The sequence below is a fragment of the Megalops cyprinoides genome, chromosome 1, assembly GCF_013368585.1.
Source record: "Megalops cyprinoides isolate fMegCyp1 chromosome 1, fMegCyp1.pri, whole genome shotgun sequence".
NCBI lineage: Eukaryota > Metazoa > Chordata > Actinopteri > Elopiformes > Megalopidae > Megalops > Megalops cyprinoides.
In genome coordinates, this window is record NC_050583.1 from 32,845,991 (window position 1) to 32,986,162 (window position 140,172).

The 140,172-nt window shown below is 37.8% G+C and overlaps 1 protein-coding gene across 1 annotated transcript; it reads left to right on the forward strand.

Annotated features, from left to right (window-relative positions):
* The first annotated feature begins 58,875 nt into the window (after window positions 1-58,875).
* On the forward strand, window positions 58,876-107,832 carry LOC118786546 (heparan sulfate glucosamine 3-O-sulfotransferase 2-like). The gene is made up of 2 exons (XM_036541656.1): window positions 58,876-59,592; window positions 107,214-107,832. Exons 1-2 carry the CDS (start codon window positions 59,036-59,038, stop codon window positions 107,830-107,832), a joined length of 1,176 nt encoding a protein of 391 aa, XP_036397549.1. The 5' UTR covers window positions 58,876-59,035.
* The last annotated feature ends 32,340 nt before the right edge of the window (window positions 107,833-140,172 follow it).

Below are 140,172 nucleotides of genomic sequence, written 5' to 3' on the forward strand. Positions count from 1 at the left end.
ACCCAAACCAGCCCATCAATATATCTCAGGTGGGAAATTATTCTATCCAGGCATTTACGTGGCTGTCACTTCTTGGACAGCAGTGTAATTATCTATCCAACTAGCAGATGTTTGTCATTGCTAATAATATTAATAGTAATAATAATTATACTTTTCACAAGCTAATTAAAGGAGCTAAGTAAAACCCCACAGGTGAGTTATGCACATCTACAGGAGAGAAACTTTCTGCACATGGACAAATGTCAGAATCTGACTTTTTTTAGAAGAAGGTTGAAAATGCAGGTCTTTGAACACCAACAATGTATTTTGGAACATGATTATTTTTAAATCCAAGATTTTATTCAGCCGAGAGAAATCAAAAGCTGGGGCGGGGGGAAAAAAAGCAATGGTGCTCATTAAATTGAGTCTGCTGAAAACAAAAGAGAGCTAAAGCACAAAAATACAATATAAGTAATTTTCATAGCCTCTATAAGTGTCTGCAATGCTAAATGTGAGTTAATGCATTTATACACACATTGTTGGCTGGGTTTACACTGTTACACTGTCTGTGGGGAGGCATTGTGGTATACACATTTTTGTGGTATCAGAAACTTGACAGAGATGATGCTTTTGGTTGCAAATTTTAAAGAGAACACAATAGCAAATATTTGTAGGGTGAGAAAGGAGGGTGTGTGTTTTGTAGCATAGCATAGCATTTTGTGGTAGTTTAACATAATTTGCATATTTGAGGTAAAGTAATGCAAGATGGCATTGTAACAGAGCTGGCCGATGCTCTGCACATAAATTAGCAGAAGGAGTAAAACTTTACAAAAAACACAATTTATTTACAAAAAACACTCACAAACACAGGAGAATCAGTTTAAAACCTCCAGCACAGCAAAATGGCTTGCAGCCATCTCTGAACCTGGCCACACACCTGTATATAACAAGCCTTAATTAGTGCAGGTGTGACCAGTTAACTGGCTCTCAGACAAAGACACAAAACAATGAAACAATCATTAAATCAACATAAAACCTGTCCCAGTTGTAATTGATTGAATGAAGCGCTTATTTTACAAGATGGAAAGTAGACAAATGAGGATCCTCAATTTAACCAATTAAACAATTAACAAACATTTAACCTGTTCGGGGTGAGGTGAAGGGCTACTCCTTCACAGGCATACACTCAGTTCAGAACCAATTTACACCTGCTCACTGAAATATGTTGTGGCTCTAGTAACTTTAGAAAAGGCAGAGAGACTGTTGAGTGCAGAATTATATTCAGCAGGGAAGAAATGTTACACGTTTTACTGAACACAGAATGTGGAATGATATGTAGATACACATGGAATCGGTTGGATTTCACCACAATAAAAATAATTTTAACCTTCTACTTCACACTCCTAAGGTGTTACAACACACAGGGCATTCATATATAAACTTTACACTGTAACACACAGATCATGAATTTTGTATACTAGGACCTCAATGAGAAAGCAAAAGATTGTGCTATTCGGTGTACATGTTCTTGGAGATGGACACTTGCATTCTTGTTGCAAATGCAAGTGTTATATAACATCATTTGGCATGGCAAGAACATGAAAACATGAATTAGGAGATAAAATAAAGTCCAGTGTTGGGTCAATGCTTTAACCAGTATCTTGAAAGAATCTAATCTGGTATGGTCTTCCTACACCTGAATGTGACCAGCAAGAATGAGCAATTACTTATTTCAGGTGCTTTTCCATGAAAATTCTATCCATCAATTCCATGTGATTTTAGCAAAAATACTGCAATGTATTCCTCACATTCTCTTATGAAAATACTTTATGTATTAGAACAGCTAATGCACCTGTAAATAGACTTCATGAGTTATGTCGTTATAGCTTGGACCTGGTTACCTTGTATCGACTGTCTTGGAATGTAAGCTGTAGGTACACCTGTCTGATTTAGACCACCAGTTTTAATTCCAGCAGTTTATTGTGACAAGTTAAATGTTAGGAAACCGTAACATGCATATTACAAGTCCTTCCTATTAAATCCCACTCTGATAGTATTTTTGTTTTCTTTTTCATGTGAGAGCTGTGACTTTTGTCTTCATTTTTGTTGTGGCCATTGAAAGCAATTATTGTGCAAAAGCATGACTGTGTCTGAAACGTTGGATATGCAGTATCCTGGGAGGTGAGAAGCAAAAACATTTTACAGGAAACGGTGCCTCTTCCCTTCTGTTTATCCTGTATTTTTTCATCAGAAATATATAAATACGTTGCATGGATTATGCTGTTGAAAGATGTTATCTAATAAGTTAACAGCTTCACATTTTCTGACAGAGACATTCACTGTTAACAAACACCTATGTGATACAGATTCTTAAATCCAATTTGCACCCACTGAAGCTTGCAGACAAGAGGTAAAGATGTGTGAGATTTTATTGCTGATAATATTGCATTAAGGAATTAGTTGTTCTTTTCAATGGTCTTTTTCCATACTGTATGTTACCATCAGATGTCATTTTCAGAGGCATTGTAGTCCATTAGTGGAGGATGGATGGGTCAGTCATATTTGCCTTGGTATGGAGCTGTTTATTTATTTATATTTGTATTTGGTACCCTGATAGGGTATCTTCATCTCTGCAGTCCAAACAGCTCTGTCTTTGTCATCTGTCAGTGGAGTCTTTACAAAAGTAGTGAACAGTCATTGCAATATGTTAAACTGAAATGTAGTTTGAGGCACAAATTGAAGCTCAGCCAGATTGTCTTTAAGTTTCCCTCCTGAGTTTATTTTCCCATAGTACCTGTATGTAACCATGGAATACATGCTTACTTGCAAAGCACCACCAACTTGTTAGTACTTCAACTACAATAATGAATAGATAAGACACAAAGAAGAAAAAAACAGAACTGATACCCAGTGGAAGATGGAAGTCCTTCAGCACTGAAGAGCAAGGCCTCTAGAAACCTGATTAGAGGAGCTGTAGGTAAGTGGGCACGCACACATTCAAGGTTAGCTGTTCTGAACTTAATGCCGCATTATGTCAAGGCTGGAATGGAGTGTTTGGAATGGCTGTGTTGCCTACAGTGCTGTTATTTTTTGTCCTTAATAATTAATCTCTTAGGTATGCAACCTTGCACTGAATTCCCAGAAGGACACAGAAACAATTTCAATGGAATGGATGTTTCGGATAGAATGCATAAAATATTCAGGGAGCTACAGTAATATTTGTAATGGTTTTGTGTGTTAGACAACCAGTATAGTGCTTTCATGTGACGTACACACAAACAACACAGCATTTATTTGAACTGTTCATTCCACTTGTTAATTTGTGACTTTGTTATTGCGTAACAGGCAGGTGCTGCTACAGGACTGCTATGTTGGCTCACTATATCTGTAGATAATGGTTCATCATCTCTTTGTAACTATTGTCAACAGTCTATGCACTTTGGTGCAATCAGTTTGACAGCACGACAACTAAGTGACATAAACCATTGTTACTTTACCTCCGACTTGTCAATACTGGGTCACTGTGTGTAATGGCAGACAATGGAAGCCTTCCATTATGTCTGTGTTGTTAGTTACGTTATAAGGAAGGACGATTCAAAATTTGTTTGCACCATTTGTCATACTAGCATTTTAACCAGTTCATGACCAAGCCTTTTTTTTCTAAAATTCCCACTCTGTAGCTTGCTCTGCATTTCCTCCATGATGTGGACATTGTTGGCCCTGCTCTTAAGAAGAACAGCATGGGGATGCCTGATTCAAGAGGGTGTCACTTATTAATACATGTTATTTCTGATGACAGTATAGTTTCAACTGTTATGTGCCCACTTCTGTCAGTTTTTGTTATGTCCACAGTGATGACTCCAGTACAGCAACAGACGGTTAAGGTTTTTCATATTTTTCTTTCTCCCTTGTTTTCTTTTTTCCCCACAAGGTGCCTGCTATCTCATTCTGCAGACACTAGCTGACAGTGAGTAATATTTAAATGAGCTTCTAAAATTAGACTGGTATGGAAATGGTCGTCCATGACAAGACAAACTATGTTAAAAACTGTAAACGCTCCGATCATTTTTTGCCAGAATCAAATTGTTGTAATTAAATATTTATGCACCCGACTGACTTGAACCAGCCTACTGATAAAGGCCTTGTTCTGGTTGGGCCTTTTCAGCACCTTATCTCTCCGATTATTATTAACATACATTTCAGGCTGCAGAGGAAATGTTAAATGCATTGTGTAACACATGGGCATCAAAGCCTTGTATTGCCTCTGCTTTATCTGTGGACTGATACTGATGTTGTAAATACTGTCGGACATGAGCAATGCAGCTATTTCTGATGTGTCTGTTCGCGGTCATTTGCTTTTCAGTTGAAACCCCCTTCCAAATCCTACTAAAGGCTATATTGAGACTTGATTGGGGTAGATAAAGGTGCCATGTCTGAATATGGGTGAGTATACATGAGTTCTGAAAATGAAAAAGAGAGCAGAGTTGGATCTTCACATCAGTAATGGATGCCACAGAAACTCAGACAGCTCGAAGTTTTGGCCCAAAGGCATGAATTATGGATGTGGTTTAGTGCTTGGCTGATCCATTTTAGACTTTTGCACTGTGGTGTGTGACATTAAAAAGTTCCCAATTATCAAGACTTTCAAGATTGCTGTTAAAGATTTTTTTTCCCTTTTTACCACAGAGCATTATTCAGTTCAGTTTTCAAGCTTAACTTCAAATAAGAATACTAAAAAAAAAAAAAAAAAAACATCTTTTTGATGATTCACCTGATGATGACTACTGAATTACTACAATAACTTAGCTAATACTACAAATGGAATTCTGTGCATTTGCTTTAGAGGTGTACTTGGTTCATAGACCATAGCATTTGTAGCATTAATGATGGGGTGCGCTATGATTGTTAATCTGGACATCATTCAAGCATCATTTCAGAAATAGAAAATCTGAGCATTGGAACACCACAAGGCTTGGATACCAGGGAGCATATAGACCAGCAGCTCTGTTCAGCTTGAGCCTATATTTATAATGGAATCAAATTTCCCTGTGTCTGGGCATCATGCTAGTACAGTCTGCTCCTAAATAACAGCTGTATTAGCTTACTTACCTATACTTTACACTTCACAGTTATTTTTTCCTTTGATAGTTTGTCAATATTTTCAACAGACAGAAGTGTAAAACAAAAGTGTAGAAATTAACAAATGACATAAACTGTAGTTAATACACAGGAAGCGCTGTTTTCTTGGCTGTGTTCAGTATGAGGCATGTGTAGCACAAGGTCATTATTGCTACATGGAGAGCAGTGTTCTGTTCCTCTCTCATGTTCTCTCCCTCTCTGACTCCAAGCATGTATTTATCACCCTACATGTCAACTGCAATGTTAAGCAATTAATGGGAGCTGTCCCTGTGATCAAATTAATAATAAAATAAGCAGGCGGGATATCAGATGGGCTGCTTTGCAAGGCGGGCCCATCCTCTGCTCTGCAGGAGTGACAAACTGCCAGCGGAAAGGAGCTGTCAGAGCCCCCGCAGGCAGCTCAATCTTCCTCCTGCTGGCACTGTGCAGAGATTGAGTGAGGAAACCGCTCCTTCTCCCCTGTTAATTGGTACCATATATTAATGCAAGTGGCTTAACTGGCCTATATTAAATTTATTGTGTCAAAATGAGCTATTGAATTAAATGTTACAATGCACACATATAAACTAAAACGTACAAATACACTTCAGCTCTAAAATGCATCATAGTTAAATTAGTCAATCAGTGCATACTGCATATTACCTTAAAGCTGGTATGAGTCATCTTATAATCTTTGTAGATATCCAAGATGTTTAATGCTGGCAAATAATTTTTTGTACAAATAGAATGGGTCACATGCTGCTGTTTTTAGGCAGAAAATGCCAGAAAAAAATGTTCATCAGGGTCATACTAGGAATTCTTTGCTAAACTAATGAAATCAAGAGGGAATAATGATAATACATTAGGCATGTGATGATTCACTCAGTTCATGATATGATATGTTTCAAGAAATTTAGGTGATGATATGAAATGTAAGGAAACAACATTCCCTCCAGCAATAATGCTGATAGCAAAAATGATTGAACAAGTTTTTCAACAACAAAACAACTTTTTTCTCCTTTTATTCATAATCAAACCCTTAGCTGTGGCTAATATTCATAATATACCATGGATTTGAGTGCCATATCAGTTTTGTAAAACAGATCTGAACTTAAGGTTTTCTACTTAGCTACATGAAGTAAGAAGAGAGACTAAAATTAACAGTAGCACTTTACAGATCGGTAATAAGTGGGTGATATAATGGTAATGTGTGGGTAGTTTCATGGTAACATAATTTTAAAGTTGTAAGAACCCCCAAATTATAAAGTAATTACCAAGTTGTTTCTAAACAATAGCCATGCAATTGCTATGGTTTAAGTCTATAACAAAATGGTAATATCTTGTAGTTAATATGTAATTATTTAAACATTAAAACTCAGGATTTACTTATTATCAAATAATATTTCTGTAATTGTAGCAGTATTATATTGGCCATAAAAGAGTAACACATTGATAAGACCATGGTTACTTTTAATTGTTACGACATAATACACTGGGGAGTATGTAGTAGTTAGATGGTGAAATTCAGTATTTTTATTATTACTTGCCTGTTTCTACTTACTTTCTCTGTTATGTGAAATATCCTTCTGCATGAAAAAAATGGGATGGATACCATGAACTTCTATAGTATCACAGCTATAAAATGCACGCTCACATTTTCCACCTTAATTCTATATTATAGCAATAAACAGCAGGTGATGACAGCAGTCTTCCGAAACAGTGCAGGTAGTGGTTGCACTGAAAATAGCTATTAATCATGTTCATTACTTTTACACAACAAAAAAAATAGATAAAGAAATAACCTAAAATCAGAGATATAAAGTGCAACACTATGTTGGGTGGTAAAAATCACAGTTACTTCAGTTACTAGGTGGCATTCACTGGTTGAAAGCAACAAAGAATGGAAGAAATACCTGGATTGCACAACAACAACTTTTAAACTTCTTGTCAGCAGCAACTAAGGCATCCCTTTGATCACATTCTTTTTGGTCAGCGATATAGACCAATATTCTTTTTGTTTATTTCACAAGATAATAAAATTACAAATAAATACCAAATAAAAACAAATGCCAACAATAAAAAAAATATTGAAAAATACCAAAGTAAAGAGATATCAGGAGAATTGACAGGAAAACAGCACAAATCAGAAGAACAATTAAGTGATTATTTTGTAAGCCACATGCAACAGATCTCCATTTTCTTTCATTTGTTTAATTTTTTCCTGCAGCTGTGGCTCACTGTCTAAGAATGTTTTACATTCCTTTGCACAGGACATGAGTTTGGAGCCTGTGAATTTGGGGATGTGCTCCCTCTCCTCATTGGCAGCAATGAAGACTTCGGCGATGACCGCTGTCATTGCAATTGTGTTCCTATCCACATCCTGATGGTCACAGCTTCGGTGACCACTCTGGGTGTTTTTGAAAGTCCGCAATACTGCCCGATAGCAGTTTATCACATCTTGTGATGTCTTCGCTGCAAAGAAAAAATGATATTACATTTAAAACGAAAAACTACAGAAACTTGAGTTATGTTAAATTTTGAATTACAAAGCCCAACAACACTCAATAATGAATGCACTTTACATACTTTTTCCAAACTCCACACATTTTTTTGACTTGGTGCTGGTCTTGGGGTGTCTCTTCTTCTTGTTCTTTTTTTCCCCTGTCTCTTTAAGGTATGAGGGCGGGGCCACAGAGGCATCAGAGGAGGAGGTGGAGGTTGGAAATGACTTGCTGCTGTCTGTATCTGATGTATCAGACCGTTTCCTTTCTGGAGCAGATTACATACGAACAGTTATTATCAATTTACATGGCCTACCAAAAATAAATATTGCACAATGCTGTAAACTAATGCTGACAATAACACTATAAAAAAAAACTATTTAGGCAATATACAATAGAATGATAGAGCACAATAACACTACAATACCCAAAAAAGTGGAGAAATTTCCTATGCATCATCCACTTACCAGGGGAAGGACCAGGACCAGCATTTGGACACTGCAGTGCAGCCTTCAACTGTTCCCTGAGAAAATCCCTCTCGTCTTTAAGTGCACAGACCTCTTCCTGGAGTTTTTCCAATTATGCCTGGGCTGTTGGAGCGTCATGATGACATTGGAATGCACCTGTGAAAAAAGACAGAATTTGAGTAATTTTGCACTTAAAAGCTGTAACTGTAAAACTTCTAACGTCACTAGTAGCTACACACCTTCAGAGTTAGGCTACTCCACTTCCAAAATTGCATGCATTTTTCACAGTGAATCTACCTTGTCCACCATTATGGACAACTACCTAACTTGTACTGAAGGATGGCAGAACATGCCCACCATTATAGATTTATCAACAGCTCACAGACCCATTGTGGAAGCCCATTTTTGCTACTGCGTTAGCCTTGAAAGTGGGAAAATTAATGTTGGCTATAAAATTACCAGATGTTAGATCCTAAGCTTCATTGTCAAGGGTTAGTGCTGCTTGGGTTCTTCTTTTAGGAGGCATGGTGGCAGGACACTGCAACAATGAAAAAAACACAAACTGCTGCCAATAAATGTGATGCTCACCAAATCATTGCAGCTAGCTTATTAACTAGCCAGAAAATTTAGCTTTGGTGCAGGCTAGTGCCTTTAGTTCATTCTATTACGTAAACACAGCTTTGAGCTCCCTATCATTTAAACTGGCTGGATCAGCATTTTTTTTGTTTGTTTGTTTGTTTTTTTTTTTTTTACCAAGGAAGCTAGCTAGCTTATTTCATATACTATTTTGATGGTCATGTACTACCCAGCAAGGTAACGTTAGCTAGTTAGCTAGCTATCACTAGCTAGCTAGCTTATTAAAAAGCCTACAATACCTGATTAACAACACGAAACATACAGCTAACGTAGTCAGATGGATAAATCAGAGATAGCAATTGCATGGTTATTGTTTAGAAACAACTTGGTAATTACTTTGTAATTTGTGGGTTCTTACAACTTTAAAATGTCATGATGAAACTACCCACTCATTACCATGATATTACCCAGTTATTACCGATCTGTTAAGTGCTACCAAATTAACAATATGAATTGATCACATGAAACTGCCAATGAAAGTAGTACCTACAGGAGCGTGTTACAACACTGTTGCTATAGTAACAACCCTAACATTATCTAAACAGTGCTGTCAGATTCACTAGCTAACCCTTGAGAAAGATAACAAGCTGGCTTTCATGTCATCTTCACTTCTCTGCTTTGTACAGTAGAGTTCATTTGCTGGCTCACTGTAATAGCTACTTACTTCTTAAAAGTGATGGTAAATGTTTGCATCTTTGGTAACTCAGCTCCTACATTTACATTTTTGAAGACAGAGAGGGACTCAGCAGAATGGATGAGGTGTGGAAGTTCATTCCACCATCGGGGAGCAATGGCGGAGAATAGGTAGTTATTTAATGCCATGATGCAACGGGATTACCAGGCGCCATTCGGTGGCAGAGTGTAGCAGTTGGGAGGGAACATAGGGTTGCAGCAGTGAGTTCAGGTACTTAGGTGCAGTTTTGTTGGTCACCCTGTACATGAGCATCAAGGCCTTGAACATGCGGGCAGCTACAGGGAGCCAGTGGAGTGAAACCAAGAGAGGTGTAACAAGTTTTCTATTTGGGAGGGGCTAAGTGTAGGTTTTTTGAGTAGTGGGGTTACCCTAGCCTGCTTAAACGCAGTGGGGAAGGTGCCAGCTCCTATTGATGTGGAATGGACCAGTTACAATATTAAGCTATGTTTCTCAATGCACAATGGAACTAACCACTTAATAAAGTATCGTTTTTCATAGCAAGGCTGACGAATAATGTACAGAATGAGAAAAGCAAGTAAAAATTCAACTTACATGATATTAAAAAATGCACTGCATATTACATTTTAGCCAGTTTTAATCTAAGTCATATATTTTGCAGTATGTTCTTAGGGCCACAAAACATTTCTTCATTTTCTTATTTCACTATTCAATATTGAAGTCAATATTGGAATATTTCATCATGCCTACCGCACATACACCTGTGTATCTACATGGAAACTACTTCAGTATGAAGAGGTTGTTACTCTAACTGCATTGTCACTAATTTGAATTGAACTTATTGGTTCCCTTAACTACACTAGTGTAACAGTTCAAACATTCTTACACATTACTAATCATTGTGTCAATACATGGATGTAGTTACACTGTGTCAGTTTTTGGCATGTCCTTTTTGTTACATCCATAATTACCAATGCTGTGTAATTATACTTTTGTATTACACCTTATCATTACTGTACTGTAAACAGCAGATCATTAGTAAAACAAGACCAGCATGTAGTGTGGAATTGACCTAAGATACCTGGGGCCAGTCTCTGAAAACAGGATTACTCTGTTATCCAGGTAACTTTAGTGACTAAGTTACCATAGCAATACATTGCTTGGCCAGAACCTACCAATGAGCAAGCTAAGTTAAGCAAAGCCTCAGTTACACTATGACAACAGGCATGTCTGGCCAATCAATTCCCATGACATACCTTCTGGATATGGCATCACCATTTCTTTTTTGTGATCACCTTTTTAATGATCCAATAATACATGTAACAAAGGTGAATTAAGGTGAATGTTGCACTAAATGTTGTTGCACAGTATAATTATATCCATTTAAACAATTATTTTTAACTTGTAACAATGTTGGGAAAGTACCAAGAGCTAACAGAGAATTAACTTAACTAGCAACGTTGGTAAAGTTGAATTCCATATTAGTTACAAATCAGTTAAAAGCAGAGTAAGTAGCACTGATAGTTACCATGTAGTTAAGCAGATGTTTGTGAAACCTATAAAGTGTAAAGAGTTACAGAAATCATTAAAACTGTAGAGACAATAACTTACTCTGTTTTTTTTTTTAAACACTAAAACAGTTTTCACAAGAGGAATATTATGTATCATGATGTAGTTGTATCTCTTAATATATATCAAATCTAATTTACCTTAATATCAAAGAAGCATTTGCCACTGCTGAGTGGCAAGTGATGTGTGTATCACACATACATCATTAAGCAATATGGGACTACTCATAAATTATCCATTACAGCTGTAAAGCATTCAGTCAGTTTTCATCAAAAATTATTTGACACTATTTAATGTTCTGTTGATGGTTTAAAAATATTGCCCACATTGTGTGAAATTACAAACAATCACTACTAAAAAAAGGCTTCACATTGGCACCAGGGAAGACCATCTCATATTTGGCCATCTATGGCATAGCAATTTATAAATTTTGTGTAAACCCCCCAGACCAAGAGGAAAAGAACATTTAATCTTTGTTTAGTTCAGATAATTCATCAAAACTAAAAGAGCATTGATCTGTCCTGTTTCAGATGCACTGCAGCTAAGATTTCTTGCCACAGCTCATATTTTGTCCTGAAGTACTGAACCTGCACTGAAAAATGACTATCAGCAAAAATGTGAGTAGAAGATTACTCATGCTTTAGATGCTGCCACCACTTAAAATACTCCTTCATATTTTATACCAAGCAGAAAACAAATGGCAGAGATATCATAATGTACTTCATGCATGCTGTAATTTCAGTTAACAACATAATTCAAAAGACAGAATACATGCAGAAGAAAATATACCAAACATAGTTAGTGATGCTGGCAGACTCATATGTCACTCAGAAAATCAAACCACAGTGCACGCTGTATACTATGAACATGAGAGACCTTAAACAATTTCCCAAGATACAACAAGGCCAACAGAAACTATTCCTAATAAAAAAAGATTGTATGAAAGTATGTATGTATACTGCTCAAGGTATATCAACATGCAAGGTTGTATACAACAGCTTTGCAACGGGTGCTGTAACTTTTAAAATAAAGCAACCAGTATTATTTTCTTCTCTTAGAGAGCAGAGTGGCACTATGTCAAGTCATAGGGCTTTAAATGAAAGAGCAGTGCAATTCTCCTCTGCCCTGGAAACCACTTCATCAGCAGATGCTTGTTTTGATGAGATATCTGGACCTGAAAAGGATTGGATCAAAACTTTTTCAGTCTCAAAACTAAGTTCCTTATGCCCTTGGCTAACACTGCACTCCAGTAATAACTTAAAATTGCTCTCTAAAAGTAAAAGTAACACGGAGTCCCATGATATTGATTTCACTGTGTACTGATTACTTCAATGAGTTTTATTTTCTTAAAGCAAACAAATAATTAGCCTTACCACGATCTGGCAATAACTTTGGCATTAAAACTTTAGCAAAGTGTGAAAAAATATATAATATAATACAATTTCCAGTACCAATGCATCCCATGTTTCAGAAACTTCTACTTAGGATCAGCATAACTGGCAAAAATAAATTACATTCCCATTCAAAATGGAATTTTAACTGCATGTTTCCCCGGAGTGGCTGTGACAGACAATTTGTATCTACATTGACATAAAATTATTTGTAGTACTGTACCACAGTTTTATCTGGTTTTCCTTTAGGATTAGTACTGTATCTGCTCTTAGCCTAGCCTAACCCAAGACGGTCTGCTAAATTACTACACGCACATATACATTTAAATTGCCTTAAAAATCTGCAAAAAGAAAAAAACTAATCATACCATTTTGGTTTCACAATATTTTTGCTTTGTGTTTCATGTTTGATTTGCAATTATGGATAAAAAGTAGACTAGTAAACAAACAGTTTGAAATGAAAGCACACTGACATCACTGAATTCAAAAGTCTAAGGCTGGGGCCACACCAGTATATATATCCATCACGCAGAAAAAATAGGCGACACGCCGAATCTCTAGATGAGGCGCCACTGCAGCAAGGCTTGAGCAGCGCCCGAGACGCGCGTCTCACGCAGGCTGTGTGGCTGCTCTAACCTGTTAACATGGGCGCCGAAATGATAATCAAGACGTTCCGCAACCATCACGTACATGTGACACAACTGGTGTGGCCCCGCCCTCATACCTTAATGAGACAGAATGCAAGAGCAAGCTGTTCCTCAAAAATGGTTTTGGAGGTCTTGTTGCTTGTTCTTGGCTGGTCACATTCATTGTGGACAGGGTGCTGTGGACCACCAGCTACCCGGCTCATTTTGATTCATTTTGTGTTGTATTTTTGTCCTGTACAGTCATTAAAGAAGTTGCTCTTGTATCTTTTGTGAACTGCCATAGTGTCAAGTATACATAGGAGTAGCTTGGCTAATTATATGAGGAAAGTGACTTGTATTTTCCCCTTTATCCCTGTACAATGCAAAGAGAAAAATCATAAAAATACTCTGCCTTGGTAGTTCTAGTATAATTATTTATTTATTTAGTTATTTATTTATTTATTTATTTATTTATTATTTAATAGTTAAAATTTAATATGTAAATTATTATTAGTAGTAGTAGTAGTGTCAATAATAATAATAATCATAATAATAATAATTCAAGGGCAGGTGGTAGCAAGATATTTTTGTTCACACATATTGGCTCCATATAATAACAATTAGGCTCGTAGGGGCAGAGAGAATAACTACTTGTTTTATGTTACTAATTTGTTTAAACTCATGGTTGCACATGAAATTACAAACGTACTTAGGCAAAGATGACACTAATTCTAATTCAGTGTTCTTGAGTTTATTCTCCATCACCCTCTAGAGAATAATCTGCAAAATACTGTCCTTTGGGGAAGAGAAACAACACTTCTTCTGTTATGTCTTTCTGGATGGGCAACACATTGGAGGAGCCAGGGGGTAGTCTTATTTACTTCTACTGTTAAATTTGCTTTGTTGATCTCTGGGAAGACATAATGAATTACATGCTTACCTTATTGTTTGAATTTGTATGATAACATTAAATTAAGGTGCCCTTTGAATCAGGCAGGGTTTTATGAAGAGCCACAATTTTCAGAATATAACAGTATTTGCTCACAGCACCAGTAAAATAAAGCAATATAAAATATGCACCAGGAGGTCAAATGGTTTGGCTTTATTTGTAACAAAGCAGCAGCCCTGGGAGAAAAGATGCAGTGCCTAATGAATGTAATGAGTTTCTGTTGCTGGGGTCAGATTAATCATGGACTACAACATAAGGGATGTGAAGGTGTCTCCAGCCTGGCTGCTGCAGAACTATGATAGCTTTGTATTCCAGACTGTAAATACAGCATAATTTGATAGCGCTGACTCCTGAGCATGATGGAATCTTCCCAGCAAGCTGTCTGTGACACATCAATAACAATTTCAGCAAGGGTGGATAATGTGAAGCTGGTGATGTATCTCAGCATTCTCAAACGTATTACTGTCTTCAATAAATAATTGACTGTGCCCATGCTGTTTATAAACAGACAGATTTTGGTTTAAAGAATCCTTAGATAATTGCCAGAGCCATCAGGCTTCCTCTCCCCCTCAGACAGTTTGGGCATTTTCTGCTGGAGTTGGTTATGTTATAGCCTTAACCTCATCTGCTGCTATTTGCTGCTGGAAGTTACTGACACTGCACCATGACCACAGCAGAAGCATTCCAACAGGCTTATGATATTGATGAAACTCAAATGGTTGCATCCTTTGGCAATATTATTTTTGATAAATATTTACCATATGACTTAATATCTGCATGATTGAGATTCCTTCTTTAATCACTTATACTGACACTTGAAAGACTGCAAGGAATATTTCGAAATGACATCATATGCTATTGATCTCAATATCGAACTCGATTGGGTGATTTTGTTGTATAAACGTTTGAACCTTTATCTATCATTGCAGCAACAAGAATAACTCAGCTGCCATTTTTGATGATAAAATGAGGAGCAGAAACTTCATTAAACACAGAATTCCTCTGTGAATTAAACTGTTATTGTGCACTGGTATAGGACAATACCTCCTTCTGCTCTGTGCCTTGCAGCATTATTCCACAAGATATAATATAATTAATATAATAATATTTAAGTTGTTCTTAACCATTATTTTAAAAACTGGTGGCTTTCTTAGAAGACATTCTTTCTCCACTGTCGCATACTTCTGTTCCTGTGGTAATAACTTCTGCTAATGAATGATACTGGTGTTCCTCACCTTCATGTTCTTGGGATAGAATAGCCTTCAGCCCTTCCTCAGATGCATCTGTCTGCACAATCAGTGGTTTTGTAAAGGGCAAAAGAACGCCTTAAGTCCCTGGAATGCCTTTTCAGCCTCCTCCAACCACCACACCATGTTAGGTTATTAGTCCTTGGTGAGGCCTGTGGTTTTGGAACCAGAACAATGGGGCTTGACAATTCACTTTTGGACTCCTCAATGATTCCCAGGTGTAGCATCATCGCAGATAGCTTGCCACCAGGCATCAGGAATGTGATAAGGTTTCTGCTTGACTTTCTCACCAGGTTCAGTCAGAATATGATGCTAGATGGTGGTCTGGCCCGTGGTCTGCCCCGGCAGATTAGAGGAGACATCCTGTTCTCTTCCACCAGTTTTCTGATGTCCTGTTGTTGAACCATGATGACCTCACCTGGGGGTTCTTGCTGTAGAGAAGTAGAAGACAAAGCACAACACAACATCTATCAGGCATGCCAATTTTTTCAGCAGATTAATGTGATAAATCTGGGTCTGTTTTGTTGTCCCTGGTTAACTTCACAGCTTACATCCCACACTTTTTCCAGTACTTCATAAGGCTCTTGCCATGTAGCCAAAATTTTCACTGAAGCATGGGGACCATGACCAGTACCTTATCCTGTGGTTGAACTCACGAGGCTGGGTTTCCCAATTATATACCTTCTGCAGTGCTTGCTGGGCTTGTTGCATGTGTGAATGGACTGTGGGCTAGATCAATGGTTCTCAAATGTTTTTGTCACAAGGTTCACCTTTTATGAAAACAAGTATTTCTAAGGCACACCTTTAAATATGATTATAGCTACATATGATGATGTAAATCATCATGAATAAGACTAATTCTAAGGCACACCAGTGTGCGACGGCTCACAGTTTGAGAACCACTGGGCTAGATATCCTCCAGCTGTTTCCCCATCCCTTCCACATGTTCAATATAGGAGTGGTGGGATGAAGGTTGTTTCTCTCAGGTCCAGGCCTGTCAGTTCAAATGGCGTCCCGATGATGGGGAGGGGAATCATCAGGTTCCTACAATGTATTTTGGGGGCCACCTTCTGGCACTCAGGACAAGACCGGTAGTGTTCCTCTACTGCTCTTTTTATTCTGGGTAGAACAGATTCATGATTCTCTCCTGAGTCTTCTATATACCTAGGTGTGCCCCTAGCACATGGGAGTGGGCAAGCTGCAGTACTGTGTTGACATAGGGTCGAGGTACTAGTAATAACTCCTTGACGACAACATAATTTTTCTTGAGACACTGATACAAGAATCCATTCTCTATTGTGAAGTGAGGGTACATTATTTCACTCACCCCTAGCATAGGCTGTCCACCACTTTCACTTGGCTCCTTGCATGTATCTGATTGGGATCCTCCAGCTGACCCATCCCAAGTTGCACTGTTATTTGGGGAGCTGTCTAGATCACATCTCAGTTCCCAGATTCATCTTCTGAGGTTGAGAGTGGGAATGGGAAGACCTTCTCATCTGTTCCCCCTTCAGACAGGGTGCAGTTGAATGATTGCTTGGCATTGAGGGTAAGGTGGCAGGATGTGCTATTTTCTGGGAAGCACAGGTGACAGATAAAGACATTTTTGTTTTCCCATTCGGCCTCTAACCTAGTCCTCTGGGTTTCAGTGGCTGATTGAAGTTCCTGGCACTGGCCCAGAGTCTCCACGGGAGATCTTTAACCAATAACAATGGCACCAGTAATTGGGGTACAATTCCCACCACCATGTCACAGTACCCCCTGGTAGTGGTGATGTGAACTCCAGTGGTGGCACATTTTCTTCTTCACGAGATCATAATCCGCCACCTCCTCTGGGGTTAGGTCCCGGTAGACCTGCTGTGCCATTCCCACAAGGGAAAGAGAGAGAAGACTTGCCCAGGGTATGGCCAATTCTCCCGGGTGTCCAACTGTTCAAACACCTGGAGGTAGGCTACAATATCATCCTGTTCTGTAAGTTTATGTGTGAACTTACTTAGATGAGCTTCTGTAGATACAGACTTAGCTACCAGCTCTGTCTGTTGAGCTTTAGATGTAGAAATGGCAGTCTGCACCAGCTGTGGCAGCAGTCCTTCCATGTCTCATGTGTTGTGGATGTATTTTATTGTACCAGTGTCTTCTGACCCACTAGGGTGTACTATGCCTGCATTCTCCACCAACTGTGATGGGACCAGAGGTGAGGCATTGGGTTTTACAACAAAATGAAGGACCAAATACAATGTGGTACGAAAAGGAGCATAGGACTTACATTGAGATAGATGTGCACTGCCCACAGAAATGGAAAAGTTCCCCAGACCCTTTCTATTACTGGCCAGCTAAGCTTTTTCCCAGTGCAGCAAACAAATCCAAGGCAGCAGGCAAAAGTTGAAACGCAACCTAGGATCAAACACAAATACAGTTTCTCATACAAAATTATTCAGTACACCGATTCAGTTGTCAGCTCAGTCAGAACACTACTCACTCCCTCCATACTTTTCCCTCAATGGTATTTTATCCCCATTGAGAGATTGGGGAACCTTTAATAAGCCAGGGGAGAGTTCATTGACAACAGGTGTGTGGCTGAGTTCATTATGCTCTGTAAAAATTCTGCAGATTCCACTGGTCCACTTCACACATTATCTGATCTTGCCATTGCTGCTGTTAGACTGAAGTAGTAATGTAGTCATATATTTCACCTCATTTGACCTTTTTTCAAACACATGAAAATAAAACCTTCCCTGAGAAAATGTTAGCAGATCCTATATATGAGCTGTTTACTCCCATCCCTTATATGTAATTTGTCATTCTCATTCATGAATTTTATTTGTATTACACAGCAAATGCTGCCCCAATGAGCCCACACTAGCCTGATGTTCTAAAGTAATGTGGACAATTGCAGCGTTTCAGTCAAGCAATACTAAGCACACTGTAGCAATGTGGTACATGTGGAGGGACAGTGGAACCCTGCTTGCTGAAGAATTCAGGAATAGCTTATTTTGCATTTTACAAAAAAAAAATTGAATGTTGCCATCGATTTCACAGGAAACTCATCCCCACTTTGCATATTTCAAGTATGACAGTAAGCAGTGAAACATTTACTGCGGGCAACTATAGTATAACTCTAGTATATACGCTAGACATTTTGAATGTGCTTGTTTTTCAAATTGTATTCAATTTAAATATCAATGTTATAATCTGTAACCTGTAACTAAAGTGACATCATTTTTGGAAGAAGATATTTTCACTGCCGATACTTTCCGTCCATGGCTCCATAAAGGAAGCCCTATCAGATGTCACTAAATGTCATTGATTCTGTCCATTCCTTTTTCACCTAAGGGTACAACGTAGCAAACTGACATGACAATGTACAGAGTGTGTTCATCAATCTCTGTTCATTATCAAGATTTACTTCTCAACGTAACCACTTGTGTAGCCCAAGCATATGGTAGTTTTAATTTAATTTATTTAATTAACTAATTAAAACAGATGCACTTCCTGTTTGTTGCATCTGCTTCCGTTTTTTGAACACTCTAAATATTACCAGAGCAAAAGTACAATTATTGATATGCTTCTTCTTGACACCTCTACAACACTCTTCTATTCTACAGAAACAAAACAGCAATTTCAATTCAGATTTGACATTCATCCTTTCAAAAACATTTGCTTTGACGAGCTTTTCTGTAAACACCAAAGAGATAAAGGGTAGACAAAATAGTGCAGGCATTTATGGCAAATTTATATTGCTTTGTGATTTTTTTTTCTTCTTGACACACTCTACCAGGAATAGGTGCTTTGGTTGTGGCAGACAGAGCTTTGACAAGCATCCTCTCATCTGTGACTGAACTTTGATTCCACAAGCAGCAGATGACAGCTGTACAGAGAAAGATATGTATGTGCATATATAACAAACCCCCAGCTAAACGTGGCATTGCATTTTCTCTCCCCCGGCCTTAAATGGCACTGTTTGTGAAAGTTGGGGGAATCTGTCCTGTGTTGTGTGCTCCCTGTCGGACGGACATGCTTGGCTGATTGCAGCTCCTGCACTTTGTCTGATATAAGACAGTCTGAACACTCAATTCCCCCTTGTCTTCCTAACAGCTTGGAGGAGATTAAACTCTGTCACACTCCTCTGTGGGGCTGACTGAAACCTGGCCTCCGTGTGACACAGCAGCAAGTGCACTGTTTATCCCCCTCGCCCCTGTGCCGGCTGTGCCTCTGTGTGTCTCTTGCGGCTCCTTACACATCAGCTGGGTTTTATTATTTAGATGAATATGTTTCAGATGTTGAATTTTATGCTGTGGATATTGTTATTTTCTCATCCAAAATCTGTTTTCCAGAGCTGGGGAAGTCACACAGACCTGCAGGATGCTCTGATTACATTAAGCATGCCTGAAGATATTTTGAAGAAGAAAATATAGTATAAACAGTTCCTGGCACTTACTCGTAATGCTAGAAAATAAGTCACTCTTTTACTAAAAAATGATTACGGCACAAGATGGTATTTGGCTTGGTTAAAACATTTTTCTCTTATGTGAATACCTGGTCAATCACCAGAATACTTTAGAAAACATACTGGCACAACATAGATCCACAACATAAGCCTATGCCCCCAGAGATCTTAAAAATACAGTGGGCAGCAGAAACCATGGTAAATTCTGGATGCAGCTGAGAGGAGATCAGAAAATCAGTACCTTTGGATGGAACTTCATATCATTTTGTTTTACTTAAAGCTTCCCTTGACCCTCCCCTCATGAATTAAAATAATTTCCTCCCATAACAAAGACTGACAATATATAAGTTATATAATAATTTACAATACAATAACTGTACAATACCTCAGAGATTATTTCAGATGACACGTACCAAGGAAACAACTTCACTGTCCTAAATAAAAAGAATTAAGTACCCTTAATCTCTTAAACTGATAGTACACCAGATGATGGGCACAGACTTTGGCTTAATGATTTTCTTAATATGATTATTATTTCTTATTAAGTGTTGATATATTAAATTGTTTATTTAGGGAATGCAAGTATAATAATAAAAATGGACATCTGGACATTTGTTCTTCTGTGGATCCTACAAACATGGCTTACTCAATATAATGTAATCTGTATACGCTGATCAATTCACCTGAGCAGTACAGTACATTTGACAATATCTGCCTCTGACAAGCCGACTAAATCAATAGCGAATCCTTCTCCTGGTAGTTTCTGCTAATGTGCATACAGTCATTATTTTTAAAGGAAAGTCAGAAAGAAGGCTGCTTCCAAATGTAATAAAAATAAGAGGCGAACCGTGTAGTGAAGGAGTAAGCAATCAATGGTTTGTCTGTGTGTGCGCGTGTGTGTGTGTGTTCGTGCTCAGGCATTAAAGAGAATGATGATGTTGTAATAATATAAAAGGGCTGACTCTTTTCCCATCTGGCATCCATCAAACCGCAATTAAGCTGCTGCAGAGTAAATCTGAAGCATAGACAACAGGGTTTAATTGAAGAGGGAAACAGATTCTATTGTTGTTAGATCTACTGCAGCCCACAGGAGTCAATATTCAATAAATTCATCACCTACTGCCATGCTCGCAGGTGGCAAGGGGCCAACATCTTAAATTGATTAGAGCTTTGCCCAGCTTGCGACAGAAACTCTCTACCAGCAGAAATGAGGGCCAAGTCCCAGTGTGCGGGGTCTGACTCGTGGAAGAAGATTGGCTGCAGACTGCCCTCTGCCTCTCGAGGCCTTAGTCCTTACTCAGGATAGCATGTAGTCACAGCACAGGCACGGCAGCTTCACCTAGAACCACTCTCCTGCTGTTTATATGGATGCATGCGTCTGTACAGTCTCATCCTTAGGGGCTTTTTGCTTTCCTTCATGGCTTGTTGAGCTTCACAAGGTTTCTATGGTAACCAAAGGAGATATAATACAGCCGGAAAGGTAAATCATAGTTCCCCAGCATTGCCACAGACTTTCAATTCTGTTGCCTTTCAAGTGACTTTTTGCTCGTGACCTTAGGGCAAATCCCTATAATGATCATTATTGAGCCTCAGGTAAAACATGTAAGGGACCTGCCAGTCAAGGGTCACCTTTGTTGACATGACTCTGTGACATTGTACCATCTCACTGTTTATTCTCTCTTCAAAAATTATGCTGTACATTTATTAATCTGCTTCCCAATACTGCCTGGTGGCAAGGTTTGAGACATGAATCTATTTATATACATTTAAATGTTATAGATAAGAGATTAGCACATCAAGCTGATTCTCAATCAACAATATTGTCTACTTTGACCTTTCTTTCCTTCTCTTATTCCACCTCTTACATTGCAGTGAAGTATTTTATATTATCAAAGCAAATTTTTCACCTATGAATGGCTTTTTAATATCATCAATTTGCAAAGGTCACTGACAATTCATTTTGGAAAACAGCAACGTAACATAACATTCTGCACTTGACAAGTGTCACACACTCGGTAACAAATAGAAGGAATCCTCTTCAAAAGGTGCCCACCATTCACAAGTAAGAAACATGTTTGATTTCCTCAGGCTCAAGGCCAGGTGCAGCAAGACTGGCTTTGTTTTCTTCCTAGAATGTGACACCAGGGAGAGAATTTTATTCTGTGCTACTGCAGGCATGTCACCTGCTTCCAGAATGCCCAGGTCAATTTCAGAATGTTTCTTAGAAATATAGTTACTTACTATATTTACTTCTCAGAAACTGTAGTTACTAACTGCCACACATTATGGAACAGATGTTTGATTCACTCTTTTGACTTAAATTATTTCACTGAAGCTTGAAATAAAGTCTGCTTTGAATATTATGCTGCTTAGCAATTTAATGTTCAGAGCACCAGGGAAGTGTTTTCATAAATGTATGTATTTAGCCAATTTGAATAGAATATTAAGCAGCATTTAGCATTATTAATTCCATAATTATCACTCTTTCCCTGGGGCTTTGAGAGATTGTCCCATTTTAAAATGGATTGATAAAATACTGATGATGGTCTTAGCACACAGTCAATTTATGTAAAGAATATATATATAAAAAAAAACCAAAGCCAATTATTTATTCTTATTTTTAATTCATTACCTTGAGGGGAAAACAGAGAACAAAAGCTATTCTATTCTAAAGTCTATATTCTAAAATGTTTGTTAAAATCCTGTTTTCCTTTCCTTTTTTAAGCATGTAATGATTTTGCAATGTATTCAACAGACTATTCTAGACTAGGTCTCATTCATTAACAATTGTAAATTGATGTTTTCTATTACCGCAAATGGCTAAACCGCTTTTTGTTCTACTAAAAACATTTATTGTAGGATGATATAATATTGTGGCTTCATATCCTGCCTATGGAAAAGCATTACATGGGCACATGCAAGTCTTCAGTGTCTGGAGTCCTTGACAAGGAGTGTCAGTCAGAATTAACAAGGGGGAAGAGACCTGAGTTGTAAGGCTCGTTACTCTGCTCATAAATTTTTTTGGACACAGATATTGCAATACAAAGGGGATTGAATAGAGCAAAGATACTTAAAAGGGTTGTACAAGCAAATCAAATGACCATCCTTTTCTATAGCTTCTAGAGCTACAGACTTTTGTAATCTCTGCCTAAGGGCATCTGCTAAATAACTAAATGTAATGGAAAGCGTCTTTACTGTTTTTAAGTCTTATTCTCTTTCTTCTAAACATCCACAAGGATGTGGAATCATATGAATAAAATGATTGTGAGGGGTATTGCCAAAGTCAAAGATGTTCTTGTTAAAAAAAGTCAGATGTAAAAACATCTTGAAACAAAGGCACTTGACCTCAGTGGATACACTGAAATGGATCTCTAGGGCACATACACATATTGATGTAACTCCCTCATCTGAAATTCTGATCTACACAATTACGGATTTGAACAAAGTGACTCCACCCCAAAGGCAATTTCAGTGATATAGGAAAGAAAGGTGCATTGCACCATTTCACTACCGCACACTGTACCCTGAGGTTCATCCCCACCCTGTCACTCAATGCATGGTGGCAACGTCTTCCCCAATGACATGGATGTAGCTCACAGCAAATCACCTGTTATCATTGCAATCAATGGGCTGTGTCAACCAATTTCACAGACAAGTGCTTTCCTCTGTCTAGGGTCAGTGACACAGATAACTCTGATTTACATGACCAATAAAAGAGATCTGTGAAATCACTAAGGACCGCAAACCTAATATAAGAGATTAAATCTCCCAATGCAGGGTCATTTAAAGGCGTTGGACAGATAACAGAAGCAACTGGACTATGGAAATGTCATTTTGGCCAGGGTCACTGCCCTTTATAAAAGTGATATACCGACTAGCTAGTAGCTAATTTACTTAGGACATCCCCCTCCAATGACACAGTTATTTATAATAAGATTTTGTTATCATCCTGTAGCAGGATGGTCACAAAGTGCAATGAAATAAAAACAATAGCACAAGCAGTCTGACCCAATAATGTAATAGGCCATTAGACAATACGGGTCTCCAAAGTTCACTTTGATGCCAGCTCTCCTCATGCTGCCAGCTGTATTAAATGTAAACATCATTCAAATCATAGCCTTGCTGCAGATAGTTAACATTAGAGGTGATTTCTGCATGGACATCCTTTCAGCCAGACAACATGCTGAGTTTGTATTGATTTTCAGATTTGCTTATGAATCTCTTCAAAGTAAATGAATAAATATTGGTAAGCTGTTATTGTTGTTTTCACTCTTATGAAATTACCCATTTTTATTGGCTCAGTTTGTGAAGTTCACTGGGTCAAACCAGAATCCAGGATGATACCCTGGGTGGGTTCCCTAAAAACATCAGGCTAAAAACAAGAGTTTTCAATTCTTTATAAGTAATGCAGGCTACATCACAGATGTTGTACCACAAAAAAAGTGCATTCAAAAGAATTGCTGTGCTGTTGATCTCTATATCTGAGGTCCAGTCAATTTATTTTAAGGGTTATTTTGTGGTTTTATATATATTTCCTTATTACTGAGTCACTTAATTGAGCAGTCAGTAAAAAGTAAGCTTCATTTTGTTTTTATATCACATTGGTCCAGAACTGAGTGCAATGTAGCAAACTGCAAATATCATATGTAAATATGTAAATCTGAGCTAATCAGAACTGCTTTCAGCAATTTCTACATAACATAAAATGCTCTGTTTCCTACCTATGTTCTTTTTCTAAACACGTTGCACATACTCATCTTCCTCTGCATATGCAGTAGCCCCTTCTGTCTCGTCAGTGTTCCACTGTGCCAGAATATGATCATTACATTCCTAGCATATTTTTAATGTATTTATTGACTGATTTACAACAACATAAACAGGTGCATAGAGTGAAATGTGGCTGAAATGTCACATAAAATGCTCACCAAGAGGTTCCTCATACAGTTACAAATAAGGTCAAGATAAATTCAAGCAAATTTGCTTGGTATATCTTAATAGGTTTCTGTATAAATAATATTGGTGTATTTTAAATAAAGAGATTGTTAAAGCTTAAATAAAAATGTTAATAAAATGCATATATCTGGAAAACTAAACATTTAATTTGGGGCTTTTTAGAGAATAAACAGAGTAAAACATGGGCAATATTCCCTGTACCACAATTAGTAAAAACAAGTGAATTCATTGCACAGGAATCTGCTGAATGCTTTGTAAAATAATTTCTAGTGTTAAAGAGAAATCTGAGGGATCCTGGTTTGCTCGTTCACATATTGAGGTGTTTGCCTGGTATATGGTGCAGCCTTCCTTTCATTTCTACTGTGTAGTATTGTGAGATCACAAGAGGCATAAACCTACTAGGACTTCTATAATGACAGCATGGGGAAATTAAACACTTAACAGTTGTGGCCATAACAAGTGAGCCCAATATAAATCATTGTATTTCACAAACACAGTCCTCTCTGCCTCTATGGCTCCCATGCAGGGCTATATCATCTTCAGGCCTTAGTGATTCACAACTGGAAGTTTCCAGCTTGGATGTAATATCCTCTGATCTGGGAGTGTGAAATATTCACATGAAAGGAAAACAAACTATGGCCATTCAATAAAGAAAGATGCTTACATGGGAATGTAATAATAATAATAATAATAATAATAATAATAATAATAATAATTCTAACTTTTTGGTTTGGGAGTTCCAGCTGATAAAGGAAACATTTTCAGAATACCTTAGAGTTAAATCAAATCCATGTCATTTCAGTATACTCAGTATCCTCCAGATATCATCTGCTGTCAGACTAAAATTGGACAAATATTTGGAAGAAAAGTGGCATTTCTTATTGAGAAGAGAATGGGAAGACTGCTTCAATGAGTTATAAATAGAAATGCCAGCAATCTGTAACAGTCTATCTTAAAAATAAAATAGTCCTCTTAGTGATACAAATATCACCAAGGGTCTCTGCCCATTTTCTCTATTTAAATCAGAATGTAAGTGTATGTTTATGAGAGATATATCCTGCAAGACTGTAGATAGCAATCAGTACTCAAAAAATTATGGACACCCCATTTGAATAAAATTTAAACCTTCAACTGTTTTTTTTTTTATCTCTCAGATGATGAGATTTAAATCATATGTTCACATGGGTTTGTTTTATAGAGAATATGTGTACAAAATGCTGTCACATTTCTTGCTCATTATATGTGTAAATATATATAATTATACACATCAGAGCTGGAAAGTCTGCACATGCTTTCAAAATTTGTTTCGGGTGTCTTAAAGGCTCAAATTGCGACAAGTGATGTCAGAATCTTTTTTAGCTTTATTTACACATTGTAACCAACAATATCTGAGTGAAAATCAGATGTCTCAGTTTTTCAAAAATAAGCCTGCACACACTTAAATTAATACTTGGTGGAAGCATGTTTTGCTACCTGCAGTGAGTTTGGATACCAACTTCCCACATCTAGATTTTACAGTTTCCTCCCATTCTTCTTTGCAGTAGAGTTTGAGCTGACTTAAATTGCAAGGAGACCACTTATGAACAACTCTCGTCAGATCAGACCAGAGATTTTCAATGGGGTTGAGGTCAGGGCTCTGACTGGGTCATTGTGCTTTGGGTGATTGTCATGCTAAAAAGTGAAATTCTCCCTCATCTTCATATTTTTTGCAGAGGATAGCAGGTTCTCTCTGAAATCTCACACTCTTCACTTTCCCTTCTATCCTCACCAGAGCTCCTGTCCTTACTGAATAGAAACAGCCCCACAAAGCATGATGCTGTCACCACCATGCTGTGGACAGTAGGGACTGTGTTCTTAGACTGATGGTCTTTGTCAGCATTATGCTAATCATACCATTTGAAATTAAGGCCAAAAAGTTCCACCTTAGTCTCGTCAGACCAACAGACCTTTTCCCCATGGCAACAGGAGATCCAGTGTGTCTTTTTGCATAATTCAACAGAGACTTGGTGTTCTTCTTTGTGAGAAGTGGCTTCTGTTTTGCCATCCTACCCCACAGCTCAGAATTGTGGAGAACACATGAAATTGCTGCTATGTGCATCTGATGGCCAGTCCTTGCCATGAAACTGCTTTAATGTTGCTGTTGGCCTCTTGGTGCCTCCCTGATGAGTGTCCTCCTTGCACAGTCATCCATCTTGGAGGGACAGCCTGATCTAGGCAAGGTCCTGGTGGTGCCATATTTAATCCATTTCTTGATTATGGTTTTCAGTGTTCCATGATAGATTGAAGGAATTTCATATATTTTTATAACCCTCTCCTGATCTGTACCTTTCAACATTTTGATCCTGGAGATGTTCTGGTAGCTTAATGTTGCCTATAGTTGTTTCCTTACACTGGCATGCACTAAGAAACAAGGAAACCTGCCGGGAAACTCTGCAGGAGCAGCTGATTTTATCCTGAATGGATCAGAATCATTTCAGCTGGTCACAGGTGAAGTCAGTTAACATTGGTTAGTGAATGTTGGTGAATGGTTAAACCTGAGCCCATTATAAAAGGTGAGTAAGTTTATATTTTTTTTGTCTATTTTAAATTAATATTCAGAAATGTATTGTCTTTTCCTTTTTACTTTGATGTTGTGGAAAGTGGAATGAAAGTGGAAAACAAATCTATTATATCTGACTTAATGTCATTTCAGGCCTTAAGGCAATAAAAACAAGGAATTTTGAAAGGTTATATTATATAATTATAACTCCTGAATATATAAATGTAACTCTGAATATATAAATATAACTCCTGAATATATAAAGGTAACTCTGAATACATAAAAGTTAGTTTATACTCAGGCATTTCACAAGACAGTCGCTATCTTTTTTTTCTTCATAGGCCATTGAGTGAACACAACAAGTTTAACATTAGCATCAATAAAATTTTACAATACAATCAAACAAAAATGTTAAATAATTTAAATTTGAATGAGGCAATAATTTGGACTTCATTAAGGGGTCCTTATTTTCTTGATATTAGGACCATTCAAGTAGGGGAGCCAAATTTCACAGGGGCTATTTATCAATACCAAGAACACTAAGAAGGTACTTATGTTCTTGAGAAGAACATTCTTGCCAAGTGTCCTTGATCAAGATCGCGCGGACGTAGAACGCACCTATCAGAGATTGAGATGCTGCTGATATGTATTCTTGCATACTTGCTATTGCGCAATACCCTGGGCGCAGCTCATTTAAGCAGTGACATGACAACACTGGCGTTATTAGCGCAACATTTGATAAACCTTTGTTTTATTGTGTTTGTGTATTACATTTGTGTTTTGCCATACTATAGGCTGCTACTTTGTTCATATAATAAAGTAAAATAGAAACTCAAAACTCATGTATGTCATTTCACTCATATGGTAGGATGAGTACTAAAATGTTTTTTAACATTTTTTAAGTGTTATGATGCCCCTGCCCTAAGCCAAACAGTCATGTGAATGGCCTTTAAAATGAACAAAGTATCTTGCTAGCTAAGTGGTTGATTGACCAGGGGGTGGGGTTGGCTGTATAAGGATAGAAAGTAACTTAATGTAAATTGTCTTAAGTATTATTTTGAGGTACTTGTCCTTGGCATGAGTATTTCCAATTCAGGGGACTTTGTACTTTTATTCTACATTTCAAAGCAAATATTCTACTTTTTATTCCACTACATTAATCTATAACAGCTGCAAATACTAGTTACTTTTAGTTAGGGGTTTTACACACAAAACATGAGGCCAGTTCATACAAATGATGTACTTTTTAACTCAGAGTCAACTCAGTTTAGATTCTTTAGTTAAGTCAGAATCTAAAGAGGAAGCCATTACAGCAACTATAACCAGCCCACAAATCCTTTTAGCTCCACTTAGAGGTTAATGCATCAAAAATGGAATATCTATTTGTACTGAATTATAAGAGGACATGATTTTAATTTTTTACTTTTCTTATTTCAAGCAAACAGTACCTGTACATCAGCCTCTGAAAAAAAATTCTCCTCAGCAGACCCTGAGTAAAATATTTATGTGAAGATGACTGGTAGAAGGCTGCATGGAGCCTAAGGCCTTATTCATATTAATATGATCGATATGACATGAAAAGTGCAATCAACTACAAAGCTAAAAAGCTGTCCCTCAAGTTACATTTTCTGTAGACCATGCTAACTTAACTAACATTAACTACCGTCTCCACTGAACTGAATAACGCTAGCTAACCGAAGCCTACTCCCCATGAAAGTCAGAGCAAACTTACCAATTAGCCGTTTCTTATATAAAATAAGCAAATATTTAGCATTTATACTGTCCATTTCCCGTCACATTTTTTTTCAGAGGCTGATTTACAGCTGTTGATTGATGTTTGGTAATTAGCATACTTGTGTGTGCGTGCATGTGATTTGTCTGAGCCAGCCATTGGATAACAAGCCTAACCTGTCTAATCAAAGGCTTGCTAAATACAGGTGTGTGTAGCTGGAGAGCAGGACAGATTTTTGTGTAAGCAGAGCAATTGATTTGCTTTGGTTGTGCTTATGGCTGGTTTTTGTCTTGTGGTAGTGTTATGTTTAGTAATACATTTTTTGCTTATTTTTGTAAACTTTACTCCTTCTGTTCTATTATGTAGTAAAAATTGCCCAGCTCCCTCACAAGACACTGTTACAAAATGTACAGCCCTCTCTTTTATCTCTCTTTTATCTCACAAAATGGTGATAAATACATTAATATATTTGATTATTTGTATATACCCCTGTTCCTTAGCACAACAGCACACTGCTGCCTGTCTGCATATCTGCCTATCACTGGTGAAAATCCACTATGTAGTTTCTTATGCTGAAAGAGGCAAAGTATATTGGTAGCTAGTGAGCTGGCCAGCTGTTGGTAGGTTTAAGGATACATGAATTCAAGAACCCATTCCAGTATTCATGCATCGGTCCACTGAATTAAATGCAGACATAATCCACCTGAAAACATACCATTGTCACAGTGAGTAGGCTAACAAGTGTATTATGAATTTGAAGGAAGCAGGCATAGTATTCCAAACTGTTCACATGAAACCTGACAGAGCAACTTAACAACTTTACAGTAATAGTATATTTGGTATATTTGAAGAAGCTCCAAATATCACTCATGCGAGTAAAACATTTGCTGTTAATGTAAAAGATGTATGGCATCAGCTAACGTAAAATGCATAAGGTTTTCATTTATGCAGATCTTTAAATTAATTTGGTAATACCAGGCTGGGCAGACTGACCGTAAGAAAAAGCACATTTTTGTTTCTTCCATGTGCAGTGTTTAGTGATGTACATCCCAAAGGAACCAATCACTTTTGTACATCAGGTGTTGTGTTGATATTTATGAGAAACAGTTCTATATTGTAAAATTCATCTTCCATTCGTCAGAAAGTTTACTGCATGTATTTCTGAGCTTTTACCACTTGCAATGCATACACAATCCTTTAGTAAATCTAGCCCTGAATGACTAATGAACTTGCAAATGACATCAAGAACAATGGAAGGTTTCTGAAAACAGGAGGTCAATTTATGGAACTGGAAATGAGATTGTGCTGGATCAAATTGGCCAGCATCTCATTGTAATTAAAATGCATTGCTGCCACATTAATTATCTAAAATAAAAGAATAAGAATTAGCATTTATCCCATAGATTTGTTTATGTCTGTCTGAATTCATAAAAAAGTAATACAATTTCCTCAGGCAAGTCAGCTCACCTTCCAAACATTAATGATTGACAACTCTACACAACCCTTGAGCTATGCCTCAGGTATTTATGGAACTAGACTTATTGGTTATTATCTTATAAATATATTGCAAATACAAATATATTTTTCATTCGTATTTGAGATTGTAATATGATTAATGCATTGAGATAACCCTCATAGTCTAAAATTAAATGTGTGAACTTCAAAGCACTTATATTCAGAGAATTAAAGCATAATTAATGCATGCATTAATTTGGATCATATAGACATGAGAATGCAGAATGACCTCATGAAGACATCAGCTGTATAATTAACATAGAAATATAAAATCTACCCTTGTACACTTATGTTAAAACTGGAAATCTAAACATGTATTGTAAACTACTTTAAAATCTATAAATATAAATATGCTGGACACAAAATATTGCAAGATTCATATTGTGAGATCTAATTAATTGCCTTTTCATGGAGCATGAAGAGAAAAAAATGTTTGCTGCTCCTCTGCTTAGTTAAAAATACAGCTGTATTTGAGAAGCTAAAATTTGCTCAACAGAATTAGCAGGATTTGTAGGGATTTTGCAGGCCGCAGGCCTATGAGCACTGCAGTAGTACATCAATAAGAGGCTGTAGTTATTGATTATGGAGAGTACTTTACCTTGGCTGACATTTCACGTGGAGGTTAGGACCCCTCTTATCTATAATGGTGTTCTACAAGCTAAAGACCCATGTGACTGCTTCTGTAGAAACTGAATCAGCACAAGCCAAATTCAAGAACCTACAATCTAACATACAATCTGATGCTGATTGGCGTGGTGTGGTTGGTGCTGTTTTCACTTGCCTTTTAGCTTCTTATTGTTTTGTATGTGCAATGTGCATCATTAATGCAGTTTTGTATGACTGTGACATCCATAAATCTGTCAGTATTGATTTCTACTTTCATCTCATATCCCTTTGCAGTGAACTGTCATTTATTTTTCTGTTTTTTTATGATCTAAATCATTGAACTGTGCTCTTGATCATGTAAGATTGAAGAGGCAGGAACTGCATGTAGTCACCGAGTTGTTTTAGTCCAACGAGGTCATCCACAATCCTCCTGTTGACACAATGGCATTGATTTGTCAATTACAAATGACCCCAAGCCTATAGATTAATCTTCCTTCCAAAATTGTTGAGCTGGTGCATTGAGTAGGTTTGTTACATGTCAAGAGATCTAAAGCATTCATTGGGCGCACTTGGGGTTAATATTTTTCTCCATAATCAGGTGTCCATCAGGAGTTCAGGGGTATTGATATATGGAGTGCAAATGGTGGATTGATGGGCTGTGACCCTGCTTCCAGAAGCCTCCTAGTCACACAAGATGGATAATTGCAAGGTCCAACATGTAATTTGGTCATCTCCAGGCCCACATCTGATTTGTTTTATCACTGTAGCATAAAAGATTTGCTCTTTTAGGAGAATGAAATCCACTCCATCAAACAGAAGAATAATAAAATATTTCCTTGCAAATCCTGAGCCAATGATGATTTTGCAATCTGAAGTCAATTTGCTGTGAAATCCCACAAATTCAATCTTTGCTTTGACTGGAGCATTCAAGCCATTTCTCTCCCACCTTCCTCCCCATGTGCCTTAATGTGTGTGCCACATCACTCCCTGCAAGATTAAATATTTCAAGTTTATATTAAGAAATATGGGTCTACATTACTTTACAGATGGTGTGTGATTCCACAAACAGTGAGCTGTGTGAGCCTTCTTGAGATTATAGGATCAGTTCTTTCTGTGCAACAGGGTGGAGACAAATGCCTAGTATCTCATGAAAGAGCCATGCTTTTCATTGTTTTTTCTATATTAGAAGGTGCCTTTCTTTTACGCAAAGAATGAAGTCATTAATTCACCTTTGGTAGCCCCATTGAGATTACAAACTGCTGTCTTTAGACATAATTGGCTCTTTTACAGGAAAGTTAGAACATTTACAATATTCCATAATTCATAATTCCAATCATGTTATTGTATGCAAGAGTACAAGTGATAAAGTAAAGAATGTGGCAAAATGGTACATGGGAATTTTTAAAAAATATAACACCATTTAGTTACATTTGTTTTGAAGCAAACTCCATTGCCATGACAAAATCATTTAAAATTGCCCAAGACCTAATCTCTGTGAATGCTGTGAAATGTTAGAGGAAGCATTCCTCTAAGGGTAGCATACAAAGTCAGGAACATCCAGAGGTGTTAGAGAAGCTCTAAAATTGCTCTGTTAATACAAAAAAAAGTTCAGAAAAATACATCTACCCACTTTCAGACTTGAATTATTAATAATGTATATGGCATTGCATTTTAGGGCATTCCCAACTTCAGTGTCTAAGTAGAGCTTAATTAATTTTAATATGCAGAATGTTTAGATTGTTTTCCATCCAGCTGATTTCTTGTTACAATGTAAATGTTCACTGTCACACAAAGAGCCATGGCAGGAAATAATTTGATAATTTGATAAATTGATAAGTCTTACAATACATGGTCTCTGTATGCCATTCTAACCCCCAAGTTGAGTAAGCATAATAAAATTTCAGTTATTTTCTTTCCCTCAAAGTAAAGATGGCTTACACAGAAAGCAATTTTACTCAGCCAGACAACTGTAGACTCTTGCAATAAACATATAATTCTTATCAATACAAAACTGCAATCAAACCATATTTATTACATATATAAAAGCTTATGGATTATCCACATTGCTAGGCTTTCCCAATCTCCATAGAGTAGACAGATAGGTCATGTGATCTTTGTGCAATTGTGCAGGGGGCGCTGCCTGGTGCCCCTTGACGTGATGAATGGTCCTGATTCAATTTTCTTTATTGCTCTGTCCGCACTGCATCTGGCAGTGGGGTCAGGAGGTAGAGGGCTTGGAAGCAAAGATTAAAATCTATAAAGTCTCTATCAGCCCAGGATAGCACCAGGGCTCAGTGCTGCAACAGCAGGAAGAAAGGTTAACCAAACACTGAACCTGAAATACAATGGAAGATCAGATCACATTTTGATTTATTTCATTCATCATTGTTTTTAAGATTTTGTCCTTTTGTTTTTGCATCATTCAGTTGTGTGAGACAAATCTTAAAGTATATTCTTCTTTTTACATTTTTTTTCTTTAGTTTTAACTTAAGATTCTTAGTGTTGATTCTAAGTGATTCATGGAATCATCCATGGAATAGAAACTGGTCACAAATGGTATATAAAAATACAAGCAATGCAAATTTATTGAAATTTAAGCTTTCACAAATGCATTCTATATTCATCAACGTCTGATCATGAAGGCTGATTCACAATTTCAACAACTGGCATTTACTGGGGAGAAATGTAATCTGAAAAAAAGGGAATTCAGATTAAGTACTATTAAATACTGCCCATAGAACTGTATCTTAAAATATTAGGTGAAAGAAACAGACTGTTGGAGTTTTGGCTTGATTCCATGGCTTGCTCATCATTAAATGTATCAACTTAGTCTTTAGTGGCCCCATCATCCACGCCCTGGTACTCAGCTATTTATCTAGGAAAAGTTATTTTCCGGCTGTGTCTCATGTCGTGTGTCTGATTTTGCGCAGGTTACTCCATTACGCTCCCAAGGCAATGGTAAGTGCACTCTGGGGAATGGTACGGGTCCTGCTGGCCTACAGAGCGCTGGCTGGACAGGGGTAGATAATCAATACTTTTCTCTTTAAGCCACTCGTGGCTGATTTCAGCTCCATGTGGAGGATATCATCTTTTAAAAAAAGTCCAGGGTGTCACCCCTGCAGAGCCCTATTTTCTGCCAGTGACAGAGGTCCACGTTTGATGCCCTTTGAGAAGCAACACTGTACCTTGTTACACTCTTTGCTTCGACAATCCAGCCCTCCTTCTCAACAAACAACAGCCTAATTAGTAGGGCCAAAAAGCACAGCAACAGGTTAGAGGATGCAGATCTCAGGTAAATCACAGATAGTAACAGGGTTTACAAGCCAGTCTTTGAACCCTGCTATACCCTTGAACTGGTCTTAAAGGGGTTTTGAATTATCCACTTCAAGTAATAAAAACATGAGATTTGTATTTAGCAATAACCAGCGCTACATTCCTAACAAAATATCAGGAATCGGAGGGTTTTCATGGAATCAACAGACATGATGATGGCTGTAGTCTAAAAGAGAGCCACACAAAGGAAGTGGAAAAAATACTAAACATTGCCACCTCACTGCGTATACATTTCTTCCTTATACAATTTGTTTTATTTTCATGGGAGTTATTTTCTATGCAAGGATATAGTTTAGTATTTTACATGTTTTTCCCCACTAAAATTTTGTGAAGACTATAATTAAAAGGATAAATTACTTCAAGTAGATAGGCAGCATCATTTTAATATTGACAGCAAATGTTCTTGCTGATTGATCTCATTCCTTCAGTCTCATCAAAAGAAAAGACAAAGACAATCATATGGCTTTTAAAAGTTAGCAAGGCTGTAATGGACTCACAATTTATCTCCTCTTGAAAAATAAACACTTCTGTGTAATACATTTATATAGGGTCCTTGAGGCAATTGAGGCAAAGGTTACAGTTTGAGAACATTTAATGGTCAAATGATCTGAGGGGAGTCCTTAGGCAACTAATCATGTTCCAGGAATCAACCAATGAGAGGCAACACACTTTATTTTATGTAGCTGTGGGCAGATTTAACAAGTACCATTATCAAAATCATTTACTACCCAACTGCCTGAAGAAATGCAGTGATGGATGACCTCAATGAAGGGGAGTTTTCATTGCTGAATAATTTTGTTTGAATTCAATTACAGGTATGAGGTTGCCCATCACTGCCCATCTTTCAAGACACAAGAGCAATCAAGCTTTAAATAAAGGTTAGATTTAAGGTTTATTTATCTGTGTTTTAACTGAGGATAGAGAATTAATAATCCATGTTAGCTTGTTCCTTTTCCCATGCATTTTCTTTTAGAATCACAATAAAGCAGATACAAAACATGGTAAAGGCAGAATCTAAATTGGGGAGATATATGTTTTAATGTGTAGAAAGTCCTTATTCAACTCATCATTCCTTCCTCTCGAGCTGCGTATCATGTAGAATTTTTGCAATTAAGAATGATTTTTCCATTGTATTCACCATTCTATAGAGTATTAAAATGGTATATTTCTATGTTGTGGTTTCCTAACAGAGGTCGATTGTCACACATAATTAGTCTTACTGAAAACTTTTGCTTTCTTGACACCCCCTCAGTACAGATGGAACTAAGGTTATTTGTTAAAGAAATCATTTTTCACCTGAAAATTGGCAATCACATTGGCAATTTTACATTGGGCACCTGTGCCTTCTGGTTATATTGTTAGAATGCATGAGTTCAAAAGCTGGCAGGACCTGGCTTATGTAGATTTATATATGGATAGGGTTAATTTATAAATGAGGAGAAACTACTGCAGTTATGTAAGTTATGCACTTGTACTAGTGTAGTACAAGTGCATTACAGTTCAGTTCAGAAGGTTTGGACTATTTCTTAGGCCAAACCAAAGCTGGACGAGTCTGAGGAAAACCTAATAACCGCAATACACAAGAAATGTGCATTTCTGTCCTGTACTCAGCCATTCAAAATTACTTTTCAGATGTTCCATTTCCAATTTCTCTGCTAAGACTCCATGAGGAATACACTCCTGGAGCGACCAACTATTGTTGACCACTCTAAAATGGCCAAGTGGACACATTAAATCCGCAGCTCATGGGTCCATTTGTTGCTCAGAGTAGCAGTGCCTCCTGGTACATTTAAAAAACGTCTTTAATGAAAATTCACCTACAATGATTCAACTTCAATGCTGAGCCACTGCTTTATGAGTGCCCTCAGTGCACCAGGTAGCAGCAGAGGTAACAGAGTGTGAAAGTGCTGGCTGCTGTACCACACGAAAAGCAAACAGAAGGAGTAATACTACAAAAAAATCAAATAATTCATTTTTTAAAAATCAAAACAAAGAAATCCAGACTGAAGCATACAGCAAGTTGCTCTTGTAAAAATTGACTTATAGCTCTCAAGCCACAATTGTATGTAATGCCTGCTGATTTGACCAGATGTGGTTTGATAACCAACTGTTGGTTCACATATACAATTACACACACAATGACAATTAGAGAATTACAAGCTGTTGGCAGTGGATTGAATTCAGATCGGCTATTTATATTATTTGAACTGGTGATTAAAGACACAGGGGGTCTCCTTTAAACAACCATTGAAAAATTCACACACAAATACTGATGACATTATCATTCCTTTGCATTTACTTCTGCGTCTCCCAACGTGACAAACAATGAGATTTATAGCTCCTTTTATTAAGCTGCCACAGTGATAGTTGAGTGCAGATTTAAGTTCACAGTTGGCTCTGTAAAGGCTACTACTTTAAGCTCTGCAAGCTCTTCTGATCCACTGTTTGATACTGGTGCATTTAATCCCTGTTTAGGTATTTCTACATCCATTGTTCTGCAAGGCATTCATTTCTTTAAGGAAATCCTGTCCTGATATTGGGGTGGTTCAATAAAATGCCCTGAAGGTGTCCACACATTTATGCCAAGCTAATATGGGTAGGACAACCCCATTGTGGGCCCACTAAACAGGACCACCATAAATCATAAAATGTATTTCCCACATGAAACAGTAGAATAAAGTTCACTGGGCCCTTTGCTTGCTTACTAGCCACCAAACTGTATTTATGACGTACTGACTGCACGGGTGAGGCAACATAATAGCTGGTCCAAGTTTAAACAATTACTCACACACAATTAAACTGTAGTACAATTAGAGTATACAGTTTAGACATCTTTGTTGTGGGTGGGGGGGGGGGGTGCACAGGTAATGGCTCTCCTTCATACAGAGCTTTAATACAAAGTCAGTACTTATGGTTAAACTAGTCCACTGTTTTGTGAAATGTGTTGGATAATATAGTTTTTTTTATCCAACACATATTACTTATTGTATTGGATAACATAGTTTATTTCTAGCCTGAAAGCAAAAAGAGGTGCAAGACGTTAGTATTTGTTGGCGTAAACACTTATGTGAATAGATAAAGAATGCAAAGTTGAAATTTCTCAGACTGAATTAGTGGAAATATTGTATTTAGATTCATATCTTTCATATTCAGTTTCCTTAAACTGAAATCGTAATGTTGGGCCACCTGTCATACCATTTTATTCAATAATATTAAGGTTATCAAACCATTTCAAGCTTGTCCCAATTTATCCTGCAATTAGAATTCATGCTCACAATGTTTATTGCACATTTAAACAGTTCTTGCTAACATGTAAATTGAAGATCTAAACATCAAAAGAAGATATTGTATGTGGAAAGTCTTTAGTAAATACATAAATAAAAATATCCTTGTGACGCACATCTCCATAGCTCTTTATACTTGATCAGCTTTTTATACAATTTGCACAGCTTTCCATTAGCCAAATAACAAATGCATAGGTCTAGCACTAGATGAAAGAAATCACATGCTCATGAGGTTTCAGTTTTTCTTCCAAACACACTTTCATTGATAGTGTGCATCATCTGCAGATAGACATTTTGTTTTCTTTTGCTTTATGTTTGTTTGATGTTTTTAACAGTGAGTCACAAAGATGACAGCAACATCTGGAAAAAAAACATACAAGTATTTCTTGTATTGCAAAAAAACTAGGTACAATCCCTCCAAAAACCTCTTTAAGGCACTCTAAACATATTATGTCCATCTAGCCACAACCTCAGTCAGGTCTCCCAATAGCAGAGCTCCTAACCATACATGGCGAGCATTAGAATCCATTTGGCATTCCAGGGCTCTCCATGACATAAGTAACTATGGTAACCTCCCTAGTCAATGCACGCCACCTTGTGTTCTCAAGGATGGCAAGGGACATTTGGATATTGCATTAGCTATTGAATAAGACCCTTGCTACCCTCTAACAACATAATTGGGATTACATAAAAACAAAGTGTTTCCAAACCCTGCCTTCACTGCATGTCTTCATATGGACTGTGCTTGTCTGTATGCAACCAACTGAAAAAAAAAAAATCAGCAGAGATTAGTGTACCTCATTTTCAGGGTAGGGGTCCAAGGTTGGATGCAAATACATGTTTTGATGCCAAAGGAAGAATATTAGCTGTATGTATTATCTGATTTACCAGTGTACATCTAATTTCAGATTACAGGCCCCAGTCCAGCCTTGTAGTATTGCTTTGTAATGATCAGACTCTCAGCTTTCTACCAGTGTACATAATGTCATGCATTGAGCATAAAATACTGAAGCCTGGTTTTGCTGTTATTTGAGACTATTATGAGTTATTTAAGACTAACTATTGTCAAGGTTACGCTACAATTCTTCAAATTACTTAGGAAATGTTTGGCCTTGAACACAGTTGAATGTTCATGTTCTCACAGAACACTCTCTTGTTCTGTGTTTGCATTCACACAGCTGTATATGCACAGAGGTGTATTGGTTTCAATTACATTTCGTTGCATTCTTGTCATTTGGCAGACAATCTCTGGATAAGAGAAGTAATGGATAACATGTAAAACTTAAAACCTATGTATGTTATCCATTTATACAGTTGGACACTTATTTAGGTAATTAGGGGTAAAGTATGTTGTCCAAGGGTACAATAGAAATGCCCTAGGAGGGAATCAAACCAGCAACCTTTTGGTTAAAGCCCTGTTCCTTACCACTATGCTACAGTCACCCTCCATACAAAGCAAACACAGTCATGGTTGGCAAAAGGTTAACCATTAAAGATTGCATACAACTGTAACTGAAAAAATATGCAGATAGGTTGCTCAGGGCTCTATTTGTATTATTTCTGGAACACAGAACATACACAATGATAGCTGAGTATAAGCAGTGAGCAATTCAGACTGAAATTGGGATTTGATTAGATACCTTAAATGTTTCAATAAACTAGTGATGTATTGTATTGTGTTGTATTGTAATTGTATTGTTTTTCAGAATCTTCTGCCATTCAAGGCTAGTCAGACAATTAAACGTAATGAAACATAATTGGTTAATTACACATACATATTGCTGCTGTAATTTAACATGCAGTAGATTAATTAGCAAAATCTAGGTGAGCAAGAGAGATATTCGATTGATTGATTGATTGTCTGACTGTCTGATTGACTGGTGTGACTTTAGAAAATCATAGACTGTATTGATACTCTTTAAGCAATTATGTTTAAAGAGTCTAGATAAGCACTAACTTCAGCAATAATCCTTTTTATTTCCGGGGGGTATCCAAAACATACTTGGAGCTTGAAAAGTTGTTCCCAGTCTTTTAGTGATTTTAATCAGTCCATCTATCCATTAAACCATGCTCTTCCATGAAACTAATATACAGTACATTGCAACATGAAAATGTCAAATAAACCTCATTTTTACTGGGAACTGAACAGGCACTAAACACATCATATGAGAATCATATGAGAATGTAATGAAAAATCATAAATCTTAAATTACTGCTCTTCTAAAAGCTCTTCTAATACATACCTTCCAGTATCTTATTGACTGTGAAGTGGTCTGCAGTTACATATTTGCAAAAGAGTAATTTGTCTTTCAGTTATCTAGACTAGAATTTTATTTTAATTCTACTACATTCTACTCTATTGAAAATGTTGGGGTAAATGAATTTCTGATTATCAGCAGCAAAAGCATATTTAGCATGTTGGTGGTGCTACAAACATGCTAGTGTACTCAGTTTTACTTAGCCAACAAAATCAAACCATCTTGAGAGGAATGAACTACAGATTATATGGATCAAAACAGACAGCTTCAATTAAAGTTCATAAAACATATCATTTATTTTTTGATCAATCACTTTAGTTAATATGCTACTGACCATATGTGTTCATAATGACTGTAGGTTGTAATCATTCACATTTTAATATTAGTTGAACGTTATGCCATGAATTGACCTCACATTTATTGAATCTTAAATTCAATGATAATTACAATGATAATGAATACCTTTATTTAAGACATACTATCATAATATAATATTTTTAATACTATAAGAAAAAATTAACATTTCTTAATACAGTAAAATATCATATTGTACAATCTGCACAACCACTGCCAATATGCCTAGACAAAAGTCTATCATGTAATGGTTGTATTAAAACATTACATGTACTCCCTAGCAAGAAAAATGATGAGGACAAGGCCAGAATCCCCATTCATACCCACTTCAGATTGTACCTATTTCATTTTCAAACTCTGAGGGTGTGAAGAAAACATGTACCTAAATAAATGACTGAATTCACTTAAAGTACTCATAAGTACTATATTTTTGCCATGCAAATGGAGTTCAAAGCAATACATCACTGGAAGCAAGAGAGGAGTAGAATGCCAAAGTCGCCTTTATGATTACCATTCACATTATATAAATAAATATGTGCTTGACTGCATATTGATTCCTCCATTCACTCTTAAAGGTTGTTCAATCATTCAGAGCTGACATTTAGGCATTGAAAAAGCCACCGTGAAAGAGCAAGGAGAGAGCTTCCAACCTTTCATACCCGTCTCAGAGTCAGTAGTGAGCAGTGCTGCAGACCTGGCAGCAGATGAGATCTCCACAATCATGGACTTATTACAAGTGCTTCACAGAGCAGCCATAATCCACTGAAGGCCGCAGATATCCACGTATGTGTTTGATGCTGCAGCATGGTACATCCCCACAGGATTTGAATTTATCTATTGAAGGTAAAGTTATCAAAGTCATTTTGAAATTTCAAGTATGAAATCTGCCAGATGAGGTACAGCTGCAATGTTTTAACATGATATGATTTCACCCTTGAGCGCAATTCATCAAAGTCCATTCTGGGATGGAAAAAAGGCACAATTGTACCACTCTGAATTAAAAAGTGTTGCTCTAAATGAATGATATAAAAAACCATACTGCTCACGTCACTCTACATTCTGGGTTTTGCCAAACCTTTCTTATTCCATGTTATTAATAGGTTGTGACTCATTGCAAGCCCCTTAATAGGGGTAGCTGCTGAACCAGGCAGGCTGAACCAATGCCTGCTGATAAAATTAAACAGCATTCCTTTATTTATCATGGGTAATTAATACAGCGAAATTTCTCCATGGGATAAATTACAGGAGATTTGTGAATCTCCAGGGTGCAGCTTCAAAATAGTGGGGTTTGTTGTCCAAGTTGAAGTACAGGCACTGACACTCATGACTCCAGAAATATTTGCAGTTAAACTAAAGCAGAACACATTGCTGTGCAGATTTGTATATTTCATGTCACCCATTTGTTGTTATAGTTTTAAGTGTCTGTTGTTTGTGTAACACCCCTAATTTTCAGAATTTTTGGGCTTCATTGTTAGCATGCTACAGTTAAGCACTTTTATATCTTTGACTGGGATTTTGCTAATGTTCTAAATTCAACTGATATAGCTATAGCTAACACCACAGTCCACATGATACTGTTGACCTCCCTGGGAATTCAAAAATACATGTTTGTTTACTTTGGAGATTTCCATATGCCAATTAATACATGGAAAGTAATGAAGATGTAATCATCTAATTAAAAGTTAATTATACACATGGAGGCTCAACAGTCGCTCACCATAGGGATTCTGAATGTTTAATAAATTAGTATTGTGTCACCAGGAAAATGATGGGTGCAAAATTAACACAAGAATAGAGCGGTTAGTTTTATATATGGAAAGTAAGTTATTTGACATCAAACTATTAGTGTAAAATTCAGTAAGTAAAATACAAGACGGTAGATCTTAGTAGATCATAAAAATCTGGTTCACAGCTGAGGAAACTGAAGCATGAGAGCAGCACTTTATTTATCAGAATATTGCTTGCAGTTTTTCTGTTCACCATTTCTGTTCTGTTATTTTGTGAATGACCCTGATGCTTTGAAAATGAACGGTAGCCATTTTTTGCCGATATTTCCGTCTTAAATGACACTGTTAAATTTTTACAGGTAGAGTATTTCATTATTGTATGTACTTGCTTGTTTTTTTATGGATGAACACTTCAATCCTAAACACATACTGTAATCTGTTTCCTACGACCCAGATGTTGAGAAAATAGTGCATCCACAGAGGCTCTGATCATGCTTTTGTATTGTTTTCAATACATCATGCACAAAAAAGCACACACATATGCCACACAAACAAACAAAATATACATTATCTTCACATAATAACAACAAATCCTAGGTCTACTTTAGTCCAGCAAAATGCATACAGTTTTAACAACAGAGTAATTGTGTTTTACCACTAGAGAAGGAGAATGGCGTCCTGCAATGAGGAGCATCTTATCTGAAATCAGTGATAAGACTCCCTCTATAGTGTACATCAATACCTATCTCAGGAGCACATCCTCTGTTGGAGAGCCAAAAGCATAATATGAGCACACGTCTGGATTGGAGGATGCCATTATTTTCACTATGTTTCAATTGTATAGCTGGTTTTTGAAGTGGGAAAATTGCCTGAGTCTACCTAAATTAAAGTAATTTGAAAAATTTCACCAAGAGATAATCTTATTGAGGTGAAAGTAACTCAATAGACTGAGGAGGCCTTAACGAGGCATCAAAGGATTGCACAGAAGTATCAGACCTTGGCAACAGAATAGAACAGAACGGAATAGCATGAGGAAAAGCAGCAGTGGCTTGGTATTGTATTTCGATGTGTGAGAAAACTGGCACAGCACAGCTACATTCATACTCCTGTTTATAGAAGGTCAAGCTGACATTTTGTTTCGGTTTTACGAGAACGCGTGTGACTCAGTGTGACTGCTAATGCTATATATTTAGGAAAGGGTATATGTTTAGGTTCCCAGAAGCGATGCTAAGAAGGACAGAGTACAAAGCGAGCCGTGAGGTTTGCAGGTCACAGCATTTTCACTGCACTGGCAATCTACACTGACATCAAAGTCATGGCCAGCAGTCTGCTCGCAGATGTCATGTCCTGCCCTGTTATTAATAAGGCAGGGTGACCACCGGCAGTGCTGACTCCCCTCTGTTCACATTTACCTTTGTACTGACACCTGCACTTTCACTTTCGTTGCACTCTGACTGCAAAAGCTGATCAGTATTGCTGGTTCCCCCAAAACAACACTGAGCACTTCGCATGGTACACAAAAAACACTTTTTGGTTTTTGGTTACTTTTTATCTGATTATGATGCAAAGAATAATTGATTGCAAGGAGTCATACTGAGGGGAAGAAGTTGTACCTATTTGTCAATTTGCATTCCAGCCATAACAATATTCCCTGATATACCATGGGTAAATGGAATTTTGTATATTATTTTAATACCATTTGCATTGAATGGCTGTTGCTTTTATTAAAAATTATTGTTGGAAGAAATTAAGGCTAATGTTAGACAGCTACTAAGCTGAGACAGCTAAGTAAAATGTAAGAGGAGAGTCTAGGTGTAACAAGTTTTATTGATTACATAAAACATCATTCATGTAGTGCCTAGGTTACACACAAGTGTAGCACAGCACATCATAGGTTTAGCGAGCCAAAAGTGTAGCCAACTATGGTAACCATTTTAGAAAAGCATTATGGTACTAAAACACATGGTTTTTAACCCTGCTTCACATCGTGCCTAAACACACCCCCTAGCCATCCCAATAGTCATGATATAGCATGGGTTTTCCTACCATAACACTTTACTATACTTGATGGTAAATATGCCTTGCAAACCAACAGGAAAAGATTACAAAAGGTTTAAAAAGTACACAATCAAATTTGGAACCAGTATTGTATTTCAGAAACCCATAGACCCACCACAAAATTACATTATGCTGGCGGGGAAGCACAATGCAACAACAGCAGCTGTCATAAATTAATTGTGGCAAACCAGTTTATGTTTGGGAGACATGCATGCAACAGAGGATTTTGTCCACATAACCTTTAGATTTATGAATCCTTTGTCATTTCAGACTGAAGGAACAAATTAATAAAAGCTGTCACTTCGTGGGATCAAATTATTATTCAAAATGGGAAATATTTGGCTCATCAATTAAAGGATTACTGAAAGTCATTCTTTCAGTAGTGAGTGTACAAACTAGCCAGAACATGGAGCTTTGGAGTGACAGGTAGTACCTGTGCAATCGTCCTCAGCATGGTGGAAATAAAAACTTTTACAGAGGCTGAAGATGGTGTTATCTCATACCATTTTGGTTCCATCTGAAGAACAATCACACTCATGTCTCCACTTAAGTAATCCAATATCTTTATCAGTTGGAAGTTTGGAGAATAACACTGTAGGACCTTTGTCAAAGGAAAAAGCCTCCTTGTCATTAAGGCCCGTTGTGGTCGTTGGTGTTCTTGACTATAGTGCCCTTATGCCAGCTTGCGATCACTTTGATGACATGGCACAGTATTATTACTAGTCAGGACACTGACTAGTGCTAGAATACAGGACCTAATACAGCTTTATTGATCTCCATCTGCAGGAATAGTAATAAGATCACACATGACAGTTATAGCAGATTTGTGAGTTAGCAAACCTATAGCGATCACAGCACCCAACCTAGCTATCTAGTGTTGGTAGTGCAATACAGTGTTGATGGGGGTTTTAACTCAGTTAATCAGGCAGAAAAGAGCTCAGCATTGGAAACTGGCTGTGCAAAACATTTTAAACATAGAATAAAATCTCTGTTTATTCAATATGAAGGAGGTAAGTACTTTTGTGTTGTTTCTGCTTTGATTCTGTGAGATGTACTTGGAATATTTATTTCAGGTCCTATACAGGAGGACAGCAGTATACTTATAAAATACACATGACTTTCTGTGTCCATGTGGCATCTATATTTTCCTTAAATCATAGCCATCAAACTGCACCAGAGAATGTATTGTCATGTTATTTGAATGCACTGCAAATAAGTTCACAAAACCTACATGTGAGCATACATTTCAGCACATCCCTATTGTCATGAGTTCAGAAGTAACCATTTTATAGAAATCTCTCCCTGAGGGGAATGACTGATGTGCGCCTCTGACTAAGTATGCTCAGAAAACTATATTTATTGACTTATTATTTAATTCTGATGGTAACACCATGGAGACATTTAACTTGACAGGGTTTCTATATGAGCTATAGTTCTGTAGATGCACTTTTCAGATCTTCATTTCTCAAAAGTCAGCAGGTTGGAGTCTTGTCAGCTAGAGGTCTGGTTAAAAAGGGTGAAGATCAGCTGGTGAATCGGAATCTCTGTTCAGCTCTTCAGGGGCAATTCAGAAACAAATTAATGAGTCATCCTAGATCTGAATCAACATTATTTTCTAATTTCTTTCTAATGAAAGTTGTAATCCTTTTAAGTTAGAAATATAAATTATATATATTTATATATATATAAATTTAAATATATATATATATATATATATATATATATAAATTATATATATTAATATAAATTACATTTTATTTTAAAATCAGTTGTGAACCATTATTTTCATGTTTGTGGTTTCTACTTTCGGTGAGCATTGTGCTGTAATTATCAAACTTACTTTTTATGCTATAGGGTATGCTCAGTATCTTGTGACAGTTAACTTTGCAGCTCGTAAGAATTAGAAATTTTAACATCCTGTTTAACATACCAGGATCAAGGTGCCTGTTTATAAGTATGGTACGTTCTTTTCAGGCAAACAAAGTGTAAAAAATAACAGGCACAAAAATTCAGGCTTCATACAGTATATGCAATAACAAAATACTGGGAGGAAATCAACAGAGATCAGGGTCAGCGCAAAGAGGTCTGTATTCAGCAGGATACATGAAGTAGCTCTAAATGGATGTTGCATCAGATTCTGTTGAATTAAAGAACAAATTCAGGGAATTTCAATTAATCAAATTCCTTAATCTTGATTATGTCATCCAGGTATAATTAAAATCCTTGAAATGCTCCAGTGAGACAGAATCACTTCTGTGCTGAGGAATGGACGCTTTTCATTTCAGTGAAGGTATGGTGTGTGCTGGCTGCACGTAGAACCCAGGGGAAAATACCTACGGGAGCTTTAAAAGCTGCAATCGCTTTGCTCCTACCAACTGTATACCCAGCCTAGGGAATTACATAACATAACTTTGTCAGATACAAAAGCCAAGAAACATTACCTTATAGAGCCTTGGAAGTGTTCCTAATAAACAATAGGCTGACAGTGGCTGAAGCAAAAATACTATTTCATGCTTCCTCGACAGGGCATTTAGCAGACAAAAGCAGGACGGGGAATGTTACAGTCATCTTTGATTTTCTGACAGGTCACTCAAGCAGCGTTAAATTGCAAACATGACAACATTTACATAGTAAGAACAAACTCTCACAGAAGCTCTCATACAGCTAAAACAGCATAAAGTGCCTATGCACTGTAGTAAATATGGGTACATCCTGCTAACATTTATTACACATGCACCAGCTAACATTTCAGACAAAACAGTGGATATCTGAATGTATGAAATCATCCAGAGCTTTTGCTTATATGAATGTCTTGAGTATTTGATGAATGTTTTTGGATATGCAATTTTAAAGGCACCTTATGCTGTTTCTCTGCAAAATAAAAGACAAGAATATTCCCATTATTCATCATAGTCACTGCAGCTGGTTATTTCTGGTTTGAACAAACAGGTGCCGTAAACTAGCTCAACACTGGTTTCAAAAGCCTTCTTTGTCTGTGAATCCAAATATACTGTATTGTTTGTGAAAACCAGAAACTCACAATCTCTGTGTGGTTATTTCATTTAGATAGCTGCAATGGATGATATGACAGAAGAGTGTAAAATTAATTTAGGCTGTTTAATTAATTAAGGATTAATTCATTCTGCTGAAAGACAGCCAGCTTCATTGGGATCTCTGTTGTGTCAGGAAAACAAGTCAAACTGTTTCCAGAAAATGAGTCTTCTCCTCACTTTCCAAAAAGAGCAAGAGCAGCTAATTTAGTTGAGAGAGAGAAAAAAAAGTTTTCAGGGAAAAAAATGTTCCTATATAATGTAATAACTTGGTTTGAACAAATGAAATAAATACAAATAACAGATGTTTTTTAGATGTTATAGTTAAAATACATTACAATCATAACAACATTCTGAAGAGGAAGTGAAAAAATCTCCCCTTAATTTTTCCTTGAAATGTTTAGTCTTTTTCTTTAACATTTTTGCTTCCTTTCCTTCCTTCCTTTCCTTTTTGCCCTGCTGAATAATGAATGAATGCTTTGAACAAATACTTGTTTCAGACAATAGTTAACTGTTTTCTGTAAATAAATGGAAATTTTGAGTTAACAGTCTGCATAATGTCATTGGGTGAACTTTGCAAATCAAGTAACAAGGTACTGTTTTGTACTGATTTGAAAAGTATAATGTTGAATTTGTGTAATTATTTATATAAATGTCTATTGCAACCGGGCCTCTGTGTTTTATCTTTGGGATTGCTTTAGGTATCAAGCTATGCTAGCAAGCTTGTTTTTTTTTTCTTCTGGGTCTTTAATGGTTACATAGATTTAGAAAATTCTATGTCACCATCAAATCTATCAAATCTATCAAATCACATAGCTTCTCCTATGACTGTTACGCTGATGACATCCAATTCTTTTTCTCTTTCCCTCCCTCTACCTCCCAGGTCAACGAAAGAATCTCTGCATGCCTGGCTGACATCTCCAAATGGATGTCATCCCACCATCTAAAGCTGAACCTCAGAAAAACAGAACTGCTCTTCATCCCAGCCGGCCCTTCCCCCCTGCATGACCTCTCCATCACCGTCGATGGCACCACAATACCATCTTCTCAGTCAGCAAAGAGCTTGGGCGTCATCCTCGACAGCAACCTGGACTTCAAGGAGTACATTGCTCGCACTTCACGGGCCTGCCGATTCCTCCTCCACAACATCAGGAGGATTCGTCCGTTCCTCACAACATACGCGACGCAGCTCCTTATCCAGGCCACAGTTCTCCCTCGACTGGACTACTGCAACGCTTTCCTCGCAGGCCTCCCAGCCTGTACCACTCAGCCTCTCCAGCTCATCCAGAATGCAGCTGCCCGACTAATCTTCAACCTCCCCAAATTCTCCCATGTTACTCCCCTGTTTAAATCCTTCCACTGGCTTCCTGTCGCTGCCAGGATCAGATTCAAGACCCTGACCCTCGCCTTCTCTGCAATCAACAGGACAGCCCCTGCCTACCTCCAAGAACTCATTCAGCCCTACACACCAGCCCGACCCCTGCGCTCAGCAGCAACTGGACACCTTGCTCCTTGCATGGTCAAGGCAGGAGGTGCTCGTTCTGCCAGACATCGGCGTTTCACCTACATTGCTCCCCAGTGGTGGAACGAACTCCCTGTCCTGCTACGGACAGCTCCTTCACCCCATTCCTTCAGACGGGGCCTGAAGACGCACCTCTTCAGACTCTACCTGGACTGACCCAGCACACAATTGCTGCCCCCCCCCCCCCCCCCCAATCAGTGCTGTCGTAAATTGCTGTGCTTTTTAAATTGTTTCTTGTTGCCGCCTTTACCCTGACGCTCATTGCGCCGTTTGAAATTGTTGAAGTTTGCTGTTTGAAGGTGTATCGTATTAGTTGCCCTATACGCTGTAATTGTACAAATCTGATAGTACTCTGTCCTCAAACAGACCTTGCTCTCAGCTGAGAACTGTCTCATTGTGGAACTGCACACATCCTGTTCCCGCACTGTTGCTATACTTACTGTATGCACTTTTGTAAGTTGCTTTGGATAAAAGCGTCTGCTAAATAAATAAATGTAAATGTAAAATTAAACACTGAGGAAAAAGTAAATAGCTAAAAGAGAGTCTAACAGTGCAGTCGGTAATAATAACAACATACAGTGATCTCCAAGATGGATACTCTGCAGGGTTAGAGGCAGACATGATAATAATGTATGTCTCTTCACTTAATAGCTGAGTTAGCAATGTGTTCCTCTATTTGTCTTCTAAGAAAACCAACAACGTAGGGAAACTGAATTAAATTATCATAGCGATATAGTGTGCTGTAGGTGCTTTGAATGATGATGACTGTAGTGAAATCAGCCCATTCAAACTGACAGCTGTAAGACCCAGTCATGCTACACAATTAAATGCACCTAGTATTTACACATCTGCCCTCTGCAGGGTCAGATTCTGTCCCGTATTTATGTTCTCATCATGTTCTGAATCACATGTGCCAGGCAAGTCTTTTCCCTCTGATGCAAAGTATTAGGCTAGATGCTGCAGTTGAGAATTTGTTTTAATAAGAAATGCATGAGAAGGGCAAACAGAGAGGGAGAGGGCTTGATGTACGACTGGAACCTTTATGACACCTAATAACATTATTAAAGTCAAATTCCCAGCTGTTGGGCACATACAGAATGAAGACAAACTACCCAAAATTTGAATGTTGACATGTTTAGATCAAAGATGCATTGTGCTGCCATTAGTATCATTTAGTAAACATTCATTCTGCGAGGGGCTGGCTGAGCTCCTGCTATAACCCAGAAATGATATACAACTGTGCCTGAAATTATACTGGACAAAGTGTCTCATTAAAATGACTAAATAGCTTACAAAGCAAAATGCCTGCTGTAAGCCAAAGTGAAGAAAATAGTGATTTATTTGTTTTACTCTCCTGCAAAACTAACAGTGAGTATAAATAAACTTAATCATGTTTCAGTAATTAAACCTGCATTTGATTCAAAAATGAGGAATTGAGTTGTTTGTGAACAATTCATGGAGGAAATCTTAATTGAAAAGAAGAATTCAGCAGAAATTGCAATCACGTAAAAATGGCCCACATTCAGACTTTTTAAACAATTCAAAATATCTCCTCCATAGTCTTGACATTAGTTATCTGTGTTTCCTCTTTGTGTCGAGTATTTGGCACATGAACCAAATGCTGCCTTTTGGTTGTCTTTGCGGCCATTATGAACAGGATGAATTTCTGTCAGGAGATCTCACCATTGATTCTTTCATATGCCAGCCAAAACTGCATTTGAACATCTTTGTGAGCATTGTGGAGACATTGGAAAACTTTGGAATGTACATACAGCGCCATGCTTATTAAACCCCTTGCCGGAACTAATCCCAAACGAATTTCAGGGGATCTCTCCACAGAGGAGCTGAAAAGTCAATATTTCCAATATTTCCATCATTCCCCCAATGCATTTAATGCATGTTTGTATATTGGGGAAGCCCACCTCCACTAATGTAACCTGTAGCACCAAAATGTGACAGCCATATTGGATTCAAAATGCTATTGTACTTTATGACCATAAGGATCGGTAAAGATTTACCTTATCATTTATTCGGAAAGACAGCACATCCTGTTGCAGGATTCCCATCATTGAATTGTTGTGTATGTTTTCACTTAGGCTTGAGGGAATAATGCTCAACCAACGCCACCTTCAGCAGCAACTGGAATTCATTGGAGGTCACTCATCCAGCCCCAACCCATCTTGATGCCTGTAATTTAAAACACAGGTTACAAAATGGTGTGGATTCACTGTTTATAATGACATAGAAATGGCAGAATGACAAAGCTGTGGAAGATTCGCCCAAGAGCAACCAATGACATTCTAGTGAAAAGATTCTGAAATGACTATTTCTAATGTGTGTTTTGTGTGCTGAATAATGTGATGTTTCCCACTTCTCAGAGGGCCAGGAAACCAACCCATTAGGCAGTTAGTGAACCCCCCTCCCCCTTTGAGGCCCAGACTGATGTGTGCAGATACGTTTCTGATCCCATAATACTTTGATAGCATGAAACAGTATCAAAGCATGATGAGTGCTTGGAAGCAGAGCCTGGAGGAAGAGAAAGACATTTCTGTACACTGCAAAAGGAATCAGGGAGTGCCTGAATTTTCAAGTGCAACCGCCTTAACTCTGCAAAGAAACAGTAAGATATCAACACATTGCGGCCTCTCCTGATCAGTTTATCAAAGAAGTGAGTCATCAACATCCAACTGCGAAAAACATCAATCCCAGAGGAGCTGAAAATGTTCTAGTACCAAAATAAAATTGTATTCTGTTATCACATTTAACATGACTGACACATTTATTTATACCCCAGGGTTATATAGACTGTGGATTGGAAATTCTTTGGATTATGCAAGAACAAAAAGGAGAAAATCTATTCACATTTGTATGAACAAACGTCAGTACCAAACAACAGCTGCATTCCTCATAATAAAGGGATGACAATCAATGTCGCTGCTTTATCAGTGTCAGAAAAATTGTTTGGTGTGAAAAGACAGAACAGCTTCATCCTCCTTCAGTATGTACCGTCCTCAAGGACATTTTATATTTGTATAGCTTTCAGCTGCACCATTTAAATCTGCCAAACAGCTGTCAAATTACTCTAAAACAAACACATGTATCTAATAGCATTGCACCCATTCAAACTAATAATGTAATTTAATTATAAATGTAATTTTCAGTCCCTTAAAAAGAGTTGAGTAAAAGCATGACTGAGCCAAGCCGGACAGGTTATAGTTTGTTTTGAGTGCATGTGAATCTTAGAACAGTGTTTCCCAAACTTTTTTTTCTGGGGACCCACTTTTTAAAAATGACAAACCATCGCGACCCAATTCACAATAGGCCTTATCTATAAATCGTGAGAAGAGCAGATTTGTGCATAAATGAACGTTCCTGACCATTTTTGCTGCCATTTACGCATCACCTTATATTATCTTGAATAGGTAAACCCTCCATTTCGAAGAGATATATATTTGATAAATCACAACTTCGTTTTATGCATGTGTTATTGAAAACATGTTAAATACTTTATAAATGAGACCAAATAAATGCATTTAGGCGGAGTTAACAGGCTATCTCATTGTTTTTATTTCCTTTCATCAGTAAAACAATATACACATTTTAAATACTTTATAAATGAGAAAAAAATAAGTGCATTCATGCGGAGTTAGCAAGCTCTCGTTTTTTTCCTCTCATCAGTAAAAGAAACAGAATGTACGCTAGCTTTTCATACTAGATTCAATGTTATAAGTACAAATATCAGAACAATACGAACATTCAGTACTATCAAAACACGCTTCTTAAATGACCAAGTGAACTGAATAATACATACGTAAAACACTGAAAAATTATTATCTTAGTCCCTTGTATGCAGCAGTACAAGTCTTCAGAAATGGAAACTGTTGTTTGTTCATCTACAATGCATGACAGTGGTACAGCAGGCCAAATCCCCCTGCACATCATGATGCAGGAATTTGGGCACATTATGGTCCTAACCTGCCCAGATTAAAAGCTTAATTAAGTCCCCCCTCATCCAGTCACTCAGTCCCTGGCTTCCTCACATCAGTGTCGTTTCACTGTTGACTTAGTGACTAATTGATCTGCGGCCTCTAATCCCATTTCACTAATAACATGTTTGAATTCACAGAAGAGCCACAGAGAAAGCTAGAGACTCTGTGGTGCCATTTAGTACAAAAAATGCACGGCACTCACCTGTTCATCCTCAGATTCAACATTAGCTTCCACTGTTGGAATACATTGAGAAAATGCTGTGAATAAAAACCAATTTATCATTGCAAATCTAGCCTCTTTAGCCTGTAAACTAATGGTATGAAATGGAAATTCAGAATCCAGATCTAATTTCTTCAGTATAATTACTTGGGTAAAACAAACATTTAATAACCCTGTCTGCTACACTGCTAGAATGTCTCACAAGAGATCATACATTATCCATTATCATCAGATTTATTTATCATTTGAATAGGACTGAGTTATATGGTATGTAGCCAGCATAGGTATAACCACATAGGAGCTCACCCTCCTCAGAAAGCTTTATACAGGGCCTATATGATGCATATTCTGAGAGGCAAGCAGTATATTTGTACCATACATGCATTAATTTTCAGTAAATCTAGCCTTGTTAAATTAGTTGAACATTCGGTTTGTCAAATTAAGTGCCAAGGGGACCAAGATCACAGTGGTACTAACCAACAAGCAGTTCACGTTCAAGTGAGTATCAAGTGAAATCTAAGATATTATTCTAAAAGTTACATTAAGTTGTGAATGTGGATGAGTTACTTTTTTACTAGGAGAATGTAAAAGAATGTGAAAGATCTACACTGGGCGGCAGTGTAGCATAGTGGTTAAGGAGCAGGACTCGTAACCGAAAGGTTGCCGGTTCAATCCCCGCTGGGACACTGCTGCTGTACCCTTGGGCAAGGTACTTAACCCACAATTGCCTTAGTAAATATCCAGCTGTATAAATGGATAACATTGTAAAGAACTGTAACCTATGTAAGTCGCTTTGGATAAAAATGAATAAATGTAAAATGTAAATGTAAATGAAAGGTGCTCTGGAAATGCATAGTCAAATAGAAGTCTCCATCTGACTTTGTCTTAAAAAAGTAATGAACACATGCATTTTGTTTGTGTGTTAAATTCACATCATTTACTGGAATTCTTCCCAATACATGTTCACTCTACATGTACAAGCAACTTTGACCAATTTATTTCTAGAAAGCTCTCAGTGACCTCACCCTATATGGCAACAAAAGAATAATAATGTCAATGGGTAACTGCAAACTGAAACAGCTAATGTCAGTCCTACCTTAACTGAACCGTATTATTCTTAGACCTTTTGGTTTTTTATGGTACTGTGGCTTTCATTTCAATAGTCTGACATCCCCATGAGCACACATGGTTATAAAATAACCAAATTAAAATATCTAGAAATGTTATTTGCAAGTGATCTAGACAAACAAGCCTCCAGAAATTCAAAAATAGTTGAGGGGGCTTGTCATAGTCCTATCTATGCCAAATGGATTTTTTACAGTCTGCTCCCAAAGCATGACCTACTCTATCATCTAAGCATGATAGAATAGTAGGGTTCTGGGTTTGCAAACTACAAAAAATATCCATGTCATGTGTGAAGTACTTTATGAACTATTTCAACTAAAAGTCACATGATGCTTTCCACATAACTGTGGAAGTTGTTACTGCGCTAAAATGGTTTTGGAATAATCTGCAAGGACTGAACCTTCAAGCTTTCATTGTTATTGCAGATATTTTCACCTACCTCAAAGGCAACAGAGCTCTTTCACGCAACAAAAAACATTAAAGTGAGTGAAAGTACCACACTGCTGCCAGTTTGTGCCTGCAGGAATCAAGGTCATTGCTTCTGTTCCACCTCAAATTACTACCAGTCTGTGCCATTTTAACATACTATAGGCTACATGAGAAAAAAATTTAGAGGTCTTTTCAAAGAGTTTTTCATAAAGTTTCAAGATAAAATGAGTGAACTGTTAGTTCAATTCTGAATAAATATCATGATGACATATTAATCTGCTTATTCACACACCTGACTTCAAGTCTAAGAAAAACTTGGTGGATTAAAGTCCCATTTCAGAGTAATCTTAGGTTAATAGCTTTAAAATGGCTTTGCTGCAGGGTTTGACTGCTGGAAACATGTGATCAAGTTAAAAAAAAAAAAAACCATCTCGTGTATACATCTCCATATGGGTGTATCGTGAGCCCCAATTTCAGGATGCAGTTTTTGTGCTCTAAGAAAATTCAGTGATGCTTCATTTCACTTCCATGACCAGAGGAAAATTATATGATCCACCAACAGCATGTGACCAAAACTCCCAAAGCACTTTTGGTGGAAGGTGGTGGAAGTTGGTGGGAAATGGAAAGGTCCTTGAGGCAAGGGAGATCAGGACAGTAAATGCTGGACATTAAAGATTAAGTGAATAGTATGAATTATGACATTTGCATTTATTAAACAGCAAATAATTACAGCATGTATTTCTGTTCCCTATAGTCAATGCACATGAACACAAGCAAGTCCCATTCCCAATCATTTATTACTCAACTGAGATTTCAAAACAAGTGTGCTCATGCTTTAAATGGCTGTGCTCAACACCTAGTTACAAGGTAAATATACAGTGAATATAGTACATGCTCAATCCAGAGCTTCACAGCTCTCTTTTGCAGAGTTTGTGCTGACTTCAACTGTCTCTTAATGAACTATAATCCTAATTCAAATTATATCACTCCTGGGCGAATTTACCCATATCTCATGCTTTCACATTGTCCGGTGTAATGAAGACTTTAGTAACTGAGATTTGGGTAGTAAAAAGTACCATGTTGCTAATTTGCTTAATGAGCACAGAATATAAGAAGATTGTAAAGCTTTTCAGAAAAACCTTTTGTGTCTGGAACCCAGCTTTATGTGCATGTCAATGTCTTGGTCCTCATTCACCACTGCACATTAATGTTAAATTTACTTGGTGTTTTCTCTCAATTCCAACCTGTTGCCCTACCATAGCCTGAAATGTTATCTTAAAGGGTTTGAAGTAAGTAGGTAAATCCCTTCCTGATTCTATATGGATAGTAATACGTCAAATAATAAACAAACATTGCATAATTTAATGTAATAAACTGACATTAATTAACTTCACAGACTGAGTTATGGTAACCCCAGCTAGTGTGGTACCACTTCAGCTGGCCAGACTGGCAAACATGGCAAAAAGTATTTTTCAAATGCATGATTTGTCTGAAATTGAGTTCTTGTTTTGATTTCCACAATGCTCAATTATTGATTGATAATATAAATATTATAATACAGACAGTTCCTGATCTGTTCTGTGTGTGCTGTGGTACCTTTTTAGAAGGACCTCTCTCCTCTGCTTCCAGCCCGCCTGCCCTCTATCTGAACTTATCCACTAAAATGTTGTAAAATTAAGATTTTCAAGAGTGGTACAGAAACAATTATGTCAATCACAGCATTCACGGGCTAAAACTGGGACCGAAGCTAGCAAAAATGTACTCTGAGAAGACTCATTACAGGTATACTAGTAAGGCAATATAACTAAAAATTAGGAAGTGCTGGTTTGAAATCTTGACTACAGTCTCTGCATTAGACTGAGTTTGAACAGCTCCTAGCTAGGATAGGATCGTATTGCTAGGATCTTTAAAATATATATATATATATATATATATATATATATTTTTTTTTTTTTTTTTTTTTTTTCTTTCAAACAAAATTTGTGTCATTGACTTATACAGAGGAAAATGCAAAATGCGACTTTCTGGCAAGCATTTGTAAACGGTTATACTTCCAGCTACTCTGTGCATTGATTAAAATGAAAAGTTAACTGGCTATCTAGTTCACCTAGCCTTACCAGCTGGAAGTATGAGTTTTTGACCAATATAAAAGTTCATGATAATCCACATGATTGTACACTTCAGCAAAGGATCACCTGACAACAAAAATCCCCCTCGTGTCATATGTGCAACACCCAGCCTTGTGACTAGCTATACGAATTCAGAACAACAGAATACTCAGCACTCTGACTGTACACAGTATGTAATGTGTGTGTGTGTGTGTGTGTGTGTGTGTGTGTGTGTGTGTGTGTGAGAGAGAGAGAGAGAGAGAGAGAGAGAGAGAGAGAGAGAGCATGCTTCTCTTTATTTTCTTTCAATTTTATGATAATAATTATGCTTATAACAGTTTTGTCATTTCTGAGCATGTATCTTGCTTGATATTTGTCATTGTGATGTTAAGGAGCGGGAAATTTTCTGAATGTTTATTTGTTTTTGTGCATGTACTTCCTAAAATGACAAAGTGTCAGATTAATCACTAGATTCAGGACTGTTACCTGGCTAGCTGCATGGGGGAATTTTAAATCATCAGGGAAATTCTGAAAATTCAGACAGAATGCAGTGTTGGAAATAGTAATTTGCTTCTGAGTAACAGTATGCATCGAATGCTTAGCTGAACTACATTATTGCTAATGATATGCATTTCCAACAGGAAAAAGTACATTTTGATATGTCTCTCTTTTCTTGGGGGTGGGGGAAAAACAGATTTATAGTGTACTTGAAGCTGTGGCATACACGGATTATTGGCAGTGCTTGGAAATCGCACAATACTCTGCTCTTCCTAATACTCCTACCAATGCCTCCAGCTCTGTTAACATCCGGGATGTATACTGTGGCCTCTTTGTGCATTATTGCAATATATACTTAATAATAAGGCTGTAGCCTACTCCATAACAAATCATCATGCTGCATAATGAGCAAAATCCACGTATTTCATTTTTCTCTTAATGTAGTAAGATTTACTCTAAAAATCAAAAGTTTGAATGAAAAGCATGGTATGATGGACTTGCCATACACAATTGGTGTGTGCAATCATTCGTTAAATTTTAGTGTGCCGCCAGACACTTCCAAGGTCTTCTTGTAGTCCGGTAACTCAGAGGAGTGACATTTTTGCATATATAAAATGTCACTCCTTTTGCATATATATATATATATATACTTTTGCAAAAATATATCCTTTTGCATATATATATATATACTTTTGCAAAAATGTCACTCCAAAAATGTCACTCCTTTTGCATATATATATATATATATATATATATATATATATATATATATATATATATGCTGGTATAACGACACTAGAGGGAGTCTTATGATGCACAATCATAACTGAAGGAACGGTCCTTCTCAAGCGGCACGTTACCATAAGATTTTCTAGCATTTCTTAAACGGCTAATATCAGGAAATCCCGTCGGATTAGTATCCACTTTGTAACGTCAGAACAAACAGCAAACAGTATGATAAGCATATCGTTATGTGCTAACTACTACATTTTGGCCGTTGAAATATCACAGTGGAGAGAGAGCGAGGGAGTGAGAGTGTGAGTGTGTAAGAGAGAGATCACATTAAAAAAAAACAATACTAATAAACTTCTGTTTAAAAAGGGGAAGCTTTAAACTATTATTTAAGCGCATTACAAATAAAGATTCGTTTTAACTGAGTGTCGTACCGTGTCATCTGAACAAACATTAATCGCCCGATTTAAAATTCCAATGAATACACGCAAACAACACAGATATATATATACATTGAAATAGTTTATGGATACAATCATTGGCACCGTTTATAACCCAAATATGTGACGATGATTTGGAGTAAAACGTAGATCAAAGCAAAGTATGGACATGTAGAGTTGCCTGGTTAAACGGAATAAACTATTTGGAATGGAAGGTATAATACCACGGAACGCCAAAAGACGAAAATCCTTGGCGTTTTATGCGTAGGTACTTAAACGTGAGACGCTCAGGGTATTCATTTATAAAATAAGGCATCTAGGAGGATAAGAACTGACGTCAGCTCGCGTCTTTAAATATTTATCATCAGCTCTTGCTACTGCAAAGGCATTCTTGGGAAGTTTGAGAGCGCAGGAGCTGAAATGAGCAGCCTCGTAGCTCAGAGATATCACAGAAGCAGTAGGCAGCATTGCCTGGAAGGGATGCGATAGAGGATATCACAGTGCATGACGTAGCATTGATCATTTAAAAAGTAGATTTATTGAGTTTCCGAACTGGGAAATTATTTGACGTGTAAGGCAGGGGTCACAAATTTTCAAACTAAGGAATTACGAAAAATTGCACGGGACTCGATTCTCAGAGTGGCTTGCTCCTGAACAATGCGCAACGTCCACGTTTTCAGTTGTGAAATTTAAACTATAAGAACTAAGCCGAACAGTTTTTGTCTATGAGAACGAGATGCCTTGGCTGCAGATAGTGTGCGGTAAATCGGCTACATCGAGGTTACTCGCTGGTCTATTTTGGAAGAATGTGGTCAATTTCTTGGCCATGGTAAACTGCTCAATCTAACGCAATCACCGGAGCTTATTACAGCCTGTGTATCTCACTGGAATGCTGCTTGATCCTACAGATGTCACGGGAAAACAGACAAGCCCAGGAAAGAGCCAAAAGGAAAAACATGCAACCTCTTAATCCATGGAGACATGGCATATAGGTTCCTCACTAGCCGAGTTGTGCCATCTTCAAACAGGCTAACCAGAAGATTTCTTTTTATATTCACGCTGTCTTTATCCTTCACATATTTATGCTACAGCCTCATATTCTGCTCTGATACCATCATGCAAAACCAGAGTGATGAACAGCATAGGTGCCTGCTTTTCCAGAATGTCGGAAGCAAAAAACTTCTTCAAAAATCGCATTATTGCACTTTGCCCGTGGATGGGAAAGGGATCCGGGATGCCACCTCTAACGTGGGTCTTACTCGCCAGGGAACAAGTCTAGCTCACAACCAAAGTAAAAACTTTGCAGCATTTCTTACTACCCCGCGGAGTATCAGCGCGCCAGATCGGAGGTTGAGTAACAACACAGGCACTCCAAAATTTGGGAACAAAAAGTTGCCCAATGCCATCATCGTTGGCGTTAAGAAGGGGGGTACTAGAGCTGTGCTGGAATTCATCAGGATCCATCCGGATGTGAGGGCGGTTGGTACAGAACCTCATTTCTTTGACAGAAATTATGACAGAGGGTTGGACTGGTACAGGTAAGGAACTTTGCTTACACTCAGTTTTGTCTCTTCAGCGTACGGTATATCGCATATACTATGCCTGACATATAATGTGTGGTTCGCTGTCAATATACTGATGTCAGTTGTGTTACATATATCACTAAAAACTTTTAAAAATCGAGTATGTATTCAGTGGAGGATTAGTCTTATCCTTGTTTCAGCAGTATAAACTTTAACATATTAATTAATATAGAAAGGGGGTTTCCTTGTGAAATCTTACAACTGAAGCTGATGGTTTTTGTTTCAGACCACTGATTTCAGTCGAAAGAAGTTTCTGAAGTCAAGTTCTCCCGCTCCATGAAGTTAACGACGTTACGAAGCGACAGAGTGCATGATGCACACATATAAGTTTTTAGTGATATGGAGGACTGTTTATTTATATATTTTTTTAAGTAGCGATTTGTTTTTATCTTATCAAATGATCTGTTCGTACAATAACTCTTTGAGTAATCACGGCAGCACACTGCAATATTTTACCTTACCGTTCGTATGACAATCTTTTTTCCGAACACTCGATTTCTGTGAAAACAATCATCACCCTTTTGGGATTGCGGACGCGATGCTGATTTATTTGCAAATTACTGTCTTCTGTTTATCCGTATCCCGCGTGTCACTATCACATACAGTGGACAGGATTTAAAGCGAAGAACGCAGTGATGGAGCAAGTTATTAATGTAGTACGATTTGTGAGCACGTAAACGATTTCACAAACTAGGACACCGTTATTCTCCTTTAAGACCTCACATCGTTTCGTTATGCAAAGAGATGCGCTACATATCCAGTTTTGTATGAATGAAGGGACATCATAATTTGGGTTTAGAGAAACAACCTGAGCTGAGTATTATTGAAAGCAGTCGTGAACCGAATGCAGCTTTCAAACCCACAGGTAGGATAAAGCAATTACTGTATTCCGCAAGGCATTACAACTGTACCAGTGGCAGTAGTGTAGAACATACTTTATCATTCTGCGATGTTTCTCCTAATGGCCACTTCACACAGAATCTTACTAAACCATGTAACAACAACCAACAGCCTCTCTGGAATTTCTTCCTTTAGGACACGAACTAGTTTTTTTGAAGAACAGTATAAATTTAGCTAATGATTTTACATGAAACATGTATTTCAACTGATAACAACAACACAGCTCTTACATTTGGCATTATAGCAGTCTTACTGCAATGGAAATTGGAAATTGTGGTGAATTGTATTCTACTTCTTTTACACTTGACCTTATTATTGGCCATTTACAAATGCAATCAACATTTCCCTCATGGTATATTCTTTCCAAAATTGTGTTAAGATTACAATAATGATGCTGTTTTGCATTTCTCTCAAGATTAAAGGCAAAGCATGCTTCCACCTCACCTTCTCTTGTGATTAATATAATAATGGAAAAATTGAAAAAGCTGAACAATGAAACCCATGTTAATACGGACTAAATCAACACTGCATTTTCCTCTACCCATTGTTTGCTTATATGGTATTTGCTTGTTTTCTAAGAGAAAACAGGCAGAAAACATTGGGTGTGATGACAGCCTGCCAGCATCAAAGGAACTGATTGAAGATTCTTATTCTTCCATCTGAGGTTCTGGCAAATTTTAAATACACAGAGATTTATAGGTTTTTACCACTCTAATACATAATATAAAACACAATCGGGGGTATTTAGGGGTGTCTGTTAATGTCAAATAATTGCAAGTATCTTTGCTTCATAGCCTGCAATACCCGAATCCAACAGGGGGCCCTCTAAAGCATAACTGTGACCCACCAGCCTCCTCTGGACTGTAAATGAGTATTTCTTAGAATGGGCAGCGCAGCTTAGAATAGCTGAGTGAGTGCTACATACCCAGTGACAGAACATGGTGCTGAGAAACCCTAAAGGGGAAACCACTGCAAGAGAAGCCCACAAGAGATTATGTGGAACACATTAATACTGGAGTAAAAGAGACTCCTCAGTGCCATTAGCAGGTGTTTAGTGTCTGCCTCTATCAGGACCATCGGCTGAAGATTGTGCAGTGCCTCCAATCCCCTCAATACTGCATTTCTCCCTGTCAGCCACACAGCTACGAGCAGCCCATCCCTACTGCATCTGTCAGTCAGATCCGGTTTAGACTTAGCTAGAGCAAAGAGTGTGTCTTCAGTGCAGTAACAGCAGGGAGAGACAGCTATAGCAATTTCATCACAGCTGTGGCCACAGAGAACTAGGGCTCTTCTTAACACAGTGTTGTTTATGACTAAATGATCATGGCAGCAGCTACCTGCAGGATATCAATTCCTGTAAGTGATCATCTTCATTACCTTGATTCCTACAATTTGCACAAGGCTTTGTACAGGTACATTACAAAGCTATATTTTTTTCACTTGTCAGTTGTGTAAATGCTAATCACTGTATACAGTACTATTTAATCTTGAGGTATTAAATGAATATATGTTTTTAATAAACTAAATGATATGGAATAGTGGTCTACACATTGATATGCCGTGCATGTCAACTCGGTGTGGTGAGAGAACTGCCAATTCCGCAGGGTATACAGTATAGTTGGAAAAAGAAATATCTTGGCAAGTCACGTGCATGGACTGCATAGATATATATTAGCAAGTCAAGTCAGCACCTTAAAAGCACACTGCAAATATGATATGAATTATACATTTTAAATAAGGCCAGTGTAGAAGGAAGGGGCTGCAAGAGTCAATTAGGATGAAATCGTATGTGGTGAAGTGTGCCTTAATGTAAATCTGTAATTTGCACACATACACACATATTCACACACACGCATACTCAAACACACTCACACATGCTCAAGCTACAGGATCGCTTTCATGATCCAGTGCATTCCTGGACACGTCATGGTAAACTTGATTGCCATGTTTGAATTGAAACATGTGAATTGAATCTTATTTTCCTGTAGATGCACTGTCTGAGCTGTTCCTGACTATCAGCTAGTCATAAAATTTTTCACAAAGAAGACCAGCTAAATATGAGTTTGCTTCATACATAAATATTCTGAATTGTGTCACCCACTGCATGACATTTCAGGAGTGAAAAGACACAAATGGCAGCAAATTTTCATTCCGTTCCTGATGGGTTCACTGAATCAAAACAACTAACTAATAAGAAAGGCAACACAAAAAACTAAAACAAAGACCCCATGGAAAATGTTTTTGTTGCCTTTCAGGCTTACTTTTTTTCAGCCCTCCAGCATCTCATCATAAATTCAGATTATATGTCGTAAAACAGTTATCAGTGGCATTTTCATAAATGTTGTAAACATGGATCGTTGTAAAGCAGGGACCACCTGTGTACTTTGCAACTGTTTGGTGCATTTTAAAATTGGAATCAGAAGTTTTCAACTTTCAACATGTTTTGTTTGTTTGCTATCTAATCTAGTACAACAAAGTTGGTATGTCTACAGGAAATATGTAATCTATAAATATGTACTTGGTCATTTTGTGTTTACCCTTATGAATAAGCATCTTTTTTGCAGTCAGTAAACACAGGTAATATAGGTGACAGCAGTATTGGACACACAGTTGCCCCTGGCAAAAAAAAAGAAATGAAGCGAATGAATGAAACTGGAAGAGTTGGAAGAATAAGGATACATGTATGGCTTTGAGGTGTTTTTTTTTTTTCCAGGTGAAGAAAATTAAGGTTGGATTGACTAGGGAAAACAACTGATCACAAAAAAGATTGTATTAATTGAAGTAGTGTTGCCATGTGTTGATGTGTGTTGACATGCGTTGACATGACTGTTGCTGGATTTGTATGTGGAACTGTAGCTAGATAGTAATTGCTTAGGCTCTGTTATCAAGCTACGTAGCTCACTAGCTAATTAAAAGACAAAAAATCAGTAATGTGCTAATCATCCCTTTTCAAAAAAGATGCTGGCTAGCTGGCTAACAAATTATATAATTTACCCTGAATACACTGCCCAGTTTTACTTATATTTTTTGCTAGGGATTTGCGTGTGACAGCATACATAAGCACAAACAACTATGACTGCATTTGAGGATCATCAGGTTCTGACAAGGGATTTCACCATATTTGTTGCAAAATCACAGTTAAGACAAAACAAGTTCCTTGGGCATCTAAACATGTCTATACTAAGTTATATAACGGTGTATTGGTCCACCCCACAGTGTTTAAATGCATGAGAGGGAGGAGTGAATCAAAGTTATAATTCCATTGCTTCCTAATCCTTTCAGAATGCATCTTTTTCACCTTCACCATTGACATTTTGTGATAAGCAGCACAGGAATGACTGCTAAGCCCCAATAGTAATGAGAAATATTATTTGGCTGATTAAAACAAAAGTGCCAAATAAACCTGTTTAATTGCATGTTTCAGTGTCAATTAAAAACTGCATTTCAATCCTGGTAATGATGGCAGCAGACCTTAAATTAAACAGAAATGTACTTGGTTCAAGAGTGGGCCCTTATCTTGTGCCTTTACTGTATATTCCCTAATAGACATGAAAGCAAGCAAAGACTAGCAATATAATGCCACCCCACCATGTCTGAAATAATGGACTGTTTACCAGCACTGACTCTTCAAAGGCAGATAAACTGTGGTTCATTTAGTTAACGGCAAAGCTATTCATATGATTTATTCTCTTTCCTCTACTGTAAATGACCACTCAGCGAAATGAGAAAATAATAGAAATAAGCAAATTACCATGGCAAAGTACATTATTGTTGGATGAGAAACCATGTGTAAAAAGGGTTCCTTCGATCTTTGATAATCCTCTCTTTCACAATGTACAAAGGCCACTACTGGGAAGGGCATAATGAGCAGAGATGCAAACATTTTGCCAAAATTTCACTGGCTTTGAATTTTTATTCAGATAGGAGTATAAATTGTAATGGAAAGGTACCAAAGAAACGGCATACATCACTACCCAGCAACACAGTTGATGCGTTTTGTATCTTGTTCTATTTTCACTGTTTTGGGAAGAAAAGAAAAAGTACAAAAGAGAAAAGTGCACTTCATCCCTGTTGATTTTGCTGAAGTCAGAAATACTGCAGGTAAATTTCCTGAGAAAAATGCTCAGATCTAGTAGCCTTCCAGCATGTACTGTGGTTGTGAATATCATCCTGCTCTGGCATAATTGGCTTGAGGGGGAAAGAGCTCATAAATACTATCTTCAGAAAGGCTGACGAGGACAGACTGTTTGATGGTGCTAAAACGGCACATTTTGCTGTGTTATTGTAATAACCTGGCACCTTCTATGCATTATTAATGGACAACGTTAATTCTGAAATAGCCCAGAGCCTCCAGAGTGGGATTAGCAGTTCACATTAATTGCCGGAACAACCCCCCACATGGAACATGGAAATATTCTTTAGGAAGAGAAGAAACAGGGTTACATTTTAATATGTATTTGGTTCTCAGTAATTATGTAGTGGGGTGAGAGAGGCCAGGCCAGGCAAGGCCCTTGTATGTATGTATGCTTTGAAATGTACACACTTAGCCGATGAGCAGGGCTGTGTGGAAACAGTGCTAATTTCAACAATGACATGTAGGTTGTAGGATGACAGTGAGGATGACAACAGGAAAGCATAAGCCAGATCACTGCACTGAGTGTGACAGATGCATATTTAATGACGTGACATAACCTATGCACTGAAACCTTCTTAGAAGGGTTACAAAGCCACCACCCACAGTTACAGGTCTATATGGTATAGGTTAAAGACTTCAGATAATGATTGTAAGAATGTTATGGTCCAATGAAATATCACAATTGATGGAAAGTTTGTTGTGTAGTTTTGTGAGTAGGTGACATGTTCTGCATTCTAACAGAACAGCTCTACTGGTGCCCCTCATAATAGACACAAGTTCAATGATAAGCAATAATTTATCATTAATTAGTCCTCATGGAGCATTTTAGTATTTTGTTGCATGTACACTAGGGTCCAAAATTATTGGGACACCTGGGCATTTTGAGGTTAAGTGTGGATGTGTCCATGTAGCTATTAGTTTTATCATTCGAACCTAATTTATGGTGTGGCGAAAACAGTTACATGTTTTGGCAACTATTAACATTTTCAAAACATCTCTTTATGTGGTTGGTACACGATTGCCTGATGACTACCCTTATTTCCAACATTTTAATAATGACATTAATTCTGCCAAACAAACTGACAATTCCATGACATTAACTTAATTTTAAAAGGTACCTACATACTTATTGAGTGCAGACAAGTGAACAAAAATGACCATCACTTCAGTTAGGCCTGATTGAATGTTGCCCTGCCCCCTAATTGAACACTCATACTGAAGCCTATATAAACCTAACAAGGTTGGAACATGGTCACAGAAGATGAAGCTGAAATTGACATTGACATAAATATGACTTTCCCAATGTCTGATGTCTGTGCAGCAAAAATATTGTGGGTTTCAGAAAAAAAGTGAGTGTCCCAATAATTTTGGACCTCAGTGTACCTGGAGCTCTCTGATATGTTTCCATTTCATTATTTGTATTATCCCTTGCAATGTTTGCAATCTGCCTTTAAAGCAGAAATAATGCCTTTTAAGCAACTGAGGTAGGTATCTAGCGTCCACCAAGTAAATACAGGACAAAGAGACAAGGTTACAATTTTGCAAATAATGTTTAGACATATTTTTTCTGGACTTGTCTTCCTGAATTTAACTACATCATTCCAAGTAACAAGTAAACATACACACATCAAGGCCATAGGAGGTGAACATAGAAATCTTCAAAATTTTATGTAAATAATAATGTAATAATGGCAATTGCCGTATATACTCTCCATTATAAACTGCAATATAAATATAAATATGTACCAGTAGGGTTGCCACGTTTGATTTGTGAAAAACCGGGACACTTGGACCATTTTTTTTTGGGGGGGGGGGGGGGGGGGGGGGGGGGTTAAACCATATTTGCAAATATACTATGTTAACAGTTGTAGGACTCCCTATTGCCTCTCTTACCTATATTTGTCCTGACATGGCCAATTGTCGCCGTGTTTTACACGTTTTTACCCATTTACGAGCACAGGATTGGATGTATAAACATAATCAGGAAGAAAACAGAATAGCAGTAGAAGGTCAACCAAATGAGGTTTTATTTGAAACTATGAAATTCTAAATTAGAAGTACATTTTCACAAAAAACCTTGACAATTCGTGTCCCAGGAAAGATTACTAATTTTCCGGGACAGTCGCTCAAAAAAAAGGACAATCCCGGAAAAACCGGTGGGACAGGTGGCAACCCTATGTACCAGTATGTATGGGATTTTCTGTTTGCACAGTTTTATATCTGTATTCATTTTCTAATTTATTTCAAACATCAGTTCTATGTTTTCCTACCCTTACTTGAGGTCAAGGCTGGCGGAGTACCTACTGCAGGTCATTTAGATGTGAGAAGGATACATTTTACCAGTTAGCTAGACTACAGCAAGAAAATGCCCATTAGCCCAGCAGCCGAGCAGTAGTGCCCTAAGGAACTGATATTAATGTTAGCATGATCAAAACAAAGCCATTGGTTGGGGTTATTCTAACCCCCTGAACAGCTGCATCACTTGCTCACTCTGTAGCTATAGAGGGAGTTTTCAATAGCAAAAAGTAGGCAATTTTATCCCAGTTAGGAAGCAAGCTAGCACAGTAGAGGATGCACAATCCATATAAATCAACAATGCAGCCACAATGTGCACGCGCGCGTACACACAAACACACATGCAAACACACACTGTAAATGTGTCTTTGTATTGTAAGACAGTGCTTTGCTGAAGCAATAAGCCATGAAGGGCTATAGTACATCAGGAATATTGCCACGTTTATAGTGTGTTGTTAGGTACAGTATGAAGTGCTGTCGAGTGAGGTACATTATCTAAAGCTCAGTAGAAACTCCACAGCAATTAATTTAAAGGAAGATAAATCATACTATGCAAACATGCCTCCTTCCTTGAAGTCACTGAATACTTGAGGGTATTCTTTTCTGATGATCTACAGCAACATCCTGGTCAAGTTCTTTTTCCAAAATAATTCAAATATACAACCAATGGCTTTGTACATGCAAGATGTACAAGATATTGTACTTCTAAATAATGAAATATGTCATTCAGACTAATTGTTATAGCCTCAAAACACTGAATGATAATGTGCAATATACACAAAGGCATAAACGTAGATTGTCCACTTTAGGAAATTATCACTGTCTATATTATACATCCTCAAAAGATTTTTTTTTACATTCTGTCAACTTAGGCATCCTTTTCAACATCAGAGCAAAAAGTGTACCTTGCATTTTCAGACCTTGTTTTGACTTCTTTCTGCATTCAAGCCCCCATTTTGTTTCTACATTATCTGTTCCCAAAACAGCCAACTGAAGTATTCCATTTAGAAAAAGCTTCAAATTGTTTAAGTGCTCTGGCTTTCAGTTTTCATTGATTGATGTGCAACGTGATCTCAGTTGGAAAGGAAAGGCCACAAGTCTGTAAGGTCATGTTTCCTGGCAACCACATAGGTCTGATGGCTTTCTTTTCCTGGGACATGGGCATTCACTTTCTGTGAGCATTTGGTTTCAAAAGGTGAAGTCTTTTTAGGTTTCAATCAATTAAAATGCAATGGAGTATTTTCTAAAGTCTGATGCCAATAAAAACCAACATAAAAACAACAAGCCCTGTCATGAACTACACAAGGACCTATCTAAACTGGACATACTGCATTTTTTCCAGCTTCAATACAGTATACATTAGATAATGGACAGTGATGAGCTAGACATGGATTAGGGGTCTTAACAAAAACCAGATTATCTATCTGTTATCTTTCTTGCAGCTGAGTATACTAATGCAAGCACAAAGAAAATTGTCTTTTCTTTATGACTCATTTTATGTGCATTATGATTTTTAATTAACTGAAAAGGTTTCCACAATTCAATTTAATTCGGGATCAGTAAGGTCACATTTTTAATTATTGTCTTTCTTAATGAGTATGAACAATATGGAGCATTCTAACAATTTGCCGTAGTTTTTTCCAGCTATCCAAGAATTGTGTAATAATCAAGTAAACCACAAACAAGATGGCAGAGTTCCTTAATAAATGTATTATGAAATATTTAGAAAGTTTCTTTCTATGCTGCATTCATTTTTGCTTGCTTGGGTGCTTGTGAGCACTGCCTGAAGCAAGCTTTATGTTTGGAGAGATCAATAGTGAAATGAGCCTTAGCAGCTGCATTTCTTCCTCTTTTATTAGAAATATTACAGCACAACAAATCTGCTCACACACAGAAAAAGGGAATTTAGATCCAGCCATCTATTTCCAGAAGTCCTTGGGGAATTAGAGGATCAAACTCAATAAGAGATGGGCCATGTAAACAATTTTTTGTCAAGGTTAGCCAGAATAAACAGACTTTATATATATTGGAGCTAGACAAAATAATGGATTGTATTTAAAATATAAAAGTAAATATATTTTAAATAACTAAATTGCAATTAAAAAGGATATAAAAAGGTATATTTTCGCTATAAAAGACATTTTAAAATCAACAGTTTAATATTTGAGGTTCTAAAGCAATATGAAACATCTACCCGATATTGAAAGACGTCAAATAGCTGTTGTCCGAATTTCACAAGTCAGTCACAGAAATGGCAAACTAATTCAATGAGTCAAGAGGAACGGTGTCACTAGGAACGAAAGTATTTGCCCCCTTCCTGATTTCCTCTTTTATTACATGTTTCCCTCACCGAATGGTTTCATATCGTCAAATAATCTTTAGTATTGAACAAGGGAAACACAAAACATTCATTATTTCATTCATTTAATAGAAAAAGTCACCAATTACTCAGTTTGCCCCTGTGAAAAAGTAATTGCCCCCTTAGTTTTGAAACAAAGAAATCAACAAAATTTTAGTTGATAATAAGATTCAGATGACTGAACACAGCCAGGCTTGATTGCAACCAGCCCTGTTTAGTTTAAATGGCATATATATTGAACCTTACCATCAGAATAGTCACCACAAAGCTTCTATAGCTACACAATGCCATGATCTAAGGAAATTTCAGAACAGCTGAGAAAAAGAAGCTGTTGAGATGTATCAGTCTGGAAAGGGTTACAAAGCTATTTCTAAGGTTCTTGGACTCCGCCAAACCACAATGCGAGCCATTATTTCCAAATGGAGAAGACTTGGAGTAATAGTGAATATTCCCAGGAGTGGCTAACCTGCCAAATTTTCTCTAAGGGCACAGCAGGACCTCATCCAGGAAGTCTCAAACGATCCCAGAAAAACTTCCAAAGAATTGCAGGTGTCTCTAGCATCAGCTAAGGTCCGTGTTTATGACTCAACAATAAGAAAAAGACAAAAATGTGCAAAAAATGGGCTTCATGGAAGAATAGCAAGGTGAAAAAGACATGCATGAAAACATGAAAGCTCATCTCACATTTGCTACAATAGCACCTGGATGATCCCCAAGAATTTTGGGATGTTTAATATTCTATGAACAGATGAGTCAAAAGTGGAGCTTTTTGGAGAGTGCAAATCTTTCTATGTCTGGTGTAAAGAGAATACAGCATTCCACTGTAAGAACTTCATACCTACAGCGAAGGACAGTCATGGTAGTGTGATAGTATGGGGATGTTTTGCTGCCTGGGGACCTGGACAACTTCCTGTCATTGATCGAAGCATGAATTCTGGAATGTACCAGACAATTCTTAAGGAGAATGTCTGACCATCTTTTGTGTGTTTGTGTGTGTGACTCTGGATTACCTGCGAAAATAATAAATACACAAGCAAACAAACAAATAAATAAAACGTAACTGATTTTGTATTGATCATATGTTTTCACTAGTACATTCTCACAGTGTTCAGGGACCATTGTCCATGCTATGTCTTCATCAGTAAGCATCACTGGAAAATTAAGTAGTAATCAGCCTTTTAATGTCATCTTTTATGTGAATATGAACTCAGAGGACCCTCCCCCTCCCCAGTCCAGTGTGTGAGGCTCCCAGCATGTTATTGATCACCTTATTCATTATGTTAGTGATTCATGTTCATTTACTGTGGTAAACATTTTTATGTAGTCTTGTATTTGATCAGCTAGTGGACAGAATATGAAGTACTAGTCTAATTAAAAAAGGACACATTTGCAAAATGGACCGATGATCACAAAACCCTGAAAACGATAGCGTGATAGCATAATAACATAATACTATTCATTACAAGGGCATTACATTTTGCTCCAACACATGACCCGCACAGCTTTCAGCCAGTATTTCAGTCCTCCAGGCTTCCCTGTAAGCATTACAATCTCAGCAAACAGCACAGGCACGTGAATTATTTTACAATTATTAGTTATATAATTACAGCAATTATATGTTCATTGTTGAAAAATAAAAATATGCATGAGGGTTGTGTACAACAATTTCACAGCATATGTGCAGTCACTGACAAATCAATAGATCTGAAAAATAATATGCATGTTGTGCATATTTGATTATCAAGAATAGTTCATTACAACTGAACTGAGTTATTAGATACACGGATACAGTGTATCCAAACAATATGTATTACTCATCAGTAGCATCTAACCTGTGAAATGTTTAAATGCATTTTGAATCGATTTTAAAACATGGCTGGATTTGAGATGGACAATGCAAAATACATGCATGGTTGGGGTTTATAATGGCATCCTTCTAGATGTCTGTGCAGAGCAATAAACCTCTTCCTCATTTTGTGGAGGACTGTAAATCCACACTGGGCAAATACAAACAATACTTGAAACAATACTAGAATTGCAACAGAGTGTCTTTGGATGAATTCTAGGATAAAGCTGAAAATAGTCCAACACAAAGGGCTAAACAATACTTGTCAACTGTTTCCAATTCTGTTGACTTTGAAGTGTGTCTTTGTGTGGGCAATTTTATCTTTTTAGTTTACTGTATGCTCTAGTTAACTATTCTGAAAGAGTTCTTTCCAGTCAGGCAACCTCCTAATTCAGATTCATGAAATGTATGGAAAAACACAATTTCATTCTTTACCTTATTTGTATGATGATGAATCCCAATAATTCTTACAGTACATGCTTGTGGGTGTTATCTGTAATCAGTATAAGTAAATGCCCCAACAAAGCTATACGAGGACATTCTAACTTCTGAGTTGCAGGTATAGCCAACACAAAGTATATGTGGAAGTAGACTTTACATACACTATATGGCCAAAAGTATGTGGACACCTGACCATCACACCCATATGAGCTTACTGGACATCCCATTCCAAAACCATGGGCATTAATATGGAGTTCACCCCCCCTTTGCTGCTATAACAGCCTTCACTCTTCTGGGAAGGCTTTCCACAAGATTTTGGAGTGTGTCTGTGGGAGTTTGTGCACATTCAGCCAAAAGAGCATTTGTGAGGTCAGGCACATGCAATGTTGGGCGAGAAGGCCTGGCTCGCAATCAGCGTTCTAATTCATCCCAAAGGTGTTCAGTGGGGTTGAGGACAGGGCTCTGTGCAGGCCACTGGAGTTCCACCACACCAAACTTGTCAAACCATGTCTTTATGGATGTTGCTTTGTGCACAGGGGCACAGTCATGCTGGAACAGGAAAGGGCCTTCCCTAAACTGTTGCCACAAAGTTGGAAGCATAAAATTGTCTTTGTATGCTGTAGCATAAATGTTACACTTCACTGGAACTAAGGGGCCTAGCCCAAACCCTGAAATACAGCCCCAGACCATTATCCTTCCTCCACCAAACTTTACAGTAGGCACTGCACATTCCAGTAGGTAGCGCTCTCCTGGCATCCGCCAAACCCAGATTTGTCCATCAGACTGCCAGATAATGAAGCGTGATTCATCACTCCAGAGAATGCATTTCCACTGCTCCAGAGTCCAGTGGTGGCATGCTTTGCACCACTACCACCGTCGCTTGGCATTGCGCATAGTGATGTTGGGCTTGTGTGCTGCTGCTCGGCCATGGAAACCCATTTCATGGTCCTGACGCAGAGTTCTTGCGCTGATGTTGAAGCCAGAGACAGTTTGGAACTCTGTAGTGAGTGATTCAACAGATGATAGGCAGTTTTTATGTGTTAAGCGTTTCAGCACTCAGCAGCCCCGCTCAGTAAGTTTGCGTGGTCTACCACTTCTTGGCTGAGCTGTTGTTGCTCCTAGACACTTCCACTTGACAATAATAGCACTTAAAGTTGACAGGAGTAGATCTAGCATGGCAGAAATTTCACAAACTGACTTGTGGCAAAGATGGCATCCTATGACAGTGCCACATTTAAAGTCACTGAGCTCTCCAGTATGACCCATTCTACTTTCAAGGTTTGTCTATGGAGATTGCATGGCTATGTGCTTGATTTTATGCACCTGTTAACAATCGGTGTGGTTGAAACACCTGAAGTCAATAATTAGGAGGGGTGTCCACATACTTTTGGCCATATAGTGTATGTAAGCTGAGGGTAAAAAGGTGTGCAGTAATATGTAATTCATACCTTGACTCAAATGCTAAGACGATGCTAAGAATGTGCATTAAGGGAAAATTCAGACAGACAATTCAGATCCCAATGCAGAAGTTTTTTCGATCACATTTGAATACGGTTAAATTGAATATGCTTCATAAGGTATTAATAACTACATTATACAGTTAATAAATACATTTCATTCTTTTGTAATGCTTCGTCTAATGAACATGTTATTAAGAAGGTCTCATTTTGCAAATTGCGAAGATTCCATAAAAAATTACAATATGTACTGTCGCTGTGTTCCTTAAATTGCCATCACAACAGTGTACATTGAAATCTTGTGTAGAATTCTCTCAATCTAGCAATCCTGGCCCTCTCCTTAAGGATACATCTACTATCGTTGGCTAATGCTGGATATTAAATTGGCAGTCTGTTGTTAAGCAAAAATAGTGTAGTTAGTAAGGCTTTATTATGAATTTATTGACCATCTTACAATACATTCAGTTTCAGAGTCCGAGCACTTCCCCTTTTATCTCTCAGTATAGATATATATATATATATATATATATATATATATATATATATATATATATATATATATATATCATTAAATTATTATAGAAAAAATAATGCGTCAAAAAATGTACACAGATTAATCGCACTCTATGATCCCCTTGACCCCGTACGTCACTTTGCATTTAAGCAATATCACATGAGAGGGAGTGCTGTTATACTGAATATCAGCATGGCTGTGATTTGGTTGTAGGTACGAGGCCAAAGATAATCACAGCCGTGCTGATATTCAGTATAACAGCACGACCTTGAGTGTGATATTGCTTTATACAACAGTTCTACAAACAAGGCTGTTTATCAAGTAACGATAATTGGAGACAATAAATTATGTTTTTTTTGTCTTTTATTCGGCTCCGCTGACAAAAATAGTTCCTTCAGGATTACATTTACACGTGTCGTCAAGCAACACATAAACAGTTTCTTGACTGCAGGTTAGTTAGCTAGCTAGCTAGCTTCCTGCTTTTTATCATACACGAAAAGGCTAGCTAGCTACTTTCTTTCATACCCGACAGCAGCCTCGCCAGCTACCTTTTATCATACATGTAAAGGCTAATTAAATGGTAGGCAAGCAAGCCAGTTTTAATCATAGCCCACTACAGGCTAGCGTGCTACTTTTTAGCATACATGGACGGGCTAGACATGTGGACTTCTTTCCATCATTGTTCTTGCTGAAACATCTCTTTTTTTTCTTGCCAGTCCGGTGTCTGGAAAGAATTTACTTTACCGGACAAATTTGAAACTTACCGGTCTCGTTTCAATAACAGTTTGTGTTACAAACGCAAATATAATGTATACCTAGGTTGACAAAAGAATGACAATGACCTCAGATCAGTTTGACTATTTAATGAACAATAACAATTAAGCAAAACGTACAGTAATAATTGAGCAAAACCTCAACATTAGCTGCTAAAATGTAGGCTATTATACGAAATATCTGTAGCCTGTTTTAATAAAGGCTAGGCCTACATGGCAACAAATGTAGCCTATAGGCTACAAGGTAACATTTTATTTTCTCCTTTTTTTATTGCGGCAAAGTCTGCTGCCGACTTCAAACGTGTCCAATGTGTCTTTGCAGCTTGCAATGTGCATAAGCCGCGTCACTCTCTCCTCCTCCTCCAGACAACTCCACAGCACTGTCTTAATTCGATTCTGCAGAGAGAAGCCCCTCTGTATGCTGTTAATAGGCTGTTTTCAGTGTCAAAACACAAAAGTCCTGTTTAGGGATAGCCTTCTTTTTAGCAACGTTGTGTATGAGCATTATTACTGGACATTTTGACCAGCAAGTTCTATATATATATATATATATATATATATATATATATATAGAGTGACTACAGAAACATGCCAGGACTGTTGTTTGATTGAAATATTTTGAAAATTTACAGTTTTGTGATAGCCTGTGAGAATTGTTGGTGCGTGGTTATAAACCTAAAAGTATGTGATGTTCTGTGGAAAAAAAGACTTATATGTACTCCTGCTTGAGGACCCTTTTGTCTTGTGTGTGTAGCTGCACTCTCCATTTTTACAGGCAATATGAGTGGAATTATTGATATGCTGGAGAGGTGAAGGGGAGGGGGAATCCAGACATGTTGATGCTCTGAGATGCAGGTGCTTGAAAAGGTTGACAAGACTGCAAACATGCCAGAAACGCATCTCCCTCAGCATGATAATGAGCTGAAGACGACCTTTCAAAGCAATGTTGCACAGCTGCTGTGAAGCATGACGTCCTGCAGAGGGAATGGTCTAGAAATCCTGCTGCTCTGGAAGAAAATTGATCCATAGGGGGTAATATTTTCATGGGAAGAACACGTTATCTCAGTTCAAATGTCCAGTCCAAATGTATATATTATAAGTTTTTTTTTTTAAATAAAAATGAGAAGTAAGTGTCCATTAGTGGACATCAGTGGTGTACCACAAAAATGGAGTTGGGAAGGTAGCAGAGTGTATAGTGAGGAACCAAGCACTCCTACCAAGCACACAACCTAACACTGGGAAAGGAGGCTGGCTCAAAACACTCCCATGAATAACACTTTTTTGGAGTGCGGACCCCTCACGGAAGGTCCTCACCCCATGAAGAGTTAGCTGTAAGGAAATGTGCTTCTGTGATTTAGCAAGGCGTGATGTGAGAATAGAAAGAGGCTCAGACTGCTGTTTTAAGCACTATTTCTGGCTTGGATCTGGATCAGCATGTCTGTGGTTATATGATCCCTTTAGAACATCTTTATCCAAAGACAGCCTAGTGCACTATCTTTGGGAAATGTAATGGTTTGACTTTCTTGTATTCAAATCAATAAACTGTAGAGACTTTATTTTTATGGCAGCATAATTTTCCCTCAAGTATGAAAAAAATCTATAGAAGACAAATTGACAATGACTTGCTTGACCATATACATTTTTAAAGAGCTGCATTTAGATTCAGCTTTTTAATTAAGTTGTGTTGCTCCCATTGCTACTGACTCCAGATTCTCATTTGGTCTGATTAACGATCCTGCTGACATGCCTTCTAATGATGTGGCTGTTTAGATTGTTCCTTGTTAACTCTTAATTGACTTTCATCAAGGCCACATTTGAAAGCATGGCTGAATAGTGATTAAAAGTTGGACCCTCTCCCAGCAAGAAATCTGACAGTGAAGTATAAAAAGGGTAACATTTTGATGGAGAAACATACTGACAGTGTTCCCCCTTTTATCAGGTGATGGCACTTAATGTGCTGTGGATTTTTTTGCCTTGCAGCTGAGGCGTTATGTGACAGTTAATGTACTTTGGCACATTAAGTTGTGGGTTACTGTATATACACAATGTGAAACATTGACTCAGGGCACAGGCAGTTTACAATTAAACTTCTCCTGTGGTACTGCAGTTGTTCAGAACGTAAAACAGCCCAGTCCTTAACCTCCAGTTTGCTGGCTACAAATCACTTTAATGTCCCCAAGCTCAGGACTATGAGGCCTGACTACTCCAATTTCAGTGCAAATGCAAACCGTCGTTATTGGATTAAAGCACTAAATCTGTGGCAGGTTCTCCCCCAACAGTAACTTGCATCACATTAGAACAATTCAATTGGCAATGACTATTTCAGGTAGTATAGCTGTACAATATGTAAAATCACAATACTTTTGTACCATTTGAGTGGAGACGCATATGCTGTGAACTTTATTTTCCACTAAGGTTGCATAACAAAAGAAAGTATATAGAATGTGGTTCTTCGCACTTTATTCTACCAGACCATTGCATTGCTACCTTCTTTTGCCAGTTATTAGTTTACCATGTATATGAAACATTTAAAAGGCTGTTATTTTCCATGACTTGTCCACTTATTATAATTTTCTGTCCAACTAAAAGCATCCTCAACTACAGCTTTGAAACGCAATAAAACCTTGCAATATATTATATACCACAAACCTCTTGTTGCAATTCCTCCATTAGTTGATGCTATCTGTAGATTGAGTCATTGCCTCTCAGAAATGTTTAAAAAGAAAAGCCCATTTGAAATGAGTGTTTAGAATTGGCATCTATAAAATCATGGAAGAAACTCTAAAACTATCTTCTGCATAACACACAAATTCCTTACATAAGCACACATGCACTCACGGAGGCTCATTACATGCACAAATGCAGACTCACAAAACACCTACACATACCCATACAATCACCACCTCATATATTACTTTCTTGTAGACACAATGTTATAAGCAGAAGTTATATTCATAAAGACAGGTTATATTTTTTTTTGTTCACACAAAAGGCTAGATAAATACTGTATATGATAAATATATGGTCAAATATTAATGATATATTCACATTTAAATATTCTTCATCAAGTACAGTGTAGCTGAATATTCAGTATTGTGACAAGCACTGTGTGACAGTTCAGAAATGACAGGACATGGAAAACAGCAAGACGCAAATCATGATCTTCAAAAAAGTGGCCACAGGGCCAATGAGACAGAGTGCATACTTATAAATGTGATACATAAATTGTCTGCTCCCTCTCATGAGTTCATTGAATGAAACAACAAACTGATACAGTATAAGAAAGATTAACACAACAAACTAAACGTATTTGGCTGTTCAGATATCTTTCTTTTCGTCTTTTTTGTTCCAATGCTTATCCGCAACCTCTCTCTCATAAACGTGGTTTAGTATCATAAATGAATTAATGGCAGCAATCTAAAAAATGTCATAAAAGCAGATCTCCTCTCTGTATAGATTTGTTGTTGAATGTATCATCTAAAATATGAAGGGCTTCTGGGGCTCCCGAGCGGCTCAGTCAGTAAACGCACTCGTTCCGAGTCTAGACTGAACGCTATGGCCCGGGTTCGATCCCGACCGTGTCATTAGCCGACCGGGAGCTCACAGGCAGAACACATTGGCTTTGTTGCGCCGGGGATAGGGGTGGGTATGTCGGCAGGGGATTCGGTCCCATTAGTAACAGCAACCCCTGCTAGTCCACGTGCCAAAGCTGCATATGTCTTCCTGCGACTCAGCTAGCTTAGCTTGTGGACCAGTACGAAAAGAAGCAGCACTTGACATCACGTGTCTCGGAGGAGGGCACGTGCTTGTCCACGCTCTCCCGGATTGACAGTGGGGGTTGTGCAATGGGACCGAACATCGATGACAAATTGGGCATTCCAAAAAATTTGGGGAATTGGCCATTCCAAATTGGGGAGAAAATGGAAAAATGAAAAAAAAAAATATTGAAGGGCTTCTGAAAAGATTAAAGAAATCAGACTTTCAGGTATGACAATACCAATACCAGCCCCAAACACCATAGCTTGCATATGCTTTTACTCCCTTACCTTTCCATACCTACGTTATTAATAACTAAAATCTTCATGAATACCATACTAAGCCCTAAAGGTACCGTGACACCCCCTCCCATTTACTACACAGTGCCTACTTTGCTGAACTAAACCTACACTACCATAAGCTAGTGTGATGATGTCACAAAACTCATGGAAAAAAAAAATACATTTCCTATTTTGTCATGCCTTAGATAAAGACCATTACTCACATCCAGGGCAGTGATTCCCAAGGGAGCTTCATTATTTACTGTGGGTGATGACAGGTATTTCAGCTCCGGTGTCTTAGGGGATGGAACCGCCCTCTATATCTCTTTCTGCTGGCATAGTTCTGCTGTTGCTCATGATTGATGGTTTCCAATTTAAATACCAATAAAATCAGTCCCTCTGTAAGAAATGTATTCTTTTTTTTCCAATCCTTCCACTTATCACAGAATAGTTTAATTAACACAAGTAAGCCTTGCTGAATAATGAGGAAAACGTTATCACTTTTTTACTTCCTGGATGGTGGAGGAAAGCTGTAACACATATGGGCTCAGCATATAGAGCCGAAAACAAATCGCAATGCTTCCTCAATGCAAAGTATTTTACAAAGTTTAAAGCAAATCACCTGAATGCATGGTACTTTACTTTCATTCAGATGCAAAGTCTCCAAAGCTAGAGATGTATTATTCATTTGTCCTTTAGATTTACTGGACTATCCCTGAAATAGGCTCCTGCATTTCATGTTGCAGAAAGTGTTTTGCATTGTGCAGAGTAATGCTTTTTACCTCGCTTTCAAACCTTCCATGAATTGGAATATTTTTGGTAGCTAACATCCAGTAGAAAGCTCCCAGTTACTGGCATGAAATTTTATGACCTGGAAAACTGAATTAAGTGTAATAACACACCTCAGCCCTTTTTTGTTTATATACAAAAGACAGTGTTACTACCTAATATTTTCTTATGTCATATTCCCTTTGACATGCTAAGTGCATAATCAAATTTTTTTCCTCTGAATTGTGCATTTTACACTTTCTTTGAGCAACGTCTGAAGTAAAAACAAAATCCACACACAAAGGATTACATTGGGTTTAATGGAATACCTATGCCAAGTGCCAGGGATCAGCAGTGAAAACCCTTTGTACACAAAGCGCTACATAGGCAAACATTTACTCAAGAGCTTTAGCATGTAGTTCATTCTTTGGGGTTGCTGAAGCAAACCACTGCTGTAATGATACTGCTAGGGTCTGAATACATTTATTGTGTAGGCAGAGATAATCCCTGGCTCAGGCAGACCTGTATCTTAAGGCTTTTTGTGTGTGTCGGACATCAAAGCAGCAGGACTGGTGAGGAAGGGTATGTTTCTTTAATGCTGGAGTGTTGTACAGGCCACAGGATGCCTGAAGGCAGATTAGAGCCAAAATTAATAATTCAGCACATAGGGAGATATACGCATATTGGGAATAGTTAACCGTTCTATTGCCAGCTGTCATTTTTGAAGTCTTGCATTAAGAGCATACTGTATATATATTAAAGATCTGGTTTCTTTTTCCCACTCAATTAGACAAAGTCCTAAGGGCAAACGGAAAATATATATATCTTTTGATCTATATTACATCTCACTCAGAAGTTAAGTATGGACAGAATCACTCGATAATCAGAAGATCCAGGCAGCTGTACAAATTTGGTTTGTTTTTAAAGTTGTTTTTAAAATAATTATTTAAGACTCTTCTGTGGGATATAGGGAACATAATGTAAATTGGAAATTAAGAAACGATGGAAATCATTCACAAGCAATATTGTTGCCTGCTTGAATACACTGCCTGAAATTAAGCCCTCATGGAGTCTTGCCCGAAGCTTTTAGTTGTGTAAATACTGGAAAGGGTCTGTCTGTTGTATGTTCATTTTCCAAGTAATCCCTAGCATACGGTAATCAGGCACTTTTATTGCTGTGTGTACACTAGCCTAGCATTGGCTAAGTATACAGTGCACTCCATAGGAACAATAACATGTTGAAAAAGAAAATAAAATGTGCGTATTAGTCTTAATAGTGTTGCACTGAACAAAATATTAAATTTAATATTACACCCAAATAATTCATTTTATTCTATAAACATGAGGTCATTCATTCACAGCCCTGTAAGTAAGCATTTTTGTTCGTCCTCCTCGGACATGGATTACACTGTCAACATGCTTCTTTTAGAGATTTATAATGTTCTGGCACTTCTGAGGTGGGGGTGGCAACTCTTGGCAAGGCTGATTTCTTTGGATGTTTTTCTTGAATTTGAACTGCCAATATTTGATTTTATTGAGGTCTGGTGTGAGGTGACCAGTTGACAGCAGTTTGTGCTTAGCATTTCTGTGTAGAATTGGATGAATACTTTGGAATAGTGTTGTGCTGGAATGTCTGCAAAGTGTGAGCTTCTTGGCAAAGGGAACCAGGTTTTTGGTGAAAATGTCCCGACACATGTTGGAGTTCATAATTCTCTATCTAAACAATGGCCTACAGATGCAAAATGGCCCCAAAACATCATGTTTTACAGTGGGCAGGTGTTGACAGAGAGCAGTTCACAAATGAAAACCAAAAAATCGGTTAAACACAGTAATTCTGCTAGGAGAAATGGTCACATATCTTCCTTCACAAATAGCAGAGATTTTGATGATTGAACAGGTGCTATCTTGCAAGTGTAAGATGCCTAACATATAGACAGATTTGCAGTAATAATTTGGAAAGTAAGTTAATTACATTATAAGCATATGTGTTTATGAATGTGAACTGTGAAAGGTCATTTTGTTCAAATAAATCTTATAGTTTCATTGGATTGTCAAAAACATCATGTGAAAATGTGTACTTGGTTATGTTGTATGAGTGGTCTGGAGCAGTCTTAAAATTCATTTTTAGGTAAGAACAAATTCCATTTAAGAGCAAATTGACAAAGCCCAACAGTTGTGTCATATTGATCATACATACACACAATTCTCAAACAGTTTTGAAATGGTCATTCATTTAAACATAGTACAGTTGAACTTAATGTTGTCAAACAATACTCAAATGCTAATTTCATTGCAATTACTGCCAACTTAACTCCAGTGAACTTTTTAAATGACAGCAATTGAAAATCAAACAAAAGTAATGTCATAATCATTAATCTTCTTAAAGTCCGATGTTTCATGTTTTTAAGATAGCTTCCATGGACAACTGTCCATAATATTCAGATATAAAAAAATAAAAATTCAGACACGATAGGGTAAGGAACAGCATATCTGCATGTATCCAGTGAGAACACTGATGACTGACGTCAAAAGCAAAGGAGGAGTTGGCAAAGGAAGCAGAATGCCAGAACATTTGAAAGATGAGGCATGTCTCAGTGTGGACACTGTTATTATTATGTTATTATATCCTTAATTTGAGTAAATTATGTGCCTGTCACAGTGTTGAAAGCACTGCTCAGTACAGAGAAATGATCTGGACTTTATTTTTTATTTGTTTATTTATTTAATAAAACATAATTCAGGAGTGGGTGAAATACATTTATTATTATTAGTAGTAGTAGTAGCAGAAGTAGTAGTAATGGTAGGTAGTAGTAGTAACAGAATTATGGTTCATATTAGTAGTTCTAGTATGGTTACATTGCGATCATATTTATTTTGGTAAGTACATGGAACTGTTTCCCAGTGTTGATACTGTTTATGGCAATGGTCAAAAAAAAATTTTTTTTGAAAATAGGCTTTTAAAAGCCCATTATATAAGGTTGTTGTTTCAGTTTTCCCAAAAATAACAATATGAACCAAAGTAGACCAATACTACTGACCATATGTTTTGTCAGACAAGAAAGTTTAGAATAACCATCCTAGCTGAATATTTACAAATGGATGGAGTCCCACTAATTCTGATATGTAATCCTGAAATATTGCTATATACCACCGTAACTGGATGAAGGTATTAATGTTAAATAAATCATATAAATCTACAGGCAGGAGGATGGTTAGAGGGGGGTAGTTTATAATGCAAATCTTCATCAGTCTTTCCATGGTTTGACTCATGTCTGCTTTAATGATTAAAGTGTCATTCTAATGACTTCAGTTTGGTTTATGAGTTAGCTTTGTGTGTGTGTGTGTGTGTGTGTGTGTGTGTGTGTGTGTGTAAATGTGTGTTAGGTTCCAGCCTGGTATCACAATGAAAACCATGTAGCCATATTGAAATTTCTATATGTAAACATATAAACCACAGGATTGTATTCTGCCATTCCTGAAATATTTGGATTTCAATTAAATTCTCAAGAAAAGACAGTACAGAGACTAAATCACCTCCTTTGTACTCTAGATCTGTTTTTGAAGAGCTGTACTTTCAATAAATTCTCAGCAGAACAGAAATGCCTGCATTTTCTTGTAGTGCGATTTCACATGTTCATCATCTTGAATACCTACAATCACACCTGTCATGTTCAGATGGATCCAATATTCAATTGTCCCTCCCGTTGCACAACACTTTACCTGCTTCAGACCACATACGGCCAGGTGTTACATTTTAACTTTTCAGCAATACTTAGGCTACGAACATCTGCTGGAATGTAACGCTTGTTTGCTAGCGATGTTTGTTAACCATAACGTAGCTAAATGTCTAATTTAAAAATCAGAACTTACCGATGGCATTGTAGGCCCACTCAACGTTGGCGTGGTCTGACCTCGCAGAGCTGCTTTAACACCAGCAGCTACTGTTTTTTCAATTATTTCCACCAAATCACCACCACCTGTTGCTACACTTGCCATGTTTCTATATGGCCACAGTGCTTGATGTGAATGCCCGAGCTTTTCCATGGGAAAGAACATGCGTCACACAATGGAGGTGTGGTTAATTACCATATTCATTAGGTTCATTCCACATTTGCATATTAGATTTAACATTTAACATTTACATTAACACTTATATTTACACAAGTTATTATTTCATATTTTTCATTAATGAAAAAATATTACCCTTGAAAAAGACTTTGACAGATTTGCATCAATTTGTCTGTAAATGTATGAAAAAGTGACAGTTTAAAATTGTACTGCATTTTTTTTGTTTTTACATTTGACAATGTTAAATGTTCAAAAACTGTGCAGGATAAATCAGTGTATACATTTTTACAAATGGCGCCCCATAGGAATAAAGACATTTTAGTTAGTGTTTCCATCTTTTATTTCAAATTCACAGGTGGCTGGAAAACCACCAGTTTTATGCATAGCAATGGCATAGCAAAATGTGCATTTTTGTCTGGTTTATCATCACAGTAGATGTCTGTGCGTAACCCTTTCGTGTTGTCAAGCATAATGTGAGACCCAACTGCCACTGGGAGTCAGGGTGTTTGTCACAAATAATTGTAATAATGCCATTTGTTGGTGGTCTTTTCATGATATTGGAAGGAAAATAGAAAATGTTGATCTGTATTCACAATTTTATTTTTTCAAGCCACTGAAGACATACAGGAACTAAGATTTAAAATATTCCAATGACAATTATTGGCTTTTTCAAGAGCTGAATGATGCACAATTTTTTATTCAAGGACAGATGCATTAAACAAGCCAATGTGCTGTAAACTAAATCTATAGCACTCAAGCAATATATTTCATTTGTTTGTAGTAATGTGAAATAGTGTCATAGAGGGAAAGGTTTCTTCACATCACAAGTGAACACCCACAGCGACCTTACCCTGGCACTGGGATGATTTCTCTTTCTGTACATTCTAGACAGTAACAATGTCCCTTCTGCTGGAAATGGCTAAAAATAGACACCAAGAAAAAGAGGACGACTATCTCACTGAATTTTAATAAGAGCTAAATATTTCCATTTATTTATATCATTTTTATTTTTTTATTTCAAGAGGGAAATATATTATTATTAATGGGCATAATATTAATTGTCTGGTCTCAATGACTTTACAACACCCCTGCACAGAGGCGGCAGGTCTGTACCAGAACACCCTGACCAAACCACACGTCAGTGAAGTTGTGTCCAATGAAGGTCTACTGCTTGTGGGTCTCTGCTCCAGCTCCTTGATCAGATTACTTAGTTAGAGCCATTGGTTGGATGGAAATTTGACTCACCTTTTGTTAAAGGTGTCAGTTATCTGCTAGTGGAAAATCATTTTTGGTAAGCCTCAATATTGTGCTTTTACAGGATCATAAGAGGACAGTACTGTGTCAGAGTACATAAATACTGGTGACTGCATGATCAGTCTTCAGTCTTCAAAAAGCTTAATTATGGACCAATTAAGTAAGTAAACAGGAACAAATGAACAGTTTAACAAAGCCTGGTAAGTTTTTTTTTTTTTTTTTTTTTTTTTTTTCTCATCCCCACATGGGGCACAGTTTAGTAATTTGGCAATAATTGAAAGGTGGATATCATTTCAATGTCTACTTTTCATCAAGAATAATAATGATGATGATTGAAGAACTCATTATATCAAATTACCTGTTAATAAACACACATTATATAATTGATTGATTCATTCAATTCATCCGTTGAATTTATTTCAGTGTCATGCATATGATGGTGCTCAGCACATATGAGCTTACAGGACACAATTTGCAAATAGAATAGTGTAGACACATTTGCACATGCATGTAAGTGCATGCATACACATCCATGCAAGCAGATGCATGAATTGGCGCTTGTATACCCATATATACATCCCCATGCATACATGTGCATTGACCCAAAATATAATTTAAACAAAGGATTTCCCTCTTTTTCCACACCCTAGAAACAAAACCAGCAATTTTGAATACTTCATTTTCAAAAATTGAAGTAATTGGATATAATGGTTCCCTCAAATCAGTGTGTAAAGTTCAATACAAGTGCAATTATTTTTCAACATCACCCAGATCACATGCCATACACAACCTATTCTCCTCATTAAAGGGCCGATTCAGACTGGAGATATGCTTGTGTAAACCTGCTTAGTTACAGCTGAGCCAGTCTTTCTACTGACCTATTCAGACATGGACTGCTTAAGCTTGTATGTGGGAGATATGTGTTTGGGGGGAAACTGGGTAAAATGTGGGTATGTTGCTCAAAATTAGTCTTTGCCTCATTATTTTACAAGATGCACATATTCTGACTTGACACTTATCTTTTTTCTCTTTATCTCTCTGCAACCCTTCTGCACAGGAAAAAGGTGAATAAATCACACACTCACAGTGGCCATGTGTAATAACCCTGTTGGTGACTAGACAGGCAAAGTCTAGTGAAAATAAACAGAAAACCAAGTTTCCATTTGATGTGTACTGAATTTTACATTTGAATCAGTTCAGCCCATTTGATAACCCTACATAATTAGCCTATCAATGAAATGTTGACCATTTACTTTTTTAAAACATGGCATAATATTTTCTCTGTCGTTGGAAATTGGAAGCACAGACTGCAAGACATATTCATCAGTGAATATCAAACAGCTAGCTAGCAAACATGGAAGTAAATAATTTTATTGCAACACACTGCCCTATAATACTAACATTTGAAAGAGGAGATTGGCATGACAATGCCAGTGGTTTAAGTGGTAGCTAGTTCCAGGCAGTGCATGGTAATGTGGAAAGGCTGACACAGTTTGAACTGTCAGAAAGTGTTTCCAACCACTTTGCCAGTTTTCCACCTGGCTAGCTGGAGGTCTGGAGAACAAAATATTACTATTTCATGTCTCTGGCAATGGCAAAGGCAGCAGAGACAAATGAGATACAACTCTCATAGAGCTTGAGAGTGAACTACAAAGGAGACCCTTGGCCTTATTTAGAACATATGATGTTGACAGTATTTCCAGCACTTTCAGTTGGATTTATGACAGCTCTTCTTCAAAGATCTGGTGTCTGTACTACAATTTCTGTTATGCTGAAAATCTGTGCTCTTGGTCCTGATCCTAGTTCCAGCTATTATTCCAGCTCTATTCCCCAAAATTAGTGGTAATATTTTGTGTACTTAGCTAGCTAGTAAATTGTCCAATGGTTCGGCAACCCGCTTATGTGTGTGTTGTCTCGTTACACTGAAAGGGGCAGGCAATGTGTCAATTCAGTTGCAGTAACATTTGCTACAATTGAAGTGGTAGTTAACTATGAAAGCTACATTGAAAATGGATCCATTCGTACTGACTATCATGAAAGGACCATGGTATGAATACAGCTGCGAGTGAAAAAAGCACACAGAGCAATGAGAGAGCTGACACAATTGTCAACTAGCTACCAGTCTGAACAACTAACTCATTAGTTCAGACTACAGGAAACCCCTATCTGTCAGTGCCCATGTGTTTCAATCAGTTGCCATGAAGCAAGGGCACACAGATGCCATAAAATTCCTCTACACTTAATTTTATGTTATTTTGAATATTGTAGCCTAGTCCTTATGGCTGGTTTGCTTTTGCTGCATTATTGATTTAATGTTGGCCAATGAAAAAAAATTAAACTAAGCAGACTGTTGTTTTTTTCCTTCTTAAAATAAAAATACTGATACTGATATTTCTAACTTGTAACATTTTATGCTGAAGTAGCCTATTTTATTTTCTTGGAAGTATCTTCTCAGCTTTCATAATTAAAGTGAGTGTCTTGCGACTGCATTCTGCCATGAGGACTAATAACTCCACAGCGCACATCTTTCTCCCACCCATTTTAAGAGATAATCAGGTGCATAAATTAGGTCTGAATCTTGAAAAACAGTACGTAAGGCATGCAAAAAACACACAGCACTCTTAAGTCTAAATCAGCCCCCAGCAGAATCAAATCAGCTCATCTCAATTACTAGGGGTAGTGTACCACATCTCAGTTGGGCACAAAGTTCTCTTTGAAAGTATCAAGCAACTTTTTGATGTTTGATATTAACATTGCATCTTCCGAGGTTATTCATACATGTATATTGCAGATCGGCCTCCTTGAAAATTGAGTGGAGTTCTTCCCTCCATGGGTAACTGCGCATTCTATTCTAGAGGAAAACCTTGGTAGTCCTGTATTTAAATGTACTGTATTATAGAGACTAGAACATCTTTTGTATGCATTGTTTTTATTGATTAATACAAGAGGGCATTAATAACATTCTGTCTTGCCCATGATGCTGAAATACTCCGTTAATGTCTAATATGTAATTCTTGGTTTAATTTCTGGTGATTTAATGTAGCTCTGGTCACAAAAACAGGATTATCCTTATTCACCAACAAAACCAGATCTTACAGTTAACAATGCTTTCCTATCAAAGCGCTAAGTCTGCATTGCCAGTAATTATAATATCAATAAAGAGTTCTGCTCAATAAAAGAATACCTCTGTAAATAAAATGATGCTGTAAAAATTAATTACTCTTCCATACTTTCAGTTGAGCTTGACTGATGACTTGTGTAATGTGGTATTCAGATGATAATATACTGTTTTGAATTACTTCTCTTTTTTGCATTCTCAGACAATCATGAAAGAGTTTTAAAATGGTAGAGTGGCATAATTACTTCTACACTCCTGCTTCAAATCATTTTGAAGGCTTGCTTGAAACAATGTACTAATTAAATAGCAGTCCTTATCCAATGATGTATTTATCATTCTGGACAATACAATACAGTCTGTAAAAAGCAAGTGGAAGCCTACGTGCATCTATTTCTACTTAAAAGTGTAAAAGGGCATTACATTTACTTAATGTCTGTTATAACAGGAAGGTAGAGGTACATAGAAATCAAAAAACATGAAAAAGGACCACCAAGCCAGGTAACTGTACATCTCCTGACAAAAGAGACAAATTGACTGATTGTATATAACATTCTACAGTACATAATATTTCAGTGTAAAACTTAATCAAGTATCCGGATAATACAAGTGCCATCCTGAATTTAAAAGGACAACCTAAATACAACCTACAGTATGCATTACACATGCATTACATCACCCCAAAACCTCTGTCGTCCAAGAATGAGGCGTCAGCATGTTACAGAAAATGACACCTTCACTAATGCCATGAAGGGTTATGGGACAGGCACTAATTTAAAATGATGAAGACAAGAATGAGAAGGTGATGTGGAAGTTTACTTAGTGATAAATCTGTCCAATCACATGGTTTTCTGTTGCCTCAGCAAGCTGCGGCTAACAGCTTCTTGGCAGGGAGGGGGGAGTGTGGGGGTTAATTGGAAATTTCCAGTTTCATTTTTCTAATTTATTGTAATGGATTGTTTCATTTTTCATAATTGATTGGAGCAGGTGACTTCATTTGTCAAATATATGGATTTAATGGACACTGTAATGAAAATGTAACAAGCATGAAGATGTTCCATTAATGTTACACCAGCTTTAGCAATTTCTGTTAATAGCAAACAGTTATAAAGCTGTCTGATTCTGATTGATAGTGAAAACTTGTAGATGGAGGGAAGAGAGTGCTTTGCTCTTGCTGTAAATTAGAACAGCCTGAAGTACTTTATCCAGGCAGAAGGAACATCCACCTTTATATCCTAACTTTCCTAGACATTACAGGGTGTCTTTCATTTGCAGCCATGTGGGTACAGGACAGTGCAAGCAAAGCCTTGTGTAAAGGTTGAACTGCACTTAGGACATCACAAAGGCAAAAAGGAAATGGCATTTGTGACATTTTTAGGGACAGGCCTAAATGCAAGATATTTGTGATCTACACCTGGAGTAGGACTGTGGGAAGTAATAACACAAGGCTGTCTCTGTAATGACAAAGTGTCCTGCCGTCCCTTGCTATAAGAACCGGGAGGAGCAACTACTGTACACATAGCAAGACATTTACATAAAGGCCACTAAGGTATTGCATTTGGTAGAGAAAACTGAACAAGCTGAAAGTTTGTGTCTTGTGTCAGACACGGCTTAGAGGTAAAAGCATAACCCCTAGTCTGTCCAATGCTTAAGCTTAAAAATAAACCATATTCCAAATACAATGAAAACAGGTTTAGTAATTGCAGTTGGACACATTTTTTTTTTAAAGGGTGCACATGGTATTTGCAAAGAAAGGTCTGATTATATGCAAGGGCTTGAATGGTTACCTTTTCCAAGACCTGAAAATGACCTCGAGAAGTGTCAGCAATGGGTTGATGCATGTATTTACGAGGGTTTCTTTGCTGTGAAATATAGCTTCTTAGGAACTTCTTACTAGGAATTTCTTACTTAGGAGCTTCTTACTAGGAATGAAGACTAGCCATGACACATAGTAAATGCCCAGGGATTCTTCTTCAAGGGCTTCTTTTCATCACATTTATGTGTAATCTTAGGGCTGTGACGATAACCGCATCACCGCAATACCGCAATTCCGCGGTCATGAGACGCCTACTGCGGGGTTGAGCTCATTACTATTGTAGAGCTTTCAACGTTAACGTGTTAACGCTCATTCGCAATTAATCTGGAAACTTTAACGCATTAATGTTTTAACACAGATATTTACCTGGCTGAATTACTGAAAGGCGTGGCGAACGCAGATGTGCTGAACAGCAAATTTCGTTTTAACCCTTTCGCATGTAACTTATTTGTTATGGTATGTAGCGCACATATTACCTTATAGGGTTCGTTATGTTTTCATTTGCGTTATTAAGTTTCTTATAGTTTTCAGTTAGCATTTGCTATAGTTAAATCACTGTTTCCTCAAAGCTAAAATTAGCTAGAATCTCTCCAATCTAGTGTTCTAATCGCACCAGTTTTAGCATATGCGCTAAACGGCTAATCACACCGGTGTGACTGTAGGGTTAAAACGAAATTTGCCATTCAGCACATCTGTGTTTGCCACGTAAAATAAAAAGACCGTAAAATAAAGAATGAGTACATTTCAATTTTTTGCAGCACTTTATACAAGCAGTGATTGTAGTAGATAGCCTACCGACATCATGAATGTTCAATTATGTTGCATGTTTAAAAACCATTAGCCTAATGTTCCCTTACCATATTCTTATTTGCCTACAGAATTATGTGAATTAAAATGTAAAATATTAAAATGTTAAATGTTAAAATGTAAAATATTTGTAAGTTTGCAATCACTTTATAAGTTGTAATCAGCCTTCCCAAGAATTTTGCACGGGGGTCGGAGGGCGGCACCGGGGGCAGTAAACCGCTAAATCGCGGTAATTTGTTGCTTTATTACCGCGGGAAGACAAAATCATTACCGTCACAGCCCTATGTAATCTAGCAAAATTTTTGGGGTGGTGGGAAGAGGGGGTAGTTTCCCACCTATAACAATGACCCAAACAAGATACCACCAGACACATTTCCAAATGATAATCCTTTCTAGACTGATAATGTTTCATCTGCTTGGTCCTTAAGGGGATATGGAAAAGGTCTTTATACCTTGAAGTTTATGATTTTGTCTTTTTTGTCAATTAGTGGGTATGGTGTGCTCATGCAAGGAGTGGGGAATGTTATGCTCCCTTCTTAGAATGTATGGTTTTCAGATTATTTATTTTTATGTATGATGTTTGTTTGAATTTCTCAAAGTCTTATTTTTGTCCCATAAAGCATACACTTAAATATCTCATATACATAAATACCAAAGGATCTTAAATGCATTTTGAGCATTACATGTTTTCATGGAATTACCAGAATGATCCACTGGCAGCCAACAACTGAAAGCTTGCAGGATGCAATTATGTGTACAGTGGATAGAATCATTTGTGTCTTTAATAGGCAGCCAATGTTCCCTAGCAGATTCCATTTGGAACATAGAGGTCAGACATAGGTAGGGTAAAAGCAGATGCAAGATTGATTGCCAATGCATTCAGTACGATGCATTTTGCATCTCAAACTACCTGTCCATGTATGGGATGGACCCCTTCACAGTTCACAAAAGTGAGTGATGGTTCACACAGCTGCACATGAATTCAGTCAGTGGTGTCAAGGACACTAAAAAGCCTATGCTTTTCTAGAAACTTCTATGTTTGATCTTGCAGAGTGGGTATTAAAGTACATTTACGGTATGCAGGAGCTTTCCTGACCAAACCTGATGTGACGTGTAAGGCAGAACTAATGGTCGCAGGGGAAATGCTTGTAAGTGACCCCAAGATTTGTTGGGATAAGCCAGTGGCAATGAAAAAAAGGACAGCTGGGATAAAGAAAAGGGACATGGTAAATGGGCTTTGAGATCTGCTGTAAATGTGCGACCGATCCCCTAAACCAGTTGTCCAGGGAGGCACAGCTTGTACCTGCATTGAGTCTCTGTCAGGTTTAAATATGACAACCTTTCTGAGAACTGCAGACACATCTGGGCCAGCCCATACTCAGGGAAACAATGAGAAGGGCAAAGGCTTTGTGAAACTCATGAAATAGTGTGCTCGTGTGTCACTATTGTAAACAGAAAATGGTCTTCTGTCCAAGTTCTTATGAACTGGGATTGATACCTGTGAATGGATGTAGGTCGTAACCCTCCACGAGGCAGTTACACTATATCATGATTGCAGGGATACATTGATTGATCCCAGCGGGATGGGGGAATTGATTAGCGTATGACACAACAAACATTTCATTACTAATTACTTTCAGTGTTGGCTGTGTGCTCTGTTTGAAATTGTATGTTTACTAGTATATATTTTATCCATGGATACAAATAAAATAAACGCAAAGGAAAATGGTTATACAGTATATACAGTACACATATACTGCAATTCTGTATTTTCTACAGTAGATATATGTAAATTATCGTTACTGTAGGTTAATGTGTGTGGATGTTTCCTTCACATGTTCAGTCTTTCATTTCTGGTAATCATTACCTTTTGAGTGTTTCTTCATCATTACCATGCTATGTATTACATTACATTACATTAATGTTCATTCATTCATTCATTCATTCATTCATTCTGTGTTAAAAGCAGAGTTTACCTGGCTGACTCTATGACTATTACATTACATTCTATGCATTTAGCAGGCACTCTTATCCAAAGCAACAAGCACAGTCCACTGCACAAGAGAACAGAAGTGTATCCATCCTAGTTATATGAGCAACAGTGACACACCAGGTTAACAACACTCCCACACAAGTGCACGCACAACACCATTCAAGCATCACCGCAGTTCTAATGCTAATCTTAAACTAGACAGCCAAGGAAACTATGGGAAGTCATTCAGTATGTTAAATCGTTAAGATCAGTATGGAGTGACCAGTGATCTGTATTAAAATACACTACTCCACTCTAATTCCAATCCACCCCCTCAACGTCTCCACCCCGCGTAGCACCTGTCACACCCATTTGTCATAAGCACGAGAAAGTTGGGGGGGAAATAGCAAAATCTGAGCAGGTATCATTTTTATTCAAGTTTTATTTCAGTTTTTACACCAAAATGGTAATATTGATCAAACCAATTGTACTTAATCATGGCAGTTTTTTTCTGTGCCCTCATGACAGGGCTTTGTGACTGAAAAATTGCATTTGTACCTACAAGTTCAGATGTGGACCGCTGTGCACTGTTTTTGCCAGTATTAAGACTGTAAAAGAGCCATTTGTGTCCCTGGTGTGGGTCATTCATCATTGACAGGTATGTTGTGGGGATCCATAATTAGGAGACTATCTTAACGAAGACACATTAGTGGTGCGAATCAGTAATAATGGCCATAAAATGGAGAACTGGAACAATGTGAGCTACAATTCTGTGTCACTGAAGTTCCTAATTGTGCAGCACTCGATCATACTGTAAACTGCATGAGTAGAGATTCAGCTGAAAATCTTTCGTTGTATTAAAAAATATATTTGGCCTAATAGCTAAAGAGTTGTGTCATTGTTGGCTCTGCTGTGGAGCAACACAACATCTCCACCAACACCATCTGTTCCCTTTGGCTGAGACGAGCCTAGGACCGTTAATCAACAATCAAACTAACAACCCTGGGTGGAGCTGTGACTGTGTGATGGCAGTCGGAACCCATTAAATCTCTTCCCAGCTCCTGGGTTTTTAAAGAGCTAACCTCACCACAGGTGCCTTTGCAGATGTGTTGTGCCACTGGAAACAAACGTGAAGGTGTTATTGCACATTAACAGGCATTCCTCAGTTTGACATTAGTTTACTTTAGAGGAGTTCACTGTGATCACGGTGCATTATCTTATTTTCCTGGCTTCTGAGTGGCTTCTCTCCTTAACATGGTTCATGACAGAAATAGCAAAATTGTACAAAAAAATTAAAAAAGGAGAGAATACAAGGGGAGAAAACAACTCTGTTTACCCTTTCCAGCATAATGCAATTATGAATGAATAATTTCCATGCAATTTAAACTGGCACAAAAGTAAGGGAGGGATTCTCCAAAAGCTTTCGCCAGGCAAAAACGAAACTCTACCCACAGTGCATTTCCACTCGTTGCTTAACTTAAGTTGACACCCCAGCTATAAACAATGTATGACATGCTACAGGATATGACAGTCTATTAAATTTAAAAGAGAACTCAATTAGTTGGCATAAATCCATTAGAAAATTATTTCAACACATGTAGGAGAGGGAACCTGATGGATACATTTTGATAATTGTTCTACAGCCTGTAAATGGAATTTGTTATGACATTGACACCATACTGTATTGTATTTTTTCCCTTCAAAAGCAAATTGAAATAGACGTTAAGTGACTTGCTTCAATACTCTTTAAATCCTGAGGGATTTCCACTCATGTTGGTTCAAAATAACCATGAACAAAGAGCCTCTCAAGTCAGAAAATATGTGCATTCAGCATATATATATATTATATATTCCACATACCCATATGTGTAGCATGACAAAATCTGCAGAAAATGTGTCATTTGGATGAGGAAACTGAATACTGATTCTCTGTAGGCAGCGTGTGTGCAATTTTAAAGTCTTTATAATGAATGCTGATTACCTTTACCAGCAGTACCTTGCAAGTGCCACCCACGACCTCTATACTTGGTGAATTCTGGTGTCCATTCTTTGTGTGGAGACACATAAGGGGACCCGGGGGCTAACTGCAATGTCTGAACTGTGATTTTCTGAGATACTAATATGCAGATGAAAACATGCATTTAATGTCCTTTTCACACCACAAATTGCCTTCAAACCTCGACGTTACAGAAAAAAAGCAAAAGAACACAGTTGGTGACACTGAGCTGAAGCCTGATTTCTGTCCCCCCTCTGCACGTGGCTGGAGGGAGAGAGAGACAGAGACCAGAGTGACTGACTGTACTCCATCTACAGTCCTCTGCCGCCCCCCCCCCCCCACTCAAAGCCGCCCTCTGACCATTGTGCTCAGGGCCAGGGGCTAGGCAGGGATCAGAGCAGCTGGCTACACCAGTATTTAACAGGTTCACTTCAGTGGGGTTAATGGACCCTAGTAAATGCTGTTAAACTGTAAATGTCTGGTTTCACCTTGGTCAACAGAGCGCACTCCCAGCACCACCAAGAGACTTGGCATTTAGCACTGGCCCCACAGAGAAGCCTGGCAAAATTTTACATCAGATTAACTGTGCACGAGGCGTGAATAGCTGGTGAGGGAGAGAGAGGGAGCAAGAGATAGAAAAAAGAGTGAAAGAAAGGAGGGCAAAGAGCGAGAGGAGACAGAGAGAGAGAGAGAGAGAGAGGGAGAGAGAGAGAGAGAGAGACGGAGGGGACTAATGAGCTCTTTTCCTTTAGTGCCTGTGCGGTTGCTGCAGCAGAGCTGTGATGGTGGTTCCCAGCATGCTCTGAAATCCATCAGGTTGTCAGTTTCATTGGGGTTTGCTGGAGTGTAAATTAATCCAGAGAGCAGTGGCTCGAGTCTCCAATTCTCCCTCATTGTTAAGTTGGAATATGCTTCCTGTAACTGAAATATTTTACAGTACCCACGGGAAAGGTGGTACTGGCGAAAATGGCACTTTCTTCAAACATCTTTTTTTAACCATGTCTAAATTCAGACAGTGTCCCAGCTTTTGACTTGTGAAGCCATGTTGTGGCTCTAAAATGAGCTGCATGGTTGATCTCCATAAGCAGCAATTGGAACACCTTTTGCTTTTCAACATAAATTACAAAAGATTTACCAAAATCAGCATGGACTATGGCAGCTATAAGCAAAATGAACAAGCACCTATTTCACATATCAAATTCCTTTGCCTGTTGTTGATGTCATCAGCGCCAAATTGTATTGATAACACAGTAAACCAGTCAGCAGAACAATACGAGTCATGTATTCATGCATTGTGTAGTAGGGCCACAGTAATTGGTTCATAAATCCATCAGATTAATTAAACTGTAACTCTTTAGTTTATAACTAATTGTCTCAGTTGATTGTGTTTAACCCTTTAAAACGCATGCTTTAAAGCACAACAGCAGGATTGTGGGAGTGAGTTTTGTTTAGCTTTAGAATAATGTTCTGTTTAAACTACGATGTCATAAAACAGTATGGATCAAAGACAACTGTTATGCCATTACTCTTTCTTGCACTCAGTATTATATCATGATGGCTATTGGCTTATTCTGGCAACTGTTCATTTCCAGCCAGCCAAAAATTGCTATCCCTTGTTGTAAATTACTAGCCAGCCTGTTTGTTTGATACAGCTTTGATACAGCTTCTAAACTTAGCTATGATTTCCAGTGCTTAAACCAAAGAATGATCTTTTATAGGTATGAGATAAGGGGTGGACAGTACACAAACCATCACTAATGAACAGCACGGTTTAACATGTCATCCAAGGATGCACTTTGAGTGGAAGCTGAGCCCCACAGGCCAGGCTCAATCCCAGCTGTGTCATCATCCGATGATGACCAGTAGCCCACAGCAGCGAAACATATTGGCTTTTCCATGGGCAAAGGGATGGGTTTGTCAGCAGGGGTTGTTAATCTAGCTGCTCTCAGGCACCCTGTGACTCATCAGGCACTTGCAGGTTTCTTATATGACATCACTGAAGCTGCACCCTTCCAGCAGCTTGCCCTCCAATGGCTGACTTGCAGTGTGACAACAGTGGTTGTCAGGGTGGGACAAACATAATATATCCAATTGGATAGCCCAAAAAAATAGTGCATAATGGATGAAAAACATAATAATGTACAAAACTACTCATCAGTAATTGAAATGTGAATTAAGTGTTGTAGCTCTGGTGAATAAAGTGTTTTGTTGTCTGACAGATTGTAAGACGTCTTTTCTATTCATGTTGTTGGTAATATTTGCATACTGATTTTCAGAGGAGGCATTGTTAAAGCAGTAAAAACCAGGTACAGCTTTTCACTGCTATGAAAACATGCTATTTCTGGCATGCTGGCAGTGCAGTAGTGGTAAGGAGCAGGGCCTGTGACCGAAGGGTTGCTGGTTCAATTCCCCACTGGAGCATTGCTGTTGCCCCCTTAAGCAAAGTACTTAATCCACAAGTGCCTCAGTAAATATCCAGCTGCACAAATTGGTAAAATTGTAACCTATGTAAGTCACTCTGGATAAGAGAATCTGCTAAGTGACTGTAATGTAATGAAATGTAGCCAAGCTCAGTAACTGTTGGGCCCGTAAAGTGACCTGCTGATGGTAGAAGCAAAAGGAAAGGGGAAAGAGCAGCAGATTATTTAAGAACCTGGTGGAAACCTGAACTCCAGAGAGGGTGAGAAATGTTGATATTCTTCATTAGTAACCTTGATAAGGGGGTGCTCCTTGACCGATGGTCCTCATTTTAGAACAAACCAGTTTACTGCAACAGTCTGAGAGAGATCTTGAGGAAGATATTAGTGAATCTGCTTGAGTGACAGCGTGGGGTATGAGATGATTTGCCTTTGTAGGAATTATTTAGCAATGGACAGCATGGTCAATTTCCTCACTGATTTGTGTGGGATATTAAAGAGCTGGTCCTGCCAGGCCTGGTTTATATAAGCCCTAATGAAGTGCATTCGATGAGAGGTTTACACACGTGCTGCCTGACAAACCCTCTGGTTCTAATACAGCAAGCTCCTTCCTCTCTGAACAGTGTCCAGAGATGTGTCTGCAGCTATACATGGAGACAGTGAATACAGGTCACCTCAGTGTCCATAGCCACTGCCCAGAAATTGCTCAACATATAATATAGTATATTTTGACCTGAATGGAAATGTTTGAAGCTAATGTTTTCAACGATTTATTAGGGGACACATTCATTTTTATTGTGATGCTGGAGTTTCACATGACTTTCACAGAAGACATTATTATTATTATTATTATTATTATTATTATTATTATTCATGCTCATCTTGTGTTTTTTCTCTCAAAGAAGAGGGAGGGAGATGAACCTTGGAGTAATATTGATTAATTACACATTCATTCCTGTAGCTGCTTTACAGAGAGCTGCCCTCCAGGGAATTTGTCAGCTATTCTGCTGAATCTTAAGCTGGTTTGCAGGGACTGGCATATTGTCATAGCTCAGACACATACATGGTTACCCTTTGTTGTTACAGCCATATTTGTGCACTATCACTAACAATGAATATCTTCAATTTCAGTGTCAATGTCATACAGTAAAAAGCAGAAAGGACACACTCTAATTGAGAGTAGTAGCAATGAACTAGATTTGTAAGTGTGGAGTGCCCTTGCAAGTAAATGCCAATCACATCACCAGTAATTTGCTGTTGTCACTTGAGCCACAAACGTTCTACTAGTTGTGCCAGTTTCCTCTCTATATATTTTCCACCTCCCTACAGTTGTCTTCATTATCTTACACAGTGTAACTTGAGACACAGGGATCAGAATGCTTGGTATCACATGATACCAGTTGTGTCAAAAGAGTTATGAAATTGTATTTTCAGAAATAATCCCCAAGAGGCAAGATTATACATTTTTGTGTGTACTACATTTGTGTTTTTCATTTCCATGCATCAATAGGCTTTGTACTGTTGTCTGTAGATTGTATTGTATTGTATATATGATGTGTGGAAAAACTCGGAAAGAAAGAAAAAACAGCCATGATTAGGGACTAGATGAAAGATGAAACTACTAAGTGTGTACCTGTCCTTCTTGAATCACACATCATACACACTTATTCAACATACCAAGAATGCATTGCAACTTGTACTTCATTTTACATCACACACAGGTCGGAACATAGTGAAAGAAACAGGTGGATTAATTTTCATTATTTGTGACAATAATAATTTAGCAATAATTTACCTTATATAGAATAAAGGTCTTTAATTGAGACTGGGGAATGTGAAATACTGTATAATTGCACACGGTTTGCACCAAATCATATTAAGGGGTGTTTTGGGTTTTACATTATGAAAGTCAAGACCCCTTTTCAAAAAAAGAAAATGTAAGGAATGTAGGTGCTTCTGTAACTTACTTTTTGTTAACTAAAACATGAGATGTCTGGAACACATATTTAAACACAGTATTGAACTGTTGGCTAGGAGAGGTGCTTTCTCACTCTGTTGGTGATTAATGGTAGCTAATGGCCCTGTGCTGGTAAGGCTAACTGAAACACCCTGGCATATAACACCAGACTCATAAATCATCCTGGATTGATATTTTTTCTGTGGTGCACAGGTAACTGAGGGTTTCTTTCAACAAGGAAAGAGAGGGAAAGAATGTTGACAACTTTGAATGTGCACATCTCTTTTAAATGAGGCAGAATCTGATACATGTCTGGCCTATGTCAGTGTTTTATCTTGTGATATGCTTGAGAGTTTGGATTGCATATTTTGTTTGTAGTGTGCTTTGGTATTGTTAATAACATTAATAGCTCATATACATATTTTTTCCTCTTACTTAAGGAATGGGAAAACTCCTTTACTAAAATTAAATCCCTTTTAAGCTGCTTAACTAGAAACAATTGGATTTGACACTTATCATTATCTATGTAAAGAAACCTTGCTAAACACTGCAATCTGACTGTAGGAAATACTCATGATGCTCTGAAAGTGTGGTTTAGATGCACAAAATAATAGGGCTGGGCAATTAATCAAATTTTATTTTCAGTTACAATTTAGGCTTCCAACGATTATGAAAACAAGACAATCAAGATAAACAATTATTGTGCCGCATTATTTATTGAAGTGTGTGTGTGTGTGTGTGTGTGTGTGTGTGTGTAAATTTAGTTTACTCATTTAATTTTGCATTTTTTAAATTTGTTTTTCAGTTGAATTATATTTAAAGTTCAAGAAAATCCACTGTTAACCCTTTCTCACGTAACTTATTTTTATGCTATGTGGCATTTGCTATATTTTTTAACATTAAAGCAAACCTAATAAGGCTTTGATTGTTGCTTGCAATCAAATCAGGAAATATCTGTATATACTACAATACTTTTGTTATCTATGCAGAGGTATACAAATTGGAAAAAGTTAATACATGAATTATACTGCTGACACAACAACTTACTGTTGTGTAAAATGTAAAATGTAATTACACAATTTATAATTACCAAGCCACCTAATAAAAATAAACTGCATTTTAACATGCTGGCCCGGTAGGTCATTAACTCATGACTAGCTGACTAGCTCATTAATAAATTAATCTCCAAGTGTTTGTTGCTGGTGAGAAACTTTTTTTGGTGAGAGGAACATGCACCAAAATGTCAAAATTCCTTTTAACAGATAAAACATAATAAGTTACAAATAATAGCAAACTTAGAAGTAAATAGACTTTTTTAAACTCTCTGATTGGTTGAGTCAACTGAGTCAACCCAGAGTGATTTGAGTATGCATGTCATACACCATCTTAGTCTGTTCTGTTTACAACATTGGCAATTCTGTTTACCTGAGGCTTACACTACCCCCGAGAGTGTTTGAAAGCCAGCACAGAAAAGGTGGTGTAGAGGCAGCTTAGTATGGTGGTACCCTTTTACGTTAAACTGCAGATGTCTCAAAAGTTGGGGTGAAGCTGGCTTTTCAGTGATGTAAAAGGGGTTTTGTAGTTGACTGTTACACTGATCTTATGGGATAAGTAATCAATCTCAGCAGTATGCTTCTCAGCAAGTGCATCAAAGCTTTCATGCTGTTTTTACTGCCCAGTAGAAATGGAAAAAAAAGTCATTTTGTTTACTATTTTTCCTCATCAAACAAAATTCCTATATTCTGAATTTTTAAAAATACCACAGGCATGTTTTAGATTCATATATGACCTCTGTGATTAAATTGTGGCCTCAATTCTAAATTATATCGCACAATCCTCAAGGTCAGGCTCCCTCAGAGTGAAAATCCTTGATGTCAATAGGAAAAAGTACTCTCATCAATGCAATAATGTTCTGTCTGCTTAAATCCCATCTGGATACAAGCTGTCTGACTAGAGCAGGAATATGTGCAAGACAAAAACGGTGAGCAAAATCCTGATGCAGATTTCACTGCAGTCTTCACAGGTATGGTTCAGTTATAGACAAGAGGTTTAGTCCTTCACATCAAGGTAACAAATCATACAACATTCATATGTATCCTTCTTACATTACAGATGTATTGAGCATTTAGCAGACACTCTTATGCAAAGTGACTGATAAGGTACAACGACAAAGTGCATCTAAAAAGTGGCATTTACCCGACAATAGGACTACGCCATTCCAAACAGAAAGCTACCACATACCATGTAATATAACATCCATGTATAAAATTTTACATTTTTTATGTACAATATTACATGACCACATTGTGATAAAATTGTCATGATTTTGTGCTGTTACACTGTGATAATATGATCATAAGGACTAGGAGCTGATTCCCATCACTTTCTCTTTCATCCAGCATTTTGAGGAAAGCAGTCAATGGTACTGAGAGAATGCTTCAGATTATGTCATCAGGTATATCAATGTCAAGTGTGCCAAATGAAAAGGTGCCCTTGTACTCAGGCAATGTCTTTGATCAACTTTTTAATCCACACTATGGTGTATCTCGGAGGAAAGTCAGCAGTTCAACAATGCAGTTCACACATATAAAACACACAAGCACATCACTCCTACACGTACAGAGGCATAGAAAAAAGACACACACACACACACACACCATGAACCAAACAAGCTAGAAACGAGTGATATGACACTTCTCCATGTAGTGAACACGAGTCCATGGATATCCATGAGTCCACAGATATGAGGCACATCTACATTGTCCGTGCTGACAATGGCTACCTTGAAATGAAAGTGGCCTTATTTCTTGACCCAGATTTTTCAACACCATTCCTTCTATCCACCCTCAACTATAAAACACAAAGTGATTTATGATCAGAGACATTAAATCAGTCTGAGACTTGATAAATCTGTAATGACATTTTTAAAATCACTGTCACATTGCTGAAGCCTCACAGTTACAGAGGGGATGCTTCGGACCATGAAAAACATGGACACACCCTTTTGGAAACAGCCTCAAGTGACATCATCATAGAGTGTTAAAGCGAACTTTCTCATTATAAAAGTTAGGAGGTTTCAGAGCTGTGAAGACACTGGGCTCATCACATGGGCTTTTGTCAGACTGGTTTATGCTGAACATTCATTAGACACTCTTTTATAGTAATGTTCATTACAGCAGTGATTCGCCATGTCTGTTTAAGTAAAGAAGACTTAACACTGATATACATGTCCAATAGAGGTCTGCCAGGTTATTATTCTGTCTCTCCCTGTATTGCTGCAGATTATTTTTCTGAGACTCCGTTCCCACTTCCCAGTTTATTTTTTCCTTTGCAAGTGCCACTGCATGCTTTTCCCAATGGGAGAGAGCCTTTTACAGAAGGAACACTTTCTCAACCCCACCTCTTCTCATTGTGGGTATGAGTTGGACTTCATGTCTCTGTAATTGACATTTAGGGCTGTGTATACTCCTCTTGTAAAATGTAAAACTAGGTAAACCTTTTGTCACAGTAGCCAGTAGCCTTACTTATTATGATATACTGTGACACCGAATACCAGGGCGTCCTCAGGAACAGTCCAGAGGAAGACTTATTACCCGTCATTTCACGGGAGGTGGATATGTTGGTGTTGATTCAACAACATTGAATGTGGATGCTGTGACTGGATATGGGCAAATCCATGGATGCCAGCTGTTGTTAAATAATGGTAAGGTTATTAAACTATAAGAGCCCTATATAAAGAGGAAACCACTAAAAGCTAAATTGCTATAATTAATTCCTCTTGGCTCCCAAACCATTTAGTTTGTTGAAATTGTTTTCTAAGCTTTAAGGCATTGCAGCTGTTCTCTGAAAACTCAATTTCAGCAAACAAAGTATCAATCAGTATTCAACAACGCTAAACCAAACAAGATATGTTTATTTCAAGTTTACAAGACGTAATGAAAACCTGAATAGAAAACTTATGAAAACTTATTGATTATTATCATGATTAGCTTGCCAGTCTCTTCTATACAAAACAAAAGAGTCTTGCATTTTCATCCCTGATAACTGTAAGGATGTTGTTGTACATGCTAAAGGTGTAGATCATGAAATAAGATCATGAGAAGGATTACACGGTGCTGAGCTTTAAAAGATCTACAAGGGAAATTCCGAGACAAAGAAGAAGAATATTTGCTGACACTCCCCTCCCAGTTTTTGATGCCTCCCAGAAGTGAAAAGAACTATAATTGGTCACATGACACCAAGAGAGCAGCACAGATGTGGACCTATCTATCAAAGAATGTGTGCCTCAAGGAAGCAAAAAAAAAAAACCCGAAAGCCTCTTTCTGTCAGTCAGATAAAATGAACAGTTGATGTAGAACTCTTAATAAGTCTGCCATTCGTGGGGCTGTTTCAGGGGTCATCTACAAACAGTCATGATATGAACTATGCCTTTTTTCTCTATCATGTGACTGTGACTTCAATGAAAAGGTTTCAAGGTCAATAACACATATGCTCAAAAGTCCCTTATCTGGGAGAAAAACGTATAGTTCGTAATTTATAATTCTAGACTTATTGCTATGGATATTTACAATATGGTTAATATGTCTATATTGATACAGCTGTATAAACTCCATTAATATCCATTGTCTTATAAAGAAAAGGGAATATTGTGGAATAGTGTATGTTGTTGAGTGAACAGGTGAGGTATGAAGGAGGAGGGGTTTTTTGTTTTTGTTTTTTTTTACAATACTGTGTTTGGAAATCTAAAGGTGCCCTATTGACGTGAGCAGGGGAAAAAAAGTGACTTTGCCTTGTTATTTATTTAAGCACACTGTTCAATTTGCCTTTATAGGATTTTAGCTCACATCAGTATTGTGAAGGGTCATACAGTAATATGTATTGATGAAAACACAGGATAAATGCTGTGAGTAATCTCTGTTTTTATACATGCCTATTAAATGGTCAACAGTTATCAATAGTGTATATTCCACATCCTTTCTTTTATTCATTTTTATTCATTTTCATGTAGTAATGAGGACACAAGCATTCAATGAACCAGTGCTCTGTTAGGGACCGCTTCAGACTTAAGTGTGCTGAGCATTTTTGTTTTTTTATTTTGTTGTTGTTGTTGTTATTGTTGTTGTTTTTGGCAGCTCATTTATGAGTTTTTTATTCAGCTTTAGACTTACACACTTGCATATCTCTTAAAATGGGCATCACAGAGTTCCTACTGTAAATAAATGTAAATTGCCCTGGAACTAAACCTCCCTCCCCAGAGCCTGATGGCTGATGAATTTTGTCACTGAGTTGTCAGTCCTTATTGCTGAATGCATTGACAAGACACTAACATTAATTATGAAAGCTGAGCAAGTACGTTTAAGAAAATTTCTGTAGCCAAGATAAGTCTTTTAAATACTTCTGTTGAAAAATAGTACAAGTTAAAAATGTTAGTATCTAATTTAAAGAAAAAAAAGTGTGCTAGGTTCTACATTTTCATTCACATTAGTCATAGAGTCATATGAAGAGAAATAATTTTTTTACAGCCTACATACCAGCCATATGAATTACAATATGTGAAGTCGTCTGTGTGCTGTAGAATCCCACACAGGAACAGACTGATGTACCTAGGCAATGATGGAGGCAAGGTTGTCCATAGTCTGGACTTGTTAACTATTTAACTAGTTCTTATTCACTCATTAATAAGATAATTCATTAACTAGTTTGTTGTTTCAGCCCACTAGCTAGCTACATACATATTTTCTGACTGTTACGTCATGTAGAACCACACCAAGAAGACATGATGTAGCTCGTACAGCATACCAAGACAACTGATGCATGAGCAAGAAGTGTTTCCTCACCACTGGACAATTTGCCAGCTAGCTAGCTGCACAAAATATTGCCACCGGCCAGCACTTTCAGGGTGCAGGTCTTTGTTTGTGAAGTGCCATGGCGTACCCCAACATTAGCTGAAATGATAACTAGGCCTTTGAGGAAAAGAAGACATAGCCTAAATGCTTTGTCCAGCTGAAAACACTGGATGGGGCGGCAGTGTAGCATGGTAGTTAAGGAGCAGGACTTAAGACCGAAAGGTTGCCGGCACTGCTGTTGTGCCCTTAGACAAGGTACTTAACCCACAATTGCCTCAGTAAATATCCAGCTGTATAAATGGATAATATTGAAAAAACTGTAACCGATGTAAGTCGCTCTGGATAAGAGCATCTGCTAAATGCCAATAATGTAATGTGATGGATACAATCTGTCAGGCCAGTTCCATCTCATGTTCATAGAAGGTAGCCTGTAGTATTTTGCTTTCCAGATCTCTAGCTAGCTAGTCTTGGTAGCTAGTTGGTGAAATGGTCAGAGACACTTCCGACTGTTCTAACTGTGCCAGCTATTTCAAATGTTTCAAATGTTTCATTGTGCTCTGTCTGGAGCTACCTACCATTTAAGTCACAGAGACTGTAAAACCCCTCATTTTGGGTAAACTCAACCCCAAACATACATCTCCCACACAGAAGCTTAAGCAGCCTATGTCTGAATTCACTTAGTAGTAACAGAGGCACACAGCTCTCCACAGAAGCACTTAAGTTGGGTTTGCATTCGCATATCTCAAGTGTGAATTGGCCTGATAATGAATTGTACAAAATAAAATCATGATAAATTAATCTGCAGCCTGTTTGTCAATATCTTTGAAAGATGATGAGCCTTTCTAACCAAATAAGAAGGTTCAAAAATAAATTTAACTTCAAATGTTTAAAATGTATTTGTACTGTATGTTGGACTCTTCACGGATATTGGTGTATTCAGAGATTTCATTCTTATCATTCAAATGAAAGCAGCAGAAAAGCCATTTGCACTGCATAGGTGCAGTACTCTGGTTTTTAGCCAGACATTATGGGGAAAGAAGAGATTATACAGATAAGGAAAGGAATCTTGTGACAAAGCTCGTATAAACAATGACATAAGCCACCAGAGGCAGGCTGCATGGTGGACACATCACTATCTAACAGCCTAATACACAGATTTACTTATGTTATCATGGGAATTAGGGGAAGGTGTAATGTATTCTTCTTTGTTGGTAATGAGAGTGTGAAACTGTAGGACCAAGGTTGGATTTTTTTATTATACACATCAAGTGGAACCTTTTTAAGTTGTGCACCTTTTGTGGCATTAGGTTATTCCCACCTTTATAAATACATTAATGCATGTAATAATTTAATTGTAACACTGTGAAGATAAAATGACTAGCCAAAGTATTGGCTGGTCAAAAGAATTTCCTTTGCTCTGGGGTTTCAGTAAAACTCATGAAAAAAACTCATACTTCCAATGCCACCCTGACACAGTTCTATTAATATTTAATGACACCCTTGACTACAGGTTTACACAATTGGGACGTTAGTGCCGTTTCCTTCCCTGAAAGCAAATATATAAATAAATAACTTGAATGTTTTCATTTGTTTCAGTAAGTAATTGTTTCCCAGGAGACATGCCATGCCATTTTTTGCTGCAGTGAACAACAATAAATCACTCTTTTTAAACTCCCAATGGAAGAAATATGTGTGAGCAGGCAATTTATAATGGTGTTTAAAATTAAAGTAAGATAAACAGGCAGCCAAACTGACATTGATAATCAAGCACTCCATCAAGGTCCCTATTTACATATGTACTTTATTGGCAGGTACATTTTCTAAGTTGTTTTTCAGCTACAAAGATAAACCTTGTACTAAATTTAGTTGTGCTTTAATCAAATATTAGCATAAAGATATTAGCATCTCCTTTTCACTCTTTAAATTGATTAGTTCATCTAATTGTGATGATGATGAGGCGTCTTGTCAATATCAGTTTTTATTTGTCTGGAAGGAGCTTAAAGTAGCAAACATCACAATCAGGATGAAGGAGAACAAGGTTTGGCACTAGAGGTAAAATAAAAATGTTCGAGCTTATTTCGGAATATATGTTACAACAGTACAGATGCATTCTCTTCCCTCTTAGTGAAAACAAAAAGGGTAGGAATAAAGACTTTTATGTTTTATTGGGAAAAACCACATGCTCAATAATCATTACAATTTATTGCAGTTCATGGATTTAGATAAGGGCTGAGTTTACAATATTTGTCATATATATATAATTGATATGACTCGTGACAGGTACATTTCTAAATGCATGTCACAAGTCTTAGTCCCAGATTTCTTGAAAGCATCTGTTTCTTTTCCTCTGAGAACTTACTCATTTACTCATAGGTGGTCTTTGAAAGGACCCTTTACAGAAAGGCTTTGTCGTTAAATTAGTTCCTTAAAGTGATGCCATATTTTTATAGAAGTCAAAGTTTCCTCTGTTTATGGTTATAGACTTTGCACACGGTAAATTCAATTTCTTAAACAAGATAAGAAAGGCTCAGAACTATGGTGTGGCAAAGGTGCGTGCTTGAGGGGGATTAAAATGATGTATACAGTGTCAGTTCTGGAGGCCAGGCATAAGTAAATTGTGTTATATTTTCATTGGTTGACTGTAACATTTACGAGTTCTTTTACATTACAAATATTTGAAAATTACTGGAATCAGGTAAAAAGTGGAATTAAAAATTTAATTTCCTAACTGAATCCTCTGTCCTGGTTCTTTCCTGTGGCTGTATTTCATGACTACTCTCTTTTTCTCCCCTCTCCTGTGTAGAAGCCTCATGCCACGGACTCTGGACAGCCAGATCACCATGGAGAAGACGCCTAGCTACTTTGTGACGCGGGAGGCACCCAGACGCATCTCCAGCATGTCCCGGGACACTAAGCTGATCGTGGTCGTGCGCAACCCTGTCACCAGGGCCATCTCTGACTACACGCAGACTCTGTCCAAGAAGCCCGATATCCCCAGCTTCGAGGCACTAGCCTTCAGAAACAGGAGCCTGGGCCAGGTGGACACCTCCTGGAATGCGATCCGCATAGGAATGTACATGCTTCATCTGGAGAACTGGCTGCAGTACTTCCCGCTCTCTCAGATCCACTTTGTGAGCGGAGAGAGGCTCATCACAGACCCCGCCGGAGAGCTCGGCAGGGTGCAGGACTTCTTGGGGCTCAAGCGCATCGTCACGGACAAGCACTTCTACTTTAACAAAACCAAGGGCTTCCCCTGCCTGAAGAAGCCAGAGAGCAGCAGTTTGCCTCGCTGCCTGGGGAAGTCGAAGGGAAGAACTCATGTACAGATCGACCAGGAAGTCATTGAACAGCTAAGGGACTTCTATAGGCCATACAATATTAAATTCTATGAAATGGTAGGACAGGACTTCAGGTGGGACTAGGTAGAGGGAGGAGGAACCCCTTGCACACAGGACAGATAGCTAGAGCTTGAGTCTTCCGTTAACATCAGCTGTGCCGATGGAGTCGTTCCCGCACCTGCATGAGCGGCAGTGTATTGGTGGCCATCGATTCACCATCACAATGCGGATGTGTATCATAAGCTCTCTGGGATCAACAACCTTCAACAAAAACAGCCCAGATGTTCATTACAAAAATGAAAATGCACTTAGGTTGGGTGACTGTCATGTTTGAGTCATCTTCAAATGCAGAGGTATTTCAAAGTATGTCACTGCATCATGAAGCCTATGGCTTTATTTCTTTGATGCCTTTAAGTATGATCTTGTATTCAACACAGTGGGTGGGATGTATCTAAATTTTCAAATGCCAAGTCCTTATTTCATTTTGACGTAACTTATGCACATGAAGTAACAGCAAACGACCTGGATTTTCAAGAGGAAATGCTGCTTAATCATTATTGTTTTATATACAATCTATTTGTTTACTAAGACCTCCTGCTGTCACATCAGGCTCAGAGCACCATAACATATTCATTATTCTGCCAGATGGATCATTTATCAAAGGCCTGCCACATGTACAAATTTACAACCTAATCTAAAATAAATCAATAAAAACTATACTGGTACTGTATGGCGAGGTGTGTTGAAATAATTACCTTTATTTCCCAAGGGATACAAGAGACTAGTATAGCCATGGAAATGGTGATGTATGCTTAAAACATGTCTTCAGGCTTATTGTATTGTAACAATATTTTGTCCTGTGAATAAAGCACAGATTTATGCTATGATTAATAGACATGCAATCTTGGTTTGTTAATAATTACTTAGAAATACAAATTTCAGTCAAGGAATAACCAGGATCAGTTGCAGTTTATATTTTTAAATGGAAGATTAACAAAGAATTTAATGAATGTATTCATCCTCAGCAGGTGCTATATGTTCACCCTCTTATGCACATTGATTTTCAAAACCATATTTGCTATATTGAGCTTGAAGCTCAATTTATGTGGAGAAAATTGTCAAGCATAGTTGATTGCTCATATGCAATTTTTTGCATATTACCAATTTAAAAAGAAATAATCAAAGAATAAAACCACCTTTTGTTTTCTCTATTAGTTTCATTCTCACTGTAGGTTTGGTGATTGAGATTGGGGTTTGTGTGCATTAACTTTTAAATAAGATACTACTAAGTTTCTAAACATGACTCAAATTTGACAGATGTTGAGATAGCTTTGTACAAATGTGTTCCACATCCAGTCAAATACCTAGTAACGCTGAATTCTGAATTAGTCTCTGCTGTGAGCTTAGAAGCCCACCCATATGCTGAGGTGTCTGGAAAGAAAGCATACTGTATAAAAAAAAAACAGACAGAGGGATGTTGTGTCTATACCTTTACAGTATTACAGTTCCTAACAGTTACCAGAGCAGCCTTGATTTTCTAAATGAAGGAAACTGCCAGAGGGCAAGAGTGTGCATGTTAAGGGTATGTGACTGTTTCCATTCAGATCAATCAAAACTGTGTGTAACATGCAAAGTACACACTAAGTCATTCCTCAAAATACATACAACAGGATGTCCAGCTTTGTTCTGCTTCTAAATTGATAGGGTGCTCTGACATTGCATCCTTCATTCCAAGAACCATAGTTAGTCAGCTAACCATTATGATCTTTGTTGTGCAGGGATATTGCCAGAGGCCAATACTATGTAGACCATGGAATCCTCCCTATAAGACATGTTATGTGGAAGGCAGGGTAGAACACTCTCCACATTCTACCAGACCACTGGCACAGCTTTAGGATGTCTACTACCTAACATACCCAGAGGGCCCAGGGGCAAATAAGATTCAATGAAGCCCAAAGGGACTGCAGTAATTCTGCAGTAGAACCATAGGCCCTGAAGTGAAAGGCAATAATGGCCCTGCATGAACTTTCTTTACTGGATAGGAATGTAGTATCTGGTGAAAAAAGGCAAGAATCCCTTGGGAATCCACCACTATCTGTCTGTCCTTAAGGCAATATGGAGTTCAATCTGAAGGGGACCCAGACCCACTTCTCATCTATTTCCTACACTGCCCTGGCTCAATGCCACAGGGAAGCATCTTACAACAGCTCAACTCCAGCCATAGAGCCTGTGGTCTTTCAAATCTCTGCGGACCAACTGAATATATTTCACTTGATCTTTACTTCAAATACTATGTATATAGAAATCTCATATATATAATAGTAGTTAATATAATAAGTAGATAATAGTTTACCTTACTCTCGTGGGCTCCTGGCCAGTCTGCTACCATTATTATATTGGTGCCAACATACTGCAAGTGTAAGTCAAGGTGGAAATGCCTTCACCTCACCTCAGGTGTAGCTGCTAAGATACAGTTGCTGCTATAGCTAAGGTAGGTCAGATGAAATGTGGAATCTGAATGTGATTCAGAAGAGATCATAACAATTTGTACTGTTACATATACTGTTCCCAGAGTAGTATAAAGTGCAATGAAAACTCGAAGTTAAATTTATTACATGGACAGGAGCCACGCAAAAAAACGTTCAAAACACTGTGAGCAGGAAGTTAATAATCAAGTTACTAATGACTAGTTATGTAAAATAGTCATCCTGCTGAATTGCCTTACTGCAACAGTTTGCAGCACTCATCCTAGAACAAAAAGGACAGAAGATTGCATGGTCCCAGGCGTGATGACATGAAAAAATACATTTTCTGATGGTTTTAGAAACAAATGAGATCTGATCTATTATATGATAGCAGAAATTAGTGTCCTAACTAATACTAGAAATTAGTACTAGTATAGAATTTAAAAAGAGCAATTGAAGAAATTAAAATATATACATAAAATAAATACAGGATTCCACCAGAGGAAATATTTTTGTCATATCTTTAACAGAATAGCAGATGGGCACAAAATACTTAGGAATACTGAATGTATGAATTGTTGAACTGGTAACACAAAACCTGACCAAACGCTGAAAAATTTATCATGGTTTTACACAATTGATAGTAACCTAAACTATTTGAAAACAATATTTGATTTTAACCTTGCTTTTACTGAATTGAATTATAAATAGGTTATATAAAAAAGCTTCCAATACTACAAGTAAAACATTTGGTAAAAATGTCAAAGAATTACACCATGTACCAATGTATAATGCATACCCTAATTGTACTTGAAATGGATACCTGTTAAATTAAATGATAATACCAGGTTTTCAGGAAGAACCTGTGAAATACACACACCGGAAGGCACAGTTTAAATTCTACTGTGAACAACATACAAGTTCGATGACAGATATACTTCATTGTATTTGGCAGATTTTTGTAACAGGTTTGTGCTTTTTCCCTTTCATTCAGCTTTGTTTGGAATTGCTAGTTGTACACAACACTCATCTAACCACAGCAATCTCTGCCTTCATGCAGGAATGCTGAAGTGAGACAAATGCAATTCTCTGATACACTCGCTTACAGACAATGGATAGTTTTTATGCTGTGAACTGCAGGGTAACATTTTTAAATCATTACACAACTGGTATCTTGGTTACAATTAGTTGTTTGTCATGGTCAGAGTTGGTGTGTAAAATCTCAGCAGAAATTATGTTGAGATATTAGCTGAGAGATTTCTGACATAGATGTTCAATTTCACCAGTTTGCATTGAAAGCTGGTCCAAAATGAACTTCTATTAACTTCTATTCTATATACTGTGTGTGTGTGTGTGTGTGTGTGTGTGTGTGTGTGTGTGTGTGTGTGTGTGTGTGTGTGTGTGTGTGTGTGTGAAATGTATGGATACAATTACACAAAGTGCATAACATTAGACTTCAAAATTATTTATTGAGCTTATTTGTGATTCTTCATGTCGTATACTAACCCAAAAAGTAAGCTGGTTTTCAGAATCTTTAAAATTTCAAGGAGACAATGCCAAATGCATATAAAGAACTACATGTGCCCCAAGGGTAAAGGTGGTGGTAAGGAGAAACAGTTCCTATCTGCAAATTTCATAACAGTTGGTTTGTAAATTCCACATATATTTCTGTACACCTTTACCATCTGTAATGCACTCTCACTCCTTTAGTAAATCTGGCCTACAGAGGGGCTGCTAGCAGATCAGCCCATATTTACTGAAAAGTTGGAGTTAGGCAGAAAGAAGGAAGACAGACAATGACTGCACCTAGGATCTTGTAAAACCTAGAGTCAGTTGAACTAAACTGGGAGCTGGCAGCCTTTTAGGCTTTCCAGGGCAACCCCTACTCTATAAGCAGCTAAAGAGAGGCAAGAATGGAACCATATATGAGTTGCTCACCAATGCAAAGTGAGAACATCTCCCAGCGGCTTAACACCTGAGGGGGAGCGGCAATCCCAACATCCGTAAACTGTGGGGAGAACTGTGTGCAGCCTTTCATCTCTGCCAAGAAGAGAACAGTTAATTTAAGAGCATATAAAGGACAGCAAGTCAGGAGGGACTGCAACAAGTTCTATAAACTCCTCAAAAATTACAGGACAGCCAGTAGCTAAGTGCTCTTCTCCACCATCTCTGAAACAACTCTTGACATTGTGGGTCATGACTGAGAAGCTGCCACAGACTCAACCTGACACTGTCATATGCTGGCTAAAAGGGAGACCAGAAAAATATCGATACGAGTGGTGGTCTGCCATGGTGTCTCATTTAGAAAGGACAGGCTGGAACCTGGTGTGTGCAAATAATCCCATGCAGTGGACAAGGAACCTGAAAAAAATGCAGTCTAGTTCTTGCTGATTTTCTTCCCAGTAGAGCTTAATAAGCAAAAGGGAGAAATGTGGATAGGAGCTACAGAAAGGGGGACTCGTGTCACCTCCCTCCTCTACAGAGCTTCATAAGGATGCAGGAGAGAAGTGGACATCTTACTGAGTGGCGTGCGCGCAAAGAGAGCAATGCCTGTCGAAAATAAACCACATCCTCTGCAGATCTATTGAGGTACAGAATAATGCCCTTGGCTACTAATTAGGTGAGGTGGAGTAATTAAAAACAAAGCCTTTCAAGATTTTCCACAATACACTCTGTAGAGGCCATAATGGATTGTGAAAGGCCTTGAAGAAAAAACAACCATGATACCCCAGTTCACACTGGCAGGGGTATACAGGTGCCATGTGACACAAAGAGGGAGGGAGAATGAAGCCACTCTTGCTAAGGTAAGCCTCTCAAGCATAATATCTTGTGGGAAAAGGGGTAATCATGCAGACAAGAGGCATAGCAGCCATCCCTTCCTCTTCCTTCTGGGACATGTACTGCACATGTGCTCATACATATAATTCACACTTATCTGAAAGGGAGCAAGCAGATACTAGCCAGGAGTGTGTATTAATGCCCTTTGGCAATACTTTTCTACAATAGGGAAGTTCTTATATGCAAAACCACCTGATAATTCTGAACCACAGAAAACACGGGTATCCAAGCATTGAATACCACTGTGCATAAAATCATATCACAGCAGCCCCCATAGATGCCATTCAAAGTAGAAAGACTCCAAACTCTCTCCCTGTTTATCATTTGGGTTTTTTGCTAAGAAATTGTCAGCTCCTATGCTTTGCTTGCATTAATAATTAAATAATTAATCACCATACCCTTGCTCTCTCCCTCTCCCTCTACAGCTGGCTGCCTTTGTGAGGAGGCTGAAGGTACATGGAACACAATGTGCAAGCTATGATTGCACCTACCAACACCCTGTCTCAGCATTCCAGAGTGTTCATGATGCTGTTCCTGAAAATGCTGACTTCAAGCCACATCCACAGCTGTTAATTGAAGTTAAGCATCAACAACCATGAAAAAGCTTTGGTTTCATTATAGTATATTCGTATTCACTGATATTCTCCAATCCACTGAGGTGAAAAAAAGCGACGTCTTGTCATTAAACACCTGAGCAACAACTCAATAATGGAATATAACATGCGCCGGAGACACAGTACATAAACTTAATAACCATCCTTTTCTGCACTAAGTGGATGTAGTCACGGATGCCGGCTGTCACCACTCCGCAGATAAAAGGTGAGATACAGTTCTTCACACACTGTCAGCAAGGTGGCAACAGAACATCACGGGGCTGTTTCAGTTAGGATTCTTTGAAAAACACCTCTAAAATAACCTAACCAGCATGATGTGTCAAGAGAAGGAAATAACAAGTGTTGAAAGGTTTTTTAACACAAAAAATCCTCCCTTTATTTCTGGCATGCTATTTAGCAGTCCCTTTCTTAGTAGACCAGTGACTACATGTGATTTATGTCCTCCCCCAAAACAATGGTGACACAGTGCCAGTTCATTTGAGCACTGAAAGCACTGCAGTATTTTGGAAACACAAACATGCCCAATTATTGTGGTAATTTCAGTCAGATAAAAATGTTAACCCTCCTTGGCTTGAAGTCAGTGAACCCGTTTAAGGCTGTGTGTTTCATGGCATATAGGTCCTCTGGTATGTGTACTCCTGAATGGAATCAGTCTCTAGGGCACACAGTTGATAAGAAGGGACAGTGAAATGAAGCTCTTCATCAATGAGACCATCAGTGACCCTGCATACAGCGTGGCACATGCTGCAAGCTTGACACCATGACAGTCACAGTCTTCAGTCACAAAGTTCCGTGAATTCCTCTGTATAATGTGTGTTCATCTACCCACACACAGACAGGTGTTGCAATCAAACCTGTGATGAGTCCATTCTACCTTGGTTTAGTCAAGTGGTTGGAATTTTAAAGACGTTTCCCCCATCAGTATGCAAGATCATTATTAACCAGAGATGAAAATGAATGTGTGTTATACAATTAACTCAGGTAGTACGCACACTTTGTAACACCCCAGGGGTTCATCCCTCCATTGTCACATCCTAACACTCTGCTTGTTTTGGCAGTTTGGCATCTGTTGCTGAAACTTTTGCTGAAATTGCCACAGTTGCAAAAATGCTCACAGCACATAACTGCCCTAAGATGTTCAATGACAGTCGTAAACCACTGCCTGCTTTAATGGGATTGTATTCTGGAAGGAACTTAACCGCCTATCAGCATCCATGTCCTTTTTAAGAAGCAGTGGTTGAGGGAAACAGCTGTTTGTGTATTGTTTTTTCTTTCCTTGCAATCAAAAGGGGAGAATAGAACCTGAAGACATGACAATCATTTTCACTTTTTTGCTGGTTGGTTTGACTTGGTCTGATAGGAACAATTAATCAGGCTATTGGCCTTCTTACTATAGTGAAGATTTAATGTATATAATTACTTTTTTGTTTGTTTTTTTGGCAGACAGATAAACAAACAAAATTTTTTTCTGAGGATATATATAAAAAAAAAACTACAACAAAGCCAAACTCTCAAACATAAATTCTTCGGGTAAAATGCCTTTCTTGCTTATTTTCCACTCATGAAGATTTTACGTGTTTCCAAATAAAACCAAATAAAAGGCATTTTATGCAAAAAAGCATACAACCCCCCCCCCACCCCCCACCCCCCCAGGACAACTAGAATAGAATTAAGAATAGAATATCACTGAAAAATACAAAAACAAAAAAACCCATTGATGTTGAGATCAGGTAGAGCTCATATTTGTTATCTAATAACATGCTTTGAATATTGTTTTGATAACTGCCTTCTCATCCTTACATTTCTTACAAATTCTACTTCCGCCTTCCGCTTTGCCTGCCACTTCAGCTCATCCATTTAAGTCTGTGAAACTATTCTCCAAGAGTTAGTAGTCAAAGGATGTTCTTCATCTCACATTTTTTAGCTGACACTATGTTTTTTTACAGCCCACACCCCCAATAGTTTGACGCTTTTGTCCTATTAACTACCATGATCTTAAAATTGGCAGTGTACAGTAACTCCTACATCCCTTGGATACTTGCCCAGCCCATGGTCAGTACAGGTAGGCTTATAGATTGTTTTAAACATAATAATAACTATGCACCACAAATAGTAAATGTTCATGGTGGCCAATAGAATGGTGGCAGTTTTCACAATGTAGAATTAACATTTGTAAGTTATACCTGTCTGTGGTTAAAGTTGCATTGATAAAATGTGTATTTCAGAAATAAAATATTAATTATATCTGGGCCAAAACATAACTGAACTATTTAAAGCAACTTAAGGCAGGGTTATTTTACAAGAATTATACAATACTCCTGCTATTTAAGCTGGTGACTAAACATAAATTTGTTACTGAAAGTATTGTGTAACTGCAAGAGGATACTTTGCATTTTTGATTGAATTACACTGTAGTTTTTACAGGGGATGACTAAGAAACAGCAGCTCATTATATTACTGTTCTGGCCTCAAGATGCATTATGAAGAGGCTTACCTTATAAACTGCACTTAACATTAACAATGTGCTCCCAGAGGACTCTATGGAAAGCAAAAATACAGACTTTGTTGTCTGTGGGTGAAAGGATTTTTCCCCCTCTGTATTTTGCTGTTCGTTTATATTATTCTTTTATGTTAATATTATTAAATATTATTTATCTTGAATGGCATGCCAATGGAATTATCAGCTCTGTCTACTGAGTGCAATTGCCCCACAGTTAAAAAGATGTCTCACTGTTGATGTGTTGAATTATGAATGCTATAATGAGCCATGTGTTTTAATGTCACAATCCAGCCATTAATTAAAGCAATAAATTATTACCTTACCCTCCCTAAATAGCTTCAGGTATATTGCATACTGTTGCATAAATTGTTTATTTAGAAACAATGAAATAATGTGATGCTGTCAGTCTAGCAGGAAGAAAACAGCAATGAGGCTGAGCCTCTGGCTACCCCCTTCTCTGAGTGACATGCCCTCCGTTCTGTGTTTGCAGTCGGGGGGTGGTGGTAGGGGGGTTGTTTGGCTAGCAAGAAAAGCACTGTGCTGAAAGATCAGGCTTCAGTTTTATATGGAAAATAAATTCTGTACATATATGAGAGTTTGTAACATAAGTTACAGAACTTGGGACTTTTGTTAAGCACAAAATTTCCATCTAAAGGCCCAGGTACAATTTAAAGATATGGGTAGTGCATGCAAGATGCTGACTGCAGTAGAATGAAAGCTATACACTGGCTTTGTAGCAGTTAATGATAAGAGAACTGAACTTTAAACCAGAAGGTTGCGAGTTTGAAGTTGCTCTTATCTCTTAATAAAGACTTTATTTGATTCAGTATCCAAATGATTCATATCCAACTGTATAAATGGACTTGTAAGACCATGGACCCATCAGGGAGCCACATCAACTGTTATTTTAGTATGTTTAATAGAAGGCATGAGAGATTATCAGGTAATAATGCATGTTGACCATAAAGACACATAAAGGAGTAAGGGAATTTTATACAGGTATACACACCCACACACACACACTTGTGTGGGTATGCTTTTTATATATGCCATTAATTGAAATGATGACTGATTTTTGTTTTATTGTCAGCTAGATATTGCTAACACAAGGAAGGAAACATCAAAAAAATATTGCATTAGTTCCACAGATGGATTCTGAATGATCAAAATTATGAGAAGTTGTGGAATAATTGCTCATCAAGTAGAAAATCTGCTTTAATTGCAATTTAGTTCAATTCAGTGAATTAATGGGTGTCCACTTGTTTCATTTTTGCCCTCTGTCATCATTTCTTGAAACTTGGAACCACCCAACCAAGTAACCTATTTCCCCCATCAGACTGCTGAATTTACTTTTCTTGAAGTATTGAAAAACCTAATCACTTACACCATGGTTGACGTTATACTGGCCAAATTGTGTACAGCAGTGAAAGACGGAATAAGAATAATTTAACAAAGTCACTATAACTCCCTGACCATTGCCATCTCCCTTGCCATTTGATATGGCAGCATAAGTAGAATACCTGCACGTGAGCAGTTTCTTCTCTGTAAGAAATGTTGTTTCCAATATCAACATCTGGACTAGGAGTTGTGTCCTGAAATCTGACACATTAAATCCATTCCCTCACATGCATCACATTTCAAAATGCAATATTAGCACTGCCCGTCAGGGCATTCAATCAGTTTCTACCGTGAGGCCAGCACAGTGGCAACAAATTATTTTTTTCCTTCCCCCACATGCATTTCTTCTCTCAAAAGCCAGAGATGTGGTATTGATTTGTTTTGATCATTGCTGGGTGTAACAGTGTAATTACTAGCACTGGTCAACTTAACCTTCAAAGGAAATATCAAGAAGCAAGCAAACTGTTCTGCAGTAAATGTCATGAACTTTTAAGGACCCTTGAGTAACACAGAACCTGACTTTTGTGTACAGTGTCAAGCAACATTTCAATATATTGTCTTTCCCCATCTCAAACCAACATACAAGACACCAGAGATCATGTTGAAAATATCATTCTAATGTTAAAATCTGAGTGAATTATTATTTAAAGTATGATGTGAACTGTTATTATATCTCTTAAAATGAGAAATTTAATTTGTTAAGTAAGTATCCCGTTGTACACATCTGGGACAAGAACATTTATTATTCATAATTACACCTTATCACCTAGTTATTCAAATTATATTTATGAGTTCTATTATATTTATGAGAATTATGAGTTCTTTCATGAATTAAAACAAAACACTTTTTCCTTATCCTTACCCCAACTACTGCAACAACCCACACAGCACATCAGGCTTGCTCAGACAAAGACAGTCTTTATACTACAATGAATCCTATAAAGTTGAAATAATAGCATTCATTTTAACCAATTTAAAGTAGCTTTCATTGATGTCTATTTGGTAAAACTCATACAGTGCCTGTATTTCCAGTGCAATAAAAACATTTGCCTACTTTAAAACACAGTGATGAGTCACGAGCATTAATTGTCCTTAACTTTATGCAAAAAAATCGATCAAGTTTTACTTTTTCCTCAAACAACATTTTGCCTTTGGCAGTTTGGAATTAATAAGAAACATTGTGTAGGACATTTAAAAAAAACATGACTCTTACATATATTTGTAATTAAGAATTGAGGAGATTTCGCACTGGTAATCTCTCGGTCCATGTTCCCCTGACAGATTGAAGAGGTGACGTAAGATATGTCTTCAGATGTTGCTTGAGATTCAGCACCAGCAGACGGTCTGCGCAATCCCTTGTGCGTCAGTCAATGAATTGCTGACAACACAGGAGACCAAGAGATTGTTTGAAGTACACTTCACAGAATGTCTCAATATTTAAAACCCTAACATATGCTTTCAAGCATGGTCAGTAAACAAATTGAAAAATGTCTATATATATTTCATTATGCGACCCTACATGTAAGAACTGTGTGTTTGTGCCACCATTACAATCACATTTTTTCAATGGTTTCCTTGTGGTTACTGACAAAAGAAAACAAGCATGTAAAGCTCTGAATGTGTTGAGTCAAAATGTGCACCATTTTGAAAAGAGAGCAGAAGAAGGAAATCAGCACAGCTCCAGTGTGTCTGCTTATCTCTGAAATGATAATACTTGTTCTGAGTAATATGTCAATTATGTAAACGTAGTTACAGGCATTAACTCCAGGCTTTCTCCTGAAAAGACCTCAATATTGCCCCAGTTATCCAAAGACTCAACAGCTAACAACCTGAAAGGGCTTTAAATATTTACATAATTAGCTTAATGAGTCTAATTTATTTCATATCAAAAATAAGTTCATTCATTTGGCAAGGTCCTGACTTGTTTTTTTAACAAGGCTGAAAAGTCTTTCTTCTTTTCCCTATAAATGCTGTTTTCTTGCTGACTTGCTTCACCTTGCTGCTGACTGCACCATAAAAGCTCATAGACACTTGCACATTTAGCAGGCATGCTCTGTGGAACTTGCATGGCTAATCTTGATTGATTACACACCACAAGGAGAGCAAGACTCTGGCTCATGAGGTCCCTTTTAAAGGAAGAAATATGAAAATTAAAAAGAAAATAAAGAACAGGGCTTACTATGAGTAAGAAGATTTAAAGATACCTGCAGTGGCCTCATGAGTGATTGTGCAATTTAAATCAATCAGGAACACCCTGGACTGACAAACCAGAGAATATCCTGATCCAGGAGTATGGTATTGTAAATTATGTATTCAACATACAAGAGGGTGAATGAGCTGAATGCAAAGCAGTCAAACATTTGCTCATACTGGTTTTGATCAATTCAGGACAACTTCCTTAATCCAGAACCACAGTTAAGCATGGAAAGTGAGGATGAAGAATTTTGCACTATTGAAAGTATTGAAATGGATGTTTTTGTTACCATGAGGGTACATGTGTAAATATATTCTATTTCAAACAGCAGTGACAACATTTACATGCAGAGCTTCCATTTGTATGAGTATATGGCAAGAAAAGTGAATAATATAAAAAAATATTAGTAGCAACTATATTGTTGCTATACATTTCAGACATTTCAAGTTTTCACAGTAATTTCTTTTTGAAGCACACTTTTTAATATTTGACTGTTGTCGTCATCCTAATGTCTTTAAAAATATTTAATTGAAAATGTGATTGCATCACTTTGAGCGTTTTTGCACACTTTTCTGCATTATTTAAAATGAACATGGGCATAGTTCCACTCACAGTTCCATCTGCTGCTGATGCTACACCTAAAATATATCCAATACCCAAAGACAAAGGACAGAAACTGTATTGACATGACTTTTGACATTTTACATAGACATTTATCAAATGCTGCATATACCAGGTATTAAACAACAATACTCAATGAACATGATTACTCAATGAACGTGATTGTAAACATTTTAATAATGTGTTAAAACAGTGGGTATTGGAAAGGTGGAAGCAGGGAATAGGAGTATATGAATGCTTACCTTTTAAGAAAGCTCTAACCTCCACCCTATACAGCCTTAGTTTCAGGTTATACCTTTTTGTGTTTTCTGGATTTTGGGCCCTTATGAACATAAGGCTCATCCTTATGATGATAGATAAGGCAGATTTGAAAACAGCAAAACAAATTTATCCATTCAAGTCTCCCCTCGTAATGTTTATGCTTTATATCTAGAACCATATGGTTGTCCTTCTCTTTACTTTTTCAGGGGCAGTCCTTCATGTCATGTTGTTACCAGGATTAAGCAAAGTACTTGCATGTGATCTGACACAGGTACAGTATTTTTTAAGTTCAATGCAACTGTGATTATATTTTTAAGCATCATTCTTCTGCTTTGGCACAATGTCGAGATCCAGTCAACTCCTACACCTACAAGTCTTTTTGATAGTGTGCATATTCTAATTTAACACTGATTGACTGCATTAACCAATGGTGAGTAGAGGGTTGCAAGGTCATGTCACATGATGTTATTTTCATAATAATATTGCAACAATAGGGTATATGAAAAAAGTATGATTTGGCTATAAAGTTCACTTAAATTTGAATACAGTCAAACAAAATAACATCAGCACCCAAATGATGGGTTTTTCAATCCATATTAAATAATCTGTAATATACTAAACAGTCTGTATTAGTAGTTGTATTAATCAATTAAACTTAACAATATTAATTGTAACATATTAAATGAAACAGTTGAATAATATGAAATTGTCAGCAGAACCAAAACAGTCTGTATCTTTCAACTAATATGTACTATTTAAGTCAATCAAGGGTTTTTTTATTGTCACAATGGAAGAGATGTGCACTTTTTCCGTATAAATTATCGTAAATTAAAATCACATTGCTGTGTAAACTGTGCTGCCCTTTTGTTTTCTGCCCCCATTTTATGTGGTAGCAGCACAGCTTTAAACCAGGGTTAATCTGGAATGGTTCATCTTTCGTTAATTGACCTGTACTTTTCCTTAGGATGACACTGTGGTTTTGACTGAATCCCAGTCTATGTGACTTTAAGACTACAAGTGGCATTCTGTTGCTGATGCAACACCTCTGTATGTTGCTACAGAACCCCCCTTTTCTCTGACACTTCAAAATGGACAAAACGCTGCCCATCCATAGAAGCACCTGGCAACTGCGCACACATCATGGAGTGATGGTCTTATTCTCTGTCAACACAAAAGGTCACTTCTAACTAACCTGGCTACTGTTCTTTGTTTATAAATAGCTACAAATGAAACCCACAAGTAATGGAGAATTCTGTGGCTCTGTTCCAGTTCTTCTCACTCTCTCGTCCACCTCTAGCACCTTGACTTTGTTTTACAAGGTTACAGAGAGAAGACGACCCTAACAACAAAGGTGTTCTTTCTTCATTCAGCCACTATAAAATTTATTGCCTAGTTTCATTGAACCAACTTAGAGTTAATCAAATAGTGAAGATCATCATTCTGTTTCCCATTGGAAAGGAGTGTTTCCCCATGTGGAAACAGATAAATATTCTGTAAACAATCTTAAGCAAACAAACAGTAAATAAGTGAATAAGATAGTGCTGAAACAACGTAAACAGTCTGCTTTATCCTGTTACGTTAGGTTATTGTAAGTAAATTAACTCCTTGCAATACAGTTGCCCTGATTAGAAATAGATATTTGACTTAGCACCAGTCCAAAGCTATTAAAGCAGGGGTGTTTGACCTCACCCATACCTTACTTATTTGACCCGTCTATCAATCCAGTATTGACTACCAGGATTCTAAAGGGCAGTTAGACATTTGTTTCAGAGGTGGGTGGTGGTAGTGGTGGGGGGTAGGAGTTCAGGGTGCTTCTTTTTTGCAGATCTGGTTCAAATTAATTGCAGCTTTTCATTCATCTGTACATTGAAATGACAGCAATATTGAGCCTCTGTCTGCCTCTTTTCTAATGGAAGAGTTTTCTAAATATAGACTAGACTAGAGCACTCTAATGTTGTGTCTAGTTGTGTGTCACCTTTGTGGAGAAACGTCTTTGACAGACAGCAAGTATTTCCCCTACTGAATGAACCCATCTCCAGCAGGAGACTTAAGATCAGTAATAAGATCTCTTTTGACCTGAAGGCTGCATCTCAAATAGAGGTAATATGTCAGTAATTAAGCCTAAATCTCGAATGTTATCAGAATAATATTAAAGAATACAGCATGGAAATAATGAGAGGCTTGTTTGGGGAAATACTTTAAATGGCTGAACGATGACTGCAGCATAAACATGGATTAAGTTCATGCAACAATGACATCTCATTTGCCAATGGATTAAAAACTTTTTATTTTAGTTTTTTTATTATCTCTGTGCGTAAAATTCTATTGCAATGAAATGCCCTCTGCTTCTCAGGATATGTGAAATATTTTGCAAATACACAGACAACATCAGCTATCACAAATTACCCACAGTGACGTGTCAGATGATTGCATTTTCTCTGAAGTTAACACACATTTCATAGCGTGGGACTTGGGGCAATTCTTTCATTTTGACATGAAACAGGAGGCCTATGGAAATCAGTTGTAGTAAAGTGAAGGAGAGCCTGAAATGCATCCTCTTTATCACACACCTCTCAGACACACCTCTGAAGGGTGCAATTGATCAAATTTACAATAAGACTTGAAAGCCTGACTCCTCATTTAAGTCCAATATCTGATGTGCACTGCCGTGATTTCTTTTTCAACCTGATTTCTTTTGCTTTGTTTATTTAATGAAAAAAATTATGGATATAATTATCATTTCATAGACCATTTCCCTCCTTGCAGTGACACAGCAAACCTAAAGGCCATTCATGTATTTTCATTAGATCATATGATTTATCATTGCCACCCTTTTTCAGATAATGCTTTTGACTCCACAAAAACTGTTAAGATACAATATATGCTGCAGCCTCTCTGCTAGAGAAATGGCCAAGTCGTAATGGCCAAAGTTGTATTTAGCTAGCTAACTTATCTGCTGGCTTTGCTTCTCCTAGCTAATTAGCTTGCTATTTTGGCTAGAAGACTGACAATAGTCAACAATATTTATTTGGTTCAAAAGTCAGAATGCAGAAATTGGTCTTTTCAATTTTTCTGGTATAAGAAGGTAGAATAGCTTACTGGTAGCATGGTTGCTAAGTCAATGTTGACCCAGTGTGCCAACATGGTCAAAAACAGTGTTTAATGATCTCCATAATTCTGACAGAGCTCACAAAGATAGGAGGATTTGACAGAGCACATCATTGAAAGTGCTTGATTAAGTCTACTGGGCAGAAGTTGAGCATGCAGTTTACAAAGGCGTTCATTTCTAAGTGGTGCATCCTCCTTGCAAGGGTGACAGGAATTCTTTTCATGGGTATGATGAGGGCAAAGATTCTGACAATTAAGGACAACTTCAAGGAATTTGTTGAAGTAATTGCCCAGTTCTGGCTGGGCATTTTTAAACTGTGTTTTTTTGTCGCGTCAAAAGTAGCCCAAATCATCTTACTTCCTCCACTATGGTATGAGAGAGACTTTCAACTCCTTTTTGCATGAAATATATCTGAAAGTACTGACATTGCCATCACTGACATTATTGACAGGCTGCATCCCAATTTACAAGTGAGTGAGAGAGGTGATTGAGCAGGTCCATGACTTGACACAAGTATATACTCAGTGAGAAAGGGGGAGGGTGTTATTTTATGAGCATTAAGATATTAGGATCTTTAATATCCCAGCGCCATGACTCATGATTAAACAAGACTCCAAAAAATTACCATGGAAACAGCAGAAGCAGTGACATCTAGAAATCACATCTTGGCTAACAATGTTGAACATCATTACTAATCCAAAAGTGGGTTTAAAAACTAAAATTCTGAAAAATGCGTCTTCGGCAAAATTGATATTTCCTATTACTAACAAGCACAGTTTGGAACTTGGGAGACATTACAATTAAAATTAGGTGAGACGTCAAATAAAATAAATTTGTAGGAAGTAACATGAGATGCAAAATATCAATATGTACAAACATGCAAAACATTAGGCTACTTTAAGGCAAGAGACCTGCTCCCAGTAATCCTCTAGTTTTTAAAAATAATTTTACTTATGTTTCACATATTTTATGTTACTTATTTTATAATTGACCTCAGTTGTCTATCAGCATTGTTGCAAATGGCTCTCTCTTGTAAATCTGGCTTTACTGGCTAAAAGGCTAGTGATTAGTATGAAACATTTGGCAACTGACATCTGGCAAATCAATACATGTAAAAGTTGCATATGTAAGTGCAAAGCTTATTGTCACAGTTTCTCTTCGCTTCTATTAAAATGCAATAGATTCATGTAGCCCAATGATTCTACTACATTCTGACCCTAAGAAATGTTATACAGTAAAATTCAGCATTATCTGTGGTAACATTACAGTGTTTGTTTAGGCTGCCTGCAGTTGAAACCAACTAAAATTGGAATGCTAATGAAAGGCATTCTGGGATGTCACACTAGACATGAAGGGTACAAGCTCAAAGGGGGTGCCAGAGGGCAAACAAAAGTTCATTTTGCAGTTTGGGATACGCTCAGCCACATGACTTGGCACCATTTGAGGTGAAGTATTTAAGGCAAGTGACCAAAAATGCAGATTGGGATGCAGCCATTGCCTGTCATGCCCAGCTCTACTTCATCCCAGGTTAGGTAGATGTTATGGGAATCATTCAAGAATGTTCTTTTCTTTTTTGACATTTTGGATAGTTGTGATAATTAGTCTAGTCATAGTACTTTTGTGAATGCATGATATATGTTGTATTTACTTATCTGTGTTCATTGGCAGCATGTAGTTTACAGAAAGAAGACAGCATTCTGTTCAGGAAAGACACAATGCACAGAATTATGAGACAGACAGCTACTCCATATCCGAAGCAGGGCACGGGGAGCTGTACTGACAGTACAGCACTGTCCTCAAATTGTAAACACTTTGAATTCTTATCAAATTTTCATATTGCAATGGTTAAGGAGTATTAGATATTTTGCTTTCAACTCAAGAGCTGAATTTGAATCGCTGTATCACTGCCATCATCTGTCCTTGGTGGGATGATGTTTTTCCTCCCTCCTTGATCTTGTTTGCATGGAGTCCCTCCCTATATACACAATGCATTACATTAACAAACACAGAAAGAGATGAGCACAATGAAAGAAATCAGGTTATGATAAGCTGATAACTATGTCTTCATTGCAATCATTTAATTGTGTTTTGATTCTGAAATTATGAATTCAAGGAAGAGGAAATCATTTTGAGTCTTAGCTTACACCCTATGCACACAAGGGCAATGAATCAAAAGTGAAGCACTCATTTCTGCTTTCCACGAAATTGACTAAACGCATTCCACAATAACCCCCAAAGCTCCCTCCCTTTGGAATGGACAGATATTATGCAGTTAGTGCAGCAGGACAATGAGCGCTGTATGTATTAAACTGATTCTGTCTGCCATTAGATCGGTAGACTTGATTCTGTCATATCCTCAGCAGTGCGCTAATGTAAAAGCACAGAGGAGTGTGCTTTCACTCCACTAGCTTTTGATAAAAAAAAAAACACATTTTAAAGTGGATGACCATTTTTAGTAACACAACTCCACCAGTAATTGTTCATGTATGAAGCAGTGAAGTCACACATTATGATTTAATTCCAAAGCCTTTCCAAGATATAAGGAGGATCTTCCAGTCTATATATTCTCCAGCATTTTTCATGGGTGATAGAAGTTAAAATCAGGCATTCCTTTAAACTTTATAGGCAGTTTTGATTGAGCAAACATTGCATACAAAATATGTTAAGGCAATGTATTGTTTAGTTTCAGAGCCAAACCTATATTGTCCTTGGAATGCGCTGAGGTTAAACCGCCTTTTTGTAATTTTGTAAAGTTGTTTATATAGCCGGTTCCCAGTTCATAACAATCTAGTTTACTATGATCAGCATTTATGACTTTTATAAAAATGCCACTATTAACCGTTTTACAACACTAACTCCAGATTTACGACAAGAAAGAGACTGAATTGAAAATGACAGTGAGAAAGTGAGAAAGAGAGAGTAAAGCAAAGTTTAAAAAGACTGAAAAGGCAAAATGTTTTTTCATATGGGGTGTATGAATTTGTTTTCTTAATTCAGTTGTGCATGTCACAATACATAATATTTATACTGTGTAAGTATATTCAAATGTACAGGTATTTATACAATATGGATATTGGATGAATATTTGAGTTTCCTCGGTGACAACCTCCAAATTTTCCCAGGTTCTTGTAATGTGTACAATATGATCATGACCAGAAATCAAAACTTGTTCTTGCAGTCATACACCTTTGATATTCTTCCATCCTAGCAGAAGGAAGGGGATACATAGAATCCAATCTGACCAAACAAATGGATGAAAATGTGACCATGTGAATAAGAAAATCCAAAAAGTAGGTCACCATTCTTTATTGCATTTGTTCTTGGCATCGGTTCTTCCTGTCAGCTGCAATGCCATAGTATACAGGTAGCATAAATGCTCACCTACATGCTTGTGTCAAGGCAGTATCCTCAGGTCAGGGTCAGTGGGCCAACAAATGCTCATATCTGATTGTCTTCTGCCACTAAAATAAAGAACTAACAAAACAGATCTCTTCAGCTATCAAAGGGTAGTTTTAAGCATCTTTATTTGCAGTTCAGTGAGCTTAAGGAAGAAAGATGTAAGAGTTGTAAAGGTACAGAACATAGCAAAAGTTTAATTTCAAATGGTCTGTAATATGGGGAGCTCTGTATTTGTGTACCGATTATAAAAAGTAAATAAAGGGCAATGGCTCCAAAAATCCCTGAGACTTATGACTGTTCTCATTATTTAGTTTGACTTGCAATGCATTACAAAATAATATGTGAACATGTTATATTAATTGGCTGCACTGAGGATTTTTGCTGGTGTGTAGCAATAAGGAGAATGTAAAAACACATGAATGAGAATTGTAAAGTGAATAGCCTGGCCTTTCTGAGCAAAAATAATTCATTTCCTTATTCATTCACAAGAAAGAATAAAGGTCCCTTGTCACCAATCACCAAATGAGAGATGGAGGAGAATTTAGACCAGAGCTTCCTATGCAGAAAAATGTAGGACGAGTTCCTCAACAGGGCACAGTCTTCATACTTTTATGTTCATGCACATTTACTTAACAGTGTGGTTTAAAATAGGGATGTCGGCTGTCAGAAAACTAACTCGTAACAACACACATAGTGCCATGGCATCTTTCCAGGAAATAAACTACAGGGGGAAAAAAATCTGTAATGTTGAAATGGCACTGCGAATTCTCCTCTTTAAGAACTCAAAGCTGTGCTGTGACAAAGCGGAATGCACATTCAGAGTTTAGCTCTCACACTGTAACGCTGAGACTGCTTACCTGACATTTAGGATGATGCTGCTGTTTGGACAGAAGCTGCATCACATTTCGTCAGGGTTTCTAAGGGGCAGGATCTGACATGAGCACCTGCTGCAGGATGAGCAATTCACCCGGGGGTAAGGGAAGGGATGCCCACCGCTGTGGTCACAGGGGGGCACGGTTTAGGTGGGGAGAAGGGCGATCTATCAGACAGGACTGACATCAACAGCAGTATGTTGGGTCATGGCCAGGACAAATTAAAGTATGAATTCCACACTGCTTCTCCAGCACAGTTAATTGAAACCTACATATGGCTGCACAACTCAGTCTAAGAGTAATGAACAACAGGGTCAGGTCAAAGTTACCAACCAGAGGAAGAGGTGGCTCATGGGGTATAATGGGAATAAAGTGGAAAAAAATCACAGATTTGTAATATTAGAAATGAAGAAGTTTAATTATCCTTTTAGAGGACAGAAGGTTTACAATATTCAATACAGTTTATCCTCAGATTCTCTGAGTACTGCAATATCACTTACCTGTGCTAATTTTTGTTTATAATGCACTGTAATAGGTTGAAAGTAAACAAGATACCTAATGCTAATTAGGTCTAAATGTGATTACATCAGTTGGATTAGATATTTTTTTCTTTCTGTTTTTTGCCCATCTTTTGCCCATCAAGTATAGCATTTTCTATTAAAGAATACTTTTAGCTTGCATGCATGGATGAGTAAAAGAGAACAAGGAACCTTCAATTCTGTTTTTATCTCTATTTCTCTATTTGGCATAGAGTATTTGTATTTATATTGTATTTTTGATTGTGATTGTCAACCACATTGTGATACTTTAATGACATAAAATAATATAACAAAATAAAATAAAAACATTAACATTAAAAAACATGTACTGTATTTGTGTTCTGCAGTTATTTGCTTTTTGTAGCCTGTGAGCAATTTGCATTTATTTGCAGTGTTACTATTTTTGATATGGATAAGTATAGGACACAAGGAGTTAAGACAGGGAAGGGTAAGGACTGGTTTGCATGTGTCCCCTGGATGACTGTCTCAGAAACTGTGATTAGCACCCCAACAGAAGCTTACCTTCACCTTCGTTTTGACATTTACATTCTCAAAAGCCTAGAGACAAGTCATTTTAATAATTACAGTAAATGTGAGAGTGAAATTTGCAGGAAGAAGTGGGGAGTGTCATTACGATGGTTGTGTAATGACCTCCCTGAGGCCCCATCACTGAATAAATACACAATTCTGAATACAAATTTAACACAATTTTTTAAAAAATCACTTTAACGGTAGCTTAGAAACTGCCTGCCAGATAGTGCTGCAACAAACAAGAAAAATGACTGCAGTAAACTAATCGTGTTTTAAATAGCATTCAGCGATAGGCGCTAACATTATGACCTTGCCTGCTCCATTAAGCTTTGCCAGCTTCTCCTGTGGGAATCCACTTTCTGAGAGTGATTGTTAACTAATGATAATGAACCTGTATTTGTGTAGTTTTTTTCTCCTGAAAACACCTCTTAAATGTGAGTGTGTAATATTTCACGCTGAACTGCTCCCTCGCTGGTTTGGCCATTTCATCAAGAAAAGAATTTTCTTTGATTATGGTAATCATAGCTGGAGTGACCACTTCACCTTTGTTTCACTGAAGCATGCGGTCAAGCAAAAGCAGTAGGTGAGATGGTCAGGTCAGTCTGAGAGAGAATATTCCACAGTTGCAAGAGAGATATGTTATTTCCCATTGTTCTATGAGGTATCAGGGTGTTTATGATGTCTCATCACTTCATATTGCAACCATTTAGAGTACATACAGTCAAAATATATACTTGCTTAAGCAAATCCTTATTTGTGGGATAGTCTGTTGTAAAATGAAAGAAGTAAGAGAAAGGCGTTGGCTTTAACAGAGGCTTTCTGCATATCATTCCATCTGTGGCTCATAATAAATTGAACGCTTTGTGAAAGGGATGCTGGCACTGTGAAGCAATGTACAACATGCCTTTGCTCTGACATTCCCTTGTGGCAATGTCTGCCTGCTACCAAAGGTAAACATTTTTGCTAAATTAATTTGTCAAAAAAAAAAAAATGTCTGTAACAGATGGCTGCCTGGTCCTGATCATTAATTTTACCCCAGCGGTTTGATACCGACTACTGGATGAAGGTTAGCGTTTTGTTTTCTGTCACAAAGCATCACCTTGTCTCGACTCTCTGAATGGCAAACCCACCGAGGACAATGACGCCGCTGCTTTTCCATATGGCGCGATAAGAGAGTGTTGCTATCTGCGTATGAAACTGTCTGGGCTGGGTTGATTTACATCATGCCAGGCATGCCTTGCCTGCTTGAGGAGTCCTGGAAGTGTCCCTGATTAGTTACAAGAATGGCAGCTGTCCAGGGCGAGACAGCACACAGTTATCAGGGTGAGAAATGCCATCATCATCAGGGCAAAAGAGCTCCAAGTTATCAGGGTGAGAGACACTATTGTCATCAAGATGAGAGAGCCCATGGTCACCAGGGCAAGAGAGCTTGTCGTATACACTTGCCCAAGCACATTCACAGATCCATTTAGTAGCTCAAGGACAAGCACTTTGCTTTATTAAATGGCATACAGATCTTTCCAAACTGTAGCAATACCCACCTAATAAAACTATGATTAAATTATTAGATTACTAGAAGATGGGGCACTGGTTGTTAAATGGGCCTACAGCTGTTGATGTTTCTTTCACGCTTCACAGGTTTGCCCTCACAGGCTCCATATGATGCTAAAGATGGCTCAGGCATGCAGCAGCAGTTCAAGCTACCATTTTGATTTCATTAAGGCCTCTATGTGGTGTGACAACATACGCAAACCCCACATGAGGGCCCTCCTATCTTGGTGTCCAGTTGTGAGTACCTTCAGGGGCGTTTGAGTGTTGTAATTTATAAGGGTAGTTTATCAGGGTATTTCCACTATTTGCAGGCATGACAGCATAAATCCCTGGAAAGGCAGGCTTGCAGCAGTGGGGGTTTATACAGTCACAAGCTAGCTTGCAGGTGTTAATTGTCCTGCAGTTCTCAGTATGTACTGTTATCTGAGAAAAAGTCACTGTAAATTTCCTATCCCTATCTACTGAATGTGAAACTTCCATTCAGTTATGCTTCATTTCTAAGAATTGACTGGGTTGTGAAAAAATCTAGATTTTGGTTATCCATTCAAATTGGGCTACTGGCACTGCTTATATTAGGACACTTCTTTGCATGTTTGGATCTTCATAACATTAAATATTCTCTCCATGTTGGGCTGTGTAACACTTTGAATACAAGAATAGTAGAACTCACAATATCATGATAATGATAACACTAACAGCAAAAGGACTCATAGTTAAGCTAAAGAGTCATTTTTGTCATCAGTGCTATGCATGTATCTTATATTACAGAAAAGTAGCACAGCATCACTACCAAGATGACTTCCTTTTATACACATTATACATGCCAGTCATGGACAGAATTACTCACAATTTACATACTTTCAGAGTTTTTTTTTCCAGAGTTTGATGCATTTAAGTTACTATCAGGGTAATGATATATGAATCAGAGTGCATCGCCTGAGTGTTCTAATGCTGCAAAATAACTCATCTAGACAAAAATTGCCAAATGACATTCAAACACTAATGTCATACTGATTCAGTGATGGGATAATTTTACTTTGGCTTGGAATTACATTAGCTTCTGCACTATCTGAGTCTGAGCTAATGTTGCTGTGCCAAGAAGAAAGAGAAAGAGTGTTTACAAGATTTAGGATGCTCCCATTGCATGACTCTTTATTTCTCTGATATTTAAAGGATAACTTTTTTCCCCGATGGCTGGGTCCAACATTTGAAGTGCTAAATAATGTTTCAAGATGCGTTGCAAAATCCTACATTTTTCCGCCTTTGGCAGCCTCTTAGTCACAGTGCATGGCTAATTACATTGTATAATCATGGAATCTGCCATCCAAAATGTGTCGTTTCTTCCTGCTCCAGCTGTTGGATCCAATTGAAGAAAACAAAATACAAAGTATAACCCTGGCCCCATGAAAGCCTCAGTCCAATAGCGGTCATCAAGGATCCTGACTCACTCACCCATAAGAGTGGCCAAATAAAGAAGCCTCATTTATTTTCTCAAATCTCCAGCTAATTTCTACAAAAAAAGCCTGGGTGATTCACCCATACATTTAAAAGGTGCTATGAGGAAAATCACTGTCTATAAATAGAACGACTATGTCAAATTAATGTAAGACATGGATTGAGTGGACCATGGATAGACAGTTTGGCTTCAGGATGTCTGTTGTTGTTGGCAATAGCAGTGCTCATTAAGGCCAAATCAGCCGCTTTATCTGATGCAAACAGATCAATGATGAAACTCGGAGTCAAGCTGGGCTGGTATCCATGAAAAGAGAAACCAGACTGCTCCGATAGGACATTAAATGTCTTAAATTCCTTTCTGGTACATTCCATGGAATTGTTTTAGCTTTTCACTGCACTGTGAATGAGGTTGTATAGTAGTTTTCCCTAGACAGACAACTTCTGTTGTCTTATTCATTCTTATTATTCTTATTTAGACATTCTTATTCATTATTTCTGGACAGACCATATTCCAGGACAGAACATTTTTCAATGACAACTTGAGCAGGCTCTAATTCCCCACCCTTTTTTGCTCATCTCTCTCCCTCTTTCTCCTTTTACTCCTCTCCATCCTGCATTCAATACATCATGTTGCTGATTTGACTGATGTTTTGGTTGTAATACTGCAACCTTTCCTGCTTGGCGTGTCTCTGTGTTCTTTGGTCGTGTTCATTTCCTGTGGCCTGTTGAACATATGCAGGTCACCTCACCTCTAAGGAAAGGTCTCACAGTGCAAGCCTGCCAGCACACTGCAAGGCTTAATTAGGCCCCCTGTGTTGGAGGGGAGTAGAAACAGAGAGGGGCAGCAGCTGGGAGGTCAGGGCCATCCACTCTGGGATTTACTTCAGCGCTTGTCACACAAATTCCCCCACAGCAGAGGCCTCATCAGCAACAAGGAGCCAGGTCCTCTGGATGCAGCAAAGGAACTGCACACGTGCTGTCTGCTCAATTTTAAGAAACAGAAAAAAAATATATGTTAACTGAAATCTGTCTTCAAAAGGCGAGGAGGACACCTGTCAGATAAAAGACACTGCTGCTGCTGCTGTACTGTGCACCAGATAAGCTCACAATGCCCCTGACCAGTGAATGCCTTTATTTCCAACCAAATGTGTGCAGAGGGGAGGATTTTGCTTCCTTATTATAATTTACTCCTATGTCTTTTTGTTATTAAAACCCAACTCCATTTATAAATTGCTTATTTCTTACCGTTACTCACACACATTCTTTAATACCAGGGGCTTGAGCCGATGGCTCATTGCAGAGGGGGCGAGGACCTGTAGTGGGCCCTTATACAGCCGAAAGGGGGAACAGAGAGAAACGCGGATACAATGAGGTGTGCTATTTGCGTGAGACCATTTTTAAATACCATCAGCGACAGCGATGGGAAATAAAACAAGACAGCCGGCCAAGGCCTAGTTCCTATACTTTGCGACTCGAACAGAGGGCGTTTTTCTGTTTGTACACTTACACAAGGATACTGGACAGCGAATAAAGTTTTCTGTAACTCTATTGTGTCTCTGCTCATTCAAAATAAATATTGCAGCGAGAAACTTAGCTAGGGGTCGGTTGAAACCATTACGCCCTCAGGCTGACTTTTTTTGCTGCAATCAAGACACACAAACAAACTTTATTCAAAATATTCAACTAAACAACAAAAATGCATGTTCAGTCAGGCAGATTGGGCCCAAGGTGGGCCCCTTTGTAACTGGAAGAACCGTGGGCCCGGGGCAGCCGCACCTCTGACACCCTGCTCTGCTACAGTTTACTACCTATTCACAACAAGGATAAAATAATTCCTCAGCCCTCAGACACAAAAAGATGTACTACAGAAGCTAGATGTTGTGTGTGATCTGACACCACAGGTCTGTGAGTATGACAAAGAGAGCGTGAAGGGAAATGTGGGGGCAGACACACCATGCACAGTGGAATTTGTTACTTTATGTCAGTAACCAAACACCAAATTTGCTGCTGTTGCGAGGAACAAATAATTAACACCAGGAACTGTCAGTACCTGGTGTAATTTCATCTCCTAGAAAATATTTGCACTTATTTTCACCTCACAAAAAGCTCGTCATACAAAAAAGAGTTGCCATTAAAGTCTTAAGTACAGTGTAAGGATGAAACATCATTTCTGTAGATGCATTTTATATAAACCAGGTTCTAACACAGAATACAAGGCTTGGGTCTGGCAAGAGACTCAGCAGAGATATTAGCCTTATAAGATTGCACTGCCTACATGAGCAGTCATTCAGCAGGTAGGCGTTATCAACTAAAGGGGAAAAAAGAAATCACACTTCCTTCCTGCACCCACCCCCTCTTCCACACCTCATACGAAATTAATGACACAGCACAGTCCAATGTACAGTCTGAGCCTGACAATCTTTCTGCATCCAACTGCTCTTCGAACAGGCAAGAACGTTGCATCTCTTCCCTAAGTGAGAAACGATATGATTGGTGTGAGATTTGGGCAGAGCACCTCGGGAGGGCTGTCTGACAGACAAAGCAAAATCGGAAGTGATCTCACCATGAGTCACTGCGAGCTAAATACTTCCAAAAGAGCAACCGCGAGGGACTGACTGATCCCTGGCAAGGTGCCTGGGGGCCAGTGCTCATGCCCAGAAGGGCTGATTTATCCTGCACTGATGTTATCAAGAGATGAACTCTTGCAGTTGAACTGAGGTAAGAAACATTTCATGTTATTGTCCACTCAGAGCAAAAGAACCCAAAACCATGAATTATTCTTCTGCAAAACAAACAGCAATTTCAGAGGCTTACACAATTTGTTGGACTTTTGTCCAATGAGCTGTTTTCACCCATTTGATTGGCTTTTTTAAATGAAGTCATTTAAAAAATAACAGTCATGGCCATTATGAAGGCTGACAATACACTTCAGACCAATATTTAGTCACCACCATACCAGGACGGTTAGGAACGGTTACAAGGAAAAAGATTAATCAGGTGATAGTACCAAAGTAATTGAATTGTCACAAAGTAAGGCGATTTAGCAGCAGCCATTTCTCCATTGTGGGGAAAAGCTTAATTAATGTGAACAGGATTTTATTATTCATGGCAGAACTTGTTTTGTTGCTTACCAACTCTAATTAGCAATCTCTGTGTTTAATTAGCTTTATATGTGTGTTGCAAAGTAGAGTGCTACAAATGCAAATGTTTTCCTGGTGATATTTCTGTCGAAGGAGCTGTTTAAAAAGTAGGAATTATTTTACGCAACCAAATATAACAGGATGTACATTACATGCAGCATACTACATAATTTCATTGTTAAGAAGCACAGTTTAAGATATTAATACAAATCAGAAATATACAATGACGAAATAAAACTTTCAAAATCATATCTGAATAAAGAAAAGGAGCCTGCTTGTGTTTTAAAATCAAAACTGAGGATCAAAGCAATTGTGTCCATTCATTTAAAAGCTTCCATTGATTTTTGTCTTCTTTGTGCTCCTGAAAAGCTCTTTTACAAGTTATTTTAGATAAAATGCACTATACGGACAGGGATGACAGAGAATTAAGCAAAGGGTTTTAAAGTAATTGCTTTGTAGGAGCCATTAAAATGGAGCAGGCCCAGACAATAATGGAAAATTTCAGTAATGCTCTGCTCTGGAGTTAATGGTCATAGATGATGTGCAAACCAATGTTCTCTGGATTAGCCCTTGAAACAACCTCTGCTTTAGGAAGGCCTGGCCTGACAACACAATGTCTGCAGTTGTACAATCAACCAGATGAAGTGGACTGCAGACAAATTGAATGGCACACTTTATAGTATACTACTCACTACTTACATTATGCACTGTCTGCGATGTACATTACTACATCTCAGAGTAGTTTAAGGCACACTGGGATACCAACACATACAGTGCCTTTCTTATGGTCTAAGCTCTTTGGAAACTGTTAGGAAGCACTTTAATAACCTCAGTGATAAAAATTAAACTCACACATTCTTAATACGGACAAGGATCGTGACAGGCAAAATTACCTCAGCTCTTTCTTCACACACAGAACACTTCACAATATGAATGAAAGGAAGATTGGTATTTGTTCAGATTAGTGAGGCAAATGGGTGAGTTCTTTTTCAACAAGAGAATAACAAAAAAGAAAGAAACTGCTTTGAGCGTGAATTTCAGCCCATCTAATTCTGAATGGTTCTTTTCTCTTCCTGTCCATATTATTGGTATGCAGATGGAGACCTTTTCTTTAATGTAAGCACATTCAATGGAAGCTCTGTCCTTAAGTTTGAGAAGCAAGGTTGAGAAAATGATTACTTACTTAGTGTTTCTTATTCAACAGTACATGTTTCAGCAACTGTGAATGTAACGAAGATCAGTGCTCAAATTTAAGGACCAAATTCATTTAGATTGCACAGGGATCTGACTTTGGTGTCAGGTAGTATTTACTGTAGCAGAAGAAAAGTTTATGGCTGGGTAATACCAACAACAAACTGTGCAAAACAATGCAAAACCAGTTCTATTTTGAAGAGATAATTACATGAACTCCATCATCTATATGTAATGTATACATACATTATTAATTATTTGTATAGTGAATGTATTTTATCACTCTGCCAAGTTTGCAAAAACCTTTTCTATTCTGGCAATAGGCAACCAGTGGATTACAAAGCCTAAGTGCCTAATGAGGGTCTAATTGAGCAGTGTCTCAATTTCAATAAATTCTAGCACAAAGCCATCAAAATGTCAAATAAAGCATATTGTAAACAAAGTAATTAATTCACTTAGAAAGGGGGAGTTTCTAAAATACACAACACAGGTGCACTTACTCCCAACTGACAGAATAAAGACAAAGACAGAAGAAGGGCTCTGAAGGAGTCCTTGTTACACTTACAGGGACTTATACAAATGGGTCCCATCAGACCTCCCAGCTGCTGCACATTTGTCTCACACAACAGACTATTAGAGAGGTGTTGTCAACAATGCCATGATTATGAAAGGTAAAGAGACTTCAGAACTTATGAGCTCCCATTTCATAAACAAACCCTAATCATCGATCCATCCCTTTACAAGCACAAGAGCAAGGCGCTTTCATGTCAGGCAGAACCCAAATTCAGCTTTAATGTAAATTAATGATCTTCCATCTCCCACGGGCTGAACACTGTCAGAAACATGCTGACAGACTCATTTCAGAGAGCCTTCTGATATATAAAAGGCATTTGAAAAGAAGGGCCTTTCAGATCCTTGCAAACTTTACCTGAAAGAATTAAAAGGGAATGAATGACTGGATGAACAAACAGACTTGGTAAACATGTGGGAGTCCTTCTTCCATGAATATGAGTACAAAATTTTAAGACACCTGGAGCATTTGAGTGCACATACGGTACTTGGGTATTTTTATCCTTTTTTCTACTTTATGCAACCTTTTCTTTGTAATTGGCAATTGTACATTAAGAACAGTCACATGATGCACTCTAATGAAGTGTATGCTCATTGGAGGATACGCACAACTCCACTGACATCATCTGACCAACTCACAGGTGTCTGACAAATCACAGGGTAGAAGGACAAGGAAACCCTGGCCAACCTGCCAACCCCTACCCCTGCTGGAATGAGGCCAATTTCATACACCGCTGTGGGCTCCTTGTCATTGTTAGAAGGAGCAGATTATCACTAAGTTTCGAACCCAGGCCACTGGGCTCAACCTGCCCACAAGATGGGCACCTTGCCAGCTGAAACACTTGGAAGCCTCAGTGTAAATGAGTTACAATAAAACAGACCAACTGAAGTTCCCTTTGAAGCAAACGTACATATGCAAAAACAGCCCTAGAAAATAACATGAAGACAGGTTTTGTTTTCCCTCCTTCCTTCCTACCCTTGAATTTGAATCTCACCCTGCTCTCATGCTCATCTGTGCACTGGAACAGGTTGCTGTTCATTAGTGGTGTGGAGATATACCTGCTGCCTTTTGCTCTGGGAGTCTGTTGCCATCGACTGATACCAAGGGATCAATAGCTCTGACAGGGACTGTCCTGTGTACAGGCGAACAGGATTGAACAGGATTTCAATGTGCTCGCAAGTAGCACAGGCGTTTTTTTTTTTTTGTTTTGTTTTTTTTTTTTATCTGAGCGGAGCCAACGTGAGGGCAGACATGGGAGAAACGAAAACACAGGCAAAATGAAAAATTAAATACCCAAAGGCATGTTCCTGCTTTCACCCATGAATCCTAAAACTGCTCCTACAAGGGTTTAATTGCATCATGAACCAAAGAAAATCCCCACTGGAAAGAAAGCTCCCCTTGATCAAAAGGTAACCTAAACAAGCTGAACCCATACTTGCTAACTATTCTGGAACTTTTTTCTTCTTAAATGTGCAAACTAAGTTTGTTCTTATCAGTAGTCTCATAAGCTCCTACAATTAGGCAGTAAAAAAATGATGAATTAAGTCTCAATGACAAAGTTCAAGGTCATTGTATTTACCCTGAGTTTTCTTCATCATGGGACAGATTGCCCTAGGAAGATAAACCATTCATTAATCTCTGATAAAGTCAAATCATTCAAATGGCTCCTCTCCTTTTTGGCGACACTGTCCTGTTTTCATTGAAAAATTGTGTGTCACATTTGATTACTATTTAATTAAAGAATGCTTGTCTTCAATTAGAAAAAGCACATTGTATACTTCACTTATCAAATTACTTCATATCAGTTGGCTTGAGGCTTCAGCAGAGGGCATACATTTTGTTCCTCTTTATCACACAATGCCAATTTATGTTAAATTGACTAACCCATTTAGACTGTGAAATAGGCCTATATCCCCCAAAAAACAGATACTTGTTCAATTCTGGGCATCTGTGTACACTTCATTACAAAACTGTTTGAAGGCCTAATTAGAGATTGCTACAGTAATGCTCAGAACAATTAAACACAACCTTTAGAAGGCACACTCCTTTTTATATTTTAACTTGTCTATGTATTTGTGGTTTGATATTCATAGCTGACGATCAGCATTTTCCTAATGATAATTGACTTCATTGTGTAGAATTTCTTCTTATCACGTAGTTGCTGGTAATTATAAGAAAATGCCTTTAATACCTGGGGAGCCTTAATCGACCACAGTAATGAGCCAGAGTGGCAGCAATGGCATTATAAACAGTGAATGCATTATGGCGTTTACTGTGCGTACTCTAACAAGGACAGATAAGACTTCAAGGGCAGTTCAGAGATTTATTTCACTTTTCCCCCCTGACATTTTTTTTCATTAGCAGATGGATAATATTAATACAGTGAAATTTGGGGTAATGTTTTCACATCTTGCCAGCCTGAGTCACAGGTTCAGCTTTTTTGTATAATACCTTTGCTTTATTGCTCCTAATGCATTAAGGCTGGCAGTTTTTGGCTGTGTTGGTAGACAGGGTGTCTCGGAGGTAAAAGAAACTGTCAAAGACTGCTGCAGAGAGAGCAAGAATAAAACCTAAGTTTACTGACAAGTGAAACACATTTCCCAGCTAATGAAAGAAGTGAAATCTACCAGCATTTAACACCAACACCTGTTTCCCAGTAGCCATGCTTTTTTTCCTCAACCTAAATATCTGGACACAACGAAAGCAGGCCATCCCAGAAACAAAAGCTGAGAGGATCAAGAGTTCAGTGCCTTGATTTTTACTGGTAGAGGGAACCAAGGCCAACGTCAATAGTCATATGATGTTTTCTTTGAGGGTGAACTTCATTGGTAAACCAGAGCTTGTGACCATCACCACAGACAGCCCATAGTGCTTCACCAACTCCAAGTGATGAAACACACAGTAGACAAACTGACTCAAATCAGTAAGTGGAAAAATGCTTTCCCATTCAATACAGTTGTTACTGTAAGCCTCCGGAAGACCATTTAAAACCACAATCTTGGAATTGAGTGCAACCAATTCACGTACCCTTCCCTAAGATGGAAGCAGCATGTTCTTTGGGGCAGGCCACGTCTAATGATCAAATCATGATTACCTCTTTTCTTTTAAATATTGAGTCTCCTTTATGAATGCCTTGTAAACATGCCATTATGTTGAATTATACAATTATTAAAAT

What these genes read in the sequence shown, in the direction of transcription:
- LOC118786546 (XM_036541656.1), top strand. Translation starts at nt 59,036, where the DNA reads ATGGCATATAGGTTCCTCACTAGCCGAGTTGTGCCATCTTCAAACAGG. An exon ending in AGAGGGTTGGACTGGTACAG is followed by an intron (nt 59,593 to 107,213) that starts GTAAGGAACTTT and finishes TCTCCTGTGTAG; the next exon opens with AAGCCTCATGCCACGGACTC.